This window comes from Peromyscus californicus, unplaced genomic scaffold (genome assembly GCF_007827085.1).
Source record: "Peromyscus californicus insignis strain IS unplaced genomic scaffold, ASM782708v3 Scaffold_11__1_contigs__length_118956290, whole genome shotgun sequence".
Taxonomy (NCBI): domain Eukaryota; kingdom Metazoa; phylum Chordata; class Mammalia; order Rodentia; family Cricetidae; genus Peromyscus; species Peromyscus californicus.
In genome coordinates this window covers 55,365,182-55,509,360 of record NW_026294402.1, presented here as the reverse complement: position 1 = coordinate 55,509,360, position 144,179 = coordinate 55,365,182, and the positions used below count along the sequence as shown (strand labels likewise).

Below are 144,179 nucleotides of genomic sequence, written 5' to 3'. Positions count from 1 at the left end.
AGCCTACTATGGATGATGCCACCCCTGGGCAGGTAGTCCTGGGTTCTATAAGAAATCAGGCTGAGCAAGCCATGAGGAGCAAGCCAGTAAGCAGTATTCCTCCATGACCTCTGCATCAGATTCTGCCTCCCTGCCCTGAGTTCCTGCTCTGACTTCCCTCAGTGATGGATGGTGACATGAGAGCTGTGAGCTGAAATAAGCCGTTTCCTCCTTGAGATGCTTTTAGCCATAGTGTTTTATCACAGCAACAGACCTCTACTCTTTTCCTTTTTCTTTTTTCCTTCAACATTTTATTTGTTCTTCCTGATTCTTTCTTTGTAATTTCAATTTTTTACAAATCAGTTTGTATTTTCTAGTTTTTAAAAGTCTGCTAGGATTTGTATTGATTCATAGATTCATCCACCCTACTTGGAAAGAACTGACATGTGACGTGATATGCAAATATGATCTGCATGCATATGTATTTACCTTTAGCTTCTGTCAACAATGTTCTGTCTCTGTCTTACTACATTTAGTCTAAGTTCCCAAGTTTTCTGACATTGTGTAAAATGAATCTTTTCATTTCATTTTCCAATTGTTTGGTTCTAATACGTAAGTTTACAATCAATTTATATATTGGTGTCCCAGATTTCCTGGATGTTTTGTGTTAGGAACTCTTTAGATTCAATGTTTTCTTTGACCCGTGTATCTGTTTCTTCTATTGTATCTTCAATGCCTGAGATTCTCTCTTCCATCCCTTGCAATCTGTTGGTGAAACTTGCCTCTGCAGTTCCTGTTCACTTACCTAGATTTCCCTCAATTTCCTTTTTCTTCTATTGCTTCTATTTCCATTTTCAGGGCTTGAACAGTTTTATTCATTTCCTTCAATTGGTTTTCTTTTTTTTCCTTTCTTTCTTGGCTTTCTTTAAGGGATTTATTCATTTCCTCCAATTTTTTGTTTGTCTTTTCCTCAATTCCTTTAAGGGACTTATTCATTCCCTCTTTAAGGGCCTCTATCATTTTCATAAAGTTGGTTTTAAGGTCTTTTTCTTCTGCTTCAGCTGTTTTGGAATACTCAGGGCTTGCTGTAGGAGGACAGCTGGGCTCTGGTGGTGACATGTGGTCTTTGCTGTTGTTCATCGCCTTCTTAGGCTGGTGTCTAGGCATCTGGGTTTGGGGTCTAGGTGCCCATTTCTGAGTATGACTTTGTTGGATGGGTGTTTTCTTCCTTGGCTTCTGTTTCCTCTCTGGTCTTCTGGCCAGTGTGGCCTGTGGTTGAGCAGGGGGGTCTCCACCCGAGTTAGGGGCTAAACTTCTGGCAGCCAAGGTGGTCTTTGGTTGAGAAGGGGGTCTCTACCCCAGTTGGGTGCTGGTACACAGCAACGAGGAAGGGTGGAGGAATTAGGGATAGTTGGGGGGTACCCAGAGAATTGGGGAGCTTCACAGGTGGGCAGCCTACCTGGAGTTCTGGGCACCAGGGTTGGCCTCTGGCTGAGCAAGGCTCTAATAATATATCACTTTCCCAGCTTCTACATTTTCTAAAGGATTTGCATAAGATTGGTGCAATGGTTAATCTTCATTGCCAACTTGTCAGAATTTAGAATCTCCTAGGAGACATGCCACTGGACACGGCCTGAAGGAATTTTCCAGAAAAAAATCACTGAGCAGTGAGGGCCCATCCTAGACACGAGTTACACCATCAGTGGGCTTGAGTCCAGAGACAGGACAGGAGAACATGAGCACTGGCGGTCACCACTCTCTGCTTCCTGACTGCAGACACAGTCGCCAGATGCACCAAACTCCCACAGCCATGCCTTCCCTGCCATGACCACTGTGTCACCATAGCCACAAGCCAGAATAAACCCCTCCCTTTAAGGGACTCTCGTATTTGGTCCCAATAATGAGAAGAGTAACAAGTATCGTCGGTGTCATTTTATTTCATCCTTGGGATTTTCCAACAGACTTTACCAATAAAGCTATTTGATCTTGGAGTTTCCTCTGTGGAAATTTTCTCTGAATATAACAAATGAGGGTCTGGGGAGATGGCTCAGCTGGTAAAGTGCTTGTTGTACAAGAGTGAGGATTTGAGTTTAGAGCCCCACGATTCACAGAAAAGCCAGGCATGAACCCTGGCACTAGGGATGGGGCAGGGCAGAGCTAGGAAGAGCTCACTGGCCAGCCAGTCCAGACAGTTGGTGAGCTCCACAGAGGAACAGACCCCATCTTAATAAAAAAGAGAAAGAAAGGAAGGAAGGAAGAAAGGAAGAAAGAAAGAAAAAGAGAGAAAGAAAGAAAAAAGTGGCAGGTGTGCTGGCTACTCTTTTTTTTTTTTTGGTTTTTCGAGACAGGGTTTCTCTGTGTAGCTTTGCGCCTTTCCTGGAACTCGCTTTGGAGACCAGGCTGGCCTCGAACTCACAAAGATCCGCCTGCCTCTGCCTCCCGAGTGCTGGGATTAAAGGCGTGCACCACCACCGCCCGGCTGTGCTGGCTACTCTTGATTGTCAGTTTGACACACCTAGGAAGTAGGACCCCCAGCTAAAGAATTGCCTCCATCAGATTAGCCTGTGGGCATGTCTGTGGGGCATTTTCTTAATTGTTAACATATGTAGGGAGGGCACAGACCACTGTCAGTGGTGCCACCCCTGGGCAGGAAGGCCTGGACTATATAAGGAAGCAGGCTGAGCAAGCCATTAACCAGCACTCCTCCATGGTCTCTGCTTCAGTTCCTGCCTCCAGGCTCCCACCTTGAGTCCTTTCTCTGGCTTCCCACAATGGATGGCTGTAAGTCGTACGTTGAAATAAGTCCTTTCTCTTCAGCTGCTCTTGGTCACTGTTTTATCACAGCAACAGAAAGCAAAGTGGGGCAGAGGGATAGAGGAAGACGCACCGACCTCTACTTCTGGTCTACACACACACGCACACACACACACACACCAAAAGAACAAATGAAATGTATTTAATAGACGGGCTCTTCTGAGTTTGTGTTTCCTTGTTACCAGCTTGAATGTTTGATGTTTTCAACGGTTATGAGTTTGCTGTTATAAACTTATTAATTTTACCCCCGCCTCCACTTCCTTCTATCTTTTTTTTTTTTAAGATTGATTTATTTATTATGTATACAGTGTTCTGCCTACATGCATGCTTGCAGGCCAGAAGAGGGCACCAGATCTCATTACAGATGGTTGTGAGCCACCATGTGGTTGCTGGGAATTGAACTCAGGACCTCTGCAAGAGCAGTCAGTGCTCTTAACCTCTGAGCCATCTCTCCAGCCCTTCTTTTATCTTTTTAAGGCCTGCAGTATCTATCACAGTAGCCTTCATTTATTCCTAGTCCTGATCATTTGTCCACTCTCTATTTCCAGGCTCAGTCTCGCCAGGTAGGGGTTTATCAGTTTTGACCATCCTTTCAGGGATGGCCCTATGTGTCCATCTGTATTTATCACATCTCTTCTAAGTGGGTTTTCACTTTCATCTTGGTTAGGTTTTTATACATAGTCTAGATTTGCCTCGCTCTTTCTCTTGGTGTTATTTTTAGACTTGAAAGGTGACTTTGGACCTCTCGTCATTTCTAGCAGATGAGTTTAAAGTATCTTCTCTCTAAACACTGCTTTAGTCGAGTCTCTCACATTTAGATGGATTCCCAGCTTGCAGTCGAAATAGTTTTTTGATTTTCTTGGGATTTCCCCTTTGATGTGTAGGTTACACAGAACTGTGTAAACCTATGCAAACGTTGGTTTTAGATGCTTTATTTTCACTTAATTAATTTTTTTTTGCCAGCGAACACATCTTAAAAGTTTCCAATTATGAATTTGCCCATCTTGCTTATTTTTCCTGTTGGTGTAAGAAATCACCTCAAATAAATCCATTTAAGGGACAAATAGATTGTTTAAGGGACAAATAGATTGTTTTGGATCAGTTTGAGGGTACAGCCCATCCTGATGGGAAGTCCTGTGACAGGAATGAGGCTGCTGGCCACAAGGCAAAAGCAATCAGGAAACAGAGAGGGACGAAAGCACACTTGCACTCTTCCCTTTCTTCTTGTTCTTGACCAGGACCCCATTCATGAAATCCAGGACCCCATTCACAAAACGGTGCTGCTCACATTTCGAGTGTGTGTTCCTATTTCAATTGACCTGATCAAGACAGGCATGCGCAAAAGCTAACCCAATCTAGCTAAATCCCTCACTGGCGTGCCCAGATCCTCTTTTCCTAAGTGATTCTGCAGTTTATCGGTTGACAATCAATATGGACCATCATATTCCCCCTCTGGAATTCTGCTGTACCATGTCCCATCAGCCCACTATGATATGTATTTTGTCTGGTTTTTCTTATTGTTCCAAGGAGGGCAGTTAAGCCAAATCACCTAGTCCCACATTGCATTTGCTTTCATACTCACATAGCTTTCAGCAAAGTCAATTCTTTAACATAAAAGCTATGCTGTAAGTGACCTTGGTGGTCTTTGCCAAATTTGATGAACTGACTCTGCTCCTGAGACATGAGGCAGTTTGGGCCCCAGGATTTTGTTGTTGTTGTTGTTGTTTTTCCCTCTTCTGGCACAAAATTCCGAATCAAACATATTTTTCATGAGAATTTCCAAGACATGATCAAAAGTGGGGTCTTCCCTCCCAGCTGGTCTTCATTTTCTGTTTAGTTTACAAGAACATCTTACTGAAGAAAAGCCCATTTCATTTCTTCCTCTCTTTCTTATATTATTTGATCTCTGTTCTATCAATCTAAACATCTCATTTGGGACTATATTCCTCTCCGACAATTAAAAATATTTTCTAGAAAATTCTCTATACTTTATCTAGGCAGTCCGATAGCTTTCCTAAACCTTGATATCATTAGCTCACTCCCCAGCCAGGCATGTCATTCTTTGAAGAAGAGACATCGTTCCTTGTAACACGTCCAGTCTCACTCAGATTGGTGAGTTAGAAAAACAAAACTGGTCATATGCCATTCTGTCTCTCCCCCAGAACACTCTGCCTTAAGGAAACATCCCTTAGGCTCCTCCAAGAGTTTCAGTTCTCAAATCCTTGTTCCAGGTCTGTGCTATCCACCAGCGTCTGAGATTCGGGATAAGGAAGCCCAAACATCAGATGCATCGTTAGTAAGTAGCTGTTCTCACCTATGTGACAGATTTTTTTATTTATCATTATATTCAGAACTTAGGTGAGGTCAGAGGGTGCTGCTTACTGCACTCCTCGAATCCAACAGTTGGACCACCTTCTTCCTGAAGTGATCCATCTGCCCATTGTCTTCAAAGAGAATAGCCACATGCTCTCGAGCATGCCATAAAAAGATCACGGATCTACTGAAGAGGGTCTTTGGTTCAGGGGCACATAAATATAGTAACACATCCTCCATTAAATGTTCACTGAATAAAAACCTCTAATTTTTCCACTTCATGAATCAGCTCATCATTTTATTTTATTTTATTTTATTATTTTATTTAGTCTCCACCGATTGCCTGGACCAGCAGCAACTTCACATGATTCTGGAATCCACAAATGAGTTTTAGTTACAGGAATCTTAATTACCATAAGAAAAGCCCAAAACAAGGAGTGGTAAAAAGATCAAAATTGGGGTAAGTTGATGGACATTTATAATGAAAAACAAAACCAAACAGAGGTCTCAGGGGTTCCATGTGAGGTGACAGGACAGAGCACAGCTTAAACTCCCACTCTGTGGCTTACAGCAGATATGCCTAGCCTCACAGAGGCCATGTTCCCTCCCCTGTGAAAACACGGTCAAGTGAAGACCACCTAGAAGAGGCTGGTGAATGAGGAATGTACTGGAAGGCCTGTGACACAGTGAATATTCAAAGATGATATTTCTTTCTGTTTAAAAAAATCATAACCCCTGACCCAAAAGTCCTAGAGAAGTATGGCAGGCTTCCTTAGACCGTCAATCCCCAAGTCATGACATGGAGACTTGTTATTGGTTAGGAATGCTCAACCTTAGTTTAGACTTGTCCCACTAGCTCTTATACCTTATACTAACCTGTTTCTCTTCATCTACATTTTGCCTCAGGGCTTTTTACCTTTCATTCTGTATGTCCCACTTTCCTTGCTTCCTCCATGTCTGTCTGTCTGGCAGCTGCCTGGCTGGCTAGCCCTGGGTGTCACCCTCTTTCTCTCTCCTAGATTCTTCCTCCTACTTATTCTCTCTGCCTGCCAGCCCTGCCTATCCCTCCTCTGGCTAGCTACTGGCTGTTCAGCTTTTTATTGGACCAATCAGGTGCCTTAGGCAGGCAAGGTGAAACAAATATAACACATCTTTAGATTGTTAAACAAATGCAACATAAACAAATGTAACACATCTTTACACAGTTAAACAAATGTAACACATCTTTACATAGTTAAACAAATGCAACATAAACAAATGTAACACATCTTTACATAGTTAAACAAATGCAGCATAAACAAATGTAACACATTTTTACATAGTTAAATAAATGCAACCCACCTTTATATAGTTAAAGTAATACTGCACAACAGGGAAGCCTCTCAATAATGCTGGAAACCAAAGAAACAGGGATATTGGCAAACAACATTGGCCAAAGAAAAGCATGAGCTTGGAGAAGTGGCAATTCGGTTACTAGCACCCTGTGAGATCTTCGCTAAAGGGCTCCCCTGACTGTGCTTTGATTCCAGCCTTACAATCCTGTCGTGAAGCTGATGGGACAGACACCACTGAGCTGAGCCGAAACACAAGGGAACGAAGTTAGGCTCACATGTGCTATGGCAAGCAGCAGTTCTCCATCAGTCCTGCTCACTCTCCCCATGGTGCCCTTGACATGATCTGGTCACTCTGAAAAAAATGGCCGTCGTGATCTCCCACACATACAAAGGGGCTTAACAGTATCTAGACCTTCCATTTACTCTCTCATTTAGTTCCCACAACAAAAATTTCTCACCATTTCACAGATGAGAAGCCTCAGGGAGGCCAAAAGCCCAAACAACACACAGCTAACACAGGGGCTGAGCTCAGGTAGCTGACAATCCAAGGGCTGTTCCCACGGGTCATGATCACAGTACAGCAAACGAGGGCAAGAGGGGAGGTACATTGTCCAGAGAGCACGTTCTCCAGCCCTCGGGGAGCACCATCTACGATTGGCTCTGAGCCTTGTGGTCATAGCGACTGGCACATCCAGTACTCTGCCCAGGTCACTTAGCATAATCCTCAGCAATGTGGTGATTTATTGATGGCTCTGAGTCCCCACTGGGCCGGCTGAGAATAATCAGATGAATAATGAGCCTGTGAAGATGGATGCACTCTGAGCCAGCTCCCACAGAAGGGAATTATGCGCTGGGATGCTGCCTGGAGCAGCGGCAGGCGATGGATGTTTCTGGGGAAGGATGGGCGCCATTTGCTCTTTTGGCTGCAAGTTGCTTCTCTCAACACAGGGAGCTTAAGAGATAACAGCGCTGGCACCTCCCTGTTCCGAGAGAGGAGATGGGAAGAACGTCGATGGTCACAGGGACAAGGGACAGAACCCCACTCAGTGGGTGTGGAAAAGAGCTGTACAGAAGGACAGCATCCCTGGGGTTTGCCGATATGTGGGCAGCCTACGAGGTCACAAGCCATTGGCCCCTTCATTGTGCAGCTACACTGTGTTAGTTATCTATGAATCCCAAACGCTCCAAAGATATTGGAGCTTCAAACAGCCATGCTATATTAGCTACAACTCTACGGGTCATAATTCACAAGGCTGGGGAGCTGAGTCCGTCCATAAAGTACTTGCTGAAGGGGCATAAGGACCCAAGGACTTCCAGACACAGTGGCACATGTCTGTAACCCTGAGCACAGTGGGGTGACAAGGGGGCAGGGAGAGACAGGTTCTCAGAGCTTGCTGATCGGCCAGATGAAGTGGTGAGAGAAGAGGTCCTTTCTCAAAAATATAAAGTGGGAAGCAGCTGAGGGAGACACCCAATGTCGAACTCCAGCATCCACACACATCCACACACAAACAAACAAATAAATAAACAAACAAATAACTAAATAAATATTAGGGTGGCTCATTGGGAATAGCTGAGCAGACATGGGAATAGCTGAGCAGACATCAAATGGTGCTGGCTATTGGCTGAGTGCCTCAGTTCCCCAACACTGGTTCTCTCCAAAGAGACAGCCTGAGGAGTTTGTTTACATCCTAGAGGGAGGGTATTCAGGGGCCATAAGCTGAAACACACCAAGACTAGGACTCAGAAGCCAGGATAACACACTGCCTTGGTCAAAGCAAGTCAAGAAGCCCGATTGGCTTACAGAGGTTCAGACACACCCTCCAGCTGTGACTTGGAAGGACTGCAGTCACAGTAAAGAAGAAGGAACAGGGATGAGCATCACTGAAGCTGACCCTGAGCTAGAATTTAGTAGGCAGGATGCCTGTTCAAGAACACTGTTGGGAGCCAGGCAGTGGTGGCGCATGCCTTTAATCCCAGCACTCGGGCAGGTGGATCTCTGATCCCAGAGCCCGTGTAAGCCAGATAGGATATTGTACACAGTAGACCGGAGGTGGATCTCTGCGAGTTCAAGGCCAACCTGGGCTACAGAGTGAGTTCCAGGAAAGGCGCAAAGCTACACAGAGAAACTGTCTCGAAAATCCAAAAAAAAAAAAGAATACTGTTGGGAAGCCACCTGTGGAGCAAGCTCAGGAGACAGGAGACAAGGAGGAGAGGGAGAGAGAGAGAGAGAGAGAGAGAGAGAGAGAGAGAGAGAGAGAGAGAGAGAAAGAGAGAGAAATGGTAGGTCAGAGGTCAATCTCAGGTATCATTCATCAGGACCCATACACCTTATTTTTTGAGACAGGATCTCTCCGGTCTACTGTGTACAATATCCTATCTGGCTTACACGGGCTCTGGGATCAGACTCCGGTCTACTGTGTACAGTATCCTATCTGGCTTACATGGGCTCTGGGATCAGACTCCGGTCTACTGTGTACAGTATCCTATCTGGCTTACACGGGCTCTGGGATCAGACTCCGGTCCCCATGCTTGCATAGCAAGCACTGTATTGATCGCATCATCTCTCCACCCCAACCCTTCTTGTGCTCAGAGTCTTCTCTTGGGATCTACATCTGCTGAGAGTCACACAAAGGCATGTGATAGCCTTGAAAGCAAATTCTAGAAACCCTGAGATACAGTAGTAGACCAGTGTACAGGAAGATACTCCAAGTCAAACTGCCACCTCCTTCATGAGATCAGCTGTGCCCACTTGCAAAAGATCATCCCAGCTGGGCCTGTCAATGGCTGACCTTTCCTCTCAGGAGGAGAGGCAGAGAGGGGCTAGCCCTTCTAACGGGTTATACACAGTGCTGCCCTAACTGCACATGACCCCAGGAAGGGGCTAGAAGTGTGCAGGCTGGGAAGGACTAGGGACAGGCTCTATCTATGGCGCCTTGTGGGAGTTCTCATCCCTGCTGGGTGCAGACTTCCCAGTGTGGCAGCTTTAAGGCCACCCATGCTGCCCAAGATCCCTCACCCACTGATCTGCTAGTAATGCTAGTAACCTCACTGGTTCCTCAGAGTAAACTTTGGCTGAATTATACCTGTTTGTCATTAGGGCCTTTGGAAAAGGGGAAGTAGATAGGATGTGTTGCCTAGTCCCCTCCCACCCTCAACCCCCACAAGGAAATTCTCACAACACATAGCCATGCAATTCCCCCCAGGCTGGGGAGCCAGCCAGTCTGTGTTTGAATCTGCCTCACTAGTACACAAATATTTAATGCTAACACCACGGCTATTTATAGACTCTAGAAAGAGGTTCAAGAGAAGCAGAGCTGGGAACTTTAGAAAAGGAAGAGAGTTCCAGAAGGATGGGTGACATCTTCCAATTATGAGAAGACAGAAATAAGTCATTTTACAGAAGCAATTGCAGAAATCCTGTGTTTTCCCATGATGCTTCAGGAGAGCCAGGTTTTTTACAGGACAAAGGGCAAGAGATGCAGCCATAACAGGAGACAGAGAAGAAAGTTCCCCACCCTCAGCCTGTAAGATGAGTGCTGAGCAGGGCAAAGCCCAGAATGTGCTGTGGCTTGCAAACCTCTGACAACAATAGAGAGGGTTTTGTGAAAGTAGGTGCCACACAAAGCCAAGAAGGAGGAAAGGGCGAGCCAGTGCTGGGGCGGAGTGTGCACCGTTGGAGGGTGGCAGAGCCCTGCACCTCCCGCTGTCTGACTCCTGCCCCCCTTGTCAGGTGAAAGGCTGAGAGCACAGAAGGTGGGGACAGCCAGAATTAGGAAGAAATCAACACCAGCTTAGGGGTCCCACAGGCTTCCTGGCTGGGCAGGGTCACCAGGCAGAAACGGCGGCAGCAAGCAAGGCCTTGGGTTCCTAGGCTGACAAGCTCGCTCTTGAACAGTAACTAGGAGCCACTTCAGGGCTTTGTTCTTAATCACAACAGGTTTTCTGAACAGCTGAATGAAGGTCAGCACAGAACTCAGTACAGAAAAGGCCTGATGCCAGCAGTTGTCAACATGGGACAATGTTAGGCCCTCCTTCCCTACTACGCACCTTGCCAAGGGACTTCGGACAACGTCTGGAGACCACTTTGGGCTATCACAACAGAAGTGTAGGGGCACTGTTGGTGTCAGGGGATAGAAACTGGGCATGCTAAACAAAGACCCCACCACCACCACAGGAAAGACTGACTTAGCCCAGCGTGCTGGTCGTGGCAAGACTTGAGAATCATTGGTCTAAACAAATGATTGAAGGATAAGAGAATGAATGAATGAATGAATGAATGAATGAATGAATGAATGAACGGACTCAGCATTGTTGTAAGTCCTGGGAATGTGGAAGGGTAAGGCAGTCCTTCCTTCAAGAGCTCCTAATCCAGAGCAAAGGGGTGGAATTCTGGCCAGGAAATGAAGCAGAGATGGAGGGTAAATGGGGACATAGCGTGTTCTTGGCAAGTTGGGAAGTTGCAACCCAGCGTGCCTGGAGTACAACCGGGAAGAGGGACTGAGACGGGCCTCGGGTGGCACTGGGTGCTTCAGTAAGACCCTAGGTGCTGTCTTCTAGTCACAAGGCTCAGGAAAGTTCCTGAGTGTGGTAACACGGTCAGATCTTGTTCACAGTAAATACTTAGTAGCTCTGGTTGAAAAATCCTTCCCTCCAGCCAGGAATTAATACACTAGTCTCATCCATAAATCTGCCCGTGGTGACCTCATGCACCAAACAGTAGAACATGCTGGAACCTTGGAGGATGCACTGGAACACTCTGCCCATGCAGATGTGTCACGTCCTTTTTAAGTATAATTCAGTGATTTTTAATAAATCTGCAGAATTGTGCAATGATCACTATAATCCAGTTTTAGAATATTTCTGTCACCCCAAAGAGTCCCCCGTGTGCATTTGTACTCAATCACCAGTCCTAACCCCAGCCCGAGGCAGTCACCAATCTGCTGTCTGTCTCTTCATAGCTGCCATTTCAAGACAATTCAAACAAATGGAATTGTCCAGTACCCGCTCTCGCACCTGCAGCTTCTCTCGCTTAGCGTGAGTCAGCAGTTTGTCCCTCTTTACTGCTGAGTGCTGCCTCAGTTCCGTGCTTATTTAAAAGACTGTGCCAGTTAGAGAAGGAAGGGTGGAGCAGAGGAGAGAGAAAGTAGAAGCTAAAAGACCAGTTAGGAGACAGTGGTAGTCTGAGTGGGAGAATGGCTGAGCACCAAGCAAGAGGAAAGGGGTGAGAGGCAACAGGAGGCAGTGATCTGGAAGGCTTGCTCATGGGTCAGGTCTGTCTGGTCAGAAAGAGAAGACTGGGACAGGGCTGGATCCCCACAGGGCTAAGAGAGGGGATGTGAGCTGATTGTAACTGTGGGGACGTTCATACCTGCTTCAAAGGACCACCGTTCTACAGATCCGAGCCAGCCTGGGCAATGCCGGTGGCCTGCTGGGAAGCTGGCTTCTAGGCCTTTGGGATGAAGACAACAGTAGCAAGTCTGTGGAATGAATAAATGACCAAAGCTGTGAGGGACAGCAGATTGGGGGTGACACGGTTCGAATCAATCCAGGCAGGTTCAAAAGAAGGGCCATGCCTAAATCATGCTGGTAAGACCCAGTGGCCAGTGTTGTTCTGGACACTTGTCTGTCTTTCAGGGTGTAGTGTTTACAAGACACAGGGAAAAAACATCTGAAGACTGCCCATGCTTCTGCTCTGGGTTATAAGAGTCAGCTCTGCTCAGTTTCCTGTGGAATGCAGGGCTTCTTCACTCCAGGAGGAGGAGCCGTGCCTATCCAAACCCCGGAATCCTCAAGTACACAGGCACTGTCTGCTAGGCCCACTCCTCCAGGGACTGTCTCTATCAGACAAGCCCAATAGATGAGCCAGTCTCTGGCATGCCTCCCCACGGGAAGCTGAAATGAGAGGACTTCCTGTTTCCTTGTGCAAACTGTAATAGTTCATTTCGTGCTGCCGCAACAGAATGACTAGGTCTGGGATCCTTACAACTTAATGAAATTTTTGAAGCTTATGATTTGGGGGCAGAGATCTTCCATCAGCATGGTGTTGGCATCCTGCTGAGGGCTTCCTGGCTGTGTCACAACACGGCAGAGAAACAGAGAGCGAACTGGCCGTATGTAGAAGGGGTCACATGGAAAAGTAGGAAACCAGTAAGGTTTGAGAGCTGGGCTGGTTCTTTCTTATATCGGTCCTGTGGTAGAACAAACCAGGGTCCCAAAAGAACTATGTTAATCTCTTCCAAAGGTGATGCCCTCCCGCAACAGCCTAATTATCATTCACTCAGCTTTACCCCTGAAGGTGCAGCACCTCCCCAAATTGCCTCACCTAAGACCCACCTCCTGGCATTTGAAGCGCAGCACTGACCTTTACTTTGTCGTCCTCCGGTGACACCTGCTGCCTGACCTCCTGTGTCCTGGGCAGATGTTTTATCCCAGTCTCTGATAACTGAGGTAGTAGAATGAACAGAGCCCAGTGGGGAGTTTATCTTTGTGTCCATCTACATTAGCAGGGTGCCAGACCATGCTCAGTGTGAGAAAAGTAACTCAGAGGCCACAGAATGCCCAGAGCACATAGATAATGGACACATTTCCATCAAGTCTGTCCAGATAGCTGGGTATTAAGCAAGGACCTTAGCCTTCTGTTCATTGTGACCCAATCCAACGAAGTTGAACACCCTAGAAATATCTACTGCGTTTTCTAATTATACAATTAGCATGCGCTCTGGGGGCCAGATTTAGAAGACATAAGCATTGTTAACTTCTGATTATTTTCTTTTCCTCTCCATATAGAATGTATAGTCTGAATATTCATTCATTCATACATACATACACATAAACACACATATCCCACAGATTTTCTTACCGGATAATTGGGATCAACAGTATAATTTTCAGCTTAAAATTAAAAATAACTCTTTGTCATTAAGAGCTGGCTCAGTTGGTACAATGTGTGCTGCACAGGCACAAGGACTCAGCACCCAGACGCCAGGGGCAGTGGTGCATGCCTGTAATCCCAGGGCTGGGGAGATGGCTACAGGAGGCTCACCTCAGCTCCCTGGCCAGCCAACTGAGTCAGCAAGCTCCGGGCTCAGTGAGAGACCCTGGCCCAAAAATAAAGGTGGGAAGCAATAGAGGAAGACACACATCATTGACCTCTTGATTCCACTGGCCTCCACATGCATGCATGCACACATGCATGCACATGCACATATGCACGCACACAAATGCAATGGAGTCTTTGATGATGCCCTGTATGATCAGGGTATAATATCCCATCACCCCCAGGTTCCACGGCTGGTCTACCCATTACCCTTTCACTACCCCTGTAGTGTCTCGGGACCTGGGTCTGGCTTTGGTGACAGCCAAGTCTGGGGGGCTGCATTGCTATGTAGTCTTTCCCCAGATACCTCATGCAGCACCCCCACCCTTCCCCCACCATCTCCCTGCACCTGCACACTCCTTTCTGGCGGCCTTATTGGGGTGTCTGCGCCCTCTCTTCTATCCCTGCTGCTCACATCAAGGGTGAGATCTGCCCTAGCTCCCTGTTATCTCTACCACCTGGTTCCTGTGACTCCCAACCTTCACAGTCCTGCTGAGGCTACCACGGCTCTCTCCTGCCCCCTCCTGCTCGCTTGCATTATCTATGATACTAACATAACCCTTCCAAAGCTGGGAAGACTTGGGAGAAGACATTTAAGGGAGTTAGGAGGGAAGTTCCCCATACAGTTTCTTTTCAACAATCTGAATGCTTCACCATGACAGAGCCGCCTTCATCGTGCCAACACAGAGCTAGGGAACTTCGTCTGTAATATGCCTAGCAGAATTCAAGACAGAATGAGTCTGAATAAACAGGAGGAAAGGGAGAGAGGGGAAGAGAGGAGGGGGAGAGGGAGAAGGGGAAGAGGGAGGAAGGGCAAAGAGAGTTGGGGAGAGAAGGAATGGAAGAAGGGAAGAGAGACTGAGAAATGGAAGGAGGGAGAGAAGAGGGAGAGAGCTGATAAAGGCACTTTGTGTACTGTTGTCAGGCTCAGGACTAATCGGGACAAATGCCTCAGGAACACGGGGCTCAGGTCAGAGTGAGGAAAGGGCTTTGTAAAAGGAGTTGTCCTCTGAAGAAACACCTGACAGGAAGTCACCAGATATGGTGAGTTTCAAAAAGAGGCAGTAACATTTTGGCCAATGGAGGCACATTCCCCACTCCTTAAGAGGGGATTGGAGAAATGGCACTCTGGGGACCCTCTTACGGGAGCCACTTTGAGGTACAGAGGCCTTGAAGGCTGTAGAGGGATGTAGGGTTGCTTCCGAAGGTGAGTCCTCGAACAGGGTCCGCGGCTGGTTTTCAATAGCTCTTTGATCTTGATAGAGAGAAGCAGTGCTTGGAGTCACTGGGACAGTCACAGTGTGCTCCCTGCTCTCTAAGCCCTGGGCAAGCCAAGGCCAAAGGTCTGAGCTCCCATGAGTCTTTGCTAACACCCGTCTGCGCCCTACACACCAGGGCCACGGCCATAGACACTTGTGTTGAACTCATTAATTTCCTTCCTCTAGCTTAGTGCAGAGAACAGTCAGCAGAGGAAGCATGTGAATACCTAAAGGGACAGCTCCGTTTGTATTTGGGAGAGGTATGAAGAAAACAAATTCTTAAAGGGTCTAGGCAGGGGACGTGTGGAAAGGCATAAAGGCATGAGAAAGGAGGAGATTGGGACAGGAGTTGGAGGGGACAGCATTTAATGCAGTCAGTGGCCTTGTGTAGGTCCACAAGGGCCAAGCAAGGTAGGATGCAAACCCAAAGAAGCAGTGTTCAGAATTTGTATTCTATACATTGAAGAGCTCAGGTCTCAACACAAGGTCCTCAGGGGTGGAGGGTGAGGGGAGACAATGGCAGGGACATGGAGAAGAGAATGATGGTGGCAGATTCTTGATTACAAAAGGCAGTTTGCTAAGACTCATGGTGGAGTAGAGACAGACACTCATGGATGAATCCCACCCACACCTTCACCATGGTGTGTGACTCAGGAGGAGGAGAGGTGTCCACCTAAAGATGGTTCAGCATGGATACCTTCGTAACTAGGAGCTCGGTGGATTCTGGTCAGCCCCATGGTTTCAGACTTGGACAGTTTCACAGTTTGGAGAGCCATCCCTCTGGAATAGTCCATTAGTCTTTACTAGTCCGCTTTTACAGGCCGATCCGAAACAAGCCAAGCACACCATTGACAAGGTAATTCAATACAGGAAAGGACTTTAGGGGCTAATGTCCCTTCTCCAGAAAGGCCAGGGTCATTTTTCCTGGTTAAAGAATCCAGTTGTGGATCTAGCTGAATGCAAAGTGAGTCCTGAGCGGTGTGGGTAAGAAAGGTTGTAAGTGCAGCCTTGAGCCCATTGCAAGCATTACAACTGGACTGATTGCCCATTATACTCATGAATATTAACTAATTTTCCTCATTGTTCCTGTCATTATATCTCCCCCTTAGTGTCGCTGACTTTACAATCAAAGTCTCCAGACCAGAACATAGAATTCTGAGAAAGAATTTGACAGAACTGGAGAAGGGCTGGCCAGTCCCAGAGAACCTGCACAGACGCTCGGACCTGGCCACAGCTTTTAGGAGACATTGGGCTGTCTCCCTTGAGGATAGGGCTAAATCTCTTTCTTGTCCTGTGAGGGTGACGTGGGTGGGGTTGTGGTTTTGCACGTTTTGAAGTGGAGATGTGGAGAGCAGGGACGCTGTTGGCTGAGGAAAATCTCATAACAAGCACCACCTCTCCTTGGAAATTTGGATATGGCACAAGGAGTGACTACCATAACCCTCTCATGACCTTCTCGTGACCCTTAGTCCATGCTTCTACAGCAAGGCCAGGGAGGTGGGGCGAGAATCAAGCAAAGAGAGAAATGGCCAGGTGACCCCGCACGAGAAAAGGGAGATGGGGAGCATGACCCACGTCCCCACTGTTCTCCCCAGAGCAGGACAAAGACCTGGGGAGCAGCCTAGTTGAACAGTTTTAGAATCACTGTACTGCCTCAGAGTCCTTCCCACTGAGATACCTGGAACCATTCTCCTGACATTTAAACGGACCAACAGCTCCCTCAAACAGCAACACACAGCCCTCAGAACTTGGATACAACTAAATCCCGCGGTGGGGCTCTCAGAACCTGCATCAGCTTCCCAGGCGGCTCCGGTTAAATCTATTCTCAGCAACACAGCCCACATTTCACAACTGTTTCTATAGGAAAGGCTTTCCAAGATAAGTCTGTTTATTTCATTTTGGCTTTCCAGACTTGAGCTGATTTCTCTAATTGGCAGTTCCCATCTTATGGGACCCTGCTAATAATGCCCAGTACCCACTGTCCTGGACTCCTCTGTTACTAGGGTCTCAGCCACATAGCTCAGAGCCATCAGAACGGCAAGCCGTCCCCGATTCTGGCATCCAGTGGTAACTATGGGCTGTGCACTGACCTACTCCTAAGGTTTGGCTGTAGGGATCTTAAAGCCAGTCCTGTGTCTTTCCAGGTATCCCATTCGCTGTTTAATAATCATTTTCAACAAATACTTCTCTTCTTTCATAAATATTCGTGGATCTGAAATTCTTAGTCCACTACTAAATAGACTGACTCTGAGGGGGAAGTAGGGCAGTGGGCAGAAGTGAGATGAGCCACGTGGAGTGAATTGGGACCCTTTGCTCAGAAGCCTGCTTCTAGCGTGCATCTGGCCCCCTGTGCCTTCAGTCTCCCCTTTCATAGGGCACCTCTGCCCAGTACTGTCATGGAGGCAGCATAGGGCTCTGACCCCCAGAGCTGTTGGACTCTGCTCTGTACCTCCCCCTCTGCGGATGCTCGAGGGTTCAAGATGTATGTGTGTGATCATGCGTACATCTCAGCCAGGTTCAGTGGCAGAAACAGCAGCTTCAAGGTTCGTAATTCAGAGAAAAGGATGAGAATATTATTAGTTCAATATTGTGGCGAATGGATAATCACGGCAAGATTAGAATCTCATAACATGGGTGTTCTAAGGCATGTTTTTGTGATATTAAAGCATCTCTCTTTTTATTCAGGTCCAGACACTGGGTTAAGTTCGCTATTCAAGGTCATGCCAATAACCAGTCTACCTCAGGGACAGAACCAAATCTTGCTGACGCCTTGCCTTTCACAAAGCTTTATAAATTCCCATCATTAACTACGTCCTGGGGTGGGGGGGAAGTTGCTTCCTGGCTTTTGGACTAGGGTCAAACCCACTGATATTATCTAATCCACACTCACACTCACTGGGCGTGCATGCTGTGAGGGAATTGAGCTAACAGGCCTGGCATGTACTGAGCAGGGGTCTACCTCTGAGCTTCATTCAGAGCCCCATTATTTTTTATCTTGAGACAGGGTCTCACCAAGTTGTTCAGGCTGGCCTCGAACTCACTGTGTAGCCCAAGGAGGCGTCAGCTTGCAATCCTCCTGCTTAAGCCTCTAAGAGCTAGGATATACCACCAGGCCTGCCTACGAGGAAGGAACTTGCTGCACAGAGCCCAGCAAGGCCCTGGGTGTCAATCCTCTGCCTCACAAAAAAGGGAGGGGCAACCCCAAATTAAAGGCGAGCCCACTGAACCAGAAAATACACCTCTCACTTGTTTCAAAATGAATTCTTCCCCCACAATACATATAGGTCTTCTCTAATCCAGTGCTATTCTAGAAGGTTCTCAGCAAGATTTTCTCTTTGGAAATTCTACTGCTTTTGTTCTTCCAGCCTGGGCCTTGGCTTCTCTAAGTAAAGGAAGGTAGAGTCCGTGATACATCCGAATGGAGTGCAGGAGATAAAGGGTGGTCTGCGGACACCAGTGCTCAGCATTCCCAGTGCAAACCCATGGAAAAGCTCCTCCAGTCCCCACAGCTCTAAAGATGTTGTCTTCTGGATTAAAGGTTCCTCGAGGTGAAGACATAAAAAACTCTTACGATCTCATGTTTCCCTGGGGTCCTTGGGAAGTTCAAGGCTGATTTTTCAAACCAAGATCAGTTATTGAGTGTGACCGTCAAGACAGAGATTGGAAGGACAGAGCCACAAGCCAAGGAATGCTGGCAACTTCCAGAAACTGAGAGAAGTCAGTACTGGAAGCTACCCTAGGGCCACTGGAGGAAGCTGCTGCAACCTTGTGGACATTTTGGCTTTGACCTAGGATACTGGTTTCTAATTTTTGACTTCCAGACAGAACTGTGAGAGGATAAATTTCTGTTATTTCAGGTCACCAAGTTCAGGGTAATGTATTAAGTCTGACCATAGGAAATTAATACACTCCGTAGTCATGGAGTTCAGACTAAAAGGGAAAATTCTCTCACAAGGGACCTCCTGGGAGGCTTCCAGAAGTACACCCTGAGGTGTTCCTTCTAGGCCGAGGGAGTCAGGGTAGAAATGAGTGGAATAGCCAATACTTCAACTGGTGGGAACGAGATGGCCAAAGCAAGGAGGCAGGAGAGCCCGGATGATGTGATGATGACCGAGGACAGAGGGGGAAGCCATGCTGCATCCACACCGTGACTTAATCCACACACCAGCCTCTGCAGGCTTCCCTCAAACACACCTAACCATGTCAGTGGTGGACATCTTACAGCTTGTTCTTCTGTGGCCTGCCAACAAGCCACAACGTTCTGATGTGTTATAGAAAAGCCCTACTTCTAAGTCCATTTGGCTCCTTTGCGAGAGTTTTAAGAGCGAGTGACTGACCATTTGTCATTGTCTTAATTACCTTGTGGGACAGTTCTGAATCACGCACATTATCTATCTACTTGATATGGACATAGTGACCGACATGGCTATCGGGGGGGTCAGCATCTGTGAGGAGTATGTCTTTCTAAAGTTCAGTGACAGCCAGTGTTGTGATGTCACTGGATGGTCCCAGCCGAGCTGATGGGTTCTCAGAGACAAAGCAAATCTCTTCAAGACCTTTGCTAATGCACCACAACCCAGAGATGGTCTGGACACGCTTTCTCCTCTCATGTTAAAACTAGTTTTAAAGGAAGACAGAGCTCTGTGGGGTGAGGCTTGCCTCCTGTGTGTGCATGTACTGAACCCTGAGTTCTGTCCCCTAGAACCTCAAAGCAGGGTGTGGTGGTCACACCTTCAATCCTAGCACTCGGAGAATGGAAGCAGGGGGACTGGAAGTTCATGGTTATCCTTGGATACATAGTAAAGTACAGGCCAGCCTGGGGTATATGAGACCTTATCTCACAAACAAGAACAACAATGAAAGAAAGAAAGAAAGAAAGAAAGAAAGAAAGAAAGAAAGAAAGAAAGAAAGAAAGGAAGGAAGGAAGGAAGGAAGGAAGGAAGGAAGGAAGGAAGGAAAAAGAAAGAAAGAAAGAAAAGCAAGAAAGTAAGAAAGCAAGAGAAAGAAAGAAAGAAAGAAAGAAAGAAAGGAAGGAAGAAAGAAAGAAAGAAAGAAAGAAAGGAGGAAGAAAGACCCTAGGTTTCCTGAAGGGCAATCCTCAACTCACAGGTTCCTCTAAATCCCTATCATTGGTTCAAGGTTGTCATTTACCATTTTCAGACACAATTGTGGAAATATTTGAGAGAAAACAATAGAAAATAAAATACTCCTAGAAAATGATGAAGGAAAGAAATAAACAAACCAGCCCCAGACATCAGGGGTAATCTGCTCACTGCTCCAGGTGGTGTAAGTCAGCAAATAGAATGAAGATTATTGAGTTGAATTTCTTTTAAATGTCAGATTAGCCAAACTGTATAGCAATTTAGATACCAGACTATGAAACAAATTTCAAATAATGGTTTAAATACCAACAATAATTTATAAGTACTAGGTAAACTGTAGCTACGGGGGGCTGTGGAGACAGCTGGGGATAAACACTCTCTGTATAAGTGCAGAGAGTGGACTTTGACTCTCCAGAACCCACATGAAAGGCTGGACGGGTGGGGTAGACCCTGCATTCCCAGCACTTGGGAGGCAGAGACAAGGGCTCTCTGGGGCAAGCTGGGTTAGCTAAACCAGCCGAAAGGGGAGTGTCCAGTTCAGGGAGAGATGTTGCCTCCATGAATAAAGTGGAGTGTGTCATAGTTAGCTTCAGCTGTCAGCTTGGCACACCCGAGAAGAGGGAACCTAAACTGAGGAATTGCCTCCCTCGGGTGCCCTGTGGACATGTCTGTGGGGCATTTTCTTGATTGATGGTTGACGTGGGAGGGTAAGCCAGTAAGCAGTGTTCCTCCACGGTTCCTGCCTCTGCTGCTGCTTGAGTTCCTGCCCTGACTTCCTTCAGAGATGGACAGTGATTGGAACATATAAGCCAAATAAATCCTTTTGGTCAGTGTTTTATCAATCAACAGTGAGCCAACTATGACAGAAATCAAATAAGGCAGACACCCAATGTCAACCTCTGGCCTTTATACACGTGCACACATGCATACACGCACACACACACCACACACAGATAAGATGTGGTACAAAGCCGGGTTATAGTGGCACACGCCTTTCAATCCCAGCACTTGGGGAGGCAGAGCCAGACGAGGCAGACCTCTGTGAGTTCAAGGACAGCCTGGTCTACAGAGCAAGATCCAGGACAGGCACCAAAACTACACAGAGAAACCCCGTCTTGGAAAAAAAAAAAAAAAAAAAAGATGTTCAAATGTATGGAGTGTTGAAAATGTGGCACCAATGCCAGATACAATGAAAGACTCACAGATTTGACTGTAAACTATTTTTAAACCTCTGAGTGAAAGAAAAATCTAAAAGAAAAAAAATAACAAAACCGGGGAAAGATTGTAACTGTGTAACACAAAGTTGGCAGCCATTTGTAGATGGCTCTTAAATTAGATGCAGAGGTCAAGGCAGTCGTCTCCCTCATCTCTTTCTTCTTATCCACAATGACAAATTCAACTAGATGGAACAGCCCAAGCTTTGAAGACAGGGAAATAAGCCAAGTTCTTGGGTAGATGCAACAGAACTGATTCTGGCTATCCCACCCAGGCGAGTGATCCAGGCTGATCCCAGAAGCGCAGAGGAGAGGAACCAAGCTTGGGCCAGAGCAACAGAGACCAGCTTCCGGATGCTGATGAACGTGTGTCTGGCGAGAACGCAACAGTTGTCTCGAGCCACATCCATCTCTGCACCAGAAGCTGGACTTGGGTATGACCCTCAACCATCCCTCCTATCAGGAAAGTGGATTCTTGTCTTTGCGGCGGCGGCTGCTTTGCACAATTCTGTGTGTGTGTGTGTGTGTGTGTGTGTGTGTGTGTGTGTGTGTGTGTGTGTACGGTCTTCTACACATGCCCTGTGCAGTGCGCATCTCTACGAGTCTATTTTTTGTTCTTTGCATGTATACAGCAGGCTAGCTGGCCTTGTGAGCACCCAAGGAGTCTCCCGTTCCTGCCTCCCCTCCCACGGTAGGAACAGTGCAGTTATAGATGCGACCCACTGCTCCTGGGTTTATGTGGGTGCTAAGGGGTTGAACAAAGGTCCTCACACTGGTGCAGCCAGCTCTTCACCCACAGAGCCCTCTCCCCGGCCCCGCCTCTGCTCCTTACTCCTCCTCATTCCCACTGTCAATAAAGGGAATGGGTGACAGAATGCCATGGCCTGGCATCACACACCTGCCCCAGAAGCAACGAAGTCGGAAATTTTCCGTCTCTATAGTGGGCAGACGGCTCTTCATCTTCTCCAGAATCACAAGGCAGAGAGTTTTCTAACCACCTATTACTGATGGCTAGACATATTTTTAAAAAAATTGTTTACAATTGCTAACGTTAGTGATAATTTAGAGCTGTGTGGATTAATTTGGACACACAGCATTTTAATTCCCGCCTCAGAAAATGATATGGATTTCTCTCTCCAAGTAGAGAGAAACTAGAGTACATGGCATTTAGGACCTTGGCATTGTGGCACACACACACACACACACACACACACACACACACACACACACACAAATCAGGGAATTTAAGGTGTGCCTGAGAACAATAAAGAAAAAGGTGTCAATGATACTCACAAAAGCAAGGGAAGGTTCTGTGCAGAACCACTGGGTCCGGAAAGGAGATGGGATTCAACCTGAATAGCCTGAACCAGTGGGAATTTACAGCAAAGAATCAGGGTAACCGAGAATTACTAAGAAGAGACATCAGGGTCAAGTGGGATTCCAGGCAACTAGGCTAAACCAGATTCTCCTGAATTATCAGATCTCACCTGGGAAATGAAGGAGAGAGATCTGAGCAGATAACTAAGATGAGAGGTTCCTTCCAGACTGACCTAGCAGCATCCTTGGTTAAAATGGAAGTTATCAGGACGTGTCCAGAGAGTGGCCCGGAGAAGCTTGTGGAGCCAGCTCAGTTTGGCTGAGCAAAAAAATGTTTTTAAGCACAGATGAGTCTGGAAGAGGGGGGTGGTGTGTCTGGTCATGGAAAACACAGAAAGGAAGGTTAAAAAAATACCCAAGACATTGGACTTTAGGAATTTCTTTGTTCGAAACATCTGTGGGCCAGCAGTAAAGTGAGAAACAGAATGATGTTTCCTTGTGGGCCCAAGCAGACTCAGGGTGTAGACACCCACTCCTTAACAAACCACACACTCAAGCACAGGAGACTGCACGGGGACCTGAGTTCAATCCTCAGAAGCCATGAGTGTGCAACCGTGCACGGTGTTCCAAAGGCACTGTCCACCTGCTTCGTTTTTCTGTATTTATTTTTATTCATGGTTCTGTGTGTTTGTCATATGCGTGCAGGTGCCCAAAGAAGCCAGAAGAGGGCGCCAGACCCTGGAGCTACTTACATTCAGTTGTGAGCCACAAACAGGGGTACCGAGACCTGAATTTGCATCATTTGGAAGAGCAACAAGTGCTCTTCCCTGCGGGGCCAGTGGAAGCGCTCTGGCAAGCTGTGCCATCCATAGCAAGTGCCCTCAGAAGTAGGTACTCCAGCTTGAGAAGATGCCAACTGACATGCTGGACCCACTGGGCCAGAAGCTAGGAACAGGAACAAGCAAGCGTTCCTAGTTCTTAATGGATGCTGCATGTGGCGCACGCACGCACGCACGCACGCACGCACGCATGCACATGTTCTCATCCTCCTGTTTGGTACAAGGAAGTTCAAACTGAGGTCAGTTCCAGAAAAGCAAGCAAGACAGGATGTGTTTATCCAAGTGTTTTCTGGGTTAAAGTCACGGCTAGCTTCCCTACCCTTTACAGTATGGACTATCCCTGCCTTTTCCTCTCTCATATTGAAAAAAAAAAATATAAGCCACCTTAACCTAATAAAATAGGCACACTGGCATTTGTTTGGGGACCTAGAATACACACAAAAAGGCACTAGAGCTTTATTCTGGTTCGACATCAAATCACAATTAAACCTTCCTCAAAGTCTCTGTTGTCCTGGTAACTGCTCACTACTGAGAACATGGGAGGGTGTGAGTGCCCAAAAGGGGCTGGAAGGAGCGCGCAGGAGAGCTTATTAAGGAATTCTTCCGGGTGCTCACAGCCGCCACAGCCATGTCAGACAGAGGAGCAGGGCTGGAGGAAAGCCCTCCTCAGGTCCTCCCAGCGCTGGGATGGATTTGGGGCTCTGCTGCTGCTGTGAAGTGGCTATGCATATTCCAATAACAAGCTTGACGCCGGTACACCAAAAATATTGACAACAAATAGTATTTTGAATAAGCAGATGGTAAATCCCCTTAAACACATTCGGCTCTGACGGATATATTTAGACGCAGATGAATAGTCGCTGGGGATTTTTTTTTTTAAGTGTCAATTGGTGTGAATGAATAAAGATGGTTTTAAAGGAGCTGAACTGCTTAGGGATTAGGGCCAACTGGAACAATTTACTTAAAAAAAAAAATAGCAGGGAGGCCGCCAAGCTAGAGAGTCTCAGTTTCTGATTGAAGCAGGGGGTGTTTACCTCTTGAGGCTTTCACTGTGCCGGTTCAGAGCTCTCCATTTGCCCACCTTTTTAATTGTGCCCAAACGAGATCTTGCAGCTCCGAGGAACCAATGATCATGGCAGTGACAGAGAGGGAGATTTTTAAGTAGCAGTCCTTTTTATTGTGGTTTAACAGATTTTTAGCAAGATGACTGAGAATATAAATTGGCTTCATTTTTAAATCCTGAGGAAAATGCCTAAACAGCCCATAAGGTCCCACTTCAGGCAATTAAAAAAAGCTCAGAATAGCAAGCAAGAGGGAGAAAAAAAAAAAAAAAAAAGCACAAAATTTATTGGGACACTGATGAGACCAACTTCATTCCTACATCGTCTCAGGGTCCCTTCTGTGAACCTGGTGCCCAGTGTGGGGAGGTGGGAATGGTGTAAGGAGTAAGAAGAGCATGTCAAATACAACTTCTGGTTTCGTTCCAGCGATGGAAAACGCGTTCTGAGCACGTCTGTAATAAAAATGATAGTTTAGACTTTCTCTTCACTAACATGCAATTTTTCTCGCCAAATTCTAGTTAGTCCCTCACTGACCATGGAGGCGCCACGAGAAAAAGGTTCACAAACACCGATAGGGGAGATGGCTCCGTTGGCAGAGTGCTTCTCACAAGGACATGAGTTCTAATCCCCAGCACCCACATAAAGAAGCAGGCCTGGTGGCACATGCCTGCAATCCCAGGTCTTCAGAGCTTGCTGGTCAGCCAGGCTAGGCAAAAAAATAAAAATAAAAAAATAAATAAAAAATTAAAAAAAAAAAAAAGGCAGTGAACTCCAGATTCAGCTGAGAGAACTTGACTCAAAAATAAGGTTGCGAACAATGGAGGAAGATACCCAGTCAAGCTCTGGGCCCCACACATGTACGTAGAGGTGAGCGCACCCACACACTTGTGCATACATAAGCATATACCACACAGAGAGAGAGAACATTTACTAGCCTCTCTCCTCTGATTTTAGGGTCCTTGAAGGACTTGTGGAGAGGTATTCTCACCGTAACCTTCAGTTTCCTCTCAGAACTCAGAAATAGGATTTTTCAAAGTCCTATCCGGATAGAGGAGACGCCGTCACTCAGCCTTCTTGCGGGTACCACTGGAAAATGGCCTTCACCCTACGCTCCTCATCTCCGAGAAAGCTACTTAATGATGCATAAAACGAATTATTATAAAATAAGACAGACTCCGCACGGCAGCTGCTCACAATGTGGAAAATCACAATTTTTCATGGCCTGTTTTCTTTGAAAATGTGTGCCCTTTCTCCATCCTTAATGCATTCTGTATATGTAAAATAAATACTCCTCACAGCAGGACCCTGGCTCCAAGGCCTTAAAACCTAATAAAAGAGTCCTGTAGTTTAATGGTCCTTAAATGCTCAACATCTTTTTCACTTAATGTAAAATCCATCTGATCTAATAGCCGTGACTGAATTATAGATATATAATTTTTTCTATTAAATGTTAATCTTCTGACTTGGCACAGCAATAGACGCTCTAAATTATTAAGAAGGCAATAACCTCTCTAAACTCTTTCCAGAATTCAGGATATTCCCAGGTCTGCTATCATAAAAAATAAATCTGAAAACCTGCATAAAATAAATAAGAATCGAGCCTATTAAATAAGACAATTCGATAGCAAATAACAATTATGAGGACATTGTTTTCCTGATGTCTCCTCCTCTATTCATTGAATATAAATTCATATATACATATAAATATGTATATACATATATGTGACCAAATCATGTGTCTATATAGCTAGGGAAGCAGCCCTCAAAAAGTCTCCCTCTTTGTCATTTACATATGACATTTTTGTTTTCTTCTTTTGCTTGGATTCATTCATTGGTGATGTTTGTTCAAGCAGGCATAAATAATGAGAATGTCCTCTAATACATAAGGGATGCCACATGCCCAATTATGCTAACCACAGCCTTTCCACTGCCCAGGGAGACTTGTGGGAGAATAGTCGCTGTCCTTGCTTAATCTTTTCATTTTTAAATCTATATACTCACTAAGGCAAAGATGAGTACGGGTCAGAGAGATGGTTCCGTGGACACTATCTGATGCCTTAACGTCCTCCTACAGACCCTGCTAAAGATTCCTCTATACCCACCCACCCCCATAGCACCACAGGCTGGGTAAGCAACCTTTAACACATGGGTTTTGGGGGGACATTTAAGATCCAATTCATAACAAAAAAAAATGACACTAACTTCACTTGGGGATTTTAGAACAATGTAGGTATACCTAGTGGTTAGTCACTGCATGAATATTTAATTTTAATAGGTAAAACTGTGTCGGTTTGGGGTGTGTAGTGTAGGGCACACACCCCATTTTTACAAGTGTACAGAGGTCAGAGGACAGCTTGAGGGACTCAGTTCTCCCCCTTTACCAGGTGGGTTCCGGGGATCAAACTCCGGTTGTCAGGTTTGGTGGTATGGGCCATCACCTGCTGACCTATCTCACCAGCCCAAGATTTAAATTTTTAATTTTGTATAAGTGAGTATCTTTTTTTTAAAAGCTTTATTTATTTGTTTGTTTATTTATTTATTATGTATACAGTGTTCTGCCTACATGTACGCCTGCAGGCCAGAAGAGGGCACCAGATCCTGTGTGAGTATCTTTCCATATGAATGTATACTATGTGCTCTCCTGGAGCCTGCAGAGACCCAAAGAGGACACTGGATACCCTAGAACTAGAGTTACAAGCAGATGTGAGCTGCCTCATGTGGAGAATGTTCTGGAAACCAAACCGAGATCTTGTGCAGGAACAGCAAGTGCTCTTAACCACCAAGCCATCTCTCTGGCCCCTTACTGGCCCGCTTTTAATAGATAGTTCTTAATGCTGGAGGAGATCAAGAAGAATGAGCCTGCCTGATGACGCAGGGGTGGCAAAGAAAAGACCCTAGGGATTAAAGAATAAAAGATCAGACCCCTGTAGAGTTCAGTGACCCTCCCAGAGAACTTGCAGGTCTCTAGATGACAACTGGCCACTTCAGGTCTCACAGTCTTTCTGAACGTAAAACAGCAAAGACAAGCATCTCCCATGATCCATGCGCCACTCACTCATTAAAAGGCTTTAGTCAGCAATGCTTTATATGCAATCCCAGCCTGGCACCTCAACGGGTGAGTGGGTGACAGCAGGATTGGCTTAAGAGGGTTTCAGACAGCCAACCAAAATGACTATCATCTTCCGTATTTAGACTCTGACAGCCTTCACTTTAAATTCTCCAAAAACAAGAAATGGACTACTTGGCTTTACAATCCTCTATAAGGATACCCAGAGCAATTCTAAAGAAAACAGTTTTCAGGTAAAGACAAAATAAGATATGCAGGGGCTGAGGAGAAGCCTCAGGGATGGAGAGCACTGCCTGCTCTTGCAGGGTGCTCAAGTTGGTTCCCAGAACCTCTGTCAGGAGGCTTAGAACCATCCGTAACTCCAGCTCCAGGGGGATCTGATGCCCTCTTCTGGCCCCTATAGGTACCTGCACTCAATGTGCACATACACACATAAATTTAAAACAAGAAAAGTTAAAACACAAAATAAAGTATGCATAAGGTTACTTCCCCAACTACTAAGGAAAACACAGCTCTGAACATAGGTATTCAGTTTAGAACACCACTCTGTTAGACTTCAGTAAGTGGCCCAAACTCTGAAAACAGAATTCATGACAAAAGACAATACTAAATATAACTAAGGAACCAGATGTCACTCATGTAAACTTTCTGTATCTACCTCAGGAATTCAAAATAAATCAGTTCTGACTTTCCATTGTTTACACACTGAAGAAATGTGGAAAATGCTGACTTACATAAAGAATGAAGTCATGCCATTTGCAGGAAAATGCATACAACTCAAGATCACAATGTTAAGCTAATTAGGTCAGTCTCAGAAAGACAGATATCACACGTTTTCTCTCATTTGTGGTTCCCAAACTTTACAGAGACATAAAACCAAATGGATACAGATTACATGAAAGCAGAACACACACTATCCAGGGTAAAAGGGGGACTGATGAGGTGTGGTATCAGGGTAGGGGTGAGTATGCTTAAAATTCATTATGTGCTTGCACAGAAGTGCTCTTATGTAATCTTGCATTTTAAAAAATGCTTTTTCAAAAAAGAAATACGATGGCATATCCTTGGCGTGAGTGGCAATTTTTTCTAACTGTATTCATTGAAGATAGGATTAAAATAATTGGTTCCGAATGTTCACGGGTTATTAAGGTACAACTTGCAATGGAAGGAAAACTCAGGGGCTGGGGAGATGGTTGTGAACACAGCACGTGCCATGTGTGTGTCAAGAGGAGAGTTTGGATCCCCAGAACTAACTAATAAAAGCCAGACAGGTCTGGTGGCCATCTGTAATCCCAGCACCAGGGAGCCAGGGACAGGGGGATACCCAGGGCAAGCTGGGCTCACTAATGTAGCCTATCACCAAGTTCTGGGTTCAACTGAGAGTCCCTACTTCAGTAAGTAAGTGGTAAGCAGTGGAGAAAGACACCCAACATCAACTTAGGGCCTCTATGTATGCATATACCTGTGTACATATACACACATGAACATACATACGTGCACTACACACACACACACACACACACACCACAAAAGCTCAGCTGAAATGATCCAATTGTGCAATTACTTGCTAAATGTCAAATTAGTGCTTTAGTGTGAACAGTAAACAAAATATTAATCAAAATACTTATAAATTCTCCTTAGTAAGATATAGCTAGTTAAATAGCTAGTAATTAGAAAATTTACCATAAATATGTCCAATTCCATCATCTTCTTGCTGCCTTTACTCTGGCAGCCTACTGCATTGTGGCAAACTTGACGATGTTTCCCCAAATCAATTCTCTAATGCTAATTTTGCAAAAAACTTGTGTTTCACATTATTAATCCATCCGAATGACGTTCCTATAAATAAGTCTGAAACATTTGGAGGATGCACATATAATGAATGCTTGATTACAACAGTCACAAGTGTCAAAGCAACCGCAAAAAAGTCAAAGTTTTGACACTTGGAAACATTTCGCGCATCATTTCGCTTTGTTCTCATTTGAAAGACCATGGTGAGAAAAGTCAACCACAAGTAATGGAAGACTAAAACTCTGCCGTGGAGACCAGGAGGCAACCTTCTTATAAATTCCTCAAATATCGCGCGCCTGCCTGTTCTTGGTCTACGTGTAACTTAGGACTGTACAACATTTCTGAAAAGCAATCTACTTTAGAAGGTATAAGAAGAAGAACAAAGCCAAAGGCGCTCGTTATGCTGCTCAATAGAGATGCACCTTGGCTAGCCGCATAATCCACTCCTCCAGAGTGTGTAAGGCTTAGGGATCACATGAGGAGAAAAATGATTTATGTTCGTAAGCACGTGTGTGCAACTGTGTGCGCATGGGGGCCAGAGTCTGGCATCTAACATCTTCGCCAATCATTCCATCTTACTTTTTAAGGCAGGGTCTCTCTGGAGCACAGCTGACTGATTAGACTGGATGGGTGCAGAGGCTCTCTGCCTCCTCAGTGCTGGGCTTACAGGTGCACACTGCTGTGCCTGGGGGTGGGAACGGGGCCCTGGGGATTGAACTCAGATCCTCAGGCTTGCCTGGCAAGCACTTACCGACTGAGTCGTCCATCTCCTCAGCCCTGGAAGGTCTTTTGATCCGCTTAAAAGTAGCTATCAGCTAAATTAATTTCTCCAAATCAATCTTTGAGTGCTTATTTTAGTCTAACCCTCTTTTCATATGGACCCCTTCAAACGGCTCACATTTTATTAGGGACTCAACCATTTTTCAGATGTAATTTTAAAAAGTATAAATAGAAAAGATGTAGTTGAAGCAAGGCAAGGTGCATGCCATTTGCCACTGTGTGAAATGAACATACACAAAATCTAAGGTTTGAATTGACAGAAAAACTCAGTGACATGCCTATTTCATAAATAAAATAAAATAAAACTCAACAACAGAACAAAATATATTTTATTTTACTGATACTATCAGAGTAAGGCCGAGAAGAGCCATGGAGTTGCACCCAGAATGCAAAGCACCAGCAGGACAGGCGCCGGTGAGCTGACGCTAGCACACAAGGCCTTGCCGCATCTGTATGATCTGCAGTAAGGCCGCCTGTACGTCTTCATCCATGTGACCCTGGAGAGAAGGAAGAGGGGAAGAGACAGCATGTGTCATCTCTGTTGAACTGTGAAGGGGAGCCTTTATCCTAGGGCACATCTGGCTGTGTTTCACAGGTGAACCCTCACCATGGGAAGGGTAGCCCACAGGAACCACACGGGGAAATAAAGGCGTCAGGCCGTGAGGAGTGAGTACACAGCAGGAGCTCTTTACACTTATGAGCAAACACACCAACGGACAGCCATGGTCTCTGCGGAGCAGGGCTGCATACACATGAAACAGAGCAAACGACAAGCGTGTGTATGCGTGGACATGTGCACCCTCGAACATTCTCCGCCTTCTATACGGAGGCAGTCTGTCTTGAAACCAGAGCTTGCCATATCTGGTGAGTCTTCCTAGGCAGCTTGCCCCAGGGACCCATCTCTCCTTCCTGACAGCTGCGTTTGGAGGCTTGCTGACACACCCACTCAGCATTTCTGGGGGGCTGGAGATCTGAACTCCGGTCCTCAAGCATGCATGAGAAGGGCTTTGTCCACTCAGCCACCTCCCTGCCCTGACCCTTTAAGGAGAATGATAATCCCCATACTTATGACTTTACAATAGCAAGGTGACACATCTCTGCAGCTTGCCTTTTCACCCAGTGTCACAGCAGTCTTTGTTCAGAGCCAGTTAACTGTTAATTGTTTTATGTAGTATCCCAGTATACACATTCCATTTCTTTGCCTCTTCCCTAATGTCAGACATTTAAGACACACACTCGCTCACTCTCTCTGTCTCTGTCTCTCTCTCTTTATATCGCCAGACACTTGGAGAAGAAATAACTGGCTCAAAAGGCAGCTTTAGCACTGGGTATAGTGAACAACTATAATGCCAGCACTCAGGAAGTGGAGGCAGGAGGATCAGGAATTTAAGGGCAGCCTAGGCTATATGAGACCTGACTCAAAACACCAAACCACCATCATCACCACAACCACAACAGTCCAATATTTGATTTTTCAAAGTACTACAAACCTTTCCTTACTAGAAATAACAATTTACACTTCCACCCAGCAGAGTGTAAAGACTCCATCTTCCAAACACTTGGCTGACACTACAGCTAAAAGTACCTCCTATACATTGGCATCTCCCCTGTTGCAAAGTTGAGTGTGTTGGTCATTTATATTTTAAAAGAAACCATTTAAAAATTTTAAAGTAGGGGCTGGAGAGATGGTTCAGTGCGTAAGAACGGTGGCTGTGCAAATGGGAGGCTCTGGGTTTGAATCCCCAGCACCCACATAAAAACCCCGGGCAAGGCTGTACGTGCCTGCCACCGCAGCATTCTGAGGTGGAGACGGGTGGATCGCAAGAGCTCTCTGGGTGACCAGCCTCGCTCAGTGAGCTCCAGGTTCAGTGAGAGGCAATAAGACAGAGGGCAGAGTAATAAAGACACTCAGTGTCCTGTTCGGCCTCCACACGCACCTGCACACTCACACGTGTGCAACCACACACACGTTTTAAAGTAGCAGGGTTAAACAGATGCAAGTCTGTGGTAGGCTTACACGCTTCTCCTTTCCTCCTTTTTATTAATTTACTACTGGAACATCTCAAAAGGTGTTGGAAGGACGCATCCATGAACACAAAAACTTTTGCCTCCCAAATCGGTTTTTACAGCACCAGTGTGTTTCAATTTCAAACATGAGCCACAGTTGACTAAACTGGATCCACAGTTAACTGTACGATGCCAGACAGCAAGACAACTTCAGATGTCAGCTGCTGCTGTTGCTTCATTAGGACTCAGCAGAAAATCATGATAGGTTTCAGAGGAAGGTCTGTGAAGTTGTCTTTTTTTTTTTTTCTTTTTTTGCTCTGCCCCCTCTGGCCAAGACCAGGATGTTTCTCATCCTTTCTAACATCAAGTTTCTGTGTGTGTGTGTGTGTGTGTGTGTGTGTGTGTGTGTGTGTGTGTGTGTATATGTGTATGGGGGGTGCACACATGTGCATGCACAGAGGACATTGGGTGTCTTGCTCTATCACTCCAACACTGCCTTATTCCCTTGAGACAGGGCCTCTCACTGAACCTGGAGCTAGGCTAGTGGCAGCCCCAGTGATCCCCCTGCCTCCACCACCCTGGGAGTTGGGGTTATAGGCACTCAGGCAGCCATGGTTGTCTCTTTACATGGGTTCTGGGATCTGAACCCAGTTCCCCATGCTTGACCAGCAAGTGCATTTACCCACTGAGCCATCTCTCCAGCTGCTCTGTGCTTCTCTAATTCCCTCATAAATGTTCCACAATTATTGCCCACTGATAGCTCTAATAATTGAAATAATCTTTCAGATCTCAGCAATGTCCTACCCACTCAAAAAGTAGCAGGGAAGCATCCTTCACATGTTATCCCTCCTTCTCAGTGCCCCCTCCATCCCTGCAGAAAGAGTAGACTATTGATTTTAAGAGTTTGATGTCAGAGGGTATGTTTACTGTTTAATTAAGTTCTCTTTTAAAAAAATGTTTCCTTGAAATTTGCTTTCAGCACCCATCTCCCCCTTCCTCTTTTTATTTATTATTTATTTATTTATTTATTTATTTATTTATTTTTTACAAAACAGTGTGGCCTAACACTTTTCAAATCCAAATAATCCCTATTATCCCTCACCCGTCATCCCACCATGTGTCTCTTGCCGTACATCTTCCTGAACAGTCTAGTCTGAGAACTCGGGAGACGCTCTTCACATGGCTGCCACAGAGCAGTAACCACCCATCTTTCACACCCTAACCATTTCCTTAGCGTGATTTTTATAAAGGCTTTCTCAGGACACCACTAAAGAACAGGATTTACAGCCTTTCGCTTCGCCAAGTTTAAAGCTCCATAAAGAAATATCAACTATCTCATATCGGACCAATTTTCCTTAATTATTACAATTCTATGCATGCACCCTTTGTCCTTTTCAGACTAAGTTTTTTTCCACTTCAAAGAACCCCCCTACACCACCAGGAAACATATGCGGTCCCCCTACTCTCCCTCTTCCCGATGACAGCCACGTGCGATGTCAAGGCATTATCCCAGCTAGCGACACTGTTAACGTGAGCTGCCGTCGCGTGTTGCCAAACTGTCTAGAAGATGAGTGACAGGCAGATGGAGACAACACTAAATTTAAGATGCTGTGTTGCTCGATAGCTTTGTAAATTGTTCTGGGAGATATGCAAGCCATGATTAAAAGAAACACAATTATTTTTAAATAAGCATATGGGCTAGAGCAACTTCAAATGTCAATTACATTCATGTAAGTCTATTCAAAAAATAAAAACAGCATTTTACTTTTCTCTACCATGAACAGTCACAGTCTTTCCAAAGACACAGCAGGTCTTACCTGCGCAGCGCTGAGCAGGTGTGTCCGATAGGTAGCAATGACTTCCTGGTGCTGTCTGTCAGCGTCCTAGAACCGTGGGAAGGCAGACAGATGAGAACACCAGCGCCCACATCTGCAAGCCCAGGAGGCTTGTGGTAATGCTGTCCCGAGACCTCCTGCTGCAGACTGGCAGATTATTAAAGGGCTCCTGCCACTCTCAGAACAAACCACAGATGCTGAATTACTTATGATGGAGCTAGCGTAAGATTTTTCCATAATGCATAGGAATACGACTGGGAAAGCAATACCACTTATCCCAAGTTACAGGGGATTGCTGCCTCAGTTTATCTCTACTGCCAAGAACTTGCCAACTTACGCTTCAGGCCATTCAAAAGCTTCCCATCTTGTTTCCTGTGTCCCCTTCGTCATGAGCTAGCTCTTCCCTTTCATCAGTGTTGGCTCAAAGACCCCAGGGGTTGCCTCCTTATATGACAGAGAATCCAAACTTCTCAGCTTGGCCTTCCAAGTCCTCCACAACTCAGTCTGAAGTAGTAAAAGCCGAGTCTTTTTAATATTTATTTTTATTATTTTAAGTGGGGGCGGGGAGCAGGGCCCACAGAGGCCAGAGGCATCAGATCCCCTGGAGTTATGCGTTGTTGTGAGCTGCTCCACTCAGTGTGGTACTGGGAGCTGAACTTGAGTCCTCTGCAAGAGCAGACAGAATATGCTTCTAACTTTCTAACTGCTGAGCCATCTCTCAAGCTCAGGTCTTTAAAAAAACTGTGTTGGTGTTGTTATTATTATTACTATTGTTGAGTGTGGGAGGAGGAGAGGAGAATATGAAGGAGAACGTGGGCACACATGGAGAGAGCGGACAGCTCTGAGGAGCAGTTTTCTCCTCCACCTTGACTGCGTTCGTCAGGGCTGTCAGGCTTGTGCACCGAGTGTGGTTACTGGCGAGCCTCACACACACACACACACACACACACACACACACACACACACACACACACACACACACCCCGACTGTCTGCTCTAGGACACCGCCGGCTTACAGACATGCGCTGCCACGGCCCACCAGGCCTGCCCTTTGTCACCCTCTGCTCATGGTGGCTAGATTCCACCTCAGTGGGTCTTTTCACACTATTGTCGTGGCCTGGAAGATCCTCTACCTTCCATTCACCCATCAACATGCTTTACAGTTCAGGCCTAGTTCTTCCTTCCTCTTTGGAACCAGTTCCCGATCGACTGCTGGGCTTTCCTGCCTGGGAACGAGCTGTCTGAATGTGCTCCAGACCTCACGTGTGAGAAATGGTTCCCAGTCATCAGTGCCCATAGGGAAGAGGCAATTAGCTCTAATGTTGATAATGACATCAAGAATGGGGTCCTCAGGAGAGCTGAGTCTGGCCCCTCCACTCCTCTTCTCCTGTGTGATAGCTGTGACACAGGCAGAAGGTCCACACCAGATGCAGCCCCTCCAGAACCATGAGCCAAGGGAGTCTCCTTAAACTACCCTGCTTGGCAGAATGGTGGTAGAGGCACATTTAGAGAAAAAGTAACAGAATGCTTATTGTAGTGGCATACAGTAGGCATCAAATAAACGACACTATCATAAGCAATGATAACATTAAACAAAGATTACATACTTGAGTGTGAAGTCAGCTACACGGCAGTTTCACACACAGACATACCCCCACTCACACTCACTCACTCAGCCGGCCCCGCCCCTCGGTGCCCTGGACACTCACAGCCAGCTGCTGCTGCAGATCCCTCACTCGGTGTTGCAGGGTGTCCACCAGCTGGCTCTGCCGCTTGGTGGGGCTGCCACTGGTGTAGGTGAGCTGGGAAAGGCCGTTGAGCGCCTGCTTTAGTCTTTCCACGTCATTCAGAAGTTCCGTTATCTTTGGAGAGAGAGAGAGAGGTTGCAGGAAAACAGGCCATCATTTGTGATGAACATCTCTGCCCACTGAGACCAGCAGCAGCTGTGATGTTGCCGAGGCTCTAACAACAGAGCACACAGCACACTGCTCTTACAGTTCCCTTCAGTAAATTTCTTCCAAAGACAGCACCAAATTGAGAACAAACATCATGCACATCCAAGGACTGGATCATGAACTTAGTGTCCTATGAGGATGAAAGGGCCTCTGAGGCACGTGAACTATATCTTCCAGGTGGTGCTTTGAATACTGGAAAGGGGTTTTATTAGATGGAGCATTAAAAGTGAAAGAGCTTGGCTCATGCACACACAGAATTAACTTTTTCTTCCCATCAAAGGTTGTATTATTTATTCAAACAGTTTTAAAAAGATTTATCTTTGTGTGTGTGTGTGTGTGTGTGTGTGTGTGTGTGTGTGTGTGTGCAGTGCCCACAGAGACCAGCAGATGGCATCATTTCCCCTAGAGCTGGAATTTCAGGGGGTTGTAAGCTGCCCAACATTGGTGCTAAGTCTTCTGGAAGAGCAGCCAGCAAGTGCTCTTAATTGCTTAGCCATCTACGCAGTCCCAGGAGTTGTACTGTTTACTAACTGGCAATGTGTGTAAGTAGATGCAGGCATTAGCTCTCACAATGATGTGCTACTGCATCCTAACGACTTCGCACATAAGCTGAGTGGATTTAAATGCTGGATCTTATGGGGAGACGGGCTGCTGTGGAGGGCTGGATACAAGCCTGCTTTTACTCATTCCATATTTCCCCAGCGGGTAGAGGCCATTTCATAATTGCTTAGTGAATGCATTAAACTGTGATCAGTCTTCATATTTCATCTCCATGGTACAAACTAGACATCTACCAGTTTCAAAAATATTATTACATAGCTAATTCTGTAAAATTGGACCATAAGGAAGAAAACCAAGAGGGAAGGATAAATTATAAATCTCACTCCTAAAATGTTTTAATTTAATGAATGGCAAAGCTAAAATAAAGCCTGCAGTTTTGGAGGAACTGTCGAGCGTAGGTGAGACTGGGCCACTGTGGACTTCAGGGTAAAGATGGAGTGTGACAGGACACAGCACACCACAAAAAGGACAAAACGTCCCAGGCCAGGTCTGTAGAAACCCATGGGCAGAATGCACGGTGGCATGGGCTCAGTGCACGGGTATGGGTGAGCAGGGAGAGTCTGGATGTTCCCAGTGACCTTGACTTCTCAAAGCCAGAAGCCACTAGATTCTGACTCGTCACTACAAGGAAGTGAACCTTACTCTCTCCTTTTTCTTTAACTGTCGGCAGGCAGAGGGAACAGAAAGAAGAAAGCCTTTGCTTTTTGTGCTTTTTCAATTTAGAGTTTGACATACCCGTAGTCAATTGGAAGGGTGGTGCTTAACTAGTGGTTTTGTGGGCCTGTCTGTGAGGTACTATGCTAAGGAGTCACATTCTACCACACAGCCCTACACTAGGCTTTCCTCCTCACAGCCACCCCATCTGCGCCATGCCTACCTTATTATCCTTTGCTTCGATCTGCTGGGCAGACTCCTGGATCCTCTGCTGTAGCTCCATGATTGTCGTCAGGGACTTGTCACACCGCTCCTTCTGGTCCTCGATCTCCTGCTCAATGCTGAGATGGTGCAATTCCTTCGAGTCTTTGGCAGAGAACTTCTCCTCACACACTTGGTCGTACTTCCTGTTCAGGCTGGCCAGTTTGTCATTTAAGTTGGAAATCTGGGTCTCCAAGTCGTTCTTTGTGGCTTTATACTTGGACATATCGACAACCTCTCTGGTCTCTAAATTCTTCAGGGCCTGCTTGGTATTCTGAACCTCTGTCTGGAGCTTGGAGACTTCCTTGGTTTTGTTCTGGCTTTCCTCTTCCTTCTCTCTCAGGCTGGCCTTCATGAGTCCGACCTCTTTCTCGAAGGCTTCCTTCACCTGCAGGTGATCCGCCAGGGGCACGGAGGAGTTCTTCTGATTCTCCAGCAGCTGCTGGAGCCTGCTCACCGTCTGCTGCTCTTTCTCCAGACACCTCTGTTTACCCCTCAGTTCTTCCCTCAAGTGCTCGATTGTGCTGTTGAGAGATGTCTTTAGAGCCTCCACCTGCTCCACCGGGACGGGCTGTTTTTGCAGGAGGTTCTGGGCTGCGAGCACCTCGGAGCCTTGCTGGGCCTTCTCTTCTGCCAGCTTCTCCTTCTCGCTCTTCACGTCCGTGTACTTTTGGGACAGGTCCTTCAGCTGTTTGTTGAGCTCTTCGTTTCTCCCACTGAGCACCCTTTCCGTTTCCCTGGCCGCCTCCACCAGAGCGTTCTTGCCCTTCAGCTCTTTCTGAAGGGCAGCAAGGTCCTGCCTCAGCCGCTCGCTCTCTTGCTTGCCCTTCTTGACCTCTTCATCCCTGACGCGACACTTGTGTGTCTGCTCCGACAACTGCTCCCTCAGTCCTTTCTCTGTGGCCTTGAACTTGCGTTCACACTCTTCCAAGCGGGTGAGGGGAGCGTATTTCAGCTTGATGCATTCCTGGATGGTGTCGAGCTCCTTTTTCTGGGCCTTGATTTCAGCATGCAGTGTAAGGATCTCTTCCTGGCCGCGGCGGTAGTCGGCCAGGATGGCAGTGTTAGCGTCCTGCGCCTCCTTCAGGCTCTGGCTCACGGTGCTCATCTTCCTTGAATGCTCTTCCAAGCTCACGTAGTCTGCCTTCATTTGATTCTGAACGTTCTCCAGGTTCCTCCTCAACACTTCATTCTCATCTCGTAGTTTTGAAAATTCCTGGCTCGTGTCCTCAAACCTGTTCTTCACATCAAGTAAGGCTCTGTTGGTTTTCTCCAAGGAGCTGCTCAGTGAGGCCTTTACCTCCTCGTGGGTTTTGGCGGGCACATATTGGCTACTCAGAGTCTTTTTCAAACTAGTGTTTTCAGACATGAGTACACGCGTTTTCTCCTGATCCTCAGCACATTTTTTATTAAGTTCAGACAGCTGCTTTTTGAGTTCTGCAATATTGGATTTCAGACCCATTAGCTCCTTTTCATGTTTTTCAGGAGCTACAAATACAGCTTCCAGGCGGCTGACGTTCTTAGTCAGCCGATCTCTCTCCACCAGCAGTCTCTCCGCTTCCAGCTTCTTCTCCGTGTACCTCTGTGTTACCTCGGAAAGCTTCTTATTCAGATCCCCCAGGCTGACGTCATGGGACTTCTTCATCTCCTCACTGACCTTTAAAGGCACGTAGCACGTTTCCATCTCCACCGTGAGGCTGTGCACCTGCTGGCTGAGACGCTTGTTGTCCCCGTGGACCCTCTCCACTTCTTTCTGTAGCGTCTGGTTTTTGAGGGTTAGCTCTGTGACCTTCTTCCCCAGCTCTCCCGACTTCTGCTCCAACCTGCTCTTGAGCTGCTCATGTTCCTCGGGCCTGACGTGCTGGGCGAGCTTGGCCCTGGCACTCTCCAGCTCCCTCTTCAGCTGTCGGATTTCCCCCAGAGAGTTTTCGTAGTCCTGGCCCACCTCCGCGAGCCTTTTCACTTTCTCGTTGACTTCACCAGACAACGAGCTCTTCATGTTTTCAAATCTCTCCTTGGGGATGGAGAGGGCCAGCTTGGCCGCCAGCTCCTTCAGCTGGCCCTCCAACTCCACGACCCTCCTTCCCTTCTTCTCCCTCTCCAGCTCGCACGTGCTGCAGTCCTTCTGTAACCTCTTATTCTCCTCTACCAGCCTGCCTCCGTCTCTCCTCAGCTCCTCTACCAGCATCTCGCTCTGTTTGACTTGGCTCCTCAGCTTCCCCACCTCTGCCGAAGCACTTTCATACATGGCTTGCACATCCTTCAGCTGCTCCTTCAGCTCCTCGGTGACGCGGTGGCTCCCCATGGCGGCTTCGTTGGTCAGGTGCTCTTTCAGGGCCAGGAAGTGCGTCTGCATTTGCTTGACCTTCCCTTCGGACTCGTACATCCTCTTCTGCACGTCCTTGAGGGCATCTTCCAGCTGCTTTACCTGCTCGTCCGAGTCCTCCTTGACCCGCTCACACTCCAGAGCTAAGGCCTTGCACTCGGCCACCTTGTGGGCCAGGTCGTTTTGGAGCTTCAGTCGGTCCTGCTTCGCCGACTCACAGAAAGTTCGCATGGCTTCTAACTCTTTCTTTAAAATCTCATTTTCAGAGTATGAGGTCTGACTGGGTAAGGAGAGCTCCAGAGGTCTTAACATGGACCTGCTCTGCAGGTGGGTGGGTACACCTGGGGATGTACACTGCAAATAAAGAGAGACGTCAATCACGGAGCCTAAAGAAGACACTGTAGTGACTTCTGTTTTAGAGAGGGTTCTAGACCATCTACAAGGCCAGTCAAAGGGCTTTCACACTAGTAAGATGGGAGAGATGGGTGTGGGAAAAAAAGAATCCATTTTATAAGAAGAAAAATAGTTCTGGGTAGGAGTTCCTCCAAACACCTAAATCATTGAGAATTTTTCAGTCAATTGCTAAAGAAAATAGCTGCGGCCCCTGGGCTCAGTTTCCTTTCAGTTCAGCCTGTCTGCATTACATAAGCACACCAGTTCTAGGAAAACATACTTACTATTCCATTATGTTATCTGCCTAGACTTCTGGTTCTAAAACAAACCATCAGAACCCAAGGAAGTACTGAGTCTTAAATATGTAAATAATAATAATTTCATAGAATTATAGATGATTAAACTTCTGTTTATTTGTTTGTTTACTTGTTTTGTGAGGCACACATATATGGAGGTAAGCGGACAAACTGTGAGAATAACTTCTCTCCTTCCACGATGTGGGTCCCAAGGTCTGAACTCAGGTCATCATCAGGCTGGTAGGCAGATGCCTTTGCCAGCTAAGCCATCCGGCTGATGCATACACGTTATTAAATTTCTAATAAAATATATGTGACATCTGAGCACTTTCACTGTTAACTCCAATAGAATGCTCTTTAAATTTTAAAAATTCCACCAAAATAAGCCCACCTTGTATGAGAACTGTCAGGGAAATGTCAATCAAGTAAAAAAAAAAAAAAGGCATGCATTTTCCTTCTAGCAAGAAGATAAATAGAAATTTTAGCACATGATCTCAATTATAAAACTTGATGGATACCTTGTTCCCTTGATTAATTAATGTTGACCAAAAAAATAAGTATAATTGAACTTTTAAGAGAGATAGTTCAACTATCAGGGCATATAATCATGAAAGACTCAATATAAATATTTTTACTTTTCTAATGTAGCAACAATGATCTTTATATAAGTACTAATTCATCAATAAATGTCATGGGCCATGAGGACATCCTATTATTTTAATGGGCAGAATGTTTTGTTTTAAGCTATTTGGGTACATTAAAACTGCTTTGCTCTTTTTCAAGAGAAAGAAATTGCCAGCATAGAATACTTTACCAGCCTTGGCCTGCTTCTAGACTAGCTTTCAATTGCTCAATTATCTTTGGACTAACACTAGTATAATTTGCCAAAAAATTATGTATACAGAGTCACAACTTTCATGTTATTATACATTATTACAATCAAATATTTCTCTAGTCTCCCCAAACACTGGGGACCCTACCTACTCCCCTCACTGAAAACTCATGGATCTCCTTCATATACTCTTTTATTATTATTCTTTTCTTGAGACACAGTCTCAGTAGCAGAGGCTAGCCTCAAAAAAAAAAAAAAAAACCCCTCAGCATTTGACCTTTGACTTCTGCTCATCCTGCCTCCCCCTCCTGAGTGTGGAGCTCACAGACATGGGCCAGTATACCAGGTTTCTGAAGTGCTGGGGATGGGACCCAGGGCTTCACATATGCCAGGCAAAAAGGTAAGAAATTAGCCAATATTCTACCTCTTGGAAATTCTATTTTGAAGTCAATCTTCAAAAGAGAGGATAAATATTTAACTGTAAAGAACAAATACATTTCAATGCCCAACTGCTACTTTTGAGTGATTCACACCTGTGCTCTCCTACATGGCACATGGAAATGCCAACACTCCTGGTGGAGGCTGAAGATCAGAGCACAGGGCAGAAAGTCCAACCTCTTGGTTAAACCACTGACACCACAAACTCTCTAGAGGACCACAGAAACAGCAATAGGTACTTTTATTAAACCTGAAAAAGCAAGACCAACTTTGACCATGAAAACCTTACTCAGTGCTAACATACTTAGTAGATATACAGAGGTGTCTTCATTTTAGACAAACCCAAATGTTTTCTTTCTAAAAAAATTTTTTGTTGTTGTTGTTGGTTTTTTTTTTTGTTTTTTTTTTTGTTTTGTTTGTTTGTTTTCTTTTTCTTTCTAGACAGGGTCTCACTATGTTCCAGGGTGGCTATGTAGACCAGGTTGGCCTTGAACTCCCAGAGATTCGTCTGCAAAGGCAAGCACCACCGTATCTGGCCCCTTTAGTTAGGTTTTTAAGTTAAGTAACTAAAGTCTCACCTGAGCGTCGGAGGGGTACATCTGACCTTGTTTATGAGGCACATCTTCTTTTCCTAAATGAAACCAATAAATGATATTTTAAATATTCATGCTAAGTTGGCTTTGTGTGATTATATAATCAAACCAAAAGCAGTACAATATAAAGCTCTTCTTGTTCTTAAGTAGCCATCTTTTTTCCGTATTATTTCTGCTCATAAAAGGAAAGTACCTACAGTGTGTGCCCAGCAGGTACCGAGGGTGGTTTTCTGAAAGACACAAGACCTTCTGGAGAGATGGCTCAGTGGGCAGGGGCACTCGCTGCTCTTCTAGAGGACATGAGTTCAGTTCCCAACACTCACATCAAGTGGCTCACAACCTCCTGTAACTCCAGCTCCAGGGGATCTGATGCCCGTTTTTTGGCCTCTGTGGGCATACTTACCCACACAGAGACACATATTTTAAAATAAAATAAATACTTTAAAAAAAGAAATTTGTAAGACTGTTAGGTTAAATAGGCTATAGGATTACTATAAAATGTATAATCAGTAACATTTATAGGTTAACATTACTGTTAATCTTAGCTGGAGAAGCAAAAAGATAGGTTTTCTAGAGAAACTATCAAACTAGGGAATAAAAAAAGGAAATGAATTATGGGTAATCCCAAAATAGTAAATAAGTAATTGCTTATGAACATGTGAAATACTTATTTGCACTGAGATCAATTTCTCCCCATCGGAAAACTACATTTATTTCTTTCCATTAAAATAATAATAATAAATCCCAAGTTGGAGAGATGGCTTAGTGGTATAAAGAACTGGCTGCTTTTCCAGAGGATCCAGGTTCGATTCCCAGCACCCCATGGCTGCTCACAACCATCTGTAACTTCATCTCCATGGACTCCAAGCTCCCTTCTGGTCTCCTGGGCACTGTGCAGGGGCTCTGTGCCCACCACATTTCACTTTAGAGGCCGAGTGCGCATCCGAGCCAACCTCTCCATCGGCTGGGGTGTAACATGGAGACAGACTGCTGACACTGGGTAGTAGCAGCACCGTGTATGGGCAGGTACAGCCTACAGGCACAGCCATCCCTGTTTGCCCATGTGTTCATACTTACGGTTACTGGAGTAACTTCCGGGTACTGAGTGCTCACTCTGAAATGAGAAGTGTGAATTTAAATGTTTTAGGTGTACATGGTCCTAATTTGCCAAATGTTCTACTTTAGTTCTAAAGGATCCCATCCTTGAAAACACCTTTGGATTGCCTTGCTCCTCTGGGGTGTTGCTCCACCTGAGTCTGGAAAGGACAGAGTGCTGGCCGCAGTCAGGGTCAGCCGGAGCAAGCACTTTCACAAACAGAACTGCAGTGCTTCGAACACAAGGAGAATGAAACCTTGATGCCTCCCATTTGCGAGTGCTGCGCCTGGGAGGGAAGGAAGTGGCCACGGTCACAGCAAGGACTCACTTCCATTTCCACAGCTGGGACTGACTCCGGGGTACTGGAATCCCTTCTTTTCAGAGCTGTTGCCAAGTCACAAGGCTGAACCTGGCAGAATGCCATCGGTGAGGACAAGGCAGGGGGCTGCTTCAGGTACCCTGGGTTCCTTGGGTCATCCCTTTTCCCAAGTGAGGATGTCCAGAGACTAGTGCAGAGGGAAAACGTTATACTCCCAGGGTCGGGCAGTGTCAGCTCCAACAGCTCAAGGCCAACCTTCAGCTCAGGAGGCACGGCAAACACAGCCCAGTATGGGACGCCTAAGTTAGTGTCACCTACAGCCCGGCATTTCACAATTACACTGACTCACCTCCATGTCAGCGCCCCAGATGCAGGGCGACGGACATGTGAGCACAGGTAAGCTGTTCATGCTACGCAGGATTTAGTACTGAAGCCTAGAATCATTCACTACATGGACTTACGTGTATATGGGGGAGAACACAATCATACAGGAGTTTAAAAAACTTAACTTGGTTTTCTTTTTTTTTATTTTTAAGATTTATTTATTTATTGTTTACAGTATTCTATTTGCATGTATTCCTGCATGCCAGAAGAGGGCGCCAGATCTCATTAGAGATGGTATGAGCCACCATGTTGTTGCTGGGAATTGAACTCAGGACCTCTGGAAGAACAGTCAGTGCTCAACCTCTGAGCCATATCTCCAGCCCTTAACTTGGTTTTCTTATCTCTTCTTAACTTCTAGGTTATGTATGATGTCCAGCAGAAAGTAAATGCCATGGAAATAGCTAGTGTATGGAATTACTTTGGGAAAAACAACAAGAAGAAACACACCTATACATGTTCAATAGAGAAATTTCCCCATTATTTTTTATTTACTGTCCTTTAATTTATGGATGCAGAGTTCAGGAACACGGATATGGAGATTTACTGTAAATGATGAATCCTGGATTAAATGACTAATTTCATAAGTACATGTACACAGGCCCTGGGATTTTCTTTTTGCTTAAAAAAATCTGCCTGTATAAAAATTTACCACGATGAGCATGCACTGACTGAGGAAAATGTCCCCACTGCCTGATGGGAAAGTGACTAAACAGGACATATAGCATGGTCGCAGCCACTGAAGGAGGAAATAGCACACAGATTATGAGGAAACAGAAGACCTTGGCCAGGTGCTCCTTAACACTAAGAGCACACCATCCACTTTTACCTTAACAACAATTTTTATTTAAAAAATAAATAAATACGGCAGTTAGGAGCACGCATTGCTCTTCTAGAGGGTCCAGCTTTGGTTCCCAGCACCCACATGGCAGCTTACAACTGTGTGTGACTCCAGTCCCAGGAAATCCTACACTCTCTTCTGGCCTCTGTGGGTTCCTGGTATGTGGTGCACAGGCATGCATTAAGGCAAAACACCCATACATATAAAGTACAATTTTTATAAAAAGTACACACTGGTTTGAGATAAGAAAATTAATTTCCTATAGTTTATCACAGCCTTATTGAAAGTCCTAACTTGACAAATTAGTCTAAGGCTACAGGAAAATGTGATTTTCTAAGACATCCTGAATCTACCTCCTAGAATTGAAAAAAATAAATGGCATCCAAACCTCAGGTGTCAGGCTCTGATGGACACATGAGCAGCCCTAGGTAGTGAGGAGCACAGCAGAGAAGCTGGAAGACGCGTGGTTCAAGCCCTGCTCTGTCATTTCCCATACATGAGCGAGCCCCTACTGGGAAAACCTCTGTCCTAGAACCCTCTAAGTACAGACAGAAATGAAGCCTCCCTGTGGGGATTACGTGTGTGTCGATGCACACATGTTGCACAGGGCAGTGGCCACCTACAGCCAGGGCTTTGAAACCATGCCTACTGCTTGATTTCACAGCCAACCTTACAAGGTGAAGAAAAACAGAAGGTGATATTGTCAGCTCATTCTTAAGCTTATGAAGCTGTATTTCTAATAACCTTCCAAGGCATTCACAAAATAAAACACTATCTTGTCCTAAATTTCAAAATTTACTGAAGTATCCCAATATTACCTGTGCAGTGCAATGACCTTCCACATGTGCACATCTGTCTAATCACAACCCAGATATAAATAGAGAAGCCTGCAGCAGCCTGGGAGCATCTTCATGCTTGACTGCATGGAGAGCACCCTACCCTTCCTGGGGGCGTGGGTGTCGCTACTCACTTACACGGCACTTTCCTATTTTCATAGTCACACCGCTCTAAGTTCCCAGGTTAAAACAATACATAAGGTTTTGAAAAAGTACAAATATACACTGAAGAAGGCTAGGGAAGAGAGTCTGCTAAAAGTCACCTCCACATTCTCACCTAGGCTACAGAGCCCATGCAGTTAGGGAAAGCCACCTCAGCTCTGCCAAGGTGGCCACAAACTTGGGGACATTAAGTAAAGAGTGGGTTTATAACTCAAGTCCAATTATGACACCAGGCCCCTTTCCCACTACCCACTGTGGTGTTGGTGGTGGAGGAGGAGGAGGAGGAGGAGGAGGAGGAGGAGGAGGAGGAGGAGAAGGAGAAGAAGAAGAAGAAGAAGAAGAAGAAGAAGAAGAAGAAGAAGAAGAAGAAGAAGAAGAAGAAGAAGAAGAAGAAGAAGAAGAAATAATTTCATCTTTCTGTACCTCAAAGTATTTACATCTGTTCTTCAGAGCCTCGATGGTTCTTAAGCTTTCTTCATGTTGCTTTTCTTTAGCTGCCAAAAGGGACTTCAGTTTTTCTCTCTGAAATGGGAAGGAAAAATAGATTTATTGGCCCTATGTTTGAGACTGGGTAAACATTTACTGTGAAAATGTGAACTGGAATTAAGCTGGGGATTGGCTGGAAGGATTCTTCAATCTGGTGAATTTTAACTATTAGTAGAGCTTCTAATCTATAGAAATATACCAATAAAATATAGCTCTGCAAGCAACATTGTTAAAACATTTGAAATTTCATTGTTTTAAATCCGTATTTCCAGACATCTTCTTTATAATTAGAATTGATTGTTTCCTTAACAAGTTTCATGAAAACTACATTCAAAACAGTCTTCCAGCCGCACACAGCTTCTGTTTTCCCTTTAAAATTTTTACTTTAGTAATTAAGATGTTGCTGCAAAAGCATGCAGATGATGGAGCTGGAAAGATGGCTCAGAGGTTAAGAGCACTGGCTGCTCTTCCAGAGGTCCTGAGTTCAATTCCCAGCAACCATATGATGGCTCACAACCATCTGTAATGAGATCTGGTGCCCTCTCCTGGCCTGCATGCATATATGCAGACAGAACACTATATACATAATAAATAAATACATCTTTAAAAATGCAGATGAATTATGCTGTTCTATTAGCCAGACCCAAAGGCTACACTATGTAGAGTTCCATACGTAAAGTCTATAAGTAAAATGTCTGTAAGTAAAGTTCTATGTGCAAAGTCCTATGTATATAAAGTTCTATGTACATAAAGTCCATATTACGTAGAGGTCTATGTATAATATCTATATATAAAGTCTATACTATGTCAAGTATTATATATATAAAGTCTATACTATATAGAGTCCAGAAACAGAATGTTCGTGTCCACCTCGATCAGGACCTAAATCTTCACTTTAGTACCACCCTCCATTTACAAGACATCTATAGGCTTTAAAATAAAATGTAGCACCCTACCTCACTTTCCAGATCATCGGCAACCATTACTTCCTACAGGTAAGAAGAAGAAATGCATCTTAGCTCTTGACAGTTTTCCTTAAAGAGCATGAGCCTAGGAAATATCTTGAGAATGAGTGGTGTATGTCTTTAAGATTGGGGACAAGGATGACAGGTCTCTGGGCACCATGTCTGCCCTGTGAGCTGTCATTCATCCGACGCACTAATGGCAAGAACATTTTTGATTCTTGAGTCAAGGGTCTCCCGACTCACACACTCTTCCTCCTCCGTCCATCATCTTCAGTCCTGTGGATTTCCATCTCTCTTCTCTTTCTGGGATACCTGTTAACTCAGAGGCTGCTGCCCTATCGGTCCTCCCGTCTCCAGCCTTTCACACTTGCCAAGTCCACACCTTTCCCGAGAGTGTGGAACATTTTTCCAGTTTTACTTTTGGAATCAGAATGTTCCTTCTTTAAAACACCCTATTTTTAGCTCATAGATAAAACACCCTCTTGTCTTGTGGATTATACTAACAGTGGACAGTTTGGGGTTTCATTTTGGGATTTCCTTTCCCTGCACAATCCACTGCTTCCGTGCTTCTCCAGTGTCTTCTTGGTACCCACATCCTGGGGCTGAGGCTCTTTTCGGATATCTGACACTTAGGTTTTCCCTCAATTCAAGAATGAGTGGAGAACTCAGGAGCTGTACGCCTGAGTGTGACCGAGTGGTTCCAATGCAGGACGATGCAATCGGGCCTGCCACTGAGGACTCCTCGGTTCAGTATCCAAAGTCCACCGCAAGAGTGGAGACCATTACCCCTGAAAGGACAACCACGGCCTACATCTTCCTCATGAACAGAAGCATCACTTGAGACTTGGCCATGACAACTCATCCTGGATAAGACATGCACTCAAAGAGTGATTCAGCTAAACTGGACTACAAGTATTTCCTCCTTCCTCCTAAAAGTAATGACTTACGGATATTTCTTACATTTGAAATTTCTTACACATCCATTTGAAAAAGGATTTTATTTTTAATTATGTGCATTTTTGTGTGTTTGTGTGAGCACATGTGTACCTGAGTGCGCGTGCCTGTCGAGGTCAGAAGAGGATGTTAGATCCCCTGGAGCTAGATTTACAGGTGGTTGTAGGTAGCTGGGTATGGGTGCTGAGAACCGAAGCCAGGCCCTCTGCCAGGGCAGCACATGCTCGACCTGGTAAGCCACCTCTCTGGCCCATACACCCCACTTTGTACACACCAGAGGATGCACTAATATGTCACTGCTTCTGCGATTCTGCTTGGAACAATGCCCCTGAACTACTCCTCACCCCACCTGGCTTCCTTTCAAAACTCAATGAAGCGTGATCTCCCACAAGAAGGCCTCTCAGGGGTAGTAGCTCATGGTGCTCTGTCCTCTCATCCACATGCCCACTGTCAGCCTGCCAACTGTCCGATGCTACTTCATAGGTGTAACACTGACTGTCTGAAGTGGAGAGGTTGGCACCAATAAGATTATGACTCCTAGCAAGGGCCACCACCCAGTTTTCCCTCCTCAGTACCTGGACGTGAGAGACAGGCCTCAGGCAAAGATTGACTGTGGGTGATGGTTACAGGTTAAAGTAGCTTTGGATTTCTTTCGTAATGCAGACTGTTTACCTCATTCAGCTGTAACTGTAAGCCATTGACTTTATCCAGGAGTATTCTTTGCTCTTGCTGAATTTTCCTCAACCTCTCTCTCAAATCTTCATTTTCAATCTCTAGGTCCTTTAATAATTAAAAAATAATAATAAATCAACGTAACAGAGCATTGACACAGGAAGACTTTGAAAGTACATTGCTATCAAATATGGATGTATAATGAGAAAACAGTTTTAAGTATAAATGATACAAATTTTTTTGTATGTGGGGGCTGAAGAGATGGCTTAGCAGTTGAGTGTTTTCTGTTCATGCAGACGACTTGAATTAGGTTCCGGCATCCATGTTGAGTAGACACCATCTGCAACTCCAGATCCAGGGGACCCAAGATCTGGTCTCCATGGGCACCCACATTCACATTCACATGCATGCACACACTCACACACATACATACACACACATACATACATACACACACACATGCATACACATACAAAATAAATAAAATAAAAAACCAATCTTTTTTTTTTTTATTTTTTTTTTTAGTGTTCTGTGCATTTTGTCTCGTTGGCTGCTGGGTTGCAAGCCCAGGGCCCTGCACACGCCCTGCCACAAGCCACATCCCTCGCTCACCATATAATAGTTTCAACAACTTCCACATGACTGAGAAATCTAAAAACCAACAGTAATATCACTGCTGTAATAGCTGAGGAGTACAAGGAAACAAGAGCACACAACTGTCACTGTGGTAAATGAAAAACAGAAGCAACTCACGGAAACCAAGCAGCAGCAGGCTGTGTCTGTCAGCTTTCGCTGAAGAATTCCCAACTTACAAAGGCATCCCAGTTCTTTTCCTAAACTTATACTTCTGTGGTGGCTCTAACAAAACATGATAATCTCCTCTATGAGGGCTCAGTTCACATGTTTTAAGTTTTCAGGGGTTTTTTTTGTGTGTGAGGGCTTACATCCCCCTGCCAGAGTGCAGTCCCCACAGAGGTCAGAAGAGGGTGCTGGATCCCCAAGAGCTCGAGGTAACAGGAGGTTGTGAGCCACCTTTCATGGGTGCTGAGAACTGAACTCAGGTTACCTGTAAAAGCATTATGTGCTCTTAAACTCTAAGTCATCTCTTTACCCACTCCCAAAGCCCTTTTTTGGAGACAGGATCTCCCTCGGTAGCCAGGCTGCCCTTGAACTCACGACAATCTTCGTGCCCCAGCTTCCCAAATGCTGGGAATACAGGCATACGCCACCACACCCAGCTATTGTCTACTTTCTCAATGCTACACAACAAAGTGAAACCCAAACCAAATGCTCTCACTCTGTCGTGCTGAAAGCAGCTGTTCAGTTCAGTTCAATCAAGGCAACTAATTAGGTTCTTTCTCCAACATAAGCCACGTACTAATTCCTCCTGATAACTCTATCCAACATGAAAGGTAGTTAGTGGAGTAGAACTGTTTTTCTTAACCAAAACAAATACTACTTTAAGTTCAGGCTTTATTTCCTGGACATTAGTGGCTCTCACTTTTATCACCATAATTTTCTAAAATGAACATAAATGTATGGTTTATATGACAATGGTATATTAAATCACACATATTTGTTTTCAATGTTATAGGATTGAATTATATAACATTCACAAGAAAAGTCAATTCCTAAGGAAGGGACCGTTGAGAAGCCGGCCACAGACCACAGTGAACTTTCCTAACGCCCCCCCCCCCCCCCATCTCACCCTTTTCTTGTTTCCTCTCTTCTTCCCACTACAGGTGACATTCAAACCATTTTCCTTCTTGAATTACACTTATTTATCTTATTTGGGGAGAGAGAGAACACCAAGGCACATGTGTGGAGGTCACTTGCTGAAGGTGGGCTTTCTCCGTCCACTACTCAGGACCCAGGGTTTGAACTCTGGCACCACACTTGGCAGCAAGTTCCTGTGTGTGCTGAGTGCTCTGGTGGCCTGCGATGCTGTGTGAGGCAGGTAACACATGCTTGCTTTTCCCCTCTTACCTGAAAGCTGTGATGCTCCCTCTGATTTGACTTCAGGTTTCCTTCATCTTGAGTGTGTGACAAATTCCGCTTTGGTAAAACATTAAGAAAACACAGGTTAGGATGTACGAAGTGACAGAAAAGTACATTTTCTCTTAAGGCAGTGGTTCTCAACCTTCCTGATGCTGCAAGCCTTTAATATAGTTAGTTCCTCATGTTGTGGTGACCCCAAGCATAAAATTATTTTTGTTGATACTTCATAACTGTAAATTTGCTACTGTGTGAATTGTAAACATCTGATATGCAATCCCTGTGAAAGGGCTGTTCAACCCCCAGGTTAAGAACCGTATCTTGACCGGCATTACACCTATTAGTAGCTTTCAGTTCTTCCAATGTTACATTTCCCCATCCCCACCACAAGGTGGCAGTGTTTCCACTTAAAACCCACAAATGGAACATTTAGGCGATACAGACGCTAAGCAAATCAGAATTATAAACTTCTGCTAAGGATGCATCTTAACTAAAGACACAAATGTTTAAAATGGAAAATATGCAAGAGACACAGAACAAAAATGTCATTCTATAAATCTCCACCCACCACCCAAAGGAAGAAACCCATTTAAAAATGTCGGTGAAGAGAGGAAATCATGCTGACTGAAAGACAGTGTGGGCTTCTTTACTTTTCTGAGCATGCCTGGAACAAAACCTCCAGCAGCCAGTGAGGGGACAGGCAGACCACGGTGCAGCCGAGCTGCACAAAGAACTCCACACAACCACGCTGGGTATGCGTCTGCTTTTGTACACCTGCTGCTTTGAAACTCTATTCCAGCCTAGAGATTTGTTCTAACAGACACAACGGAGGGGTTGACAAGAGGGCCAATCATCTCCCTTACTGTTCCCCCACAGCCATCTTCAAATAGGCACAAGAGCTAATCCGGGGAGCCACTTCTCTGTTCTTAGACTGTTTTCACTTTTTTAAAGCTACTAGTTCAATTCTCCAAGGTGTTTTTGGTTTGGTTTTGTATTTTATACTACTGGTTTGAGTTTTGGTTAATCAGGTTTTAAACCATCATTGGACCATAGGTCTGGATGGAGAATGAGAAGGCAGGGTTCCATTACAGAGGCATTGTAGCCATAATTTGGTCTGCACTACTTTCCCAACTTCATTCATCAAATGCCATCTGACATCTCTCCATTCACTCCATTTGACCACCTCTTCCTCCTTCCCTTCCTAACCCTCACATCGTCTACTCTCACCTTGCCAGGCTCACACACACTACTCAGGACCTTCCAGGCACCTCTGGCTCCGGGGGTGAGTCTGCACACTGACTGGGGACTTCCATCCTGCCTTCTGCTGGACAGAAGTCCTCTGACAAGATACATCCAAAGTCCTGACCACGCAAAAGCCTCCTTAATGTGGCTCCTGGCCTCTTCACACCTGTGCACACCACTGCTGTCACACTGTCACCCTCCTCAGGGGGTTGGGACTTCCCCCAAAGACACTTCTCTCACAGCCCTGCTCTTTGCATCTTCATCCCTCCCGCGAGTTTTTCCTCACAGGTCTGCCCTGATGCTGTGTCCTCCTCTGCTTACTGTGCCTCTCTGTTACTAACCAGAGCACTCCATGAGGGCAGGGACCCAGCACGCCACACATTCCTCAGCACTCAGAAGGGCAACTGGCCCCCTATACGCATTCAAGCGAGCCAGTCTGCCTTTGACCACTACGTCTGGGCTCTCCGGCACTGGACACACGTCTCTCAGCAAAGAACAAATCCAATCTACAATTCATCTCTATAAATATATTCAACGAATCAAGGAAACATGGGGTTTGGAGCCATTTGTCTTACTGCTCCCAGCAAAATATTGACTCCTCGCTTCCACTCAGATGATTCCTCCATCACGGACAAAGTTTCATTTCCATACTGATCAGCAGTAACACTTTATTTTAAATCGATGTGCATTTCAGAACTCCGCTCTTTAGCTCATCTGGGGAGAAGGGAAGACGGACAACAGCTGCTCCAGACAGAAACATCTACAGACAAGACCCACGCATGAGTGCGCACTGAGAACGTCCTGATGGAGTGAACAGGAGCCGCGGGAAAGCTGCGGCACGGCCTTCAGATGGCGGGGAGGTAGAGGGGTGACGTGATGAGCATGGAAGACGCTAGCAAAGTACCTGCTTCCTTCCTCCTCAGGGTGTGGGGGTGGCCAGACTCCCCCAGTAGAGCAAAGTGGGGGGCCTGGAAGGGAGCAGCCAGCAGCAGAAGAGGGGAACTGCCAGCACTACCTTTGGAGCCAGGTGTCGTGAACCAAACCCCACTCTAACTTGGAGAGATGAGAAGACCAGGTTAAGGCTTTCACTCAAACTGGGACACCAAGAGGGGGGTGGGGTCACGGGAGATTTGTTAAAATTTGTATCATGCTGCTGCTGCTTCTTCTTCTTTTTTTTTTTTTTTAATTAGCCAAGCCCTCAATTGAATGCATACAGAAAAGACACTAAAAAGAAATAAAACCTTTAACAGTGGTATTGAAAGCACAGCATATATCCAGTTTTGAACTGTTTCAGCCGGGTAGGTTAGTACATGCCGGCTATCCCAGCCTTCAGGGGAGGCTGAAATAGGAGAACAGCATGACCAAGGATGGCCTGGGCTACACAGCAAGATGCTTGTCTGCAAACATGAAAACAAGTCCACTTTTTCCTTCATTTCTTATTTCATTGGAAGAATCTTCTATAACAGTATCATCAGCTCTGTTGTTAAGGCTAAAATCCCTGGAAGATTCTCAATAAGGATGTTCAAGGCCCCATTTAGGACACGACATCCTACTGGAAACCTTCACTGAGATTAAAGTCCCTTGTCTCAAGCTGAGTGACACAGTATTTTTAATAGGACCTCATGCCTTGAGACCTACTCCCTGGGCATTGACTACCTGAGGCAGACATGTGATTAAACTCAAAACCCTCACGTGGAACCACTACCCAGTATTAAGGAAGACAGTAGCTAAAGGGTACAATAAGATAGTTTTTAAAATTAAAATAAAGGCACACCTGTTGCAAAGATGGTCCTTTCCTCCAAAGTTCTCTACCTAAGAATTTAAAGAGAAAATCCATGAGACAGTACATAACTCAGGCAAAAGGCATTCCCCAGCTGCTCCATCAGGGTCACTTAGGCAGAAGGCATTCCCCAACTGTACCATTGAGACAACATCCAATTTTCCTTTACAGTTTTAATTTTCCTTTAAAGCTTGCTACTTTTAGTTTTCTCCCAAAACGTATGTTTAAAACAATAGTGAATTAGCAAAGATTTTTTTAAAATGATGATATTCAGATAAATAGAAAGGTAATTATCAACACATGCAAAAATTTCAATAAATATGCACATCCTATAATTCAACAATTCAAATTGTAGGGAATGACCTTTTTTAAGATTTTTTAAATTTTTTTTTATATATATGAGTGTGTGGGGTGGGGCACCTGCATACAGTGCCCACAGTGGCCACCAGATCCCCTGGAACTGGAGTCACAGGCAGTTGTGAGCCACCCAACTCGGGTGCCAGTAACTGAACTCAGGTCATACAGAGGAACAGCAAGTGCTCTTAACCACTGAGCCAACCCTCCAGCCCTCCAGGGACTGATCTAGGTGATTATAAAATATGTAAAAACATTTACACACACACCAGTAAAAAACTAAATAACGCCGGGCGGTGGTGGCGCACGCCTTTAATCCCAGCACTCGGGAGGCAGAGGCAGGTGGATCTCTGTGAGTTCGAGGCCAGCCTGGTCTACCAAGTGAGTTCCAGGAAAGGCGCAAAGCTACACAGAGAAACCCTGTCTTGAAAAAAAAGAAAAAAAAAAAAAACTAAATAACTTAAGCACTACCCATCAAAAGCTGCTTTGTTATGTTAAATTTAAATAAATGGAATTCTGTGCATCAATAAAAATTATACTACAAAAATATTTAAGCAGGAACAGTCTTCCAAATGCATTACGTAAGAAAGCTAGGGTCCAGTTCAGAACTAAGGTGGCCTACATGTCACTTTACAGCTGGTAGCCCACAACTGCTGTAACTCCAGCTCTAGGAGATCTGACACCCTCCTCTGGCCTCCGTGGGCAACTGCGCTAGTGTACGACCTCCCCCGCCTCCTAGACATAGATATATACACATAATTTTAAAGAAATTAAAACAAAACAACCTTGGGATCTCAATGGGGCCAGCCTGGTTTACATAAGTTCCACAGTGGCCAAGACTATATCTCAAAGCAAAGAAATAAAAACCTTGGTAAGCATAAACGTTGATCACCCCACTCCTCCTTGTTAAAACATTAGCATGGGCAGTTTTCATGTGTCCATTACAATATAAATAGGATATTCCTGCTGCCTCTTCTTCCTCAGTTCATCCACAGTGATCAGGGGGAAGCTGAGGAATCAGACAATGGTGTGGCCCCCAGCTGCCTTGAAACAGTTTGGCTCCCAGCACCACACGGCAGCTCACAACTGCTCTGGCTCTGGGGATCTTACGCCCTCCTCTGGCTTCCACAGATACCTACACTCACATGCACAAACCAGTACCCAGACACACATAATTCAAAATAAAACTTGAAAACATTTTAAAAATGATGTCCCTTATAGAAACCTGCCGGCACCTTTGTTGGTGTTTTCTGATGCTGTCTTCAGTAGGTTCAGAATGTCCAGATTGTCACCAATTCTCGCATAGTAAGAACTGTCATGGCCAAGGGCATCCAGCAATGTCACATCGGCACCATTTTTAACCAGGACTTCTACAGCATCTCTGCAACCATATTCACAACCCAGCATGAGAGCCGTCCTGAAAGCAGATAGAAAAATCAAGACCTTGTGGAAATCCCATAGGATATTCCAGAAGTACCCTGCTAGGAAAAAGGGCAGTTCCAACCTCAGAAGTTATATTTCACATGGATTCAGATATCACTTTATATTCTTGTATTTTTACTCATTACATTTCTAAAACAAACAAAAATCCTGTTGCTTTGTGTCTGATAGCAGAGAGAAAAATCTCACCTCCTTTTGCTGCTGTAGGTCAGCCTCGAACTCACTGTGCAGTGGAGAATGATCCTGAACTGAGCCTGCTGCCTCCACCCCAGTGCTGGGCTTACACGCATGTACACCACACCTGCCCTCCCATCATCTTAGACACTTTAACTATGTCAACCACTAAATTAACCTAGTTTAGTCCAGTTCTTCAATGTCCTATAAATAATTACTGCAAACATCTTCCCTAACTATAAGTTGTCGCCCAATCTGCTCAAAACCCAACTGTTCAAACGCTTCTGGTGAACTAACCCATGTCACACAAACTTTCCCTACAAATCCCTCCCCTAGTGGAGGAAAGCAGATTCTGCTCTTAATGTCCTGTTTAAGGGAGCCCAGCTGGACATAGCCCAGCATGCACAAAACTCTGAGTTTGATCCCCAGTACCAGCTGTACATGCCTGTGATCCCAGCACCCAGGAGATAGGACCTGAGGATCAAAAGACCAAGGTCATCCTTAGTTTCATGGCAAGTGTGAGGCGAGCCTGGGATACACGAGACCCAGTCTTAAGCAAGTAAGAAAACAAATAAAACAAAGGTGCTAGGAGAAGGACCCTCGCCACCTCACATGCGGGCCTTTCAGAAGCACACCCCCACTAATCATGGACCTCTTTATCCTCCGTATCCACCATCACCACAAGAGCATCACAGACTGTGTCCACAACGTACAGTCATGTGGCTGGGCGGTGGCGGCATATGCCTTTAATCCCAGCACTCGGGAGGCAGAGGCAGGCAGATCTCTGTGAGTTCAAGGCCAGCCTGGGCTACAGGACAGCCAAAGCTACACAGAGGAACCCTGTCTCAAAGAACCAAAAAGAACAGTCATATGGCAATACAACTAAGTTCTCAGGGAGAGTCAGTAGGCTCCTAGAAACCATCCTGTCAGATCTATGCTTACCACTGAGGAACTGACACTTAATGAAATTCTGACTGATCCTACATCTACTCATCCTCTAGCTAATAAAATGACTGATCCTACACCTCATGAAAGGACTAATCCTAGACCCACTAAAGTGACTGGTCCTATATCCACTAATGTGACTGATCCCATATCCAATCAAGTGACTTGTCTCTCCAACAGTGACTGACCCCATCTCCACTGGTTAACTTGTCCTCTATCTGACTCCTGCTTCAACTGTGAGTTTGGATATCCTTGTCTTGTCTTGCTGCACACACTCTCTTCTGCAGCCATGCCCCCTCCATGGCTGCTGTCATAAATGTCTACACATACTCTCTTCTGTAGCCATGCCCCTCCATGGTCGCTGTCATAAATGTCTATACATAAGGGATAAATAGTTTTCTCAGACTAAAGAAAAAGCTAGATTAAAAAATGCTAAAGATAAAACAAGAGGAAAACTTAAATAGCGTCAACAACTGTATTTCTAAAACCATCCACTATCAAGCTTATACAAATACGCAGCACCTCACCTCACTTAGGGGTGGATTTCCAATAAAAGCAAAGTGCTTTGAGAGATATAAGATGGATAAAAATATCAAGCACTATAATGGGGTCAGTGTGGTTGCCCTTCTTGAATCCTAAATTTAACTTTAAAACCAAATCTCCTTAGTCATTCTAGGAGTCAGAGTGTAATGTCTGCAGAAATGCTACTTTCTCGATCACACTGGTGACTTACTTAAGGATGCCCTTCTCTGAAATATGTGAAAATAAAGAGGACTAGCCGATGGGGGGCAGGGAGCCATGGCAGAGTGTGATCAATATACAACATACGCTTGTATAAAGAGCCCTTGTGTAACACACGAATTCCATGTGCAAGGAACAGCTACCATGAGAATTTTAGGAAATATTTCAAAAAGAAATATCTAAATAATAAAAATTCAAGGTAAAAACTCTGACACCTAAATACTATTTAGGATGCATGTTTAGAAGAATAAAATTAAGTAAAAGGGTATTTGTTAGTAATTACAAAAGCTCAGAAATTTTGGTTATAAAATATTATAATAAATAAACTAATTGGAGGAATAGTTTCCAGTTCTTTGTCCACAGAGACTTAGTGACCAAAATCATCATAATTCTAGTGTAAGCAAGCACTATGACATAATAGATCAAGAAATGAGACAATTATGGATAGAAATTACTAGCCCACGTCAACTGTTAAATACAGAAGAACAATGAAGAGACCTTGTCCTGGTCAGCTTTGATTGACAACTGAGCCAGTCTAGAGTAATTGAGAAGAGAAGCCTCAGTTGAGGAATTACCTAGACCAGGCTGGCCTGCTGGCATATCTGTGGGGGATTTTCTTGATTATTAATTAACGTAGGAGGGCCCGGTCCACTGCGGGCGGCACCGTCCCTAGGCAGGTGGCTTGGCCTGTGTATAAAAACTAGCTGAGCATATGCCTGAGAGTCAGCCAGCCAGCACCGGTCCCCCAAGGTCTCTGCCTCAAGTCCTGCTTGGGTTCCTGGCTTGGATTCCCTCACTGACAAATCTATAATCTATATAATCTGTCCTGTCAACTAAAATGAAGCCATGCCTCCCTCCCTGGAGTTGCTTTTTCGTCAGAATGCTCTATCACAGCAACAGAAAGGAAGCCAGAACAAGTATTTAAAAGCACAAAGCGAACACCACTGAGCCTGCTATGGAGAAACCCCAAGGAAACCCCACAGTGGCTGGTGTCAAATCTAGGGTACCCAAGAACTGCTTTAATTCAAGATAATCAATCTCGGGCTGGAGAGATGGCTCAGTCGTTAAAGGCTAGGCTCACAACCAAAAACATAAGATAATCAATCTCTCATGGGAAGAAACAGACTGCAGATATTGTTTTAAATCGTCTTTATTTGTACCTATCACCTTAAGACCTTTAGGAAGCTTTAAATAGCTAGGGTGGGATTCTGCTTTTCCTAGTTTTCTGACCCAAACATGGGCCCTAGTTGCTGCTTTTCCTCAGCTTTCATCCAAGGACAGAAAGGGGGGTGAGAAGACCAGGTTATAGCAACAGTGTCACAGACGTCCAGCTGCTACAAGGGACCACCATAAAAGAATTACCTGTTTTGCTTGTCTCTGGAATTGATATCTGCCCCTCTGTCTATCAGCAACTGACAAATCGTCGGCCTACACATCTGAGTCGCCAGGACAAGTGGTGTCCGCCCATCCTGACAAGAAAAACAAATGACGTTAAAGTGTCTTCCAGAACACGAGCGTTACAACGCATGGGTTGAAATGCAAATAAACCAAAGGACTTACTATATCTTTGGCATTCACGGAGGCTCCATGGTCGCAAAGCAGCTGGATGCTAGAAGGACAGTCTGCCATCGCTTTGAGAAACAAAGGGACAATGACAAATGGTGACCATCTGCTGAGATGCGGTGCTTTCCTGGGTCCAAGGGAGGCAACCTAAACCCTTCACTTTTCAAGCTACCGAGCTCCCTACCATTCACTCTCAGCTTAGCATGGCAGACATCCATTTTCTATCTTAGAATGGATCAAAGAAGATCTCTGTATAATTGTTAAACTGTTTATTCACTTTGTAAAATACACCATTCTGTATACAAATAAGGGAGAGGAAAAGGTGGTAACTAAGAAACTAAAATGTCATAAGAGTACCAAAAATGGAAAAAGAAACTGAAATTAAGCTATTAAAAAAAAAAAAAAAGGAAGGGAATAGAGAGAGGATTCAGTGTTTAAGATCACTTGTTGCTGTTCTTGGGGGGGATGACACCTCTTCTGGCCTCCATGGGCACCCGCACACATGTGGCATTCACTTACACACACACACATATGCACACACACACACACACACACACACACACACACACACACACACACACACACAAATAAACACATAAATATCAAATAAATCTTTTTTAAAGCTGAAAGGAAGTAAGAGTTTAATACAGACCTCCTTAACCTACACACAAATTCCCTATACATGAGAAAGACAGAGGCAAATGTCTTCTCTCCTTGGCCTTCTTGGAGACTACAGCGTTTTAAAGCCGAGAGAAGACAAGTCAGGTGATCTTGTGTTTTCAAAATGATTTAACTTACTCTAACTTCAATGACACCAAAACAATGCACACACCTTAGACACTGAGTACAACCCTTAAAACATGAGGTTTCTAGTAAATACCTTTTCAAAATATAGTATATGACATAGATATGAAACCTAGTGCCAACACCCCCAAATAAAAAACGGCTCCCCAATCAGTTCAGAGATCAATTGGCCAGATAGTCTATAACTATTTGCACAGGTGTAGGCTTCCCACTATAAATAAGATGATTTACACAAAGAAAGGCCTTTCCCACTTCTCCTAAAATCAATCAATCAATCAATCTCTCTCTCTCTCCTCTCTCTCTCTCTCTCTCTCTCTCTCTCTCTCTCTCTCTCTCTCTCTCTCTCTCACACACACACACACACACACACACACACAAATAGTGCTTGGCACTCCTGGCCAACAGGAATCTGTATTATTCCTTCTCACAACTGTCCTATCTACCAAACTGACCAACCTGTAAATATTGGCTGAATGAATCCTTTTCTTCAAGATTTTATTTTTACTTTACTTTTAATTGAATGTGCGTGTGTGTGGAGGTGGGGGAATTTGTGCACATGCATGCAGTCTCTTCAGAGGCCCGAAGAAGGCATCAGATTCCCTGGAAACTGTTGTTACAGGTTAGTTGTGAGCCACCCACCATGGGTGTTGGGAATTGAACTCAGGTCCTCTGCATGAACAGCAAGCACTCTTAATTTCGGAACCATTTCACCAGCCTCTGAATGAATCTTTACAGCTACAATTTGTAAATTTCAATTTGGTTTTGTTTTGTTTATCAAGACAGGGTTTCTCTGTGTAGTCCTGGCTGTCCTGGAACTCACTTTGTAGACAAGACTGGCCTCTAATTCTCAGAGATCCACCTGCCTCTGCCTCTGAATTGCTGGGATTAAAGGTGTGTGCCACCACTACCCAGCACATAAATTTCAATTTTAAGCATACAAATTCTTTAATACTTTTTCTCCACAAATTATCCAAATGAATTAATGGTAAACTCTTTAAATTACTTTCAAGGATCCCATGTTTTCAGAAACCTTGTGTCTGGGAGGGATCTCTGCTCACCAGCATCGTGAAGGGCAGTTCTTCCCTGCAGGTCCACATGCTCAGTAGGACAGTTGTACTGTTGAAACAGAGTAACGTGAGGATGTGGGAGGGCTTTGTTTGAAAATTCAAGATCCACATTTGAATGAACAGCTGTTATTTCATCTTAAAGTATTCTACTTATCAAAGAAAGTAAAGACATTCAGACAATCTACTAAATATTTTGACACGCAACAAATAAAATAATACACAGAACTGTGAACTGAACAGTGTTTCACTAAACAGGAAACATATGCCCATTACAATAGCATGGGGTATTGAAAAGATGGTATTGTTTGGGCTTTTTTCTTCCAGCAAGAGTTAACACGAACTACTGAATCAGGAGAAAAAATTGGTTCTAAGTGTCAACACGGGGCTGGACATTTTGGCCAAAACCTGCATTCAGCCAAGTGGCTAACACAATCCTATGGTTGCCTGATAAAAACTCATGGCATCAGTATCATATCATATAGTCATATAGTCTGTGTCTGGAGACACAGAAACACACGAACCCCATGCTCCGCTCTATCTCAGGCCACACTCTAGGCAACAGAAGACTCTGGTCTCCAGCTCACATCAACAGGAAGGTCAAGCCTTTGTTGTTTATTTTTAATACACTGAGGTATGTGAGTCACTTCCCTCACATTCTTGCTCCTTATTGTCCACATTCCTTCACAAAGGATGGAAAAATTACCAGTTAAGTGAACAGTTAGCTGCCACTCTTTGATCTCAATCTAAAGACACCAAGCGCACACTCAGCTTTACAGTCTCACACTGAAGGGAGTGTTTCCACCGTGTCTACCTGTAGAAGTTTCTGCAGGCACAGCGCATGTCCGTACTTAGCCGCCAGGTGAAGAGCATTCCTCCCTAAAAAGCAAATAGTTCAAGTCTGTGTGAAGGATTATTCTCCTCCAACAGGAATTTTCACAGAAATGTAACATTTTTTTTGTCCAATTGGTTGACAGGATATTTAATTTGTAAGCAGGCTTTCAGTTCCTAAGATGATTGGCATTTTAGTAATGTATAATGTAGTACATGCACACAAAAACTCTGAAGGCAGCAAGAAAAATGAATCCCGCAAGTTCCCAAAGGGTAGGGAGTCCGTCCTCTGGCACTGAGGGCAGTGCTAGAGACACAGCAGTACACAGTAGCACAGGGAAGGGGTGTGTGTGTGTGTGTGTGTGTGTGTGTGTGTGTGTGTGTGTGTGTGTGTGTGTGTATACATACATATATATGTAGAGAGAGACTGAAGATGTCTCAGTGGTTAAGAGCTTGGCTGTTCTTGCAGAGGACCTGGGTTCAGTTCCCAGCACCCACATGGTGACTCCAATCATCTATAACTCCAGTCCCAGGGGAATCTGATGCCCCTTTCTGGCCACCACAGGTATTGCATGCACATGGTGCATAGTCATACATGCAGGCAAAACGCCAATCCACATAAAATAAAAAACACAAATCCACATAAATAAAATAAATAAATATTTTAAAAAGCAAGTAAGAGGTTCTAGAAAGGAAAAGAAATCCCTAGATTTCACCTAACGTTTCTGGCTAGCTAGTATGGACTTGGAAAATGGAGGATGTTAAGAGGCTGATCCCCTAAGATGGTTTGCTCTCTTTCGTCAGCTTCAGCTAAACCTCAGTGCTGCTTCTGAGACCATGTCTCTAAAGACCAGACCACTAGTTCAATTACAATGAGTTTAAATGTATATTAGAATGTTTGAAGGTTAGAAATGTTATTACATATATTTGTATTTAGTTGAGGAGAGGCATGCATATGCCATGTTGAGAGTGTAGAAGTAAGAAGACAACCTGGAGGAGTTGGTAGTCTCTTTCTGGGGTTTTTGGGACTCTGAGTCAGGACAGTAGGCTTGGAACAAGTGCTTTACCATCTCATGGGCCCCAAAGTGTGCCTCGTACAGGAAATGCTCAAGAGGCTGGGGGCGGGGGAGGCTTCAGTGTGAGAGACTGAGTTCCGAAGAGGATGACCCTGCAAAGAACATTGGGTTCTCTCCCCCGACTCCTCATTCTATGTGGGTGGAGGTACCCATGGACCACAGCAAGTGTGCTTCACCATGTGGGGCCATGTGGGGATCAAACTCAGGCCATCAAGCTCGGTGGCAAGCACCTTCGTCCACTGATCCATCCTGTGTCCCTCCTAACTGTATTTCCTTACACATATATCTCACTTAGACGGTGAAAGGCATAAGGTTCACTAGGCTATGCCAATGTCCAATCTGTAATGCTCTTCAGATTTTTTTCCAATGTCACAAATATCTTAATGTGCAGTTTGCTTTTGCAAGCACATTGGCTAGAAAAGAAATTACATTCTGACTCTCCTGGACTGACAAATGCATAGACTTTCAACCGGCACACAGTTTTCTGTGAGTTTAGGTAAGCCAGATGTTTCCCCAGGTCTGGTCAGCAGGATTCTAACACAAAGCACAGAGAGCCTTGGTCTGTAAGCAGGCCCTGATAGAGTGGAGCCAACTGCATCCACACATCCTTAGTCCAGCAGATGGGACGTTTTCACATTTCAGTACACAAGCTGCAGATGTCAGTGGGTAGAGGCCTTGCCACCCAGCCTGATGGCCTGAGTTCCATCCTCAGGATCCACACGGTAGAAGGAGAGAATCAACTCCTGCTTTTGACCTCTGACCTCTACCTGTGAGTGCTAACTTACACACATTTGCCCACACAAACAATAAATAAAAACATAAAAGTGAGTCCCGGCAAACTAACAATGGATATCCTAATTAATCAAAATCTAATGCTCTCACTGAAAGAACACCAACAGCTGTGTTCAGATACTTGCATGTTTACCTTGAATGTGCACACTCAGCAGTGAGATTCAAAGAAAGAGACAGAGGTAAGCAAGAGGCAAGTTAAAAAATAGATGGCAACTGTCTATAAACCCCACTCGTGACACACCAGGCGAACCCAGGACAGGCTCCCTAAGGACACTGTCTCTTGCAGGGCCAGGGGCAAGTGACTGACAGCTCAGGGACTCCCACCACTGCTGGCTGAGGTGAGGGCAAGATGAATTAACACGGGTGACGCGTGTAAAGCGCAGAGTGAATGCAGAGCAACCGCCCAGATGTCACAGAAACGTCAGCTGTCACTATTACTATCTCCACTGGGGGGTTGCTGCTGCTTTGAGGCTGCGGTTTATCCAGCACGGAAGACACCCGACCGAACAACAAACAACCTCACCAGAGAAGGCACAACACAGGATATGAAAGTAAATGGAGCAGCCCCGGAAAGTCTCTGAAATTGAGCATCTTAGGACCAGCACTAGATGACAGGTCTACCGCCTTCCACCCTAAAGCCCCTGTTCTTGACCTCTCCCATGGTGACACTCACAAGTAAACATTCCTCAGCTCAGAAACTCGGGGCTGGAGAGATGGCACCCATGGTGAAAAGCACTTGCTGCTCTTGCAGAGGACATGGGTTCAGTTCCCAGCACCCACATCAGGCAGCTCACAGCCAGCTCCAGGGGGATCTTACACCCACTTCTGGCCTCTACAGGCACTGCACTCACATGGCGCACATACACACAGCCAGGTACACACTATATACACATAAAATAAATCTAAAACATAAATAGTAAGTAAAGAAATAACTAAAACAGAACCTTCAGGATTTCACTTTTTAAGTTATAGTTGGGTCTGGTCTAGAATGTGAGGCGTGGCTGGGGGGTATAACTACTGGGAGAGGGCATGGCCAGCACACAAAAGGCTCTGGGCTCAATCTTTAGCAAGAAAGAAAAGGAAGAGAGGAGGAGGGAGGGAGGGAGGGAGGGAGGAAGGCTGGAGGGAGAGGAGGGGTTAATAATGGACACTGCTCGCAGCCTCTCCATGGAGGAAGCCTACCTGCACCGTCACTGGTTGTGACGTCAATTCCATGTGTAAGGATGGCGTTCAGACACTCCAGGTTCCCTTTGGATGCCACGACATGGAAGCTAAATGGGAGAGAACACCTGTTACACCACGGAAACTAACAAAGGTAATGTAAAAGTCCATGGAGCATGTCATGGTCACAGATGGCTTAGTGGTTAAGGGCATGGTTGCTCTTCCAGAGGACCTGGGTTCAATTCCTAGCATCCATACAGCAGCTCACAACTGTCTGTAACTACAGTGCCAGGGGATTCAACACCCTCTAATGGCCTCCTAGGGTACCAGGCATGCATGTGGTACACAGACATACATGCAGGCAAAACACCCATGCACATTTTATTTTATTATTTTTTTCTTTTTTTTTTTTTTTTTTCGAGACAGGGTTTCTTTGTGTAGCTTTGCGCCGTTCCTGGATCTCGCTCTGTAGACCAGGCTGGCCTCGAACTCACAAAGATCCGCCTGCCTCTGCCTCCCGAGTGCTGGGATTAAAGGCGTGCGCCACCACCGCCCGGCCCCATGCACATTTAAAAAAAAAAAGTTCTATCAACATCATCCTTTAGTTAACATATGCACACGCACAGTGTGACACAAAGGCTTTGCTTTGCTAGGTTGCCTTTACAGATAGAGTGTTTCTTAGTTTCCAAATCTGAAATGCCTAAAAATCTGATTCATAACACAAACCAAGGCATTCTAGAAATACCTCCTTAGCATGAAATATTTTAATATTCTGCATTTTTTTTTTTTTTTTTGGTTTTTTGAGACAGGGTTTCTCTGTGTAGCTTTGCGCCTTTCCTGGAACTCGATTTGGAGACCAGGCTGGCCTCGAACTCACAGAGATCCGCCTGGCTCTGCCTCCCGAGTGCTGGGATTAAAGGCGTGCGCCACCACCGCCCGGCTAATATTCTGCATTTTTTTTTTTTTTTTTTTTTTTTTTTTTTTTTTTTTTTTTTAAAGATTTATTTATTTAGTACACAGAAGAGGGTGCCAGATCTCATTACAGATGGTTGTGAGCCGCCATGTGGGTGCTGGGAATTGAACTCAGGACCTCTGGGAGAACAGTTGGTGCTCTTAACCTCTGAGCCACCTCTCCAGACCCATATTCTGCATTTTTAATAAGAGAAAATGTTATTGTTACAATATCATTAGCCCTGTAATTTATTAATTATTTCTATCAAAGCCTCTGGTGCTTGGAATTGAATAAAAGCACAATGGAATTTTTCCTTTTGCCTTTTTTTGGCATGTGCGTATGACTGGTGTGTGTGTGTGTGTGTGTGTGTGTGTGTGTGTGTGTGTGTGTGTGTGCGCGTGCGTGTGTGTGTTGTGTGTATGTGTGTGTGTGTGTGTGTTGTGTGTGTGTGTGTGTGTGTGTGTGTGTGTGTGTGTGTGTGTGTGTACATGGAAGCCCAAGACTGACTTTGGGAGCCTTCCTTGATCAGGCTCTGCCTTACTCACAGAGGCAGGGTCTCTCATTTGAGCCCAGGATTTGCTGAGAAGGCTGGTCTGACCAGCCAGCCTGCCTAGGGACCACTTGTCTCTACTTTCTGAGTCAGAGCACAGGAAATGATAGGCAGGCCACCACATGCACCCAGGATTTCCATGAGTTCAGAGATGAGAACTCTGGTCTTCATGTTTGGGTGGCAGCATTCATTCACTAAGGTTTTTCCCCAGCACCCATACTGAAACATTTTATGAGGTTATTTTGTTTGATTTAAAATATATTAGAGCCAGGTGGTGGTGGTATACACCTTTAATCCCAGCACTCAGAAGGCAGAGCCAGGCAGATCTCTGTGAGTTCGAGGCCAGCCTGGTCTACAGAGCAAGATCCAGGACAGGCACCAAAACTACACAGAGAAATCCCTCCCCCCCTACAAAAAAAAAATAATAAAAATAAAATATATTGGAACTGCCCAAAAATAAAGTTACAGAAGAGTGTTAAGACCAAAGCAGATCAAAGACTCTCTTCAGAATTCTCAGCCTAACCCATGCTCTCTCCCTGCAACAGTGACTAATGGAAACACTGAATTCTGCCCTGTGACTAAAGCTGCCACAGCAGGCCTCACTGACCAAACTCCCTAAGGAGGTAAGTCAAGCCTGTGAAGGTGCTAGCTTTGGGGCTAGAGAGGGCTGGGCAGCTAAGCGCGCATGCAAGCACCCTTCCTCTGGCCCAAGGCTCCCGTTTGCGTGTGTGTGTGTGTGTGTGTGTGTGTGTGCAGACACGCACACACATAAAATAAAACCTTTTGTTAAAAAGACAAGCTGATGCTAAGCATTTAAGTACTTACGACTGCAGCTAACGAATACCCCGTTCTTTCTTTCCTCATCTAGTATTTTACTAACTGACTAGATTTCATCCAAATCCACACTGCTGAGTCGACTGGGTGTTGGAGGTAAAGGACATAGTCCAGCAGACGCAGGAAGGAGGTCCTAAGAGAAGGACCTCCCCTGAAAATGTCAGGAGGGGGATGTGAAGGTGCATCCCCACAGGGGGGCTCCCTCTCCACAGGAGGCTCCTGCCCTGGCCAAGGCAGAGGAGTTAGTTCATGCTCCGCACTGCCTGCAGCCTTAGCTCTCCTGGTGGCCCATCCATGTCCTCACTATTCTCTGTAGAATTAGCATTTTTAGCCCATCTAAGTCCAATACTGATTCTCTCTGTGGTCTGTGGTTCTCTTCTCACTAAATAATCAAAGCAAACTCAATAAAAGCAGAGTTGATCCTGTTTTACTTTCTGACAAGTGTCAGAAGTTACACTCTCAAATGCCTGCTAAGTAAAACGCCCAGAGACAAAATCCGGAGTAGCTTGCAAATTCACTTCCAGATATGGGGTCATCATCATGTGACTCTGGTCACATGACAGGTGAGATGCAAACTACAGACCGAGCCTTCCTAAGGACAGCAGGGCTACATTCAGCTTAAACTAGACAGAGGAGAAGAGGAGTTAAAGGCAAATTCCTTCTCCATTTGAACAGGACAAGCACATCTGGGCCATGGGCGTCACTCAGTCTCCCTGAGACATGGAAGCAGTCAACACTGTGTGCCCTTTGGAGGTGGCAGCACCTCCTCCACACTAAGGTCCTTAACCTCCTAAGGTTAGGGCTTAGGAAACGCCAGTTTGGGGTCGCTCGTTTTCACTCCTGAGCTCCCAAACTGTGGAAGACTGTAGTCTTCAAAATAGCCAACTCAACACAGACAGTGCAGGAGAGGGCAGGAATCCCTGCTAACCCCCAAGCACTGCCTATGCCGCTGAGCTAGAAACAGCTGGCATGCTTCAGGAAGAAGACATGTCAATCACAGAGACACATGCACAGAGCTGTACGTGAAGTAGGAGAAAAGGCACTTCACAGAAATACTCCTTTGCAACTAAGAGAACCTCTTCTTTTTAAATACATGTAGTGTGTGTTCATGTGTATATATGTGTGTGTGCATATGTCTGTATATATGTCTATGTGTGTATATCTGTGTGTGTGTGTGCATGTCCATGTGCTTGAGGGTATCTGGAGGTCAGTCAGAAGAGGGTATTGGATACCCTGGAGCTGGAGTTACAGGAGGCTGTGTGTTGCCTAACATGGATATTCTTTTTTCATTTTTGGTTTTTGATTTTCTTGTTTGTTTTTTGGAGACAGGGTTTCTCTGTGTAACAGCTCTGGCTGCCCTGGAACTTGCTCCATAGACCAGGCTGGCCTCGAACTCACAGAGATCCACCTGCCTCTGCCTCCCAAGGGCTGGGATTAAAGGTGTGTACCACCACTGCCCAGTGACATGGATATTCCTACCCACTGAGCTTGGTTTCTACTACCGTCATCCCCAGTTCCTTTCTGGAACCACAATGAATTCAAGTACTGTTTTTTTGTTTTGTTTTTGTTGTTGTTGTTTCATAGTAGAATTTCAAAACCTTGGGACTAGAGATATAGCTTTGTGGTTAAGAACACTGGATGCTCTTGTAGAAGACCCAGCTCTCTTCCTAGCACTCACATGGTGGCTCACAACTGTCTGAACCTCCATTTCCAGGGAATCCAATGCACTTTTCTACCTCTATGGGCTCCTGCATTCCTGTGGGAATACACACACACACACACACACACACACACACACACACACACACACATATACACATAAAATAAATTAATTATTTCCAAAAGTAAAAATTAAAAACAAAATATTTTCAAAATAAAATTGTCTTTTAAAGTTTCAAAGTTGAAAATAAAAATTTCTAATTAAAATTGTTTTGCCACTAGAAATAATATATATCATACATCTGTAACACACACTAAATAAATACAAAATGCTTTCATTAAGAAAGAATATACAAGCCGGGCAGTGGTAGCACACACCTTTAATCCCAGCACTGGGGAGGCAGAGCCAGGCAGATCTCTGTGAGTTCGAGGCCAGCCTGGTCTACAGAGCCAGATCCAGGACAGGCACCAAAACTACACAGAGAAACCCTGTCTCAAAAAAAAAAAAAAAAAAAAAGAAAAGAAAAGAAAAAAGGATATACAGTTCATACATATTAATAAAAAGGAAAACATTTTGCCCTGTGAGTACCAGGAAGAAGGCTCCTTCCTACAAAGACCTGGAAGACTAATAGGACTCAAGTGTTCACCAGCGACAGTACTTCCGTATGGCTCCATCAGTACAGACAATCTCAGGACTGAGCTTCTGACCAAAGAGAGCCCGGGAGACACTAGCAAGCATCCTAAACACTGAAAGGAATATGACCGCACTAAGGGCATCACCACTCAACATCTTAGCACTGGGGAAGGAAACTAGAAAGATACTCCCTTGTAGAGATTACATTTACCATCTGTACCCTGAGCAACATCAAATAGAATAAAATTAAACAAAATAGAAAAAGAACTAAAAATAACAACAACTTATTTCCTGTAGTTAAAGAACATGGTGGCTCATGCCTTTAGCCCCAATGCTCGGGAGGCTGAGGCAGGCGAATCTCCGAGCGTTCAAGGCCAGCCTGGTCTACATCTTGGTGAAGTCAGCAAAGGCTACATGGAGTGACCCTGTCTCGATGAAAACAAGCAACAAAAAACCCAGAATGCTGCTGGATAAAACTGGCTATCAAGCCAAAAGTTTCAAGCTTTACTGCTGTTAAAACCTTCTGAATCTGTAGTCATACTTTGCTCTACTGAAATATTATACATTCCAAAGCCATAACCTACATCAAACATTAATGGTTAACTTCCTAATACTCACTTCTATATTTAGTATTGGCTTCCAATTATAAGATTTTGAAAGGGGGGGAAAACCCTGCAAGGCTGAGACAGGGACTTCAGGAAACGCGACTTTTCACCTGTGCTTCTGGAAAGGCTCCCAGCTTAAGGCTGCAGAGTGGCCGTAATTAGAGTCTTAACAGAATCAGGATCTACCCTTTAACCCAGCTGCTTCTATTCCTCAGCCAGAGGGAAAAGATGGAGGTCTGGGAAGGGTGGGGAAGAGAGATTTGGCTTGGAGGCACCCTAACCAGGTCTCTCCAAGGCACACTAGGTATTCCATACATCCTTGCTGCTCTTCCCAGTCTTGTTGAAACTAATGATCTAAATTAAAAACTCAAATTGAGGCTTGAAGGAAAGGACAGCGTCCTTTACAGAATGTGTCAAAGGCAGAAAGCTGGGTGCCTACTTCCCAGCTCAGGGACTCCTGAGGTCAGACCAAGCTACTGTAGTTCTGCAGACTTTTCCCTGCTTCTACTCGGCTGCTTCAAAGATCAAATACAAGGACTGAAGAAAAGTCTGTCAATTAAAATACCCCAGACACCACAGGCTAAGCATTACCTAAGCAGCTGGACACTGGGGAGTTTTAAATGGGGGACAAACAAAACGAGTTCACAGTCAGCAGTTCTGATTCCGACTTTTAAAATCACAACAGGGATAGCCACAATTCATAGCAGCATTTGGAGCCCAAGGCTCTAACCCAGGCCTCAGGGACAGGGCAATACTCACGCCGATCTGCCTTCCACATCTAGCTTGCCTGGATGGACGCCCTTTTTGGCAAGGATGGAGGCCACTTTCTCCACATCCCCCCTTTCAGCAGCTTTCATCAATCGGTCGTCATATTTATTCCACTCTGCTGAATGCTACAAAAAAAAAAAAAAAGATAAAGGAAACATGGCATACCACCTTAGTCAGCTCTCCCGAAGGAAGGGAAAGAAGAGGGGGGAGGCCCCGCAGAGTACACCAGTCCGTTTCCAGCTGTACCCCAAATTTCTTTCTCTCTGCTGTGTTTCATCACAATAGCACATTGTTAACTTACTTACTTACTAACTTATTGGAGACAGGGTTTCTCTATGTAGCCCAGGCTGGTTTAGAACTCACAGAGATCCACCTGCTTCTGCCTCCTGAGTGTTAGGATTAAAGGTATATAAAACCTTCCCAAATCCATGACTCATAAGAAGTCTATTTACCTTAAACTTATGAGAAAAAGTATGTTTTATGTGTTCAATATCCTGTTAGCTGGCATGCATCACTGCCAGCAGGTTTTGTATTTTTGCAGAAACTCCGCACATATATACTCAAAAGGCAGATGAAGGTGATTTCAAACACAGGAGAAAGCAGCCCACTATATGTATTTCAATCACATCATGTTTATGTTAGCTTTGATCACAGAGCATGAGGCCAATAGCTTGGATCTTTTCTGAATACAGAGATGTGCCAGAACATGGAATGAAAACATAAACATCGGGGGCTGGAGAGATGACTCAGTGGTTAAGAGCACTGGCTGCTCTTCCAGAGGGCCGAGGTTCAATTCCCAGCACCCACACGATGGCTCTCAACTGTCCAGTTCCAGAGGATCCAACACTCTCATGCAGACACACATCTAGGCAAAACACCAATGTACATAAAATAAAAATAAAATTATTTTTAAAAAGAAACTATAAACATCTATGTTTATATATAAGTATGGGTATGGTATAACATTTAGGAGACCAAGGAAGAGTTAATATTGGGTGATGAGATACATGTTTTTAAGCACGTAAGACTTAACCTTTTAAAATATCACCTTGAGGCTGGAGAGAGGGCTCAGAGGCTAATGGTGCTTGCCACCAAGTCTGACGGCCTGAGTTTGATCCCCACATCCACAAGTCTGACGGCCTGACTTTGATCCCCACATCCACAAGTCTGACGGCCTGACTTTGATCCCCACATCCACAAGTCTGATGGCCTGAGTTTGATCCCCACATCCACAAGTCTGACGGCCTGACTTTGATCCCCACATCCACAAGGCAGAGGGAGAAGACAAGTTGTCTTCGCCTTCCGCACACTCCCATGCATGCACACAGGAAGTTTCTAAAACTGTAATCAAATGTTACATTAATTCACTGCTAACTTCCATGCTGAATCCATGATATTTCTGTACTCTCCAAGCTCTGAGCATTCTCACATAGTCAGCAAAGTCAATCAATCCTTTGCCCACAAAACCCTCTAAATGGTTAACAAGAAAAAAAAATCACCAACTTCCTAAATTTCTATAGTAAAGTCTACCAATTGACTCATGAAGTACTTGAAAGAGAAAATGAAAAGATTGAATGTGAAGACAGATGTAAAAATTCAATTTCTAACTCACTCCTGAGATTTATTTTAACAGAACCTTGTTGGCTCCTACAGACTTCAGAAATGATGTATTCAGGTTAAATTTAGTGATCAACCCATCTCCTCTAACTTCAAAAGTCCAAACTGCCAACATGTCAATAAAGCCTACCTCCCCACTCAAAACCTAAACTACAGCTTAGGTATCACCTCCCTCTCACTTCAGAGCCAAACAGCCTAGCCCCAGTTAGGGGAGCAGCAGTGGGTTTAGACAGAAGAGACACTGGGCTGTCAAATGCCTGAAGGATTAGGTCACACTTAGCACACAAATACCTGCCCTAAACTGATTAGTTTATCCTGAGATTTAAAACAGCCCTGCTCCCCACGGAAACTTGCTGGGTAGAAAAAAGCTATGCATAGCCCACAAATCACTGCAAACTCCAAAGGAAGGCTTTCACGGAAAGAAGAAAGATAATTCAACGTGATTAAAGTTTTGTGTTAATGAGGAATTTGAAGTCCGACTTTATCAAGCACCATTTCCAGTTCCGGTCCAATGTCAGTTAACAGTTCTACCCCCAGTTACTAACAGTCTATCTTGTGCTTTTAAAGCCCAGAAAAACAAAAGCTTTTGTCAGCTGCTGTTAATACTGTGGAAAACCAGAAAGAAAATCATCAGCACAGAGACTGTCGTTAATAAAACAGGACACTATAAAAGCACACAGGAAGCCTGTGTGCAGATCTTTGTTCCACAGGATACCTACTGTGTGCTTAGGAGTGCAAGAGAACCAACAGTTCATCATAGCCAGGCTTCTGACTCGTGCCGCAACCGTGACCGACCGACCCTGCATTAAGTTACAAATCTCGTCTGCAAACTCCTCGAAAGGGACTTGGTCCCTCACATGCTGGGCTGCACGTAGCTTGAATCTCCAGACTTCTTTTCTTCATCTTCTGGATCCTTCTCCACCTTCCTAACGCTGAAAACCTCTCCTCCTTACTGCCAGGACTGGACGCAGAAGCAGTGCTGCTGGAGTCAGGTACCTAACTCCTCCTCTTTCTTCCTTTCTTGTGAGCAGCTGACTTTTCACAGTCGTCCCCTTTCAGGGACCCCATTGGAAGACACCCCACATCCAGCTTCATCCACGCAGCAGCCCAGACACTGCTGTGCCCGAGACTGGCCACCTCCGAAGTGACCGGTAAACTGTGTGGCCTGGAACCGTCAGCATAGTTCTATTTTAGATTCCATAGGACCTGACAGCTGGGTGATAGAAAGGGACGGAGAACTTGTTGTCAGTGCATGCCTTCCCTCTGAGTAACCAAACCCAGGCCTCCTGGGAAAATGACTCAAGCGCATTGTGAAACGTGCTGACCACGTCAGTACAGATCAGTGCAAGTGTGTGACGAGGTGACCAGGAGGCGCACAGACAAATCTGGTTATTCAACAAAACAGTATTTAAAGCTGGTTTCAATCTTAGGGTCATCTATCATGGAGTTTCACTAGCCTAGACAAACAGGATATACAATTCTATTTAAAGCAAATGTGTCATGCTTTCATTTAAGGAAACATGCACGCGAGCACACACACACACACACACACACACACACACACACACACACACTCACAATCACACCCACTTTGAACGTGAGTGCCCCTGGCAGGCTTGCTCTGCATACAACCAGGTTTCAGCTTCCAACTGCTGCCAGTCTGTCTGCTCACGTGTCAAACAAGAAGGGCCGGGGGCACTGCCAAGACAGCAGCATGGTGAAGACTGCCACCAATTTTATTTTAAAAATTTAAATTTAACTCAGTAGTCTGCAGTTCCAAGTGAAGTGCCCTGCCTGTCAGAATGAGTACACACTGTATCAGTGGAAAGTCAAATGATCTGGAGATAAAAGCAAAACACAGTGAAATAAACTGATTAAAACTGAAGGAAGTAAATCCATCCCAAAGCCGCGCTTCATTATAAACACAGCTATGTGGGGAGAGAAAGGCAGCAACCCCTCTGTACTCGGACCCCTATAATACCAAGATTCTCCACAGCCTAGGCTGCTCCCTCCTCCAGCCCAGGGCGGGGTGGTGGTGGTGGTGGTGGTGGTGGTGGTGGTGGTGGTGGTGGTGGTGGTGGTGGTGGTGAGTGTGTGTCCTGTGTCCTGTGTCTGTGTCTGTGTGTGTATGTGTTTACTGTGTTCTACATATCACAACAGCATAAGAATAATTTATATATTCTCTAAAAAGACATATTCAGGAAAACTGCTTGGTGGAAATGTGTCACATTCCAAGCACGGCTTAGAGGAAGGAGGTGACTGTCCCACCATAGATCATATTGCCTATTGAAAATGCTGCAAGAATTCTAACAAAGAACCGGTTCCCTCTGGTTACAATGTAAACCATGAGGCCCAGATTCTAATTATAAAGCATATATGGTCACACACCCTGGTGAATTCTTTTGAAAACAATGAGGTGTTTTCCTCCCAGACCGCATGAGATACCAAGGCATCACAGGGCCCCAGAGACTCCACCCAGCCTAGTCACTCTTTCTGGGGAGATCTGGGCTAGAACCCAGATCCTGCCCGTGGGGTAACAAAAAAAAAAAAAAAAGCACATTCTTTCTAGAAATAAATAGGTCAGCAAAGGCAGAGAAAATAGAAGAAGAGGGGAGGCTGGAAGGACTCTCCAGAGTCACATACGGGGCCCTCAGCTCGAGAGATGGGCTGTGTGCCCTCATGCAGATGGCTGCCCCAGACACCACCATCCCAGCCCTATTCACACCCTCTTCACAGTGGCTCCCTAAGCCCTGACTCTGCTGCTCCTGAATCTGCTAGGGTATTCCCTAGCTTCTACTCAGGTGACTCTCAAAATGTCCTGTCCCCAGAGACCTCACAGACCCCTGTATCTGAGCATGCTCCCATCACTCCACCCCACCCCTCTAGATGGTTCGGTGGGACCCTTCTTCAAACTGCAGGCATCCCTGTCATTATACCCTACATCCACCCGTCCACCTCCCCCATGGCCTCTCCAACATCTACTACACAGCAGAGGTCTTTGTTCTCTGTCTTGAAGGCATGAAACTGACTTTTAAATAAGTAATCCGGGAGCCCCTGGGTTCCTATCCAGGGTGGGAAGAATTCCAGTCCAAGTCCTCTCTCTCCCACACTCGCCATTAACTAGGCAGGATCTGTACTGCCCCGAAGCAGCAGGAAGCTGTGGGTGGCTCAGCTGGTTGCCAGTGGGTCCTTCACTCAACAAAAGATTCTTCTGGTCCTCAGTTCCTGGGCCATACACCTTGCATCTGCCTGTCTGGCTTGGCAGGCTCGCTGGGCCTCCCAGAAGCATTATCAGCAATAGTTTAAGAAGGAGCCCCAGGTTTGGACAAACCTGAGCTCAGAGCCCGGCTTGCTACCCGCTGCTGTGTGCACCAGCAGAGCAGTTTACTTCTGAGCCTCGGGTTCCTTGACTACAAGCAAAGACAGCAGTAGAAAAGCCTGTACAAAACCAAAGACTGGATGCATTGGAAAAGCTCGGTGCGAGACTGAAGGATGGTAACAGCCAAAGTGGAAGGGATTGGTCAGTTACACTAAACACAAGAACAGTCCTTTTCAAAATGAACAAAAAGTCGAAAGAAAAAAATTCAAGGGTTTCTTCCTTCTTCTCTTAGTCATCATCACCCCAGGGCAGCCAACTCATTGCCAAAGCTGATCTGGTTTTGTTTGTTCTGTTCTTGGGAGACAGGGTCTCACATAGCCCAGGCTAGCCTGGAACTCTGTAGAGCACAGATGACTTAAAACCTCTGACCCTCCTGCCTCCACCTACCCAGTACTGGGGTTGTAAGTGTGTGCTGCCATGCCCACCTTTGGGGTACTGGGAGTCTAACTCAGGGCTCCCTGCACACCAGGCAAACACTCTCCCAACTGAGCCCTTAAGATTAGCTGTCTAAGAGTACTGTGGACAGAAAAGAAACTTTACTTCTCAATCTTTACTCAGTCAATGTCTCTGGACCAGGATCCTTAGTGATTAGCTGACATCACACAAAGGTGACTATGTCATCTGGTGGACAAGCGTACCACCTTTGAGGTAGTCGAAGCAGAAATTTAAAAATAAAAAGCTATCCAAACCTTTGGAACTAATCTTTCACATGAAATACAAGGGGGAAGTGGAATATAATAAACCATAGATGTATCACGTGGTATGCAGAAATAAAAATTAACAAAAAGAAAAAGAAAGGCCTAACACAGGGGAAATCATGGCTTCTTAAAAAACAGCAATAAAGGGCTGGAGAGATGGTTCAGTAGTTAAGAGCACTTGTTGCTCTTACAGAGGACCTGGGTTCAATTCCCAGCACCCATGTGGCAGCTCACAACTGGAGCTCCAGTTCTAGGGGATCTGATACCCTCTTCTGGCCTCCAATGGGCACTGTACACACATGGTACACATGCATATATGCAGGCAAAACACTCATACACATAAAATAAAATCTAAAAAAAAAATACAGCAAGAAAGAAAGAAAGACAGAAGTGGATAGATTAAAAGAGACAAGGGGGAATCTTACTAGCCAAACACACCAGCAGTGAACATTAGTCCTTGAGCAAATCAATTTTTTTAGCAGTGTGACTACTGACTGGATACTTAAGGTCACTAAACAATTATAAAAAATGGAAAGTACAGTTGTGATAATGTTGGTGTATGATTTTCAAGCCCTATTTTTAAAAACTACATATTATATCATGTTCAGATATAATAAGATGTCTATTACATGCTTTGAACACAATCAAAATAATCACTGTGAACCAAATTGAAGAGCATTTTTGAAAAATTAAGTACTATAATGAAATACTGACAGAATCCATCACTAAAATTCAAGAAGGGTTCATGACATGAAAATCAATCAGCATCACACACCAAGTGACCCGGACAGAGGACAGCATCTCAACTAATGCAGAGAAACTATTTGGTAAGCTTTGACAGCCTTCCACAATTAAAGAGACCATCGGGCTGACAAGGGGGCTCAGCAGAGAAGCCCCAGTTCCATTCCAGGACCCACGTGGGGGAGGAGAGAGCAGATTCCTGCAAGTTGTCCTCTGACCTCCACATGTACACTGTGGCATGCACATGCATGCAAAATAAAAAGACATTGAGCTTCTGCATACTGCCCCTCACCGGGGAGATAATTAACAAGTATCCTGCCATCTCGCTGGGCTGACCGCTTCTTCAGCTGGACTTTGGAAGTGTTTACATCGGAGGTGACTCTTTGGGATAGTTTTTACTTTGGCATCATATGCAAGAAGTCCACCATTGTGAAGGTTTCTATGTTTCTTCTGGTTCTACAGTAGTAAGACCTGTGTCTAGGTCTGTAAGCATGTGAAGGCAGCTGGTTTTTTTTTTTTTTTCAACTTTGTGTAATATAAGAGGCTAGCTTCATTCTTTTCTAGATAGATAACCAGTTTCCCCAACAGTGTTCATTAAGACATGATCTTATGCTCATTAGAGTAACAACTATCAAAAGAAAGAAAAGACGGTGCTAGAGAGCATGAGCCAGCTCTACTCCTGGGCATCCATTCCGAAGGATCCCCAGCCCTCTGCAGCATCCCTCCCAACAGCCGGGAGCAGACGCAACTCGGACGATCCTTGATGAATGAAACAATGGAATACTATGCAGTTCTTCATAATGAAGGCAATCACATCCCATGGGAACCCTGTGCTAAGTAAAATAAGTTGGTCTGCTCCTCCTCCTCCTCCCCCTCCTCCTTCCTTTCTCTCAGTCTCTCTCTCCCCTTTGTTCCTCCCACCTCTCTCTCTCTCTCTCTCTCTCTCTCTCTCTCTCTCTCTCTCTCTCTCTCTCTCTCTCTCTCACACACACACACACACACACACACACACACACACACACACACACTGTATAAGGCCACCTTCGTAGGAATCCAAAGTAGTTAAATTCACACAAACAAACAAACAAAAATGAATGGGGTTGTCAGGTGTCAGAGCCAGCAGCTGGGGAGGAAACTGACTGATGAAGATGGAGTTCACACGTCAGTCCTGTATGCTGAGGAAGTTCTGCAGATCGGCTGCTGGACACTGTGAACACACCCAACACTGAACTGCACACTTAACAATGGCATGATTCTATGCTACGGTTTATAGTGGAATGACTTCATATTATGGTGGGATTTTCAGGCCAGCAATAATATCCAAACTAAATGTGATGTGATACCACTAAAATGATTAATACAAACGTACAACGTTTTTTAAAACACCAAGGTGGGTGAGGGTGGCCATCAGCTGATGGTAGCTGTTTAAGCTCAGCACGGGTTCAGGGAGGCGGGTGGAGGGTTCCTGCTGAGTCGGCCTGTCCACCTCTGACATTCCCACACTGCTCCCACATGGTTCCACACACTTGATGGAGAAGATCTTGGGTGCATCACCAGTTCTCAGGGAGGTCCTCCACTGTGTCACCACCACCACCAACATCAGCAGCAGCCGCCTACCTTCCCCTGCAGTCCTCTAGGAAGTCCCGGCTATGAACACCTGAGTATCTTGGCAAGTGGCAGCCAGATACTTACGGCAAGCCCTGCAGGAGCAAATGCAAGTCTTCTTGTGCTGACTAGTTTTAGGTCAACTTGACACCAAATAGAGTCATTTTGGAGAAAGTAACATCAATTGAGAAAATGCTCCACTAGATTGGCCTGTAAGCAAGCCTGTGGTGTGTTTTCTCGGTTGATGATTGACGTGGGAGAGCTCAGCTCACTGCCGGTGGTGCCACCTCTCTGCTCTTGGAGCCCTGGGTTCTGTAAGAAAGCAGGCTGAGCAAGCCATGAGGAGCAAGCCAGTAAGCAGCACCCCTCCATGGCCTCTGCATCAGCTCCTGCCTCCAGGTTCTGCCCCCAGGTTCCTGCCCTGCTTGAGTTCCTGCCCTCAGTGCTTTTGATGATGAACTGTTAAATGGAGTGGTGAGTGAAACAAACCCTTTCCTTCCCAAGTTGCTTTTGGTCATGGTGTTTAGTAATTAAGTAATCCTAATTAAGACACCTGGGTGCCAAGATGGCACCACTGTGCTGCAGGGGGATTAGAAACCACTAGTCACAGGCTGTGTGGATTTAAAGAGACAACACAAGACATAGAGATGGACTATGATGTGAACTGTAAACTGAAATAAACACTTTCCTCCCCAAGTTGCTTTTGGTTGTGGTCTTTACCACAATACAAACCTAAGGCACTTCTGAAAGCAAGCAATCCAACTTTATTGAGAAGCATCAATGTTAACCAAAAGGATAACAAATGCATTTCTTTTTTAAATTTTAGGTGTGTGTACATATGTGTCTGTGTGTGTACTTGCATGTATGCAGGTGCACGTGTCCACTTGTGTCTGGAAGCTAGAGGACAGTCTCCAGGTCATCCTCAGGAACACTATCTACCCCCTAGACTGGCTGGCCAGGGAATCTCAGGAACCTTCCTCTTGCCAACTCTCTAGTGTTGGGATTACAGGTCTACGCCACACCACTCAGAACTTTCTCATGGGCTCTGGAGTTAAACTCGGGTCCTTGTGCTTGTAAGGCAAGAGTGTTCCCAAATAAGCCATTTCTAGCAAAGGCAGTCCCACGGTTAGTTACTACACTGGTTTGAAAAGGGGATAATCAACTCCAAACGCAGCTATCCAAAACACCTATGGTAAAGTCAAATCACAGCCGTTTCTAAAGAATAAATACAGCATTTGAACACAAAACAGCTATTTCACTAGGTGATGGATGGGTGAGAAATGTCTCCCAGAGGCTCGGGCATTTGAACCCTTGGTTCCCAGCTGGCAGCGCTGTTTGGGAAGGTCATGGATCATTTAGAATGGGATCCATGATGGAGGAAGCAAGCCCCTGAAGGCAGGCTGCTAGAGTGTATAGCCTCACCCCACTTCCAGTTCACACTCTCAGCCCTCTCCGTGTGGATGGATGGAAGTGTGATCCTCAGCTTCCTGCTCCAGCTGCCACTGCCATGCTCCCCCTGCCCGTATGGACTTTCCCTCTGGAGCTGGAAGCCCACTAGCCCTTCCTCCACAAGTCACCTTAGGTCCTGGTGCTTTGTTACAGCAGCAGAGAAGTAACTAATACAAGTGCTAAGCCAACACAAAGTAAATGGCTCCCAGGTCTTAACATGGGCACCTCATTCTTACCAACTGCAAATTCGTAACTTTTTCAGAAATGATATGAAATTAAAAAATAAAATTAAGTAATGTGTGTTTGGCCAGATGTGGTGGTGCATACCTTCAAAGGCAGAGGCTGGCAGATAGATCTCTGTGGGTTCAAAACCAGCCTGGTTTATATAGTGAGTTCCAGGACAATCAGAGCTACACAGTGAGAGCCTGTTTCAAAAACAAAAAAACAAAAAACAAAAGAAATGCATGTTCAGTACAGAAAACCTAGATTATATTTATGTTTACAAATGAAAACAGAGATTACTCATAATCTCCTGCTATGGTTTGGTTCTGAAATGTCCCCAAAGGCTCATGTGTTGAAGGCCTGGGCCGCAGCACAGTAGTCCTTGGAGTAGGGCCTTTGAGAGGTGACTGGATCCCAAGGGCTCTTGGCCTCATGATTTAAAATGATTTGTCCATTAATGAATATATCCTGGGCTTTGTGGAGGCAGTGGACACTTCAGGCAGCTAAATAGAGGAAATGGGTCCCTGAGGGCGGCCTCTGTAAAGGCTCTGATAGTCCCCATCCTCTTCCTCCTCCCCCACACCCCTCTCATTCCTGGGTGCACTGAGATGAGTGTCACTCACTGCTGCCAATACAATACCTGCCTGTCACCAAGCTGAAAGTGATGGGGGCCAGCCACGATGAGCACAAAACTCCAAGTCTGAGCCCAAATGCCTAAGCCAATTGTCTCAGCCTCGGGATCTGGTACTGTCTCTAGGTAAATAGTGTTGAATAAGTTAAATTACAGGATACATGACTGACAGTTGCTGGAAAATTCTTTGGCCTGTTGGAAGCCCCCACCCCACCCCCAGGTATCTTGTCATAGAATGTTTATAAGTTGACAGCCTCAGGTATTTGTCACAGAGAAAGGGAGTCAACTAGCATGCCCATCATCAGAAATGGCCATTATTAAACACTTTGTCTTTGCTTTAAGGTCTAATCAAGTTGTTGTTGTTGTTGTTGTTGTTGTTTTTTAAATCAGTGTGATTTCCACAATGGGTATGAATTCACTCAGTATTTAGGATAGAAAGTCCTGAAAAAAAAGTTATGGATGTAAAGAAACAGGAAGTCTTACAATATGGGCAAATGGGGGCCAATGAGAGGGTTGGGCTGGTGAAGGGACTGCCTGCCAAGGCTGACAATCGAAGTTGGCTCCCCAGTATGACTCCTCTAAGCTGTCCTCTCACTGCCCTGCTCCCCACGCATGCTCCAGCACCCTCACACACACTCACAGGTGATAATTTCAGTGAAAGGATCCCTTTTAACAATCAGACTAAAACAAGGGGCCCTCCCTCTCTTTAAAGCCACATTCTATGAGACTGCAAAGCTAACCTCCACTGCTCTCAATCCCACAGAACACCTCTATGACCAGATGCATGCCGAGTTTCCCACGGGCCAAGCAGATGACAACTGGGTGTCCCATAGCTGACCTCTAACTTGGAGGTAGTTCCTGCCCTTCCAGGTTGAGAGCCCAGCGGCCCCCACATCTCAGACACTGTGATTTAAACAGGCTTAACTGTTCACGCTGAATTTGGTCTTCAGTGTGACTGGTGATTTCTTGCTGACAGGGACTAAGCTTTTCTTGAAGGACTGGGTTAGTTACCAGTAGAGCAACATGTTGAGAGGTGAGGACGCAGTGCCCTGTATGCTTGCCCTTCTTCCCTATTAGGATGCCCTCCCCAGAAGTGACAGAGATCCTGACTCCATGCTCTTGAACTCCCTAGCCTCTAGAACCGAGTCAAAAGAAATTTCTTTTCTTTAATAAATCATCATGTCTCAGGTATTCTGCTATAGCCACAGAAAAACAGGCTAAGACATGCCAATTGCCATCCCCAGGTTGTGGCCCGTGTTCCTGACAGGCTGGCTACCAACCAAGTTCCCATAATCCTCTCCTCTACTTGGCCAATCTGCCAGAGCAGCCCAGAGTGCTCACCCTTTGAACACACCAACCCATTTACTATAGAATTGACAGGGGTATGGATAAATAACCAGAATAAAGAGGTGTAAGTGCAGGCTTATCTCCTGGGTGTACCCTCCAGGAAGCTCTCCTAGCCCTGTCCTTTCCAATTTCTATGGAGACTATCGACCATCCTTCAGTCCCTCTGTCCTCCCCAGAGGATCCCATCTGCTCTAAGGTTACAGAACACTTAGAAACCTTTAGGACTTCTTGGCCCGTATTCTTTCTACTAGCTAAGCTGTTTCCACTTCTCTGAGCAAATGAAAAAAAAAAATCCTGATGTAGAAATACAAATACCCTTATAAATTTAAGCCTTGTGTGGGCACATGCCTTTGATAGCCCAGCACTCAGGAGGCAAAGTCAGACAGCTCTTGGTGAGTTTGAGTCCAAGCTGGTCTACATAGTGAGTTTCAGGCTAGCCAGGCAACATAATGAGAACCTGTCTCAATAATAATAGTAATAATAATAACAATAAACTCAGATATGATGTCCTTTACAGCAAAAGAAAGAAACCACTGACATACATATAAGCAACATGTACTGTTTGAAACAAGTTCGTAAGGGATGGCCCTGGGAATGCTAAGCCCAAATCTGCCTCCAATTAGAGCGAGTCGCTCTACTGGAGAAGGACAAAGGGTGAACCAGGGCAATGAGGCGCTGTCAAGTAAGCTGGGGAAGATGGGGTGGATGAGCTGGGAGGAGTCAAGGCCGGCAATCAGGAAAGGCTGCTCTGAGGCCTGCAGGAGAACAGAGAGCGAGCTCTGAGTGATGGGAACCAGACAAGGAACCACTGCGGAAAGGAGCCTGGTATATCCCAAAGAACGCTGATGGTATTCCAGGGGATACAGACACTCCCAGATCAAAAATGTGGGTTCCGAGTTCTAGCACAGACACTTTTCCAAAGGAACTTGCTCAGAGACTGGGGTGACTGCTTTCAGGAGACTCTTGTGGACTTGCTGGAATCACCTTTAAAGGCGTTTCATCCTCTTGCTGAAGAGGGATCTTAGAGGGTAATATTGAGGGCATAAGGACATGAATTTGAATTCCCAGCACCACATAAAAGATAGGTGTGGCCTCATATGCCCATAACTTTAACACTGTGGGGGTGAAGACAGGTGAGCTCCAGGTTGCTAGACTAGCGCCAGGTTCAGTGCATACATCACACACACACACACACACACACACACACACACACACACACACATATACCACACACACATATACCACACACACATGCACATATGTCACACACATATACACACACGTGCATATACTCATATACACATATGCACATACACTACCCACACATTATCACACCAAAGTTCTTTACACTTTCAAGATTTTATATTGAATAACCACTTGAAATGTTTATAAGCCCAGGTAATTACTAGAAAGCACCAGATATCATAATCTACGTCACTCACTTCAAACCTAAAAATAAAAAAAAAAAAATTTCAACTACACTTAAAAAAAAAACAAACAAACAAAAAAAAAACCAGCAGTTTGGGCCAGTGAGATGGTTCAACGGGTGGAGTTGCCAAGCCCGACAACTCGAGTGGTCTCTCCAGGACCCAAGGGTGGAAGAGAAGCAGCTCCTGCAAGTTGTCCTCTGTCCTCCACAGGCACATGGGACATCATGCCCCTCCCCCACCACGCAAACAAACAAACATGACCACCCAGTGCACACCTTTAATTCCAGCACTCAGGAGGCAGAAGCAGGCAAATCTCTGAGTTCTGGGCCCCCTGGAGCTACCCAGTAAGACCCTGTGTATAAATAAATAAATATTTTTAATTAAAACCAGCAGCTCACAATCTCAAGATAAAAGCCTTTGATGGGAGGGGGGACTATAGCAACAACTAAATAAAATCTTCTCCAGTGGAAAAATACACGAGCATGCTAAACAATGGTGAGTTTAGGAAATTCCAAGAGTCTGACTGAAACGCAGTACAACAGGCTTCAACCGTACCCTGTTATTACAGCACGTCTCGTTAATAAAACCCAAGGCAGGTCCCACCCCTCCTCAGAACCAAGCAGCCAGAGAGCAAAGCTCACAGGCTTGGACATTCCTCATGGATTAGGCTGCACATCAAGACCTGCTCTACAGCTCGCTGGGCTGGTGGTGGTTAGAGACATTTCCTGGGTTCCACTGAGTCCAGAGGTCATTTAGTCCCCCTCTTATGTAACAGCAAAGTAGAGCTGCCATAACAGAGAGGAAGGGAAAGGAACGAGCTAGGAAAACAAACACTGTACAGCCAGCTTCTGTGCCTCAACCCGACTCCTCTCCAGGATTACTTCCGTGTCCTGCTCGCCTGCCTGATGCCCCATACCTCTCGCTAGCTAGCCCACCACTGTACGCCCAGAAAGCATGCCATCAGGTCTCACTGGAGCAAACAGAGGGAAGGGCGAGCATACTCTGTCTTCTTTCTGATGGAGGCACTGGGAGATTTCAACCCACTTTACTGACTTTCTCTACCTACTGTCAAGGACAGGCTGGGAGATGGCTCAGTGGAGAGAGGGCTTGTGTGCAATCGTGATCCCCAGGTTGTGGCCCAGCACCCAGGTCAAACCCCAGGGAAAGCAGCACACCTGTCACCCCGGGTCCCGGCACCCAGGTCAAACCCCGGGGAAGGGAGCACACCTGTCACCCCGGGTCCCAGCACCCAGGGAAGGCAGCACACCTGTCATCCCGGGTCCTGGCACCCAGGTCAAACCCCGGGGAAGGCAGCACAGTCCACTCAGCCAAATTAGTGGGCTCCAGCTTGAGCGAGAGACCCTGCCTCAAAGAATGGGGTGGACAGCATCTTAGTTGAGATTTCAACTAAGTGCCTTGCACTTGCTAGGCAAGTGCTCTACCACTGAGCTAAATCCTTGTGATAAAACACTGTGACCAAAAGCAAGTTGAGGAGAAAGGGTTTGTTTTAGCCTAGAGTTTCACATCAAAGTCCATCACTGAGGAAAGTCAATACAGGAACTCAAACAGGGGAGGGACTCATGCAGAGACCATGTAGGGGTGCTGCTTACTGGCTTGTTCCTTGTGGCTTGCTCAGCCTGCTTTCTAACAGCATCTAGGACCACCTGCCCAGGGATGGCACCACCCCCTGTGGGATAGGCCCTCCCACATCAATAATCAATCAAGATAATACCCCACAGATTGGCCTACCAGCCAATAACATTATGGAGACATTTTCTCAATGGTGGGTCCCTCTTCTCTGATAAGTTGACATAAAACTGGCCTGCACAGAGGGCAACTGTGGAAGACATTCAACATCAATCTCTGGCCTCCACACACACAAGAATAAAGGTGCATGCATGTGTGCACACACGTTTACATGTGCACCTACCCACGTTTGCACATGTACATAGAATTACAGACGAAACTGTCAAATATAAAAATGATGATTTATATAACAAGTTTGACTTTTGGGGATCTCAAGTAGCCATGAAATCTGGAAGAAAACTTTTGTGAGGAACTAGAACCAGAGAGAACAAAGCTCCGCCAAGAGTTCCTGGCCTCCCAGCTCGATTCTATTCTAGGCTACCGCTTAAATACCAGACTGTCCAGCCCTCCCTCAGGCAGGCATGTGCTCCTTTATTAGCATGTCTGGGCCTCCAAAAAAGTTCATTAAAAATATAGAGCAGCCAGGCTGGTACACAGGTCTGTAACCATAGCTCCTTGGAGGCTGTGCCAGGAGGATCACAAGTTCAAGGCCAGCGTAGGCTACCCAGGGCCACTTAGACTATCCTCCAAAACAAAAGGAGAGAGAGGGCTGGCGACATAGCTTAGTGGTAGAGCACTTAATTAGGTGTGTGAGGCCCTTGGGTCAAAACAAAGGGATGGGAGGGGGAGCAATGGAGACTGGAAGGTGCCTGTTTTAGGTAGGGTTCCTGCTGCTGTGAGAAAACACCATGACCAAAACAACTTGGGGAGAAGAGGTTTATTTGGCTTCTGCTTCCACACCACTATTCATCACTGAAGGAAGTCAGGACAAGAACTCAAACAGGGCAGGAACCGATGCAGAGGCCATGGAGGAGTGCTGCTTACTGGTTGGCTCGAATGGCTGGCTCAGCCTGTTTGCTTATAGAACCCAGGGCCACCAGCCCAGAGGAGGTACCACAATGTGCTGGGCCCTCCCACATCAATCGCCAATCAAGAAAATGCCCTACAGACTTGCCTACAGCTGGGACTTCTGGAGGCTTTTTCTCAGTTGGTGCACCCTGTTTTCTGATGACCCCAGCTTGTGTGAAGCTGACATAAAATTAGCCAGCACAGCACCGCTCCAGTTCAAATAAGTGTCTGTCTGGTTTTGTCTGTTTCCTCATTTCACCTCTCCAAAAGAAAACGCACCCAATCCCAGGCAAATACACTCACGCATCTTAAACAGAACAGACTGTGGTGCACAGCCAGAGCTTTGGGCTGGGCAGATTTTACTCAGTCCTTTTACAATGTTCAGCAATTGATAACTGAAAAAGTAAACTCGTGGATATTTTTAGAAAATGCACTCAAACTAGAGTTTCTGAAACACCTAAATACTATACGTAACTTTTTAAAATACAGAGGTAAAAACCAAGGAGGGACTTTGAAACCCTCTGCCCTGACAGACACACGCCAGACAACAACGATACATGGATCGTTTTAACACATGTTTGCCAGTGTCCAATACTGCCCAGTTTTAGGAAACACCAAGTAAAAAGCAAAACACACAGTAGCTGAAGAGCCTCAAGCTGGATCACTGTGAAAACGAAAACGCTATTTCCATGTTTAAGCCTTTCACACGCTATTTTTTGGTACAGTTTGCAAAGAAAGAGCAATGAAATATAAATACAGTCCCAAGAACTCAAAACACTAAAATAAAATCAGGTGGAGAAGTAACTGAAGGCAGCACCTTGAGGTCCACCTCGTTTCCACATGCAGGTGGACACACATGTACACACATTTACACATGCACATATACACACATTCACAAAAATACATAAGAAAATTAAAGTGCATGGCCTGCTGCCATATTTACACCTATCTTAAAAGTACAGTGTCTACAAGAGCTTTCTTCTTCAAAGCTGTCGGAGAAACACTTCTGAGTGCACACACAACCACTAAACTTTGAAACAAGTCCCTCAGTTTGGGTTCTAATGCTTTTTTTTCTCCCTAGGAAATGAGATATTTACAGTGGTGGATCATGGCACACAATTGCTTCCTCCCACCCGGGTAAGCTAATCCCTCTGAAGAATGACTTCCCCACTCCTCCCTTCAGGGTCTGGCACACACTTCCTCATCCACTGAGTGTGAGCTTGCCTGGGAACTTGTTTTACTTGACCAACAGACTGCAGCAGAAGTAACCTGTGGGACTTTGAAGTCAGGCCTCAAGAGACCTGCAGCCGCCACTGCGGCCATCTTAGACTACCACCAGTTCACTGGACAGGATGGCCCCTTGAGGATGAGAGACCATGGAAGAAAAGGGACCCAGCCACAAGGCCACCCAGCCAAGTGGCCACCCATACAAGTGGCCACTCAGTCGAGCAAGCACTTCAAAGTGACTTCACTGATGTCAGAAACATCAGTGCCACCATGCTAGGTCATCTAGTCCTCCTGGCCCCACTCCATTACTGTAGCCACAAAAGAGATCTGGACAGCCCACCACAACAACCAGGTAACAGAATCCCAACTAAACAATGACCTCCAGACTCAGTAGCAAATAAAGTAGCTGTTGAAGTTTCCTGCAGAGGCCAGAAGAGAGCATCAGGTTTCCCGGTGATAGAGTTACAGGTGATTATGGGCACCACAACATGGGTGCTGGGCACCAAGTTCAGGTCCTTGGTGACAGCAGCACTTGCTCCTGACCACCAAGCCATCTCTGCAGCCCCACACCCAACCCTTTTCACTATCTTAAAAGAAGAAAAACAGACACATTTCAACAGTTCTTTGTAATAATATATTACACTGATAAAACTGTATAGAAAAAACACTTCTCCCTCTTTCCCACACCCACCAGGAGGGATGCCAAGTTTCACCCAGCCCAGGGTTCTGCTCAAACCATGCGGGTGGACATAGGGGCTGCTTCTTCAGCTGGGGTCCGTCTTATTCAACGTTCTATTGCTGTGAGGGGACACCATGACCACAGCAACTCTCACAAAAGAAAACATTTAATTGGAGGTTGCTTGCAGTTTCAGATATTTAGTCCATTGTCATCATGGCAGGGAGCATGGCAGCACAAATGTAGACATGGTGCTGGAGATGTTGAGATTTCCACATCCAGATCCACAGGGAGCAGGAAGAGGGAGACCCTGGGCCTGGCTTGCGCCCTTTACACCTTCAAAGCTCATCCCCAGTGACACAGTTCCTCCAACAAGGCCACACCTCCTAGTCCTTTCAAATAATGCCACTCCCTAAGCATTATGGTGGCCATTCTTAAGCAAACCACCACAGGGTCTTAGCCATTCTACACAGCAGCCAAAGCCTACACGAGCCAGAATACGGTGATAACTCCCCAGGATTTGGGGTTACTGGTTTCTGCAGCACAGTCAATTAGCACCAAAATAGATGAAGTCAGAGGGAAAAGGGGAGACTTGGTAAATGCAGATTCTTTAAAGGGTAAATCAGTCCGACTGGCTGCTGGAAGTGAGGCCATTACCAAAATTAGCCCATGATTGCCTAGACGGTTAGTGTCAGTCATCAAGGACAGAAGTTGGGAGACTGGCCTCTGGGCATGCCCGTTGGGGAGTGTCTTGATTATGTTGACTGAGGTGAGAAGACTTGCCCACTGTGGGTGGCACCATTCCCCTGGGCAGGGGATCCCAGACCGTGTAAGGACGGAGAAAGTGGGCTGAGCACTAGCATGCAAGCATTCATCACTCTCTTCTGACTATGGACGTAACATGACCAGGTACTTCCAGCTCCTGATGCCTTCCATGACTTTCCCACCACGAAGGGCAGTATCCTTGAACTGTGAGTAAAAATAAACCTCTTCTCCCGCAAGTTGCTTTAGTCAGTATTTTATCACAGAGGCAGGAAAGGAAACTAAAACCATCAGTGTTTACCGAGGCAGCACCTCACATAGTTCTCAACTATAACGAAGACAGTTTTATTAGTAGCTTCGTTCCACACATTAAAGACTGTCACAGGAGCTCAGTAAGGGTCAGCACTGCACAGTTGCCAAGCGACAGCCAGTTAAAACTCCAACCCAGGGCTATCCCTGAAGCTCCTTTTTCCTGTGTCATGCTGTCAAAAAAAGGGTAAAGATTTACTAATGGGTCCATAAAAGTGGCTACTTGGGGGCTGGAGAGATGGCTCAGTGGATAAAGCGCTTGCCACACAAGCGTGAGGACCCAGTCAGGTGGGTCGGTGGCCCGCCCAGAGACAGATCCACAGATCCAGAGCAAACCGGCTAGCCAGGCTACCTGATGGGAAAAGACCTTGCCTCAGCAAATGAAGAGGAACTGGGGAAGACACTCAAGTCAACCTCTAGCCTCTCCATGCACACACGTGCCCCCACACAGGCACACAACACATGCACACCATGGACACACACAAAGTTGTTACTTGTATTTATGGCCATTATCACATGTAATAATGATAGATACAGGAGAATGTTTATACCTAAAACTCAACTCTAAGGCTGAGTTCTGTTGAATAAACATATTATTCATCACAGATTTTTTTAAAAGGTAGATTTATTTTATATATGAGCACTCTATCTGTATCACCCCTTTATTACAGAAGAGGGCATCAGATCCCACTATAGATGGTTGTGAGCCACCATGTGGTTACTGGGAATTGAACTCAGGACCTCTGGAAGAGCAGCCAGTGCTCTTAACCGTGGAGTCATCTCTGCAGCCCCCATCATAGATTTGTTTTTAAAATACTCTGATTATTCTTACAGATGCAACAGCCAAGAATCTAAAACAATGTATCTTTGTTCTCTACTCAATAAATCTGAAGTTTATGACACAGTAATTCAGGCTTTCACATAAGTGAGATTCATATAAGTGGCCTCCTCAGTATAACTTTCCAAAATGAAAAAAATTTTGAGGTAAATTAATAGAAATCAAAATAATGGGTGATGCATTTCAGGGATTTTAAATACTCCATAAATTATTGGGAAGTCTTCAAACTCCCTTTCTAAACTACACATAGGGTTATTTTGTTATACAGGAGTATGTTCACAGTAGGGGGAAAAAAGCAAGCACTAATATATATTCCAAATCCGATGGTGAAGGGCAAGAAAGGGGAGAGGGGACATTGTCAGGAAAAGCACAATATTAGGGGCTAGAGAGATGTCTCAGCGATTAAGAATGTGTAAGCTATTCCAGAGGTCCCAAGTGCAGGTCCCAGCACCCACATCAGGCAGCTCACAACTGTCTGAAATTCTAGCTCCAGAGGGGCCTGATACCTCTGACTTCTTGGAGCACCACGCTTACATGCGCACAGATACATACAGATAATTAAAAGTAAATATTTTTTAAAGATCATATTAATGTTATATTTTTGTTACCAATCTTTCCAGACTTTTCAATATCTAGATACACATTAAACCTTTAACTCAAAATGGGACCTATTTCACTTAAGTAATTATTCTTAATATGACTTCAACGGAATTGCTGATAAATATTCCCTACTTGGAAAAAGTCAAAGCTTTTATTAAAATATCAATCTCTCTCGCTCCCTCTGGTGGCCACTAAGAGAAACTTTTTTCCTTTAGTGGAAAATCAAAATGACCCAACCAAGAAAAGACTAGTTACTGTTACTAAAGGACATCTGCATGAATTACCCAGGTGCATAACTTAGCCAGGCCATGTGAAATAGATACTTTTTGAGTGAATATTCTTATTTTCCAACACAAATTTGGCAGTATGAATACCTGGACCGAGTTCCCAGCTCAGTCACTGTTACTGACCTTGGTCAAATCACTGAATCCTCAGGGTGCCAGTGTCCTCCTCTGTAAAATGAAGCTAACCCCAGACGCCTCATTAGTCAGAACTGGGGTGAATATATCTGTACTTCAGCTGCTCCCATGTGGAAAATGCAAACTGGATGGAATAGGGGATCATTACCAGCACCCCGAGAAGATCATTAGGCAGGACACAGGGTTACTGCCCCGATCCCATATCCAAGTAGACAGAGTTCTTGAGTGTAAATTCGCAGGCCTTACACTGCTCTCAAGCCCAAAACTCTTCATGAGACCTCGGTGCAGCTTTATGGTTTGGCCCTCTTGACCTCTGAAGTATGAGCTTAAAGCTGGGTATCCTCTAACCTGCAATCTCCCTCCCCACCTCAAATGTGTGTGTGTGTGTGTGTGTGTGTGTGTGTGTGTGTGTGTGTGTGTGTGTGTGTGTGTGTTTATGCAGTACCTTCAGAGGCCAGAAAAGGCATCAGATCCCCTGGAACTCTAGTTACAGACAGTTGTGATCCACCATGTGCGTACCAGGAACCAAACTCAGGTCCTCTACAAGAGCAGCAAGTGTTCTTAACCACTGAGCCAGCCCTGCAGCCCACGGTCTCTTTCACAGTGAGATTTCCAAAGCGCTGTTCTCCCCCAGATTCCTGAGAACAGAGCTCCCTTCTGTCCGTGGTGCATCTCTACCTCACTGCAGAGCTCCCTCTCGGACACGTTTCTGTGGCTTCACAGACTAAGGCCTGGCCTCCGTGTTACACAGTGTGGAGCACCTCTCAGAGAGGCTTGTCCCACAGAGCTGAAGCCTCATATTCAGATGCCCTGTCTGTGATTCCATCTTCCCCACTTGTCTACAAAGCAACGTGTTCTGCCCACCACCCTCGAGAGGCCCCAGAACCTAGCACTTGCCAACCTATATTAGGAATTGAAATATTCATTGAATTGCCGAATAAACGAAAATCTACAAGTGCTGAACTTAGAGAATTCTTGCTAAACCTGATTCCCTCAGGGAAATGCTCTATTATTCCAAATGTTATGCTTTGCTTTTCTTCTCAGGCTAGCCAACATCCATGAAGGCTGGGAGAAAATAGCACTCAGGCTGAAGTACAGTTGGCCCATACACTCACGAGAAAAAGTTACATCCTGCAGAGAAGAGTCTTTAAGAGCAGAGAAATCTTTTTTTTTTAACATTTATTTATTATGTATACAGTGTTCTACCTGCATGTGAGAAGGCACCAAATCTCATTATAGATGGTTGTGAGCCACCATGTGGTTACTGGGAATTGAACTCAGGACCTCTAAAAAGAAGTCAGTGCTCTTAACCTCTGAGTCATCTCTCCAGCCCAAAAGCAGAGAAATCTAAACGCACACCCTTTAACAGCACTAGATTTTCTTCCTGAGAGGCGCATGTAGTGTGCTTCTTATGATAAATATCCGGCTGAGAACAGTGCTTTGTAGCTGAGCTGGAGCGCTCCCTCAGGTTCACTGCTCTGCAGTGAGTCAGTGCTAGTATCAAAGCCTCGCTGAATGCTCTGCCTCAGAGCATCACAGAAGATACGTGGCCCACACTAAATGGAGGCCACAGGGCTGCCTCAAGTGTGATTCCTGTACGTTTAACATTTTCTCTATACAGTAAACATTCCCAAGCAGATAGTAGAGTGTGGCCCCAAATGACTTTTCTTCTGCTTGTTTAAAACCTTGACTTCTGAGGAAGGGAAATGGTTCAGCGGATAAAAGCACTTGCTATGAGGACCAAAGTTCGGATCCTCAGAACCCAAGTGAAAAACCCAAGAGGCACGGCTCCTACCTGTAATCCCAGCACTCAGGAGGCAGAAAGGGGTTTGCCTCCAGCATAAGCTGACTAGAACTGGTAACTTCCAGGTTCATGGAGAAACCCTGACTCAGTAAATAAAGTGGGAGTGATCAAAGAAGATATCCATGTTAATTTGGTCTTCTACATGCATACACAAGCATGTGAACCCCACACACGCACATGTACGCAGACACATGCATTCATACCATACACACATGCACATGCAAAAAAAAATGTGTTTGAGAAAGGAGACCTAAAATCTTCAATTTAAAAAAGCTACAAGATTACCCACACGTCTCTTACATTAAAGTGTTGCTAGGAACATACTTTTATCTGATAGATTTTTAGCAAATTTAATGACTTCAAAACAGTAATTATTTTTCCTGCACAGTGATGTATAGATATCTAAGAAATTTCCCTTGTTATATGAAAAAATATTAGATTTTTCAATATAGCTCATATTTATTATTGATAGAACTGGGCTGCCCTAGGGAATCATCTTGTCCAGCCGTAAGAACTGGCCTGTGGTAAATGTGCAGGGCCCTCCCATGGAAAAACAGACAATTTAATCTTAGCACTGATTCCTCTAACTAGACCTCCCTGGCTCCTGAAGACAGGGCAGGAGTCAGTAATATAAGAACGCAGAGTCCTTTAAATCATCACAGGGGAGCACATGCTGCTGAGGCTGTGAGCAGGCAGCCAGCCACTTCACGGCAGGAAATCCATCACCTTTCACACTGTCCTCCAACCTGACAAGGACCTCTGTGACAGAGCTAAGTCAGCGGCCTCCATGCAGATGGATGGACTCCGACCTGATAGTGGACTTCCTGAATTATCATTTAACCAGGAAATGAAGACCAAAAGCAGGCACACAGTGAATCACCTGGATGAGAAGAGAGGGACATTCAGGACAATTTTCAGGGACTCTGGTACCAGCCATGTAGAGAGAGAGAAAGGACGATGGAGGAGAGACTACACTTCCCATCCAGGGTCATTTACAGACTTGACTTTGACTTACGGCCATGGTTCTGATTCTCACCACCTCTAGACGGAAGTACCACCCACGGCCAGGTAGTTAGTTCTCATTAGATTGTACTAGGATGAAGTTTAATGCATCGGCAAAACCCAGCCAGGATTGGGTCTCCGATTAAACAAAACTAAGGTGAATTTATTAGGGTGCAAAAGGTCTTCTACGGGCGATCATTGGGTGTCGCCTAATAAAACATGTGATTAAAACTTTTTCACTGTATGAGAAGCAGAGAAAACTGAAAACTACAAGCAGGACTGATTTTTTTCAACAGCTTAGAAGCGGATTCTCTGCTGTTCTTTTATCATACAAGCAAATCTCTCTAAAATTCAGATCTTAAAACTATAGATTCGCTAAGTAGTTTCTCCAATGTTTTCCCTTTTAGCTTCCTCTTCATCTGGACTAGGAACAAGATCACAGAATACACTGGAAGGGCAGTTAGGCCCTCAATTTTAACACATAAACACTCCATAAAATAATGCAACATCCAGGTCACAGCTAAGGTGTGGGACAAGAGGTCCATTTTCCTTAGATTCTCTGGGTTTTCCACTTTCTACAGAGAGCATTGCTCTGCCCAGGCTTCTTAACTAGGAAGGAATAAGTACCTACTCAGTTGACATAAGAAAAACAGGGTTCATCTTAGACACAAAGAGCCACCCAGGAAAGCCACGCAGAAAGCAAATGGCAGGAGCCACCAAGGCACTGAGCTAGAGGGTGGCCAGAGAGCGGAGGCTGGGCGGCTGGGAAGAGGCCCTGTAGGACTGTTACCAGCCCATCATGCTCCCGGCTCAACTTGAGGCCACGTGTGTTCCTCCACTCTTACATGAACACCCTCACCCTGTCTATCCAAACCACAAACTTTCCAGTTTAGCTCCGCACAGGCATGACGACGGCACAGGCACACGCCTGTGATACCATCACTTGGGAGACTGAGGCACAACTGTCACTAGCTCCAGGCCAGCCCAGGTTAGATGGCGAGGCCCAGGAGTGCTGGGTGACAGGAAGAGACCGTGAGTCTAGTGGACAGGAAGATGGGTGCTGGGTAAGTACTCGCTGTCCCCCTCAGGCAGTTCGGAGCTAGGAGCACACACTTCCTCGTGCTTGTCAGAGGTGAGCAAGGGAGCACAGTCCACCGGGTCACACCTGAAGTCTCCCTTTTCCTGCCTGAGGACACAGTTGTGGAGAGTGACTAACATCCTGACTGGGAATCCGCAGCTAAATTTGAAGAGCTTGAGTTTGGTTTCAAGTAAAAAGTGGTTCAGCATCCTGGTCAGCTTCTTGCTCCTATCAAACTATTCTAAATTTTACTAGATAATTAGAATAAAATAATTTGTACAAGGAGGAGCAGAGAATGCCAAGGAAGTCAACCTACTTTCAAATTATTTTCTGTACCTGAAAAGTTATGAAGCCTAAAGTTCAATATCCTTGTTATTTTAGTATGAGATTGCAGTTACCTATACTGATATGAATATCACGATTCCAGTAAGTGCTGACCTTTATAACCTCTTGTCTGATGACGACAGTGTCATAATCTCGGCTGACTGTGGGGCACTGGATGCTCTGTGTAATGAGAGTTTTAGCTCAATGGTTCTCATGTTGACTAATAACATGTCAAGAGGTACGGATGGCTTCCATATCCACCATGTTAGTTTTTTTTCTACTCAGTGTTTTATAATATATATTCATATACATACACACAAGGCTGGGTCTCACAAATGTAGCCATGGCTGGCCTGGAACTCGCAACATAAACCAGGCTGTCCTCCAACTCAGAAAGATCTTCCTGCCTCTGCCTCTGGGTGATTATAGGCGTGAGTTACCATGCCTAGACTTTTTTTCTTTATTTCAAGTTTAAGGAAAGCATTTAATAATGAACAAATCTGAATTCTAGACAGTTGTGTATTTTATATTGCTACTACTATAAACCAGTAGATCCATAGCTAGAAAGCCACAAGGGCTCAGCATCCTGGAAGACTCGGGAAGCAGTGTTACATGTATTTATGTTAGCATATAATATCCTTAAACTGGAGAGTTGCTTGCTGTTCTTTATACTTCACACCAATGATGGGAGCTATGAGTTTTTAAATAAATGTGTGTATATTATTTTTAATCACCATCTCAACTATCTTCATAACTTCAAGTGAAAAATATATGGAAATATGCAAATGAACATTTTAAAAATAGCCTAGAATAAAACCACCATATTATCAACTGGCAGTAAGGATGGTAACAGCTCGTATCATCTTCCGGTTTCTGCGCCCTGGACTCTATTAATGGCTAACCAATTTCCCTGGCCCTGCTTCTCCCTTGACTCACAGTTAATTCTGCATACTGTCAAATGTTTTCTTTTCTTTTTATAAATTTTTAGATGTATTTATTTTTTGCCTGCACGTATGTGCACCATGTGTGTGCCTGGTACAGATGGAGGATCTGCTGGAACTGGGGTTATGGATGGCCTGCAAGCCACATGTGGGTGCTGGGAATGGAACCCAGGTCCTCCGTGAAAGCAACAAGGGCTCTACACAGCTGAGCCATCTCTCCAGCCTTGTAAATGTTTTCTTAAACTGTTGGGGATCTCCCCTGGAGCTGCCCTCTCCAGACCCAGATAGGGTTCCCCTCTTCAGAGGACAACAGCATCCCTTCCCTAAGCATGGTCCTCTTAAGGAGCATCTTCAATTCTCAACAATCAGAAGCAACCACAAGAAAGTGTATCTCCCGGGTTAGAGCCAATGGAACCAAACAAAATTACAGGACAGCCTTAGAACTTAAATGAGACAATGAATGTTCTTGGGCGTACATACTACCACACCCTAAGTGTCTGTAATAGGTCCTAAGTGCAGTTCCTTCCTCTTCCTGACTCAGCCTCACCCATAATGTGCAGAGGTTCCCACAGCTAGAATGCAATCAATGCAGAGCAATCGGGAAACCTCCCATTCCACATCATCTGCTGCACACAAGGAAAATGTCATGATCAATGGAGCTGACCTTAAGCTATAGTGACAACAGATCCTTTAACCCCGCCATGAAATGGCCAACTTGAAATGAGCCTTTCCAGCTGCCACTTACACCCCTACACGGAACCTCCTTTTAAACTAGGTGCAGGCCTATGCATCCCCCTTACCAACATTGGACAGTAAAAGCCATCTAACCGGGGGTGGAGAGATGGCTCAGTGGATGAAGGCGCTTGCAGCCAAGCCTGAGGACCCGAGTTCAATCTCCAGGACCCACATGGTGGAAGAGAGAACCAACTTGTACAAGTTGTCCTCTGACGTGTGTCACATGGACCAACATGCATGCGGGCACATACATATACATAAAATAAAAAAAATGCATGCAGGTACACACATATACATAAAATAAAAAAACATGCATACGGGCACACACATATACATAAAATAAAAAAATAATGTACCAAAATGTGTTTAAAGCTATCTCATTGGTAGACTAATGAATGCAAGGGTTTAATTATCTACGGATTTTGACACCAATTATCTTATTGACATTAAACAAAATTAAGTCATCCATAGTGTCTTCATATACACCCCCTAGCAAGTGTTCCATGCCTATGAACATGTATTTTCCTAGTAATAAATTTCCAAATAAAATTCCTAGCATTATATAAATGTTTATTACACTAACAGAAATCTATTTTTAATTATAAATGCATCATAACAGAGAAATAGAAAATCTTTACGTTTTTCTAGCCCCGTCACACCCTCTCTGATCATCTGTGGATGTGCGCAGGCCCTTGCCCATGTGAAATATTTTCCTGACTCTTAGTTATGGCTGTACCTTCTACCCCGGTTTTCTCAAAAGATTTCTATTTCTTTTCAAATCTCTCTATATACTTGCATAAAAGCTCCCCACATTAATTTCCATGCTGTATAACAAATCGCTACAGATATGTAAGTTCACAGTCCAGTAGGTCAGAAGTCTAGGTGGGACTGACTACACACTCTGCCTCAGGTCTGGTCTCCCTAAGGCTAAAAAGGTGTAGTGAGGAAGAGCTCCTATCTACAAGAATCCACCAGGGCTCACTCAGTTGCTGACAGGAGTCCCTGAAGCTACAGAACTGAGGTCTTTGCTTCTTTACTATCTGTGATGCAGGAAACTCTCTCAGCCACTGAAGGCCACCTACATTCCCTGTTACATGGTCCCAGACATTCTCAAGCTAGTAGGAACAGGGCAACTCCTTCCTGCCCTTCATATCTCTCCAGCTTGCTGGTCTATTTTGAGGCAGGAAAGAAGACTAGACTGCCTTTTACATGGGAAAAAAAACAGTTATGTGTGTGTGTGTGTTTGTGTGTGTGTGTGTGTGTGTGTGTGTGTGTGTGTGTGTGCGCGCGTGTGTGTATGTGTGTGTGCATGAGTTTATGTGCACCACATGTGTGCAGGTGCCTGAGGCCAGGAGAGGGAGCCAGATCTCCTAGAACTGGAATTACTGGGGTGTGAGCCACCCATGTGGGTGCTGGGACCAAACCAGGATCCTCTACAAGAACAGTAAGCACTCAACTGCTGAGCCATCTCTACAGCCCCCTTTATTTTATTATGTGTACATGTGTATGTCTGTGTACAAATGGGCACATGTGCCAAGTGCCCAAGCTGGCTAAAAGAGGGATCCCCTCCCTGGAGCTGGAGTTATAGACTGTTGTGATTCACCTGACATGGATACTGGAAACCAAAGCCAGGTCCTCTGGAAGAGCAGCAAGTGCTTTTAACCACTGAGCCATCTCTCCATTCCCTGGATTGCTTTGGAAAGGGCTGGTGTAGTTAGAAGGGACCCACCTGGCTAATATCCCTTTAGGCTACATTAAAGTTGCTGTGATGGACCAGAGGGATTCAACTGGGGTGTGGGGTGGGGTGAGCCAAGAGTTGGGTCCTAGGGAATGCTGAGAATGTTAGTTTTGTGTTGGGCTCTCATTAAGTTTTTATTGTAATTCCCTACAATGGGTTTTTTTCTCCTCTATGTTTTGCTTTCTATGAATGAGCAAAATTGCCAAGCATGAGTCAACCAGGCTTTTAGATAGCATCAAACCCGCTCTTCCCTCACACCTGCCAGCCAGAACCCCTTGGGGTAGCCTGGCTCATCAGACACTCTGCTGTCATCTGAGAGCATTCCTGCTGCAAGGACCAAAGCAAATGAAGCTGTGACTCCTCCTCCAGGAGACCCACCCAAGTCACAACCGTTCAGACCACCCCCAAGCCTGGGAAAGGCAACGCCAGGCAAAGCCAGCCTTGGTGAACTCCAGATAACCCTGAAGCAATTCCCTGTCATATGGAGGGAAGAGCATTTCCTGGCTCACTCAGCAAGAGGCCCGTGATTGGTACCATTGGCACTTCATTTGCATGCCCTACCCACGCTGTGCCTCCCATTTCACTCCGTGTTTTTGGTTTGTTTTGGGTTTTGTTTTGTTTTTTTTTTTTTTTTTTTGAGTCAGCAGAGAGACACCCTCCTGTGATGCCCTAGATATTACAACATTCCACCCCAAAAAAGGTTTCTGTGGAATGATTTCTTCTTGCCTGCTTGTGATTGTTATCCTAAACAGTGCAGGCCTAGCCAGTAACACCATGCAGATGAGCAGCAGAGACCAGCTGACAGGGGTCAGCCTGGGCAAAGAGGGCAGATACAATAAAGGACAGTAGTATACAAAACAGGCCAGTGCCCAGAGTCAAGGGTGCCAGAGGCAGAGGTGATGAGCGACTAGGGGCCACAGCCACTGGAAGGCTCCAAGAAGCTACAACATATTGAAAGCCAAAGATCCTGCATTGGAGGGGGGAGGGGGCCAGGGGGCAGGGAGTGTGTTCCTAAGGGTCCCAATATCCGATGCTAAGAGCTGAAACGCTAGCTAGCACTGACTGCTGCTGTTGATAGCTGCTGCATACAGAGATTTCAGTAGTTCGAAAGTGCCAGCCGCTGGCATTTGTCACATGGAGCAGTAAGCCTGGAATCCAGCACCCAGAGGTGTAAGTGAAAGTCTGTAGTTACAAGGCTTGAAATTACCAGCCTCTGAGTCTGTCAGCCCAGTCCATACATGTTCATCTTAAGACCCCAGCCTCTCACTGGGAATGAAATGACTGGGAACCTTCACTATGTCTGCAGAAGTGATGTCCTATGTCACTGCATTGCCAGGAACACATTTCCGTGGTGCATTCCAGGTCCTGGGTGTTAGGGACAAAGTCTGGAATTCTGCCCACCACCTCTGGATCACACCCTGGAGGATACAGTCAAGAAGCACAAAGGTCATCTAGCCACGGCACTAGAAAAGTGTAAGGTCCCTTTAAATCTTAAGACTGTAAACATTTAACAAATACATTAAATAAATAAAACGTAAGGTTGTTTTAAAAACTGAAAAGGAATAGATTGATCTGAATTTAAAAGTATGCTGGGGCAAATAGGAACATACACACATATACATTTACTTTTTTGTTCATTTCTTTAAGGCAGGGTCTCATGTAACCCAGGCCAGCCTCAAATGCACTATGGATCCAAGGATGATTTAGAATTTCTGACGCTGTGGTTACAGGTGTACACCCAGCACTGGGCTTACATACGGTGCTGGAAAAGGAGCCAAGAGCTCTGGATCAGCAGGCAGCAGGAAGAGAGACGACACTGGGCCTGGCCTGAGCATCTGAAACCCCAAAGTCCACCCCCAGGGGCACACTTTCTCCAACAAGGCCACGCCTACTAATCCCTGTCACATAGCCCCACTCCCTAATAATCAAAGATTCAAATATATGAGCCTACAGGGGACATTCCTATTCAAAGCACCACAAACACCTGGCATACAGTGGGTGGTAAATACATGCTACATGAAGACAGTATACAGTAGACCATGAATACCATTACAGTCGTCAGGAGTTTCCCCAAGAGACAGAGCTAGCTGCCAGTGAGCAAAAGAAGAAAAAAAACAAAAAACAAACTCTCCCAATACCAGGCTGAGCTGGCTCTAGGCCAGACAGAGACAGTCTGCAAGGGGGCTGAGTAACAACAGTCCCCAAGAACAGGAGAACACCGGGGTAGACCATAAGGAGCCCAGATTTAAAAAGAAACAGAAAGCTACAAGAACTAATGGAACTGAATTTTGCTGAACGTTCTGCGTGTGTTGGTGTGTGGTGTGCATGCTGGGTATGTGGTTAGTGTGGGTATGTGCATGTGTGGGTGCCTATGCATAAGTGCCCATGTGGGTGGAGACTACAGTGACATTGGGGGTGTCTCTCCTGCATGGCCCTCTACCTCTGTTTCTTCAGATGGAGTCCCTCACTGAATCTGAAGCTCATTGATTCACCTAAGCTGGCTGGCCAGTAAGCCTCAGGGACCCCGCCATCTCTACCTCCGTTACAGGCACACTGCTCAGCTTTTTCCATCTGGGTGCTGGGGACCCAACCCAGGTCCTCATGCTTGGCACAAGCCGTCACCCACTGAGCGATCTTTGCTGGAATTACTATGCTCAAAGTAACTCTAACTTGAACACTGGCAAGTCTACAAGTCGTTCCAGTGACTCATTCTCAATAAAATGAGCCTGGATTGTGCCCATTAGTTTCAACCAGTGAAAGAGCACATTGACAACTACGCATGACACCATGGAATGTGACACTCAGACAGTCCTCAGTACAAAACCCTCCATCAAACACAGTGCTCCATTCTGTGCTAAAAGTTAGCAGAGGGAAAAATGTGCCCTCTGTCACCTTTATGAAAACTGTTCCACATCAAGCGTGCTTTGTTCAGATAACCACTCAAACCTACTCTGCAGAAAACAAAAATTATACTATTCTCAGCTCAAGGAACCAACATGAGAAATGATTTGAATTAAAATCCGGGAGACCTTTTCCTTGTGGGTTCACTCTTAACCTCGGAGCGTGAGCACCATTTTCTACTTCTAGAACTGAGCCAATTACGGCCTCAGACATACCTGACAAAAAGGAATAGTTGACAGATTGGCCACCATTGCTTAAATCTCTCTACATATTGTTGCACAGCTTCCAAAAGGTTTTATTTTGTAGACCTTAAAATTTCCGGTCAGGTACAAGATAAACGTGTGACCCTCACCAAGCGCTTTGTCCCAGATCCGAACATTTTAGGCACAGCACTGAGACCCGAAGCAAAATCTCCTGTCATCTGGGTGTCTCGGGTCTTTCCTGCTACAGACTGTTGCTGCTCAACAGGGCCGAGGCTGACCTGAAAGACGTTGCTTTGGCCATTTCTACAATTTTTGTTTTATTTAAACAAACAAACAAAAAAAGCAAAGTAGGGGCTTGGGAGATGGCTCAGCAGTTAGGAGCACTTACCTTTGGTCTTGCAGAGAACCTGGTTTGATTCCCAGCACCCACATGGCAGCTCACCACCACCCACCTCCCAGGCACTCATGGTTTATACATTCATACACATAAAGCAAATCTTTAAAAGAGCAGAATAATAGAATAATTTATATCAAAGAAAATTTTATCTTTATAAAAATCCTACTTAAACCAACAGAAAATGAGCTACTGTTGGCTAAAATTATAAACCAGAAAATGCATTTTAATGGTCAAAATATGAGACACAATAATCTAATTTCCAGAATCGTGTAAGCTATTCTTTTTCAATAGTTTATGTAGCTATTTAAAAATAACATTATATCTTTAAATGTGAGCCTGACTGATTAATTTTTAAAAAAAAGACTAAAAAAAAAAGCTTTAGACATGTAGAGACATATACACTGAATTTTTTTATTTACATTCCAGAGGCAACACATGCACATGAACAAAAGTAAATAAATCTTGAAAACAAAAGAAGCCAGGTAGGCCATGTACATGTCTAACCCCAGGGCTGGAGGAGGGCAGGCAGTTTGCTGACCAGGCTCCTGCATCAGTGAGTTCCAAGTTCAGTGAGAGACCCTGAACCAAAGCACAGGTGGCTAAGCTCACGGGAAGACACCCAACATCAATGTTGGTACACAGCGCACATATTCGAGAATATATCTGTGTACCACACAGAGACACACACAACACACAGCGGAAAGCATTTACGTATCCGGAGTGAAGGAACGGAGCCTCTGAGTGTGGTGTTTGTATGACTCTCAGGCAACAGTCTCCTGGAGAGTCCATCGGAAGCTTCAGATCGTTCAGTGTGAGCAGGAGTGGGGTCTGGAGCATGAGGTTAGGGGCAGACAAAAACAGAAAAGGCCCAACAGGAACCAGTTCTAAGCTCACACATAGCCTGAGGCCACATGCTTGACACCACCCCCTCCTCTCACTAGTCGGAGAAGTAAACATGACTGCTCCCTACAGACACTCTGTAGCTCGAGGAACCACCAGCACCCTTTCAACTGATGGTGACACATAGTCTCCTGTCTAAATGGGCATCCTGGATTTATATTGCCGAAGGGAATCAATATAAAAACATATTACTCATTAGCATGAGTGTTTGTTTCACAGGAATGACAGAAATCATCCACATCATGCCTTAACATGGCCAGACTAGTGCTGGGTAGTGGTGGTGGCACTCGGGAGGCAGAGGCAGGCAGATCTCTGTGAGTTCGAGGCCAGCCTGGTCTACAGAGCAAGTTCCAGGACAGCCAGAGCTGTTACAGAGAAACCTGGTCCAAAAAACAAAAACATGGCTAGACTGAGAAAAATTCACTATGTCTTTGCATTCATATTTATATCACCCTTATATTTCCTTATCTTTGAGTTGTAGTTTCACACAGAGCATTACACTGGAGATATTTAAGATGTCCTGTTCTATTTGTTTTTTAAGATTTTTGTTTTATGTATATGGTGTTTGGCCTGCATGTATGTCTGCAGCCTGCATGTGTGCAATGCTCACAAAGGCCAGAAGAGGGCATCAGATTCTCCGAAACTGAAGTTTCAGGCATTCTGAACTGCCATGTGAGTGCTGGGAATTGAACCCAGGTCGCCTGGAAGCATAGCCAGTGCTCTGATGAGCCATTTCCCTAACTAAAGCTGTCCTACTCTTAAGTGGCATGTGCTGTCATATTTAAACTGAAATATAACCTATAACTTACCTTCAAATGGTTCAATGAAAATCATCACAGTATATAAACTCTATATATTTTGTATACATATTCAAATGTAGAGAAAATACAGCCAGGGCTTTTGAGATGGCTCAGTATTCAGTGCCAAGTCTGATGACCTGAGTTTAAACCCCTTGAACACATGTGGAAGGAGAGAACTACCTCCTTCAAGTTCACACACACACACACACACACACACACACACACACACACACACACACACAATGCAAAAAAATAAAATTAAGAGAAAATATGGTCAGACATCAGCTTCTGAATCTAACGGGCAGATGCACCCTAGTTCACTGTGATAGTCTCTTGAATTGTGTTTCAGTTTTCTATCATAAAAATGAGAGAAATCAATCCCATATCTGCTAAAATTCTATGCTTACAGTGAATGTTAGACTAGTAAGTTCAGCTGCCAGGGGTATTTTCCAGTCTTCAACAGCACACTGAGACGTTCATCCCAACTGACTACAGATAAGAATATTTAAACAACCACCTGGGCTGCTAATGCCTGGAGATACGCAAGCAGAGGTCTCTACCCCTGCTAAGAGCATAATTACCAGGTAGTCACAGACTAGCTTCAAACAGGGGGACTGGTGGGGCTCTCTCAGGCTAGGAGTAGGTGGGATTCTGACAATGTGTCTGTTGACTGGACAACTTTGGCAGGTCACTTGTGTGGGTCTTGGGTGCCCGTCTCTCCCGTCTGCCCAGCACTGCATGCTCTGGGCCCTTGCCAGCTCCAGCCTGCACTGCTGCAGCAGCTAGGAATTTCTTCAAGCTTAACTTTCTCAAATCTGTTCCCATCGGAGCATCCACAGAAACCACAGTTGAACATCCACCTCTGCATTCACAGTGCAAGCCCAACTCTCTATTTTTAAATATCTATAAATGTGTGTATGCATATATATGTTTGTATAAATAGATGAGTGGATAGATATAGATGGATATATAATAGATAAATATACAATATATAGATATATATTTATGTGTATGGGTATTTTTGCCTGCATATATGCCTGTGTACCACATGTATGCCAGAGCCCATGGATCCAGAAGAGGCTGTGAGATCTCCTGGGTTTAGTTATAGACATTTGTGAGCTGTCACAAGAGTGATGGGAACTGATCCAGCTCTCCAGTCCCAAATGCGACACTCTTAAGGATGGCATTTTTAAAACGTTGTGACTTCCCCTTCGTGCCCACTTCCCACCCAACCTCCTGGCAATTATTCTAGGCTCCAGCAATGCTGAGCTAAGCACCAGCTTCCTCATGGCACTCTACTTCTCCTCCCTATGCCTCTGCCTTGCTAGCTCGGAATGGTTTTTTCCCTTTCCTGGATGGCTTCCACCCACCTCCTTTAAGTTTCAGATTAAGCAGCTCACTCAGCAGATTGGTGGTTGCTGGGGCACAGGGGAAGAGAAAGTGGGAAGAGACTGCTTAATGGGTGTGTGGTTTCCTTCTGGGGAGAGGGACATAACTAAGTAGGTAAAGGTGGCATTTGATAGCATTGTAAGTGCACTGAGAATCAGTGAACAGTTCACTACAAAATAGACAACTGACTCCACACTCCCCATGTCGCAGCCCACCCTGGATCAGGAGCCTGCACCATATCACACACTCGCTCCTGGGTCAGTAGCTTGCACTGTATCACACACTCCTGGGTCAGTAGCTTACACTGTATCACACACTCACTCCTGGGTCAGTAGCTTACACTGTATCACACACTCCCTCTTGGGTCAGTAGCTTACACTGTATCGCTCCTGGGTCAGTAGCTTCATATAACACACCTGCTACTTTATATTGATAAAGCTCCTCCACAAAGTGGAGAGCCTCTCATCTCCCAGTGCTTAACCTAGGAGACTGAATGCTCAAGAAATATTACTTTCCTGTCATTGATAAATAATGGCTGCAGTCTTTTAACTCAGGGCAGCTACCAGAGGTGATGTGGATGAATTTTAGAAATCTAGCCTAAATAAGAGCTTACATGTGTTTATATTCCTTAGGAATAAAAAGATTGAAAAGACTTTAGTGTATGCACAAATGGGAAGGCAACCGAGTCAAGTTGTTGCAGTTGATGACTGAGACAAGGTCTCTTAGGGAGGCAGCCACTGGACAGAAGCCATGCATATGGTCAAGCACTAATTTTACCTTATCTCACTTCATCGCCCCAACTACTTGGCAAAACACAGTTATTCACTTCCATCTTCCAAATTCAGAAACAAATATATTTAAGTAGTTTGTCAAAGGTCTTGAAACCAACTACCAAGAGTGGCAAGACTCAGTTCAAGTCACCCAGGCTTCAGCACCTGCTCCTGGAGCATCCGTGTGTATGTTACCACTTCCTACCATCCAGGGCTTTCAGAAGCTGTGGATACACATTCTTTGGCCCACAATAGGCCTTTGCTAAGACTGAAAAGTGCCTCATTTCCCTCCTTACCTACTTGTCCATTACCATGATTGCTGTTTATATTCTACAGTGGGTTGGCTGGCTGGCTGGCTGGCTGGCTGGCTGGCTGGCTGGCTGGCTGGCTGGCTGGTTGGTTGGTTGGTTGGTTGGTTGGTTGGTTGGCTGGCTGGCTGGCTGGCTGGCTGGCTGGTTGGTTGGTTGGCTGGCTGGCTGGCTGGTTGGTTGGTTGGTTAGTTGGCTGGCTGGTTGGTTAGTTTTTAAAAAGTGGTTAAAGGCACTTCCTGCTCTTGCAAAGGACCAAGTTCAGTACCCAGCACCCACAATGGAGGCTCACAATAACTATAGCTCCAAGGCATGCAATGCTTCTGTTCTCCTCGGTCACCTAAGCTCACATGCACATACCCATAGACACACAATTAGAATTAATAAAAATTAAAATCTTTTTTTTAAAAAAAATCTGTCAAAGGGTCGGGCAGTGGTGGTGCATGCCTTTAATCCTAGCATTCGGGAGGCAGAGCCAGGCGGATCTCTGTGAGTTTGAGGCCAGCCTGGGCTACAGAGCAAGATCCACGACAGGTACCAAAACTACACCGAGAAACCCTATCTCGAAAAAACAAAAACAAACAAAAATCTGTCAAAAAGAGAGAAATGGATCATAAAAGCTATCACAGTTATGAGATCTCTTGCTGGGAGTGGTGATCCCTGCCTGTAATTCCAGCACTTGCGAGGAGGGGACAGAAGGGTCAGGAGTTCAAAGCCAGCCTCCACTGCATAGTTTGGACCAGGTTAGCTCGATAAGACTCCGTCAAAACCCTCCATAAACCAGCAGCAAGTGTTTCTTTAAGGTGCCTCTTAAACTCAGCAGTGTGTCTGCTTTACTAGAACCCCCCTCAGAGGCTCCGCCACTGAAGAGTCACTTTCAAAACACCCCATCCTCTGCTGAGTAGCCCCCCCTACAAATGAGAAAACCAAGAAACAACCAAATAAAGAAGGAAGAATTATATACTCTTACTAGTTTAGAAAGAGTTCTTGTAGGGGCCAACTGTAGCTCAGTGGCTAGTGCATCTGCCTGGCATGTGTGGAGAAGGAGAGGGGGGGGCGGGGAAGGAGGAGGAGGAGGAGGAGGCCTCGACCAGGAAGCCCAGCATCTTAGTTGGCTTTCTAGACTCCATGACTGTAAGCAGCTTCGGGAAGAAAAGGGTTCATCTGGCTTGTACTTCCAGATCACAGCCCATCGCCGGAGGCAGTCAGGACAGTAACTCAGGCCTGGAGACAGGAGCTGAAGCAGGGACCACAGAGGACTGCAACCTACTGGCCTGCCCCCATGGCTTGCTCTTGCTTTCTTATACAGCCCAGGACCACCTGCCCAGGGGTGGCGCTGCTCACAGTAGGCTGGGTGCTCCTGCATCAATTATTGAACAAGAAAATGCCCCCACAGACTTGCTCACAGGCCACTCCGAGGGAGGTGTTTCTCAGTAGAGGCTCCCTCAGCTCAGATCACTTTAGCTCACGTTGATTGACAGAAACTAAGCCGCACACACAGAGAAGAGGATTCTCTACTGGTTTCCCCCTTTATTCTGTCCAGACCCCAGCCACCTGAGTCTTCCTCCCTGAGTCCTCTCTGAAATGCCTTCACAAGCACACCAGAGGCATGTCTCACCAATCTCCAGGTGATTTTAACCCAGTCACATAGATATGATGATTATGCACTACATGTATATGAAAAGGTAAGCCTGACTAGAAAGAAATGTCAATCCTAACAGTTGATCAATACAATCAAAATATGTCATCTCCAAAACAGCAACAAAAAAATGTATGCCTTTTCCTCACAAACACACACACACACACGCACACGCACACGCACGCGCGCGCGCGCGCACACATACACACACCAACATGTATATAACCTTCCAGACAACAAGCCAGGTAATTTTGGTTTTTGATTAGGTCCTCATGACTTAGACTTTCCTAAATATCAATTGTTGGAACTCAGGTTGATGGGATAGTATGCCAGATGAACACACACACACACACACACACACACACACACAGACACAAAACACAAGGGCAGATGGAGCAGAGTGTGAAACATCAGTGTGGAATTGGAGTTACACACTACAGACTGGTATACCACGAGTTACACACTACAGACTGGTATACCACGAGTTACACACTACAGACTGGAATACCACGAGTTACACACTACAGACTGGTATACCACGAGTTACACGCTACAGACTGGTATCCCACGAGTTACACTCTCTGTGAAGATAAAACAGCCAAGTCTTAATGTAACAACTGTCACAAAATTAAACCCCTCAGACAAAAATGCTAAGACACAGAGGGGAAGGAGACAGGCCCAGCTGCAGTGAGAGCCATGACTGGAGCCCCTCTCAAGGGGCGACTGGCCAAGCAGAAAAAACAAAGGTAGAACCCTCTTACCAAGGATGCAAGAGAGACCTCAGAGTAAGAAGTCGAAGAGTTCAAACAAAGGAGTATTGACATCAATGAGCCACAAACAAAAGAACATGCTCGTGTGTCCCATCAATGAAAACCAACTAAAACAATATTCCTCCTATCGAGCTGGCAGAGGTCCTTCGCTTCTTTGTCAGCAGAAGGGTATGGAAAGCAGCTTTGTGTGCAGGGAACCCATCCTTGCTCTTAAACACCTCCTCCTCTCCCCATTTCCACACAGTTCAAGCCGCAATTCCTCAGCTTTCAAGTTTTGTTCTTGCTTTTTTGAGATAGTGTCTCTCTATGTAGCCCTGGCTGTCCTAGAACTCACTCTGTAGACCAGGCTGGCCTGAAACTTATAGAGATCCGCCTGCCTCTGCCTTCCGAGTGCTGGGATTAAAGGTGTGCACCACCACACCCAGCAAAAAATTTTAAATTATGTCCATTCACAATGGTAAGTAAGGGCCTGAGTTTTTGAGCTAGGTTACAAGCTTGCTATTAGCTACGAGCTATAAACCACGAGCAGGTAAATTATTTAACATCATCTGAAATAAAGGCAACAGGACCATCTCTCAGGATTGCTGTAAGTGCTGAGTGAACACACATCACTTAGAACACAAGCTGGGCAACATACTCAGCAAGTATCATTATGGGTATTGTTGCTAAGTCCCTTACTCATAAGCAAAATCTGTGCAAACAGTTCATGAGCATGAATCACAGTGCTCTTAATATCTGCCCAGATCCTTTCAAGTTACTAACAGCTTTTAAAAAATATATCTGTTTGTGTGCATACGTGTTCACGTGTGCACACTGCAGCTCATGTGTGAAGGTCAGAGGACAATCTGGAGACCCAGTTCTCTCCTTCTACTATGTGGGTGTCAGGGGTGGAACTCAGGTTCAGGTTGTCAAGCTTAGGAGCAAGAACTCTTGTTTCCTTAGCCAACCTGCCAGCCCCATGGACAGCTTCCAAGTACAAAGTTTATTTGAATAACGTCAGATTCAGAAGTCATTACTGTAGGATCCATGGGATTCTATGTTAACTGGGTAACCAAAAGGTGGTTCAGCATCTTTCAAATCATTAATGGAACCACCATTAATGGTGCTGTGAATGGACTCCTATTCGGCTGTTTATCCTCAACTGGACTTTGTTTCCTGCAATAAACACTCATGATTTTGTGGGGAGGAAAGTCTGCTTTCCAGGCAGAAGGTTCCTAGTACTAGAGAGAGAACCAGGACCTTACACAGGCACGGCAATGCTCTGCCAGAGAGCCGCAACCCCAGCCCTGAAAGGCTTAAGACAGCCTTCTACCCTAACAGGTATAGTCCAAGGCTTGCTTTCTCTGAAGGGTCTGTGCCATGCCAGACTGGATTACACAATCACTTCTAGTCGCAGCCCTCTCCACCAGGGTCTTTGGTCACTCTAACACATCAGCTCCTCTTCCGTGCACTGTACTGGAGATATCACTGTTTGAAGATGTCCACAATGTCAGAATTTGTAAGTATCAACAAAACGCTTTGTGATTACAAACCATTTGATTTATTTGTGGTGGTTGGTTTGGGGTTTCATTGGGTTTTTATTTGGGTTCATTTTGTTGGTTGGTTAACTGTTTTACTGTATTCTTAGCTCTAAAAGAGATACATACATTGTTTAACTATGGTACTGCTACAAAGAACTTCCATTTGTGCTACCATTGGGAGGGGGGTAAGGCAAGTAGTCAACCATCCTACCCCCCTGCTCACAGTTTCAGAGAATCATTTCAGCCATCTGTCCTGAGGAATCACTGGAGCCTGTCTCTGCCTGTGGGAACTCTAGCATCCCTAGGAGGCAGGGCAAATACTTGCCTAACCCTGATAGGGAGAGGTAAAGATTTGCAGTCATGGGGAAAGGCAGAGACAGTCACACACATGCTGTAATGTGTTCATCTAGTCTTCCTAGTGTCTTTTCCCAGGACCCGCTGTCAGGTCAGCATGGCTGGTAAGAACTTAATTCTGCTCACCCTTAGGTCTGTCGAGGAAGGGAGAGAGAACGAGATGAAGCTGTTAAGTCTCTACTGCGATAATTCTGAGGACAACAGTCTCATGGCCCTGCCATTTCTCCAAACAACAGTTTAAAATTGTCAAGTAACTCAAATTTTAAGTCAAGTTGTTTTTGTTTTGTTTTGTTTTGTTTTTAAGGAAGAGAAACTACTCCTCTAATCCCCAAGCTGCAGCCTCCTGCCGCCTCACTGCCTCCCAGATTCTAAGTGCTGACAGTCTGTTTCATCCACACTCTAAGACCAGTTTGTTTCCAAACCTGCTGCCCGCTCAGTGGGCTGCTTAATTACACACACACACACACACACACACACACACACACACACACACACACACACACACACACAGGCACGTGCACGGAACGTGCTGTTGTTCTGCCTTGAAGGCCATTCTAGTTGTTAAACTTCCGATCTTTCCTCTGACCCCACCCTACACATCTGTGCTCCTACAACAATCTATACAGACCTCTTGTGCATAGACTGTGTGTGAGAGAGCGTGTGCAGGTGTATGTGTGTGTAAAGCAGATGACAACCTCAGTTGGCCTTCCTCAGGGGGCTTCCACCTAGCTGTTTGAAACAGAGGCTCTCAGAGGCCTTGGACTCACCAAGCAGGCTGTGCTGGCGGGTCAGCTAGCCCCAGAGCTCCGGTTGGCTCCACCTCCCTCGCACTGCCACTACAAGCATGTACCATGACACCCGGGTTTGGAGATCAAGCTCAAGGCTTCACGACTGCAGGGCACCTTACTGGTGAGCTGTCTCCTCGGCCCCTGATTTAAACAGACCTCTATCAGGGTTCTCACACTATTTCTTGTTAGGGTTTTATGTCTCGCTCCCTTCAAACTTTTGGAGGCTGTGACTAGATCTTTATTATAGAAACTTTAGTGAAGGAAAAATGAGGACATGACCACCACTCCACGGCATGGTTGAGGAGGTTTTTGTAGATATGAGGGAGAATTTAGCCAGAGGCATCTGGAAGGGTCCAGACTGAACTAGGCCATGGGGGTAGGCGGGGGGGAGGGGGAGAGTGGAGATGGAGCCTGGAGAGATGGGGGTAAACCCACCGAGAGGCCAAGAGCACATAGCCAAACTGGCCAGTTACCCGGGGAAAGAGAAGCTGGGAGGAAGGGAAGGAAGCCCAGGCCCTGGGAGGGAGAGGTTTAGGGGTAGGGTGAGGAGAGCTGGGAAGAGCCACAGGTACTGAGTGAGTCTCGTCCTAGGTTTCTTTGAGACCGAACATTTAGGACACTGGCTAAATTCAATAAGGCCATTAAAGCAAATGCATTGTGAGCGCCAAGCTACAGTTAGGAACTCATGGCCAATCCTATTTCAACTATATCGCCTCTCACCACCCCAGGATATTCTGAAGCAAACCCAGACTTCCTATCATTTCATCTGTCTGTGCTCTTCTAAACAGCCCGCTGAGAGATTCTTCATAAACACTGTCCCATCACCGCCACCGTCACACTGAAATCTGTTGAATAAGCTCATGTCGAGTTTATAACGGTAGGTCCCGTTTCCACAATTGTCTCAGAAGCTTGGATACTTTACAGCTATTTTCCCAGGGACTCAAGAGTCCACCATTGCGACTGTTTAAGGGCTTCTGGACCCTTAGCTCTCTTAGGCTCCTTCTCCATCTTTTCCCCCTTAGAAAGAAACTGATTCACCTTAGAGTTTCCCACAATCAGAATTTTGGTGACTACTTCCCATGTTCCTCTTCTGTATTTCTAGAAGCACTGGTTATGAATGTGAAGGGCTTCTGTGTCTGGGTGTGGCTCTTCTTATGAGAACTCTAATGTGGCAACGACCACATTAGAATAAAGTTGAATAAAAACAGAACAAAGTACGTCTGTCTGTCTTTATTGAGACATTGGTAGCCGCTAATGGTCACTCAGTCCAGACTCTAAATCCATTAACTCATTCAAGACTGTAAAACCCTGGGATAGGAACCCATCGTCCTTTCCTCATTCATTAGCTAGAACGGGACATGTGATGTACTAGTTCAGCCCTCCTTCTTCTGCTGTAAGAGCTTTCCCAGTGAGTCTGTTATTCACACAGGGAGAGAACTCTTGATTTTCCCGAGCTTAAAAGAACGAGCCCTTGCATCTTCCAAAGGTGACCAATGGTTTCTATTTTCAATCATTATTAGAGTGCAGTCCATTGACATTATCTTCATTGATGCTTAAAAGGTCCCATCCCTGCTGGGGAGGAGGGCCTCTTCACTGCAGTTTCAAAGTCCAGTCTTTGATAGCATTCTTCCATCTGCCCCTGCCTTGGAATTGTCTAGTTCTCCAACGAGGGTATAATTATTAACCCATAGTTGAAACTATGTTTTCCATATTTTTCACAACTAGATAAGATGTCTGTGAGGCTGGAGAGATGGCTCAATGGTTAGGCACTACTTGTGTTGCAAGCCTGGGGAGCTAAATTTGTGCTCCCCAATCTATACAGGAAGGCACGATAGCATGTGCTTGTAATCCCAGCCCTAGGAAAGTGGAAGCAGGAGGATTGCTGGGATTTGCTGGCTAGCAGAGCTAGTTTCATTGATGAGTGTCAGCCAATACAAATCTCTGTCTCAAAGGTGTGCTCCTGAAGATGACAATCATGCATGTTGTCCTCTGTCCTCCACATACATAAGCACACATACTCACACATGCACCCTCACATATGTAAACACACATGCATGCATAAATTTGAAAAATAAAATAAATAAGGTGACTATTCCAGTTTTTAATCTGATGTGGGGTATTTTTTTTTTTTGGTAATGAATAATAAGGTAAAGAAAATCCTAAACTATCACTCAAGTCTGTGGACTATGTGGGGAAAAAGACATGAAGTGGGGAGGGAGACATATCGAGGAAGGGAGACTTTGAGAAGATGTGGGCAGAGTTGACAGGATGAGTGGGAGTGGATGTGACTCAGATACATTGTATATATGTATAGAATTTTCAAAGAATACATATATAGACATACATACAGAGAGAGAGAGAGAAAGAGAAAGAGAGAGAGAGAGAGAGAGAGAGAGAGAGAGAGAGAGAGAGAGAGAGAGACAGCTGGAAAAAGTGGTTAAGAGCACTTGCTAGTCTTCCAGAGGATGCAAGTTCAGTTCCCAACATTCATGTAAGGTGACTCACAACTCCCTGTAACTCCAGCTCCATTAGGTCTGATGCCCTCTTCTGGCTTCTGAGAGCACCTGCACTCATACGTCCAACACACAGACAGACAGACAGACACACACACACACACACACACACACACACACACACACACAACACACACACACACTTAAAAGTAAATCTTTAAAATAAACTTTTTTAAAGAAGCTTGAACACTGTAGGGAAAAGACACTAAGAGTTTGCAGTTCAGATGTGCATCCATTTCCAAGTGAACCTGATGCAGCATTAAGGCTGAAGTATAAAAAGAGAACTCTCAGTGCGTGTATGCACATGCGTGCACCTAGAATCACACGTGAAAGTCAGAGGGCAACCTGGAATGTCATTCCTCAGGAGCTACAGTCCCCCTTGTTCTGAGACAGAGTCTCTCACTGGCCTAGAGTTTCTAAGTACTGCCCAGGGATCTTCCCACCTCTGCCTCCCTGCACACGGCACCACACCAGCATTTCCCACCTGGGTTCTGGGACTCTGGGTCCTCATGCCTGTCTGTAAAGCAAGCATTTTCCTAACTGAGCCATCTCCATAACCTCAAGGAAGAAGTCTCTTCATGTGTAACCTCCCTCCCGGGGCCACAAGGGAGTAACAATAAGAAGCTATCTAAACAAAACACTAATTAGGTAAACATATTTAATTAAAGGTTGGGCTCTTCGATGACAATGAGTAAACCGTGCTTAGTAACTTATCCAGAGTTAGAAGAATAACAATTTTCACTCTTAATTATTCACATGATCCCCAAGTCACTGCAGTAATAACATTAGCATCGTATCAAACACGCTCGAATCCTGGGGTCTGAAACTTGAAGCCTTAATTCGCAGAACCACAACTAAAACAAACTCATGTTTAAACCTTTATGCTTTCCAATACGTAGGAGCTAATATCCCTGGTGGGAACAAAAAGTGGGTTTGGGGTTTTATGGTTTTTTCCCCCAAGTTGCTCTATTTGTAACTTTAATCCTTTGGAAACATCAGTGTTTGTGTCGGTTGCAGAGACTTAGCAAGGTGCTTCAGAAGCGGTTTCATTAACTTATAAAATCCACTGTTCTGGGTAACAAGTAGCCTGGAGAAAGAGCAGCAGAATGACAACCATCATCAAGAACTTAGAAACCAGGCTGCAGCCCAGCAGTTAAGAGCACCTGATGCTCTTGCAGGGGATCCAAGTTCAGATTCCCCCACCTATTTCAGATGCTCGTAACTCCAGCTCCAGGGGATCTGACGCCCTCTTCTGGCCTCTGTAGGCAACGCATGCGCACACACACACATACGTAATTTTATAAAAAGAGCATAATAAATTACAACAACAAGGATAGGTGCAATTTAAAGGGGAGAGCCCTGCCAAACACTGCTTACAACATTTGTTTGTGGTACCTCTACTCCATCTTGAAATACCGTCCCTTAATTTTCTTGCTCAAATGTCCTAACCTGAACTCCATGAACACGAGCAAGCCTACTATTACTGTACATCATATAACTGACAGGGATCTGATGTAGTACTTCTAGTCATTTAATGATACCATCGGGAATCTGAAGCTCCAATTTAGCAATTAAGAATAAATGTGTGTCAGGTGTGGCAGCTCACACCTGTTAATTCAACATTTAGGAGGCTGAGTCAGGGGGATCTCCATGAATTTGAGGCAAGCCTAGACTATATATTGAGTTCCTAGCCAGCCTGGGATATCAAATGAGACCTCATCTCAAAACAAACACACATAACACAAAGATTTCCAAGTTTGTAGTTAATAGATGCAGCTATCTCCAAATTTGAACAGTAGATCAACCTTCAAATATATACAACTAATCAGGCGTGGTGGTTCATGCCTTTAATGCCAGCACTGGGGAGGCAGAGGCAGGAGGATCTCTGAGTTTGAGGCCAGCCTGATCTACAGAGTGAGTTCCAAGCCAGCCAGGGATATGCAGAGAAACCCTGTCTTGAAAAACATAAAGCAAACAAACAAAAAACAAATATATACTACCAATATTGACCACTGTGAAGTACACTTACTTATATACATATAAACACATCCTCATTCACCGAACTCTAAACCCCTTGGCATTGATTTAATTAACACTGCTGCTGTTGAGAATATTTAAACTTACTTCTCCTACATATAACCATAGCTTGGCAGGGGACCAGGCTGTGTACTGCACACACCATTATAAAATACTCACACATCTACATCTCTCAGTCTGTGGCTCAGCTGGTTAAGCTGAGATATAAGCAAAGACAGCTATGGTATAAACATATCAAAGTTGTGCAGAGTAAATTATGATGATTTCCACGAAAATTAAATGAACATTTTAACACTCACATTAGGAGATTTGAAACTTGGAAAGGGAGAGAGAAAAAGGAAACCAAGCTGTATACCCTCTTACATTACAGGGAATAAATGTTTAAAAATGAAACTGAGCCAGACGGGGTGGTCCAGGACTCTAATCGCAGCACTCGGGAAGACAGAGGCGGGTGGGTCTGTGAGGATAGCCTGGTCAACATAGTGAGTTCCAGGGCAGCCAGGGCTACATAGTGAGACCCTGCCTAAAGAAATAAATGTAACAAAACTAAGAAATAAAAATGCATACTAAAAGAATTTTGGGAGGGTTCTGTTGTCCAATATTGCCACTTGAGAAGACCAACATATAATATAAAGTCATAAAATCAAAGGTTAAATTGTACACAAACAAGCACTTTCTGCATAGGGTATGCTACAGCCATCAAGAATCATAACAAACAGCTAAGGTTATGGGTTATGGGTTACAGGTTATGGGTTCCCTGGACATGAAGTACATACAAAAATCAACACCACACAGAAAGGCAGAAGGACAAACTCCTAGCAAAGATGCAGGAGCTCAGGAGGACATGAAAAAGAGGATCAAGTTCACTCACCAGAGAAATACAGATCTAAAGTATTCTGAGGGTCTATAAGCCCCTCAGTGGGTAAAGGGGCTTGCTACCAAGCTCGACCTGAGTTCGATCCCCTGGACTCACATGGAAGGGGAACTGACTCCTGATAATTGGCCTTTGACCTCTACATACACACTGTGGCACACATGTGCCCATACACGAGCAAACACACACACAAACAAATAAATAACATGCAATCAAAAAAAATTGAAAGTACCCTGAGACACTATACCTTACCTATCAGACATTGCACTGCTATTTCTATAAAGTGTGTGTGTGCACATGCACCTGTGTGTGTGTGTGTGCCAGTGTGTATGTGTGTGTTCATATCTGCTGGGATGCACTTCCGCTGGAGGGGCATGAAGGCAAATAAGAACCTCCGGTGGCTTCTGAGAAAGGTGGGGCTGAAGGACAAAAACAGAGACTGACAATCTGTGAAAAATATTTTTCTTCCTGGTAGACCTTAAATCATGTGCTGATGGATCTATTCAAAAAGGTTTATGGGCAAAAGGGGAGATGAAGAGAGGGACCCGGTCAGAACCCCCCCCCCCACACACACACACACACACACACGTGTCACCACCAGATTCTGGGTTGTACAGACTGAAAAGCTACAGGGTCTGTCCTTCCTGTTCACCCACATTATCCTACCGAAGCTTGGCTGGCTTCTACTAGGCACACATCCAGCTACTTTCATTTTAAAACTCCTACAAAATATATTCTGTGCTTTCACAAACTGAGAAATGTGTGTTGCTTCAGAGAGAACAGTTTTTGCACCATGCATTTAACTTTTATGATGCTAAGAAATAGCAGGATGCTCACTTTAGTGCATGCTAAAGACAAACTCTGGAGAGACTCGGGTCCCGAGTGTTTTTAGCCATCGTGCATACTGAGAACACCAGCAGCAGTTACAACCTCTAGGTTCTCAAAAGCGGGGGTGAGAAGAAGGGACATAAACCTCCAAGTGGGAACATAAATCTTTGGAGGGAACCAGCCTGGGAGATACAGCTGCAAGGCCGGGGAAAGGCAGATCTTCTGCTGGTTCAGGGAAGGAGCTGACCTGTAACCATAGCTACCTCCAATACACTACGTTTTTCTGCCAAATATTTTTTAAGTCAAGCAAAAACAAAAACAAAAACAATTTTTTTCCCCTGTGAATTTAGAAAACATATTCAGGTGTGATCAAACATCAAAGACCATGCCAGCGTCTGAATCTATTATTTCTTTCTCTCCCCCTTGCCCACCCACTTTGTGTGTTTGTTTGAGTCAGGTTCTCATAGAATCCAGGCTGGACTCCAACTCCCTCTATAGCCCAGGCTGGCCTTTAACTCATGATCCTCCTGCTGCTGCCTCCCAAGTGCTGGGATTACAGACGGGCATCACCACACCCAGACTCTGAATCATTTTCCTTTTTTTTTTTTTTTTTAAGTCTGGTTTCTCCCATTTCCTTTAAGACCAAATAAACTACTACTAAAGGTAATCTTTCAGAAAGACACTGATCTGAATTAATCCAAAACCAATTAATTTGTATTATCATAAAAAGCATACAATTCCTCGGCGAAATTTGTATAAAATTAAAAAGGTCCATTTTAATTATGACCACCAGGTAAACCGGCAGTTTGCACATTCCATCTCCTCTGTGTTCGACTCCGTAAGACTTTTTAAATAGAACGTCCTTAATAACAGAATTTTGATGATACGGCCATTCTAACCTGCCAAATTATCCAAGTTCCAACATCTGCAGTCAGGATGTTTCCCAAGATTTCTGTTCTCTCTGCCAACTCACAGAGAAGCCGTACAAGCTCCACTTCTCTCCGCCTGCACACTTGAGGTCAGGCTTCAGCTCGGCACCCATGTCCCGCACCCACCTGCCCCACAGGTGGGACTTACTCTGCCAACAGGACAGTCACCTTCCCGACTTCACCATCTCCAGGGTTAAACACAAGCGGGGCTTTGTCTGCATTTGAGATCCCTATTCTCGCCCAGTCTGGCTGAGAACCAGACTTCCCTGTGACAGCCTCAGCGGAGGACACACTACGTCTCTCTCCCAACTCTGGCACGGCTGGAAGCCGCGGAGCCAGGCGGGTCCGGAGTCCGCGCGGGACGGCACCAGGTGGAAGACCGGCGTTACCTGGACCCCGGCATCGCGAGCACCGAGCACGATGGGGACACGCGAAGAACAGAGCGGCACCACCGGAGAGCAGAGAGGGGGGTCCCCCCGCCCCCGCCGCCGCGGAAAGGGATAGGAATGGGGTACCCCGCAAAGGACAAAGTGAGGAGGGGACCGGGGGCTCCTCCTCCGAGCTCAGATCCTCGGTGAAGGGCGCAGCAGGAAGGGTCCCCAGGGTCCCCGCCGCAAGCGCTGCTCACCGTGCTGGCCACCGCGGTGGGCGAGGAGGGCGACGTGGGGCCGGGAGCGTCCTGCCTCCACAGCCGGGACTTGAGGCTCTTCATGGCCACGGCTCTCAAGGGTCCCGGTCCCCCACGGGACTGCAGGCTGCGAGCGCGAGGGCCGGAGCAGCGGACGCCCTAGAGCGCGCCGGGCCCGCCCCACCTGCCACCTGGGGCCCCCGGGGGCCTCGCTCAACAGGGTCCCTCCGGCAGCCAATCGGACCCGCTGCCTGGCTAGGGTGGGGTCAGCCCCGGCCAATTGGAAACCGGGAAGGGGGCGGGACTTCCCTTTTAAACTTCATAACACCCTTCCTCTCCCCTCTGGAGGAAAAGTTAGGGAACTTCAGCTCCGCAGCGCGTGGAGTGAGCGGAGGCGCAGCGCCGGCTCCTGGCCTGTGGTGCCTGCACACTTGGGTGGTCTGAGGTTAGAGAGATCCAGCCTAAACCGGTTCTTATCTCCCCAGACTCCCTCCTCTTCCCATTCGCAAGCCCTGTATAGGGTAAAATTTTTCTTCTCGCATCAGGTCCCAGCTTTACCTACACACTAACGAGCTTTCAAACAACTTCCCATTCAGGATCGTCAATGAGGACACGAACCCCAGGACCACACATCTCACAGCCACACACATGGGAAACTCTGGGACAAACAAGCTTGTAAGAAAAAGGAGCTGGTTAGGCAAATGAACAGTTAACCGACTTGGACGCGGTGGATGCAGCGTGGCTGGAGAGCCGGCTTAGCAGTTAAGAGCACTGGCTGTTCTTGTGGAGTAGCTGGGTTCGATTCTCAGGACCTAACAAACTTCTCTAGCCCCAGTCCCAAGGGAGCTGACACCCTCTTCTAGCCGCTGTGGGCACTGCACACAGGTGATGCACGCTTAGACTTAATAGTATAATTCAAGGCACGCGTTAAGTGTTCATGTACCGCTGTGGAGGGAAAGATGGAAAGAGGTGCCATCAATAGAGCTTCACAGGTAGCCAAAGTGATGAACGAAATTGTTCAAGAGGTTAGAGAAGGAGTTAGGGGTAAATGTAACTGAAATATGTTGTATGTTAAAATCTCAAAGAATAAATGTAAATATATTGTAAGGGTGCCGTGTCCTTTTTGAAGAGGCACAGACGTGAATATACAAGGCATTAGCTCATCCGACTCAGAAGTCTGACTTAATGAAAACCATCTAAGGGTGGAATGAAGGCACTCTCTGGTGACCAGCACCCAATAATGTCCTATTAATAGGATGGCTTCAAGAATTTTCCTTGGAGTGAGATCTCCCCAGCAAAATATTTATTCTCACATACATTCACATGGAAAGACAAACAGACTGCGATTCTCACAAAAGCTCTTTTTGTCTCCAAGGACAGTTTCTTTCTTCAGCTTTCCCTCAGAATGGCTCTAGGTTTTGTTCCAAAAGTGTGAGAAAATCTTCAGAGCTCTCCTGAAGACGCCGCCCTCAGAGCCTGTAGTCCTCAGCAGAAGTCAGTAACAAGCACCTGAGGAAACGGATAGTTTTCTCCTGGTTAGACTTAGGGAGTCTTGACTCCCCTCCCTGGGAAGATCCACAGCTGTTCTGACTTAGCTGCCTGTGATCCCAGGGTCTGTGGGTGGCAGGTTGCTGTCTTCCCTGCTGTGGAGAAAGCCAGCATTATATCATGCTGGACTCCAGAAGCTTCCCAGCCCTTGTCCCAGTTCCCAGTTCTCACCTTGCCTATCACAGCAAGTGACTAACTGATGGCTCACCGTGATTGTCAGCTTAACACACCTGGGAAGAGGCAACCTCAGCCGAGGAACTGCCCCCATCATTGTGTGAGCACATCTGGGGGGCATTTTCGTGGTTCCTAGTTGACACAGGAGGACCTGGACTATGGTGGGCAGTGTCATACCTAGGCAGGTAGGGCTGAACTGTGTTAGAAAGGTAGACTATATGAGCCTGGAAGCAAGCCAGTTCCTCCATGGCCTCTGCTTCAGTTTCTGCTCCAAATTTTTGCCTTTAGTTCCTGCCTTGACCTCCCTCAACGATGGACTGTAGCCTGTAAGCCAAATAAACCCTTTCTTCCCCAACTTGTTTTGTACCAGAAAGCAAACCGTAAAACTAACCATCAACTCTCAGTGGTAATGGTGCATGATGATGCACACCTTTAATCCCAGCCCTCGGGAGGCAGAGGCAGGTGGATCTCTGTGAGTTCGAGGCCAGCCTGGTCTACAGAGTGAATTCCAGGACAGGCTCCAAAAGCTACAGAGAGATCCTGTCTAGAAGAAAAAACAGCAACAAAAACAAGCAAACAAACAAAACCTAACCATCAACAAAAAAGGCTTACACAGTAACCTTTGCTGGAAACTCCTCAGGTGGAATCTCGGGAGTGGTAGTGTGTGCTTGTATCCCAGCATTCAGGATGGTGTATTAGTTATATTTTATTGCTGATAAAATATCAGAGCCAAGACAACTTATAGAAGGAAGTTTTATCGGGGCTTATGGTTCCAGAGGGCTGGAGTCCATGATGGTGTAGCAGAGGCAGGAAGCAGGCAGATGTGAAGTCTGGAGAAGCAACTAAGAACCACAAACAGGAAGCAAAGAGCTCATTCAGATGGCTAGAATCTTTTGAAACCTCAAATCGTGCCCCCAGGGACACGCCTGCTCCAATGAGGCCACACCTCTTAATTCTCCCCAAACTGCCACCAAATGGGGACCATGTATTCAAATGTCTGAGACTTATGGGTGACCTCTCATTCAAACTGCCACAGACGACTAAGGCTGGAGAATTATGAGCTCTAGGCCAGGCATGTGGCAAGACACTGTTAAAGAAGGAGTAATGGGGGCAGGAGAGAAGGGAATTAGAAGAAAGCCGAGAAGGAAAAGAAATGAAAGACAAAATGGAAACACAGACAGGAACCCTTCAGCAGTTTGGGAATAAAATCTGACTACTTGGCACCCAAGACTCTGCAGCACAGATTAAGCCTTTTCTTCACCTGGCATTGGAAGCCAACTAGCCTGGGCCCATTCTTCAGTCAGGGGCCATGGCTACCAGTGTCCACATCTCTACAGAGACTAAGCAGTCTTCTAAAGAAAAGCATTCATCTGACAACGTTCTGTTCTTCAGAGTGGTTGGAAAGGACTGCAAGGCACAGGAGCGCCCTTCCTGCCTCTGTCTCCTGAGAGCTGGGGTTTCAGACATGATGCTCCACCATGCCCAGCTTGTTGGGTTATGCTTCAATTAAAAGGTGATTTTAAAAAATAAAGCAGGAGTCCTTCCCAAGTATGCTCCTCTAACAATAACTTCCCTGGTTGCTCAACTGGAAGCATCCACCCCTCCCCTGACCCCACCCTTCTACACAGTCACTGTGACTCTCAGATGTCACTACTGCTGAACTTCATCCCCTAACATGAGAGAATAAGGTCATTTTTAATATGTATTTTTGTGCATTGTGTGTACAGACATGGGTGGCGGGGCTGTGCAGTGTGTGGAGGCCGGAAGTCAGCATCAGGTGTCTTCTCTGGCCACTCTTCACCTTATTTTTCTAGAGGAAGGGTTTCTCACTGAACCTGGGGCTCAATGATTCAACCAAACTATCAAGCTCTGGGAATCTGCCCTTCTCCACCTCCCCGAACTGGGATCACAGCTCACAGCCTGTCTGGCTTTCTATGTGGGTGCTGGGGATTTGAACTCATGCTCCTGCTTGATAGCAAGTACTTTACCCACTGAATCTTCTCCCCAGTCCGAGCAGCCATAATTTAAATGTTCTGGAATGCTAGTATGATGGGTATTCAATAAAAACTTCTGAATGGACTGATCTGTTATTTGTGCTCATTGGAGTGAACTGTGGTTTTCTTGCTGAGTTTCCAGGTATCATTTACTTGGGACCCTGTCAGCTGTGAACACAGGTGGAACAATCTAGGGGTTGTGTTGCTGCTCAAGTACTCCACATCTATAGTAGGGCCTTGAGATGAGCACCCTGCCCCCTGCATTCTGGTCCCCTGACTGGATCTTCCATGTGTTGCCTTCAGTAGCCTGTCTCCCCTGCATAACTGGCTGTCAAGTTAATTGTGGCCTTACTCTCTGCTGGTGTAGCCTGGGTGGCTGGCTTCTTTTTGTTTGTTACTGGATAAAGCAAAGGAAACAGCCACGGCCACAAGTATAGTTTGCATCAGGCTCCAAAAATGTTGGGCAAGTTATTTTTATGAACTGTCTGCGTGATGTCCACATGGTGTCTGTGTCCAGTGGCCTTCTGGGATTTTTCCAGTCTAGAAACTTGATAGCTGACGTCTGCTCGCTCTCATTTGAGAGCAACCGAGGAAAGAGCACCGCGCTGAGTATGCAGCACAGCTCTCTGTGCTGTTCCAGAAGCACTCTGTGCGAAGTCCAGGCACCGTTCTCACCTTTCAGCCAGGCAGGCTTGCTTTGATTCAGTTCATTATTTACAAAAACAAAAATTATTTTATCATCTCTTCAGAGAACACTTAAAGAGATTTTCTTCCTTACCACACTGAAGCTGCTGAAGCCAGTTTTAGGTTTTGCTTTTATTTTCCTTTTGAGCAATATATGTAAACAGAAAAGACAACACACTTAAAAAAAAAAGAAGAGGAAGAAGAAGAATTTTAGTTATGCGTAGGTGTTTATGTCTGTGTATGCAGGTGCCCAAGGAAGTCAGAAGAGGGTATCAGATCTCCTAGAGTTACAGTTAAAGGCAGTTGTGAGCTGTACAACATGGTGCTGGGAACTGAACTTAGGTCTTCTGGAAGAGCAACAAGTCCTCTTAACCACAAAGCCATCTCTCCAGCCCCCTGGGATTTTAGTAGCCAGGTGGTAGTGGCCAGTGCCTTCAATTACAGCACTCAGAAGACAGAGGCAGGCAGATCTCTTAAGTCCAAGGCCAGCCTGGTTTACAGAGTAAATTCCAGGACTACATAAAAAAACAGTGTCTTGGAGGGAAAAAAAGTTTTTTTAGTATGCCACATTACACACACTTGGTGGTGGTGGTGGTGGTGGTGGTGGTGGTGGTGGTGGTGTGTACATAAACAACAAAGTAACAAAGATGTCTCAACACTACAAAGGGTTCACACTGCCTTAGTACCCTACTTCTTTGACCTCCTGTCCAGAAACGTGTGCACTAGACAAGGGAACAGAGCCATCCTACATCGCTCGATCAGGTGTGTACTTCCTAAAAGGTACAGCAGGATTGCAGATGCAGCCTATGTTCAGAGAGGGGAGCAATTAGAAGATAAGCCTGCAAGGAGAGAAGAGCCCAAGGTTGGATAGCCATCCTTGCAGGGGCATGAGTGAGAAGCAGAACCAGGTAGGCCAGGATACCTAGGGGACCTGCTAAAAACAGCAAGAGAGTACAGGCGAAAGATGCTCAGATGATATGATGACAAAGATGGTCTCTCAGGAGGAGGGGAGTAAACAAGAAGCCTAGTGAACTAACCTTCACACCCCTAACGATGCCTCTCCAAACAGGACCATTGCCTTCCAAGCAAGCCTCAGGAATCCCATATCCGGTGACTTTCTCAGTGATCCTGTCCAATGGTGCCAGTTAACAGCCCCAGGTCCAGCCCCAACAGCCGGGACATCACTCATCCTCTCCTAGTTCTGATGCTACGTCAGATAGCTGGCAAAGCCCCTCAGCCACAGGGTCATGAAGAAGGGAACCTCAATCCTGATCTCAGCCCCAAAATGAGAGCCCCAAGGCGGTTCTCACACCCTCCTCCCTTGCCATGCTCAAAACTAAAATCCATTGCATAAGTGAGCCTTAAAAAAATAAACAGCTCATCTTTGGCCCTAATTGTAAAACCATCTGTGTTCGGAGGCTGTCCGGTGACTCCATCCTGGAAAACTTGGCATGTGTGCCCAGGAGATGGCTTCTGTCCCGTATAACCTCCGGCCCTGGTGTGAGTTTGCACCAGAATTTCCAGGCCTATCAATTCCTTCTTACAGAAACAGCTTTTTAAAAAAATTAGGCGCACATGAAGGAGCTTATGAGTGAGCAGGGGTACATATGCGGGTGTGTTGTATGTGGAGGCCAGAGGCCAGCTGTCAGCCACTGTCTTGAGAGAAAGTCTCTTAGTAGCCTGAAACTCACCAAGTAGGCTGCCCAGCAGGTGCCTGTCTGCCTCCCTAATGTTGGGTTCTAGAAGTGCGCTGCCCACTTCTTTCTTTTTTCCTTTTCTTTCTTTCTTTTTTTTCTTTTTCTTTCTTTTTTTTTTTTATATAAAGGTTCTGGGGATTATATTCAGGTCCTTGTAAATTCAAGGCAAACACTTTACCCACTGAACCATTTCTCTAGCCACAGAAACAGCCTTTCTACTCTCCCCTGCTGTGACTTCTTGTGTTTAGCTTAACAATGACTCCTGTTTACCAGTTCTCTCACAGAAAGGCCTGCTTTCTGTCTGTCTTCCTTGGCTCCTTGACGTTTACAGACTGTCATTGATCCATGGCACATGTAGCATGCCATTAGTTCCCTTATGGAAAGAGGGAGCAAAGCAGCAGGGACATGGGGGTGGCGGGTCACAGTCCAGATCAAAGGCAGCCCCCTCCACCCCTAGTGCTGGCCTTATTATCTGAAAGCAGCCAAGACCCTTAGCATTATTTCATTGGATTCAGTAAGAAAATCCAACTGGTTTCAGTTGTGAAAATTAACCTTTGTTATCCGTCTTGTGAACTTAAGGCTCCAGAAATGTCGTGGCCTTCCCTTTAATGAGATGACTGATGGCCCTGTGAGGCCAGGCTCAAGGCTGAAGCTCTCCCTTACCCTCTTTCAAAGCAAGGTGATGTAACCCAGAGTAAAGATAACCGCCAGGAATCCAGTCCAGGGATCAGCACTCCTGTGAAGCTAGGGAAGTATTTCCGGACCTTGAAGTTTTCTTATCTTAGCTGGGATATCAGGATAAACCCAGTGGGGAGTTCTGGGAGATAATGATGAAGATGGCAAAGTCTGTCTCCACAGACCTTACAGTGGTAAATTTACTTACTCTGACTGTATTTTTTTCTGTTCCAGATCCCCAAGGGACCTCTTAAAGTTCTGGTAATTTTCAGTCAATGGTAGGGACTGGTTGATTAGATTACCAGCACACAATGCAGCCGAGTCCAGGCCACTTGCTGCAGCACGGCCAAGGAAGGACACTACAGGAAGAGTAAGTCAAGCTATGCCCGGTGTATGGCTCGGCCAGTGGAGGGGCTTGCTGCCAATCCTGACAACCTGAGCTCGACCCCTAAAAGCCACGCGGTGGAAGAGGAGAGTCCACTACTGCAAGTTGTCCTCTGACTGTCACAGGAACGCTGTGGCAGAAACATACCCGCACACATGCATATACATGCAACACACACACACACACACACACACACACACACACACACACACACACACACACAAATAAACAAATAAATAAATAAATAAATGGATGAAGAAATAAATAAAAATAAATGTAAAGACAAGGAATATGCCAAACAAAAGATGGATATGGTGGTATAATTCTGCAACCACAGCTCACAGGAGGGAGGGGCAAGAGGATCACAAATTCAAGTCTAGCCTGGGCTACATAGCAAAACACTGTTAAAAGCAAATCAAGCTCCCTCTCACTTCCTAACGAATTTAAGAAACATCCTAATTAACATTCCTAATCAACAGTGACCTTACAGTCTTCTAGTCACGTAAATTAAAATGACTGACTGTTGACTGTATTAAGTTCTGTTGAAAGGCACCAGATAAATCCATGTTCTGATAAAATTGTATGTAAACATTTGTCATCTATTGTATTATTTATTATACATGAAAGAATACTTTAAATGAGATCGCAGGTAACACTTCATACTTTGTTTGTTTGTTTGGTTGGTTTGGTTTTTCAAGAGGGTTTCTCCATGTAACAGCCCTGGCTGTTCTGGATCTCCCTCTGTAGGCCAGGCTGGCCTCAAACTCACAGAGATCCACCTGCCTCTGCCTCCCGAGTACTGGGATTAAAGGCGTGCACCACCACCGCCCGGCCATTTCACAGGTTTTAATGTGCTATTTTGACTTCTTTCATGGAATATGCTGACAAATGAATACATCATCTGTACATAAATCTTGTTTTTTATGTAAAATATTCAGTCTAGATAAAATGTATATTGTAAAAGATTAATGTAAAAGATGGCTGAGTTGACAAGGTTTCCTGGACAAGCATGAGTACCTAAACTGGACCCCAGCACCCATGTGAAAAGCTGGTGCAGTGGATCACCCTGTAATCCCAGCTCTGGGGAGGCAGAGACTGGGGATTCCTGGGGATTGCTGGCCTGCCAGTATGGCTGAGTTCCAGGTTCAAATATTAAAGTGAGAGTGATTGAAGAAGACATTAACATCGACCTCTTGCCTCCCTCTGTGCACACTTGTGCACATGCACACACACACACATACACACACACACAAAGATTAATCTAAAAAATTATTTTTTGTATGATACATGATTCACTGATTTTTTTTTTTTAGTTTGATTATGAAAAGACTAAGACTTTTGCTCCCTGGAAGAGAATGGTTAGTGATTTTTTTTCCCTCCTATATACCTCTTCTATAAATCTGTCTACAGTAATACATAATTTTTCATTGAAAATTAAAATATAAGCCGGGAGGTGGTGGCGCCTGCCTTTAATCCCAGCACCCAGGAGGCAGAGCCAGGTGGATCTCTGTGAGTTCAAGGCCAGCCTGGGCTACAGAGTGAGCTCCAGGAGAGGCTCCAAAGCTACACAGAGAAACCCTGTCTCAAAAAAAAAGAAAAGAAAATTAAAAGATGAAACAAAATACAATTGCTAAGTAATAGTTGCTTGCCATGTTTCAGGGGAGATAATCTCAAATCAAAGTCAAGCCTGGAATCTGGAATATTGTTCCACGTCACACTTTTGTTCCATTGTTCCATGTCACACTGAGGACATCAGAACTGCTTGTCAACACATGCTTTATTCTGAGAGTTTTGTCTCCTGATCTGCTTTCATGGCTTCATATGATAAATTCCTTATATCACCTATATTTATTTAGTAGTAATATCAACAAATACTCAGCTACAATGAACTGATTTACACTTTTCCCTATTGCTGCTTTTAATAAATGCTGTTGCCACACGTGAATATACACAAGAATAACAAACACACTAAAACACCAACACAGTCTGGACTTCAAACGAGTTACATTTTAATTTCATCATGCTGGGGAGAAGTATGTATCCATTATGCTCCATAAACTTCAAACCCACCCTTGGACTAAACAGCAATTAAGAATCGTTCCTTTGAACTTCAGAAGGGTGTAGCCACGCATTTATCCAAGATCAAGGCATAGCATTCTAAAGCAAACTAAAAGGTGAGCCTTCTCCCACTTTTGAGACAGGGGACTGAGAGAACAAGAGATGCCTGGGACCTGTCAGCTTTTGAGCTCATGACTTTTCAGTCACACAAGTCAAGTCAAACATGCAAATGAATCTAGCCCCTCCCACTTGGTGGACAGGCTCACCTGAGTGAGCCCTGACTAGAGTGTCTTGGGAAATCCCCAAATGTGGGTCACAGAACACCACTGCCAACAGTGAAGGCGGCTCACACTGCCACATAAACCCTTCCAGCCAGAAAACTCCCATCAGCTCCATTCTGGTCCAAGTCAGCATCTGCCGCAAGCAGCTGACCACTCCCCATTTTCAATGGTTTTATTTAAATCCCATTTCAACCTTTCAATTGTTGACTAATTCATGAATGCAGCAGATAGTTAAGGGGTGCTGTGGTATGTTTCTATAGACATGTGTGTGATGCTCAAATCAGGTAAACCTCTCTCTTCTCAAATGCCTACCACTGATTGATGTAAAAATTCAAAATCCTTTCTTCTAGCTTAAAAAAACGAGCACATAGTACATCATTATCTACTGTCAGCCTATTACGCAGTAGAATTCCAGAAGTTCTTTCTTCTATCTAGCTATAACTTAGGACCACCCTTCTTCCTTTCTATCTCCCCTTCTCCTGTACATCAGATTTTTCCCCCAACAGAAGACGGGTAACACATTTCATTACCACAGTCCTGATTTTTTTTTTTTAAAGAAGAAAATAAACATGGGAAGGGGGAGCATGTTCCACATTAGTGAACCCGTAACTGCAGCCCTTGAGTTTGAAAGGTGACTTTCAGATTCCTAATGAACAAAACCATGTGTCACATCAGAAGAGAAAGAGAGCAAGTTCTCGCAACTGTCGACACAGCATTCTGAAACAAATGTCACGCAAGGAGTGGCTTTACACGAGGGACAGGAGCATTATAAGAGGTAGTCTCAGCTACAAGAAATGTCTTTGTTGGGCATCCATCCATTCCTACGACAATTACAGGTTCGTCACAGCTGATGTGTAAGCCACTGATAGACTCAGCAGGAACCATTAAGCAAATAGGTGGGTGGTGACCCTGAGTGGGTGCAAACGATGATGTTTTGAACGGAAGCGTAAGCATCCTCTTCAGCCACATTGCCTGGGCTGACCACTGAGCCGCTGAGTGAGGCTGTAAGACTGAAACTCACTGGAAAGGTGAGGTCGGAGACATAGGTTTAGGATTCATGGACAGAACAGATGAGTGGACCTTAAAACCATGGAAGCAGGAGAGAGATTTCACAGAGGAAGACCTGGGGCTACGACATAGGTACTTAGAAATCAATCAGAGAGAAGGTACCAGCAAAAGAGGCTGGCAGGGAATGGCTCGAGAACAGCAGCAGACCAGAGGATGGAATGAGACAGCAGCCAAGAGAGGGTGGCTTTTCAAAGATCCAGGCTGCCAGATACCTCCGAAAGATGGAGAGTACAGGACAGATGAGCAGCCAATGGGTTTCACGTTACAGGTGTTACCAACGACCTTGGTGAAACAGTTCCCGACAGTGTGGGGGAGGGAAGCTTGGTTAGAGGAGATTTTAGGGAGATGGAAGACAGTAGGGTAGAGATTGTAGTATGGCGGGAGCAGAAAAATTCAAGAGCATCTAGAGAGTGGTGGAGCATCTGTGGGAAGCTTTCCATTCAGAGGTGTGAGCCATCACGACATCTGTACAGGCCGGGAGGAGAACGGTTCCTCAGTGAGGCAGCTGGCGAAACAGCCGCACTCATCTATGGGAGGCAAGTCCTTGAAGCTCAGGCACGGAGGGACGTACGCTCTTAGAGAGAAGCTCAGGCACCGAGGGACGTACGCACTGAGATAGCTCAGGCAAAGGGGGACGTACGCACTGAGATAGAAGCTCAGGCACGGAGGGACGTACGCACTGACATAGAAGCTCAGGCATGGAGGGACGTACGCACATAGATAGAAGCTCAGGCACGTCTAAGGGGATGTGGTGGAAGCTACGGGTACTAGTGTGAATAGACAGCACATAGAAGGAAGAGGTTTCGCATGAGCCACTGTCATCATGGGGAACGGTGCGTAGGAAAGATTGAAAAGAGAAGGTGAGGTCTGATGGAGAGGCCGGTACATTTCAGGCTTAGAGCCCCCGAATATCAGTGAGGTGAGGTATGCTTGGTCTCAGAAAGAGCTAGTATTCTTCCTAGAGGGGAGATCATTTCTCAGCTGCTGTCTTTCCAAGGGCAGCGCACACCTACCGGGCTCCCAACGGCTGAGCCACCAGGAGCCCAGTTTATTTGTGTTCAAAAGCTGAAGGGACTGGTGGAAACGGTTGTGAATAACACACTGTATTCCACCCTCCTGTGCCCCCCCCTACACTACAAGCACTCTACCCAACATTTATTAAAATATTACTAAGTATCTAGCACTGTGCTAAATTCTTCACAGGCATTATCTGAATACTCCTAGCAACTAAGTGGGTAATATATTCTATAATGATATCCCAGTTTTATTAAATAATGGACCGGGAGCTTACACTGCTAAATTATATCAACATTAGAGTTGTCCAGAGAAGGACGGAGAGTTAGCAATTACAAGTCGGGCTATGCTGTTATGCACAGAGAGTGTAAATGGGCGTCACACCACTACTGGAAGCAATATTTGTGCCTGTAAACAGTTTGTACATATGGGAAACCGCAAACCCAAGGTGTAAATGAAACAATTTTGTGCATCCACATGAGATGCCATAGAAAGTTAATATTCAGACAGAAAGTCAGCCCCTGTTGAGCCGGGAACTCTGACGCCATCAAGCTTGGTACCAGACTCAACCAGAGGTGTGCTTGTAAGCTGTTTAACAACCGGCTTTTTGCAACTGGGTGGGAAGAGGCCTGACTCATCTCAGCAGCTGCCAGTTGCCAGGGTGTAAATACTTCCATCCTGGAGTTCAAGCTAGCACGTGACCTCAACCATTTCACCAAAATTCTTGGAAAGGTCTCTGTGAGTCAGCTCCAGCACAGCACTAAAAGAACCCAGGATGAGCCACGAGACCACCAGGGAAGTTTTCTGGGGTATCTCGTGAGGATAAGGGGATAAGTTAGAGATTCTAGAACCACTTTGCCCTGTGACACACACGCCAAACCTCCTACAGGCCAAGTTAATGAAAGAAAGAAGGAAGCATCAAGTATGAATTATAGTGATATGAATGTATCGCTGATCTTAGATTAAGAAATAGGTATGACAGGTCCTGCTCTTTCATTCATATTACGAAGTCCTGAAAGGATTATGTAAACAAGACAGCAGCTGAACGAAGTTTCAGTATACAGATTTTTCAGACTGATCGCTTCCTGTGTGCAATGTGTGTGTGTGCATGTGTGTGAGTGTGTGCGTGCATGTATGTGTGTGTGTGTGTGTGTGCGTGTGCGTGTGTGTGTGTGTGACTCCAGGCTCATGTTCTTGAACAATAGTTGACACAGCTTTCCGGAAGAGGAGGCTGAGACACTGCTGTCAGTTTAGCCAGCCATGAAAGCGGCTGAGTTGTCTGTATAAAAACAATTCACTCAGAGAGACTTAGCACTAATTCCATCTTAACAAAGGGCTGTTGATGGTCTAGCTCCCAGCTCAGGAGCAGTATGCTTACTAGAGAGGAGCATTCATAGAGGCTCGGGTGGCTGGGAGGTGAATTTCAGAGTTACGTTCTCCCAATTCCATTTATGATTTATGTTAGCACAGAAACAGTTAGATTCCAGGCCTAAAACAAGCCTTCTAGGTAGAGCTGGGTTTCCTTTTAGATCTGTCCTCTAGAACTCCTTTTTTTTCCCCCATGCCCCGAGATGAGGTTTCTCTGTGTAGCTTTGCACCTTTCCTGGAACTCACTCTGTAGCCCAGGCTGGCCTCAAACTCACAGAGATCCACCTGCCTCTGCCTCCCCATGCTGGGATTAAAGGTGTGCGCCACCACCGCCTGGCTAGAACTACTTCTTAATGTCAATGTCCCTGGTGTCACATGGACATCATAATCTTTTTTTTCTATTTATTTATTTGTGTGTGTGGTGGGGGAAGGGGTGCAACACACCACAGCATGCACTTGGAGGTCAGCGTACAACAGAAGAGAGTTGGTTCTCTCCTTCCACTATGTGGGCCACAGGGACTGAACTTGGCTCCTCAGGCTTCGAGCAAGCACCCTTACCTGCTGAGCTTTCTTGCTGACCAAAACCTACAGTCTTTCACTTAAGTGAAAAACCTAGCCAATGGTACCTCCAAATCAAGACTCCAGAAAAAACTTTTTTCTTTTTCAAGACAGGGTTTCTTTGTGTTAGCCATATATTAATAAAACAAACAAACAAACAAGCAAATGACATTACAAATAGGATTCTTCAAAATAGAAAGAATTAGGCCATTGGGGAACTTATGACCAAAAATTTATTCATGAACTCACTCAGTGAGTTCTTACTCTGTGCCATACTGTTTAGAATACTTAAAATTCGCCACTGTGTCCAAAGGAGTAGGGCTTCCCTGGCCCTTCTGTGCTCTTCAAATATCCCCCTTTTGAGTCCCACCTTGGCCTGGTCTTCGGTCCCCATCCCTGTCACATCAGAGGCACCAAAGCGATGCTTGTAGTAGTGACATGCCTTCTTCTGACACAATACCTAAGCGTGTTCACTAGAGCACAAAAAAATAATTCCTGCTAATGCAACTGGAGCAGAAAGAGCTTGGAGGAGGTAGGCTTGGGAGGTGCGAGGTGGGGCTGGTGTCTAAATCACGAGAAGCCGGCCTGGTAGGATAGAGTGCGCTTAGGACTTTCCTTGGCGGGGCATCAGGGCTTTGTAAGGGGTATTGGTGACTAGATCAGTGTGCTGGTTAGTTTTGTTTTTGTCGACTTGTCACAAACTATAATCATTTTGGAAGAAGAGACCTCAATTGAGAAAATTCCTCACCAGATTGGCTTGTGCTCAAGTCTCCGGAGCATTTTCTTGATTAACAATTGATGTGAGAGAGCCCAGCCCGCTTTGCACAGTGCCATCTCTAGGCATGTGGTCTGAGTTGTATAAGAAAGCAGGCTGAGCCATCCATGGGGAGCAAATCAGTAAGCAAGCACTCACTCCTCCACGGTCTCTGCTTCAGTTCCTGAGTCCAGGTTCCTGTCCTGGCTTCCCTTGATGAAGGACTATGACTCAGAAGTATAAACTTCCTCCCCAAGTTGCTCTTGGTTATGGCCTTTATCACAGCAAAAGAACCCTAAGACATCTAGGGTTACTGCAGTAGAAGTGATTGGACACACAAGCCAGTTGAAGTTCCTAATGGCTGATAGGAAATACAAGAGTCAATTATAAATCTAATCAACTAAAAGGAAGGAATTGTCTGTAGGTGGATGGGGAAGATGCTGGGTGGAGCAGGTGGTAGAGAGGAGCCGGGATGACTGGACTCCAATATGTACCATGTTTAGTAACAGGTTGATGGCATGTCCATGGAGCAGGTTAGATCTATTCACCTAGGAGGCATAGATGAGGTCTGAGATGGAGTGATAAATTTGGAGGTCATCAGCCTATGGTTGGTGCAAGACTTCATGGGGTTACCAGTGAAGGAAATGTAAATAAAAGACACCAAGGAAAAGATCAGAAACCTACAAAGCAGATGGAGAAATGAAGGCGGAGAACTAAGAGTACGAGGTCCTGGAAGGCAAGTGAAGGAGCTGGGCTCCTCCATCAAGGAAAGAGGTGTGGCCAGCTGTGTCCAGGGGGCTATCTGTGTGCCGGGTGAGGATTAACAGCCACTAGAGCTTTAGTGGAGGTCATTTGCCACCCGGACAGCAGGGAGGTACTGTTGGTAGAGTGGAATTTGTTGGATACAAAAGACCAGCTAAACCTAACTTTAAGAGGAAATCCTAGAAGAGTTGGAGGCTATAACAATAGGTGAGTACTTTAAAGAATCATACTGGAAAGAGGACTGTGGAAGTGTGAGCAATGGTGCTGGTGTGGTTTTTCCAAGATGGGAGATATTAGCAGACTGTCCCAGGTAAATTTCATGTACATAGCTCCTTGTACACAGCCCTCCCCTTAGCAGTTCTACTATATTCTTTACATATCTCTACCTAGGGGCTGGAGAGGGGGCTCAGAGCTTAAGAGCACTTACTGCTCTTGCACAGGTTTCAGGTTTGGTTACCTGAGCTCGTACCTGGCAACTCACAACTGCCTGGAACTTTAGTTCTGGGGGACGCCCTCTATTGGTCTCCTCAGGCACCTGCATGCATGTGGTGTACAGACATAAACTTGGGCACACACACACACACACACACACACACACACACACACACACACACACACACTAAACAAACAAACAAATATTTCCACCTGAAAAAGCCCTGGTAAGATATAAATTCTTCAAGACCGAGATTCTGTTTTATTCAATCCGATAGGCAAACCTGAGGCATTCTTTCTACCACAGCTGAATAAATTACCAAAAAAATTGAGTGGCCCAAAGTAACTCAACTCTGTAAATCAGAAGCCTCACCCAGGTTCACCCAGCTGAATTCAGTGTGGTGAAGTGTTCGAGTTTTCCCAATTTCTGAAGGTAGGCTCACACTCCTTAGCTTAATTAAGGTCCCTCCTGTCCTCGAAACCAGCTCAGGGTGCCTCTCCACTGTCGTGTCTCCCTCGGGCTCTGAACTCAACCATAAAGGTTCTCTGTTTCAGGGAAGTGCGATCAGAATGGACCCACCTGGATTCTCGAAGCACCTCGCCACACCAAGGTCTCAGGTTTAGTCACATTTAGAAAGGCTTTTTGTTGTTGTTGTTTTGTTTTGTTTTGTCATGTAAGGCCACTTCTTCTTAGGTGGGTCACCCATCTGCCTATCATGTGCAATGACTGATAGATAAATGCTTGGAACACAAATCCTATATGGTTTTCATGACATTTGTAAGTGTTTTTTCCCAGCCGGGAAGGGCATGAAGCCAGCACATGACAAACGTCCGTTTCACTGCCGAAGACAAACCTAGTCTTCCATGCCAACTGCTATAGCAGAAACCTCTTCTTGAGCTCAGCAGACAATGCCTGACCCAAACGGGGCTCCCTCTCTGCGAACACAGTCCGTCTTCCCTTCCTGTCCGGCTTCCTCATTGGACTCTTTAACACAGCTCTTCCCTCAAGCACCCAGTGGGCTCATGCCACATGCCACGTGAAACTATTCATGACGTCCCCACCAGAAGAACGGGTATTTTTTAACTTTTAAGTAATTTGAGGGTTAGTGAGATGGCTCTGTGGGTGAAGGTGCTGGCTGCCAAGCCTGACTACCTGAGTTCGATCCCTGGGGCCCATTGCTGGAAGGGTAAAAGGGATAGCCACAAGTTGTCCACCAACCTCCACACTCATACCATGTGTTCTCCCTTCCACCGATGAGTAAATCAATAAATGGGTAACACACGTGTTTAGTTTGAATATGTAATACACACCTTGAAAAGCAAGCTGGCCTTCAAAGTTTATTTCTTTGGCTTTTGTTTTGGGCGAGAAGGGACTAGAATCTAACAGAAATGCTCTGCATATGCAATTTTTTTTTACATATAAAAATAGAATCATCCTTTTAAAAGCTTTTCTGTGCCTATCTTTTTACTTAGCAACACCAATATTTTCAACAGCTGTTTTGTGTGCTGTTAAGGGAGCTACAGCGATGAATTAAACCTTCATGGAAAGGGTCTTATGATGGAGACTCCAGTGAGGTAGAATTTTAGGCAGAGAGCATAGGGCCGGGCCTGGGTGTGGGTAAACAAATGGAGATGGGTACTTGGCAGCCTAGAAATGTGTCAACAAAATGGCTAGAGGGAACCGCCTGGGGGAACTGGAAAAAACTCAGGTGCCAGGGGAGGGAATCCGAGCCCAGAAGAGCAGAAGGGATGGGCACCTGGAGAACTCTCAGCTGCCTTGCATGTCCTACCCAGAGGCATTTGGCTCTCCTGGGGACACCTCCTCTGTGACAGGTGTTTCCTCAGTCAGCTCAGAGACTGTGCAGCACATTCCAAGGCTTTTGCTCACATCCTCCAGCCCCCTCAGCTGTCATCTGAAGCCTTTGCCTTTCCAAGCTCTCTCCTCCCCAGGCACAGGTCACCTCAACCTCTTGGACCTCCGGCTGCCTCTCTGGACTTTCTTCACTCATTTTTCTGGATCTCTCCTACATGAGCTAGCTACAGCTGCCCAAATGATTCCACAAGCAATGTGCTAAGCAAAGCCTGTCTCCAAGACCAAAGGTCTGAAATTCAGGTGTTGGCAAAGCTGCATTCCCCCTGCAAGCTACAGGAGAGACTCCTCCAAGGCCTCCCACAGTCTCGGCTGTTCCCCAGCCCTTCTGTGTAGACTCATTGCTCGGCTCCGGCCTAGGCAGGGTCATCCCTTGCCTGCCTTCTCCCTGTAGGTCTCCAAACACTCACTTTTCTAAACACACCTGCACCTCTCCTCATTAAGACACCAGAGTGAAGTATGGACTCACCCTATTCAAGTATGACCTCACCCTAACTGTATCCACAATGACCCTGTTTCCACACAAGGGCACGCACATTCACAGGTTCCAAGGCTTAATTAGTTACATCCACAATGACCCTGTTTCCACACAAGGGCACGCACATTCACAGGTTCCAAGTGTTAGGACCAAACATATTTTTGTGTGTGCACGTGTCTGTGTGTGTGTGCGTGTACATGCTCTCTTATGCACGTGTACCTGATGATAGAGGCCAGACAACAACCTCGAGTGTGGTTCCTAAGGAACTATCCACTTCATTTCTTGAGAGCTAAGCTGGCAGACAAGGAGCCCTTAGAATTGTCCTGCCTCTGCCTCCCCTGTCCTGGGATTACAGGCGAACCGCCATGCCTAGCTTTTGTTTTTAAAACATGGGCTAGGGGAACCAGCCCAGGCCCTCCTGCTTGCAGTGGAAGCATTTGATCAATTGAGCTCTCTCCAGCCCTGGACATATTTTTAGGGGACAATTTTTAGAAGGGACTAGTGGTCTACAAAGTAAAGTAAGGCTCCCTGGAGTCACTGAGACAATCATTTGAGGAAAGGGAAGAAAATACCAAAAATGTATTTCTACTTAATTTTTTTCCTAAGGAAGAGAAATAAATTCAGTTTTATTACTATTTAATGTGTGGATTGATACTGATGACTGCTTCATGGTTGCTTGTTAGAGCCCCATGACACAATCCATGAAGAAATGGGGTCTGAGGGGACATCAGGTTCTCCTAAAAATGCCAGAACCAGAATGTGGGGTTGTACTTTGTTTTACAAAATCACTAATTTTCCAATTTCATTAGTCTTTTTTTTTAATGTTGACAAACAACATGAGGTATTCTACTGTGAGGTATGTACATGGCCTAAGACCAGTTAAAAGGCTGTAGTCCTGGTTAAAGGTTACCTCACAGGAACTCAAGAGGAGGCAGGCTTATGAGATTCTGAGGTGTAATTGATAGACTCTGAGGGCCTACGTGCTGTGTTAACTTGACACAGCCTAGAATCGCCAGAGAAGAGAGCCTCAGCTGAGGAATGATCTAGATCAGGTTGGCCTCTTGGCATGTCTGTGGAAGACAGTCTTGATTGTTGATTGATATAAGAAGACCAGCCCAGAGCGGGTGTCGCCATTCCCTAGGCAGGTGTTCCTGAACGGTATAAGTGAGGGTAAAGCTTTCTGAGAGCTGCATTTACTCTCTTTACCCTTGACGGTGGATGTGACACTTTACTCTCCTGCCTTGATTTCCCTGTGATAATGAACTATAACTTAAAACTGTAAGCCAAACAAGCCCTTTCTCCTCAAATTGTTTGTTGTCAGGATATTTTATCACAGCAACAGAAATGAAATTACGACAGCCCATTCAGATATAGTAGTGAGAGATGATAAGTCGAGGCTGACTTCCCAGTAATACGTGAAGGAATAATTTCATGGAGTTTTTGTTCTTACTGTTACAGCACTAGGGACAGTACCCAGGCTCTCACACAGCCTGGGCAAGTGTCCTACTACTAAACTACACCCCTAGCGATAACGTCCTTTGACTAAAAGTGGACACTCACAGAGCAATGTGTTTGTCGGATAGGAAAGGTCTTGTTTGGGCTGTTAGACTAGAGAAACCTGAGCTACATCCGGCATCCAGGAAGACGTGTGGATCTGGAGCTGAAGATAAAGGATTGGCTATCTGCAGAAGGGATGGCGGGTCACAGGAATGCACAGGCAAGCCGAGGAAGTATGCAGAGGGACACAGCCTAGGACAGAGGCTTGAGAGCGGCAGAGAGAGGAAGAGAGGAAATCAACAGCTCCAAGGGCGTGGAGGCCAAAGGGCAGCTAACACTAAGGGCAAGCGAACTGGACAGAAGTCAATGGTCACCTTCCTTCTGACATTCTCACACAGCTCTGCCCCTCCACATGCCCCGGGGAACTTTTCAGCCAGTCCTCTGCTGGCTCTTCAGTGGGAGAGCAGAGGGAGGCGCCGTTCACAGAGTGCAGGCTTGATTACAACTATTTGGGATATCTATTTGTTCTGTTTTAAGTTACATTTATTTATTTGTTTGTTTATTGTGTATGCATATGTAAACTGGAAAGACAGACATGGGGGGGGGGGAGAGAGAGAGAGAGAGAGAGAGAGAGAGAGAGAGAGAGAGAGAGAGAGAGAGGCTGGTGTGGAAGTTATTATAACTTTCAAGGGAAGAGCACCCACACTCCTGTAAGTAATCCCTCACCTATGCTCTGTAAGGAAGCCCAATGAACGTATGTGGATGTCAGAGGCCAGCTGTGGGACTGAGTTCTCTCCTTGTACTACTAGGGGGGTTCCCAGGGATGTGAAGTTCTTAGCTACTGCTCCAGCACCATGCCTGTCTGCTTGCCACCATGATGATCATGGACTAACCCTCTAAAACTGTAGTCAATCCCCCAATTAAATGCCTTCTTTTATGAGTTGCCTTGGCCATGGTGTCTCTTCATAGAAATAGAATGACAAGTAAGATGTGGTAATACGCAGGCTGAAAGTTAATGTCACTTCATCTCATTTCTCCACTACTATGGTTTGTCTCTCCAAAGCTGCGTGTGCTTGCAGCTTGGTCCCCAGTATGTTAGTGCCAAGGGAAGCTTGGCCCCAGTGTGGTGGTGCTGAGGGAAGCTTGGCCCCAATGTGGTGTTGAAGTAAGAGAACCTTTAAAAGGTCAGGACTGGTCAGACATGACTGAGTCTTTAAGGTTAATCCTGGCTCTTTCCCTGGCTCATGAGTGTGGACTGTAATAAGAGAACCTGACACCACCCCACATCTCTCTTGCTTCCTTCCTGGTATACATGCCCTCTTTGTGAAAAGCCATTTCCTTTCTTTTTCTTTACCACGTCGTGACAACCAAGAAAGCACTCACCATGTTGGTGCCGCTCGGCTGAAACCTTGTGGTTATAAGGTCTTGGTTTCTTGCCCAGCATCAGATGCTCTGTTACAACAACACAAAACAAAACCAGAAGGCACTCTTATTGAAAGCCTTGATATCTTTTGTTCATACCCGTGGAAACAGCATGATCACTGCCTTTGGTGTAGATGTTATTATGTAATGATTTTCTAATCATGTAAGAAGATCTAAAACAGTGACATGTACAGATGATTCAGGCATGTTTAAAGTGTTAAGGTGAAAGGCCATCCTAGCTAATGGTTTATTCTGAAGTAACTGGTTTTTTTTTAAAGATTGTTTATTTTATTTTATGTGTATATGAATGTTTTGCCTACATGTAAATATGTGCCACATGCATGCAGTGTCCTCAGAGACCAGAAGAGGGCGTAGAATACTCCTGGAACTGGAGTTAAAGATGTTTGTGAACCATCATGCGGGTGCTAGGAACTGAAGCTGGGTTCTCTGAAAGAGCAGTAGATAAATTCAATTTAAAAATTTAAAAAGAGGGTTTCATTCTATAAATGTCTTCCTTCATGCACCCAGTGATTCTCAGAGCATCTTCCAGACGCGGGAAAAAGTGCTCAAGTCTTAGCGATATTTCAGACTCACAATCCGACACCTCTCCTCTGGAAACTTTCCAGTTCGAGGGCATGGAAAACTTTCTTTTCACGACCTGTCATGAGTGACTGTTCTCTGAGACAAGCAACCACCATCTTGGGGAGTTCTGCTGTACCCCTTTCGAAAGGATCATCCCAGCTGGTCTGGATGACTCTTTATATCCCCTCATTGGGGTGAGAGGGTCATGAGACCCCCATCTGAGTGTACGGCCACTTCCTACCCCGGCACAGCCAGCTCTGTCTTAACAGCATGTGGCCACAAGAAGGAAGAGACTGGAGCATGTAGGCTGGGGAGACTGGGGGGTTGGAGGGCTCCATCTATGAAGTACGGGGAAACCATCACCCCTGCTGGGTAAAGGCTTTCGGGGTGGGGATGGTTAGGGAAGAGCACCCACACTCCTGTGAGTGACCCCTCACCTATGCTCTGTAAGGAAGCCCAGTAGACTCACCGGTTCCCCGGAGTGAACGTGGCAGAATAGTGCCTCCTCGGTTTGCTCTTGAGACTTTAGGAGAAGGGGTACATGTCACTCCTGTCTCCCCTTAGGAAGGAATTTTAGCAACACTGCCCATGGCAGTTAGTGTCCACTCAACTCATTTGGAATCAATCTCCTTTTCTCTCTTCCACTCCATACCATAATAGAGGTACTCCACTAGATTTTGTTAAACTTGATAAATGAGTATTTTAAAGGCACTGCTAGGTGTCTATAACTAGACCCTGAGATCCGGAGGGTAGCCATTCCACTAGCTCCTTGTAGTTCCCCAGGGTCCAGTGCTACACATTGCACATGGCTAGTGCTTGGTGCTCAGTTATGGTCCCTAACTGATCACTCCATTGGCACTGAATGTACATACACACAGAAGTAGGTTGGGAGTGGTGATTCACCCCTACAATCCCAGTATTCAGGAGGCCAAGGCTTGGCTATAGCATGAAGCTTGTCTCAAAAATACTGCTCCCCAATATATAAAAGCAATGCTGGGCAATTGTGGCTCATGCCTTAATCCCACCACTTGGGAGACAGAGGCAGGCAGATCTCTGAGTTTAAGGTCAGTCTAGTCTATAGAGCGAGTTCTAGGACAGCCAGGGCTACACAGAGAAATCTTGTCTCGAAAGAAAAAAACAAAACAAGAAATATAAAAGCACATAAGTGGACATCCCTCCTCTCAGGGAAGATTGAGTATGACTGAATGAAAAGGTCCTGCTTGAGGAATTAAGTGCCAACACAAGCAACATTAGGAACCTGTGCTTCACTGTAAGAAAATGCAGAAGGGCTCTGGTTCCCAATCTTTGGACCTTGGTTCTTTATTTCAATGTATGTCAGGTGTCATTTTACACACACACACACACACACACACACACACACACACACACACACACACACACACAGGAGAGGGGGTGGAGAAACACCTCCAACTTCATATCTAGATGCTACAATTTTCTCTCCGACAGATCACAATACTTGAAAATGAGGGAACACACAAAGAAACTGGAGCCCAGGTGGGTGGAGACCTCCAGTTAATTAACCTCTTTTCAATGCATCCAGAAAATTAGTAAAGACGTGAGAAACAGTTCACCCCGGTAATGCATACCTGAGAGGCAGGAACCAAAGCCTTCCGTATCAGATTTTTGCAATTGCCTAAGTGCTGTGGGCAGTTGCGCAGCACCAGCCACACCCTTGACACTTAGGGAGGGCACATGACACAGAACACGTGTACACAAAGAATCGTGTCTGGAAGGTTTGCACCTTCAAATTAAATCCAGTCATTTTAATTTATCACCACACAAGAATGGAGAGGAGGGCACAAGCCCCCTGTGAGTCACTTCGTAGACAAGTTGCTTCAGTTCTGGAGACTTTGTTGTGAACTGAGCTACAGGATCCTGAAGGGCCCCTCCTCCTAGTGTGTCTTGCTCTGCTCCCATATTTCAGATGGTGACCATGGTTAAGGACAGCCATCCTACCTCAAGGGCTGGCTAGTACAACTGCCTAGTCCTGTGTCCTCAGAGACATAGACAAAGGAGTTAGCTGTCCAGGAAGGGGAACAGAGGAAGGAGTGGCTACTCCCACTAAATCTGGGGAAAAGCCCCAACAAGAGTTATTCCCATAACCCTGTCCTAAAGGCTCTTCCTCTTCTGGAGGTGGAGCCTCACACCCCCTCCGTTCTGACTTTTCCCTTTAGACCATAGTTCTCCAGTCACCCCAATTTCTTTTCTATATTTGAATTTGGGTTCACTCACATCAAGAATGCTACTTGTCCACTCCTTAAACCCCATGGAAGGGAGCATGTAAAATGTCTTAAGCTCTTTCGGAAAAATTTTCATATAAAAGACCAAAGTGCTTAAAAATATTCATTACCTTTTGCCACATAATCAATCCTATATCTAGAAATCAATCTTTAATTTTTTTTTTTATTTAGCCCAGATTGGCCTCAAACATTTTATGTAACCGAGGATGAACTTAAGCTTTTAAAAAATATTTTAGTGTGTGTGTGTGTGTGTGTGTGTGTGTGTGTGTGTGTGTGTACATAATGTGCATGTAGAGGTGTCAGAGGACAACTTTCAGGAACTGGTTCTCTCCTTCAATCATGCAGGACCCAGGGATGGAACTCAGTTGGTCAGGCTTGGTGACAAGTACCCTTCCATGCTAAGTCATCCTGCAGGACTTACTTTGAACTTTTGATCTTCCTGCTCCCTGAGTGCTGGAGCTACGCCACCACACGTAGTTTATGAGGTGCTGAGGGTTGAGCCTGGGCTTCAGGGATTCTAGACAAGCACTCATCAACTGAGCTGCAGCCCCAGCCCCCTGAGTTACATAATTTGGGGGCAGGGGGAAAATACAATCATTCTATCTAACTGTCCACAACAGAGGATGGCCAAGTTACAGTTCATTGAAATGATGGAATATTGTGTTGAGAAATGACAGAAACAGTTTGGAATTAAAATGTGGTGACTGATTATTTCCCAAAATACATGGAGGCTGGGGGAAGGGAGAGAGAGGCACATGATTTCAACTCAGTAGACAAAAAAAGAAAGAAAGAGAGAGGAAAAAAAACTATTGAAAATAAACCTTGTAAAGTGTTAAATATTACTTCTGGGTTTTAGGATATCTCTTGTTCATTTTCATCTAATGTTTTAATTGGTAAGTTTTTATTGTTGTGAGAAATAAAACCATATTCAAACACAAATATACAGAAGCCTGGATATGAAAACATTGGCAGTGAAGCCTTCCAGTAAGAGGGGTAAGAATGCTATTTATTTTCGTATATGTAGATATATAGGGAAACCCACAGGAA

General features: G+C 45.5%; 1 protein-coding gene across 4 annotated transcripts; it reads right to left on the bottom strand.

Moving 5' to 3' along the window:
* Window positions 1-30,280: 30,280 nt before the first annotated feature.
* On the bottom strand, window positions 30,281-119,774 carry Uaca (uveal autoantigen with coiled-coil domains and ankyrin repeats). 4 transcript variants are annotated; one of them, XM_052762951.1, is made up of 19 exons: window positions 119,571-119,774; window positions 70,788-70,921; window positions 64,816-64,904; window positions 61,749-61,813; window positions 60,929-60,986; window positions 59,064-59,134; window positions 58,866-58,972; window positions 55,439-55,620; window positions 53,844-53,881; window positions 50,819-50,887; window positions 48,833-48,940; window positions 47,198-47,230; window positions 46,179-46,277; window positions 43,198-43,234; window positions 42,106-42,158; window positions 37,205-39,922; window positions 35,521-35,673; window positions 33,794-33,859; window positions 30,281-30,466 (listed from the first exon to the last, which is right to left on the bottom strand). In XM_052762951.1, the coding sequence occupies exons 1-19, from the start codon at window positions 119,652-119,654 to the stop codon at window positions 30,395-30,397; spliced, it is 4,236 nt and encodes a 1,411-aa protein (XP_052618911.1). In that variant the 5' UTR covers window positions 119,655-119,774; the 3' UTR covers window positions 30,281-30,394. The 4 variants fall into 4 exon arrangements, with proteins under 4 accessions (XP_052618911.1, XP_052618927.1, XP_052618904.1 ...); XM_052762967.1 differs by lacking the exon at window positions 119,571-119,774 and adding an exon at window positions 112,800-112,880; XM_052762944.1 differs by lacking the exon at window positions 119,571-119,774 and adding an exon at window positions 73,133-73,691.
* Between the last annotated feature and the right edge of the window lie 24,405 nt (window positions 119,775-144,179).

Bases quoted from the DNA above. Each gene is read 5' to 3' on its own strand.
- Uaca (XM_052762944.1), bottom strand. From the start codon at position 73,219: ATGCAGGGTCGGTCGGTCACGGTTGCGGCACGAGTCAGAAGCCTGGCT. The intron at 59,135-60,928 runs GTGAGCAGAGAT...TGTTTCTCAAAG, and splicing joins AACTGCCCTTCACGATGCTG to CGATGGCAGACTGTCCTTCT. The intron at 35,674-37,204 runs GTAGGCATGGCG...CTCTCTCCAAAG, and splicing joins TCGAAGCAAAGGATAATAAG to ATAACGGAACTTCTGAATGA.